General features: G+C 37.0%; 1 long non-coding RNA gene across 1 annotated transcript; it reads left to right on the forward strand.

Moving 5' to 3' along the window:
* The first annotated feature begins 64,040 nt into the window (after nucleotides 1-64,040).
* On the forward strand, nucleotides 64,041-66,677 carry LOC125269521. Its single transcript, XR_007185140.1, has 6 exons — nucleotides 64,041-64,352; nucleotides 65,140-65,172; nucleotides 65,277-65,417; nucleotides 65,519-65,668; nucleotides 65,761-65,869; nucleotides 65,988-66,677. It is a non-coding gene; the product is annotated as an uncharacterized LOC125269521 (long non-coding RNA).
* The last annotated feature ends 77,502 nt before the right edge of the window (nucleotides 66,678-144,179 follow it).

Here is a 144,179-nt window from a genome sequence, read left to right on the forward strand (position 1 = left end):
GATACCCGAAATTTATACTGTAGGGATGGTCATTTAATGAAACTCAAATGTAAATATTCTAATATTTTGAGATACTGGATTTGGACTTTCATGAGCTGTACGCTCTAATCAACAAATTAAAAAAAAAACAAAAAAAACAAAAAAAAAACCTTTGAAATGTTTTACTTTACATGTAGGGAATCTAGAATATATGAAAGTTTCATTTTTTTAAATAATTTACAATAAAAAAATGAACTTTTTCACTATATTCTAATTATATGAACAGCACCTGTACATTATATATCTTTATGTATATTTACACATTCTCATATCAATAACCAGTCAGTAAATAGACTGAATCTAAAGCAAACATCAAATTAAGTTCCCAGTTCATACTGAACCAGACATAACAGAAAAATGACTCGCGGTTCAGTGAGGGAGTCAGATCTGAACTGTGAGTCAGATGTAATGACGCAGAATGATTCACTGACTGAGTATATGTGATTTAAACCATGAACTAATGACTGAGTTTGAGGCTGTTCAATCTCTCTGATTGACTCGTGAAAAAGAATCGATTCAAAAGTGCAATTTTATTGTGAATCGAAACATGCAGCTCACCTCACACTTTAATGAGATGATACAGTATGTGACGAAAATGTATATGTACAGACAAAAGCTTTCCTATGCGGATTAGATTTTAAATTTAATTTAAAAAAAAAAATTCTTCTTCTTTATTTCACAGGAACCCTGTATGTGAGTGCCAAGGATCAGTAGACAAACACCTGTCTGGATATGTGGAATGGATTCACTGGGGGCATCAACCCATTCACATTTGACCAAATACACTTTCACCATTGGCAGTTAAATAAATATCCCCATTTAAAGGAGAAACACAGACTGTAATGAGTGTAATTACTCACATGGGAAAAGCCCACCTCAAATAACTGAGCTTTAATGGAAGAACTGCATTTGTAGAAAGGTCGCATTCACATTGATTGGGAGACTGGACTCACTTTATCCATCTCATTTGACCCAGCATGCTTTGGATCTTGGACAGAAAGTGAAGGCTCCCCCCCTTCTTTTTAATTGGAAAGAAGGTGAGTGTTGAGATTCTTCTTTAAAATGAAACGTTTAAATGGTACCATTCAAAAGTTTGGGGTCAGCAAGTTGTTTTTTTTTTTTTTTTTTTTTTTATATTTTTTATGTTAACTGTTAATTGATTAATAATAATAATAATAATAATAATAAATGTGTCTTAAGCACCAAACTAGTATTTTAGAATGATTTTTGAAGGATCATATGAGACTGAAGACTGGAGTAATGGCTGGATTCACGATTGCCATCATAGACATTACATTTTAAACTGCAATATTTATTTTTACTGATCAAATAAATGCAGTATAAGAGACTTTCAAAAATGTTAAAAAACGACCCCAAACTTTTAAATGGTAGCGTAAATGTGTTAAATACATATGCAATAAACAATCCTTTGTCTGTAGTTATTTATTGTTACGTTTTATTTATCGTTACGTTTTACCATGGCCGGCCCTAAGCAGATTTTCAAAAGCCACCCCCGTACCTATGGTTTCGGCATAGGTATGGCGTCTTTATTTAACTATTTGGTGTTGATTGATAAAATGAATACAAAAATCTGAATGGCTGAAAAATAGAAAGTTCCACTTGCAGCACTGCTTTGTGTACAGGGGTAACCATGGTAACAGCTGTATTTTTTCATACATGCCACCTACTGTCAGAGTGAATTTGCATTTTCTTTCAGCCCGTCTGCTGCTTTTGTGCAGATCAATGCAAAAATCAGACTAAATTTTTACTCAGCAAACACACAGTGTTGTAAAATTTAACTGGTTGATGGAAAAGAAGCTAATGTGCAAAATTAGGATTATAATTTACCTAGAATTATTCATGTGTTATGATGCCCATTATAACAATACCATGCATGTTCATTACTGCAATATAGATGACACTGAGACTGTTGTTACACTGGCACAGCATCTTCAAAACGCTTGCGAAATGTCGAATATAATCCGTTAAGACTTGATGCAGCAACCGCCATTTCAACAATGTGTTTTCGACAATCACCACTTACCTTTACCTTGCTTACTTTGTTTCATATTTTTCCTCTTCTTTGCACCAGGATGATGGTGCCGCCTCCTCATTGTCTAACATTAACACATGCAACTGACACAAGCAAACTTTGTCAAAGTTATTATTACCAAGCATTACTGTCTGAACCCATGGTATGGGGCCCCCTGGTGGCCACCATCTTATGTTGCTTATTAGGTAGGGCCAGTACTGTGTTTTACCACAGAAGCCTTGACATTGAAGATTATTGTTTTCCATTTATTTTCTCCATTTCAGAATATTCTTCCACTGTGGGGATTTTGTATTGAATTTGAACTGCTGGAGTCACACCATTGTTTTGTAGCTAAGAGAGGGTGATTGTGTTTTGAATGCACAAAAGAGAATTCTTTTGTGCACAGAGACAGAAGGCAGACTCAGCTGATAAACATTCACACTGTTTACGTCACCCTGTTTGCAGTCTGTACAAGTAACTACTGAAGGCAGTCATTTTCAGTTAAGCCATAACACCAGTAGCGTGTTTACCCACCACGCAAAGCACGCAATTGCATGAGGCCCCCCGCGATTTCTCCCGAGGGGGTCCCCACAGTGGTGTAGCCTACGTGATATGCAGATATATGCCATATACCCACTAGGAAAGGTCAAGGATTTGCATATACCCGCTTTAAAAAGCGCGAGAATACGGATTTGGCGCTCTATAATGTGCCGTGACAGGTCGTAATGCCTCAGTCCTAGAGAAGCGGCAGCCTGACGCCCACGTGAACTGATCCTCTCCTCCGCTTTAATAACAGTTACAGCGCGAAATAAACATGAATGAACAACTAAAGGTAGCTATGTTAAAAGATACAGTTCAACTTATCAAAATCCATATCATGTCTCGTGTAATTGCATTCAATCGTTTCATACGCAGAAAGACGTTAATAAAAACACTCGTAAACAAACAAACAAACAAACAAACGTAACATCACATTTACCTCAGAACAAACATATTCATCATGACCATAAACTCATTAGTCAGCTAGAAAAATGAACTCTAGAGAGGAGCATTTAGCTTAATATATGCACCAAACTACATATTAATTATATATTTTTAATGTTCTTTATTGCATGTTTGAATAAATATATAAAGTTGACAGCCACAATTTAAATGTTTATATTTCAAAAAACGAATTGGAGTAGAAATAATTTTAAAGTTAGTAGGCCTACCAACTTTATTATTATACAAAATTATTATAAAAAGTGTCATTTAAGTTTGTATACATAAGTTAATTTTAACCTACAATATTAATGTAATACCAACTGATTCCCATGTATATTTTACAGCATTAGTTGAGAGATATTTTTTTTTCTTGAGAAAATTTGCCATGTACTGAACCTGATATACAGTATATCCAAAATAACTGATACTGAATCTAATTGCAAGCTTGTGAATCGAAATGCATAACTATGATGACAGACTGGCAGGAAATTATGCAAAACAGAAAACAAAGTCAAAACAGGGTGATATTGTGACATACTGATAAGCCTTTAATTTTTCATTATTGTTAATAATAGCTGCAACCTGCACTCTTAAATTGCCAGCTGATAAACCCCCGGGAACGCGATCACGGGGCCCCCTCCTGGAGATTTGCTTAGGGCCCCCAATAACCTAAACACGCCACTGCATAACACCACCAGCCCTGAGAGGCTTTAGTTTAACTGTAAGTAAGAATCACATCCTGTTGTAAATATCTGTTTTAATGCGAAGTGGCAGGGGATGTAAACACTTCTCAGGAAAGAAGATGTGTGTTGCCACAAGGTTTATCCTAACCTGTGCTCTAGAGACCAGTCGTTCTCAAACCTGTCCTGGAGTATCACCAGCCCTGCACATTTTGGATGTCTTCCTATATCTGACACACCCATTTCAGGTCTTGCAGTCTCTACTAATGAGCTCATGAGTTGAATCAGGTGTGATAGATGAGAGAGACATAAGCCGCTTTTCCACCGTTGAGACGAATGGTCCTTAGAACGGTGCTTATGTAATGTAATAAACGTTACACAATAAACAACTCAGAAAAACATTTATAACATAAATCTACTTTGCATTTATAATAAACAAAATAATATATTAAAATAAAAATGCTATTAATTTAAAATGCTATCAAATCAAAAATTGTTTTTGTGTGTTGATAAAATTGTGTGTTACCTAAGTTGTAACATCTGATGAACGTCATAATATAGCTTCATAATGTCTATTAAAGATGGCACATTGCTTCATTTTATATGACACTGATAAAACTAAATCATAAAGCAAATACAGCAGGCAGTAACAAAGAAATGCTCACTTTACATTTGTGGGCTGCAGCAGTACAGTCACGTTTTTATTTGACAGGCTTCATTGGATACATTATGGCTGCTAACCATGACTTCAAGTCATTGACTAACATGTCATCAGGCATTTGCCAAAATGAATACACTTCCACTGAATATGACATGGATGTTGGAAAACAACAACAAGAACTATGTAAGAGATAAGGTTAGTCAACCAGCATGTATGATTTGAAGCTGATCAGGCTACACTGTAGTGAAGCATTTGAAGATTAGTCACAGATTTGTGTTGGTGACCTTTGCTGAGGGCAGGGTCTAAGCAGATGTTATGATGCTGGCTTGACACCCACAGATGAACACTTTAATAGGTCCTGGGCTGTTCTGAACAACCAGCAAGGCCAGCTTCAAATGGCACATCCCCTGGGCAGCCAGAGGCTGAATATATTTGTGAAGTGTGGTTCTTTTCTGCCTATAAACCAACTACAGAAGGACTGTAATCAATGAGAGTCTGTGTAAAATTAACAAAAGAAAAAAAAAAAAAAAAGAAATTGCATTTTAATGGCAACAAAGAATTATAAAATACAAATTTAACAGATTTATTTTGTATTAATATTTACATAAAGCACACAAAGTTAGCACACTGATGAAGAATTATATTGGCTGCTGAACGCAGCTTATACAATCAGCATTTATAAACAAGTTTTATACGTAAGAAGTTATTTTTTACTTGTTTACTTTTTATTGCATGTTTTTGCATTCTATGTACTACTTTTTAAAGTGCCCCTATTTTGATTTGGAGGTCTCCTACTACATGCATCAAATGTCAAAAAACAAACAAAACAAACCCTTTCATTTTCTCATAATATACATTTCACATCACCTCATTTATCAAAAACTCACAAAAATGACTCATTCAAAGATTCAGTGTCTTGAAACCCCTCCTTTCCACGAGCCTACTCTGCTCTGATTGGTCAGATGGCCTAGTCTGTTGTGATTGGTCTACCACTTATAGCACATGTTGGAAATGAAACACTCATTACCATATCTGAATTTCAGCTCTGGAGGCTTACTAAATTCTCAGCGATTGTACACACTTTAAAGACAGTAATGATGACGCTGATTTTACCATATCAATCTGAGCGCCAATCTGATGATCAAGCATTGGAAGAACTAGTTATTCAACCTGAACCTTCATTGCAAAGATGACTTGAGCAGGACATTTCTCAGTGATAAGTTTTTACTCAGTTTGTCGTACATTATGAGATGTTACAACAGTAATTCCTCTACATCAGCATTAACAAGTGTATGTCCATCAACAAACAAATGTGTATATTTCTAATTTATTGCAGTGCACATATCGGAGCTGTATAATTAATTGTATCAATAATATTAACCCTTTCACACATAAGTTTAAAATATTCTGGCTGAGCCCCCAGCATGAGTTTTTCAAGGCGACCGTTATTTAGAACGTATCACCAGAGATTGTATATTATAGGGAGATGAGAGGGTCTGTATCTCTTACCATTGGAGAAAGCGTAACAACTCACTTAAAGGTGCCCTAGAACCAGTTTTTACAAGATGTAATATAAGTCTAAGGTGAATGTGTCTGTGAAGTTTCAGCTCAAAATACCCCATAGATTTTTTTTAATTAATTTGTTTAACTGTCTATTTTGGGGCATCATTAACCTTAGCATTAGCCTAAGCATTAGCGCTTTTTTGGCTAAAGGTTGCAGGCTTGCCTTCCAGTGGCTTTTACACATCTATTGTTCCATCTGTTAAACAGTAATGCAGCACATTTGCTGTTGGTAATGCCGTAAATGAGTCCTACCTGTTGCAACATTCACTAGACTGCCTTCTCTTAAAAAAAAATACATTTTTATCAAGCTAAAATCTACATATAGTTCCCAACGAAAGTATTGTTTAGTGTAAAACATGCTGAAGATTAGCGAACAGGCTGTCGATTAATTAAATTATTAGCTCTTCCCCAAAAAAGCTGTTTAATCAGCATAGTGAAGCCTCTCATCCATTGACATCCATTCAAAAAAGGCCTCCGGTCTCCTTCCTTGCGTACCGCCAGAGGCAGAGCGTTAGCATTAGCCTTTACGCTTTTTTGGCTAAAGGTTGCAGGCCTGCCTTCCAGTGGCTTTGGTATCACTTTATAGTTTCCATGGTGATGAATCATTGCTTGTCACCTAACTGACCGCAGAGTAAAGTTAAACTTTAAAGTTACTTACACAATGTGTAGGCTCTCTGATATGAATAAAACGTGTCATATAATTATTATGGAAAGGGTTGTTATTGTCGCTTCTATAGACATTGTGTATTTTACAAACTCTAAATGTATTGTTTTGTTAGTACTTATGTGGATTTAAATGTCTGAAACCTAAAATAAACAATGTGGTTGAAAACACTGCATATTTGTGATATATGAAAAGCACACACTTTTTCTTGTATTGCTATCAAGGGGCATTTCCATTTATTTTTAGACTGAGCTAAATATATGCTCTATCCCCTTTACAAAAAACAAAAACAAAAAAACATTACAATGTCCAGACATCAAATTCAATAGTACATTGAGTTTAATTTATCGACATAGAACTCATGTTTAATGTGATGGTTTCATTCTTACATCTGCTACTATAATACAATATGTTGTAAGCCCCGAGATTCTTCATGTTAGTGAATAAATACAAAGATCCACCACAAGTATTTTTAAGTTCTAATGGTCTGGGGGTAGAACTTTTGTTAAGCGTGCCAGAGGTTCTGGGTTCTAATCCCCCTTCATATAGTTTCATATACGTCAAGAGCAAGGACAAATTTGTGTGCTTTTTTTTTGTGATTTCAACAGAACAAATAGAGACTCTCTGCAATGGTTAGCAATAGATTGAAGTGCTCGTCTCTGTACAAGCCACCGGAACTGATAACAGCAGCAACGAGCACTCAGGATGAATTGAAAAACAACACATTCCAGTGCCAGATCGCCTCTTATTTAAAACAAACTAAATTAACATTCTGCTAGTTAACTAGAGATGTTTAATTTGTAATAGACACATCTGTACTGTGAGATGTTTAAAAAAAATGGTGGGGACAATATTGACCCTAGCAAAAAGTGGTGGGGACATGTCCCACCCGCAAATTACGCCTATGGTGGAATGATTTGGTTTGTAGGCAAAAACACACATAGAACCTTTGTAAGAGCTAACACTTTTACTAGTTTTAACTTTTATCTTGTTAGTGGTAGTTAGGCTGAGACTACATAGGTATAGCATGTTTGCCTGTCTAGATCAAATCGAAAATCAGAGATTAGTCCGGGTCTAGAGAGAAATCACCTCCACCCTCCATGCGACCTCTAGAGTATAGCAAAGACCAGCATCAAAGCGCCTGTTCTTTTGATCCGTCTGTGTATTAAAACACAGAAAAACACTCTATCACACTCTACCCTGTGTCCGACAGCTTTCAGATCCAGACCTGTCTCAAAGACTCCACATCCTTGAAAGGTTATCAAAACCTTGTGTTTATGGTAAGCCATGACAAATAGCCACAGTTTTCAGAGAGTCGCACCAGTGTGATGCATTCACTGCATCCTGCAATAGCACGGATCTGACAAACAGCAAAGCCTTGCTTCGTGCCTGAATCACTTTGTGAATGCCAGAGTTGTTTATGAGAAGCATTTAGTTGTGCACCTTCCTTAAGCCAGAAACTATGCATTATTGTGAATGGAGCTTACACTGGAATACAAGTACCTTTTCAAGCCCTTCAGAAGCTTTTATGCACTTGCTGACACAGTGAGGCTGAATTATGTATAGAGACGGCTCTCCTGACTTCCTGTTTGTGATGATGTCCCTTCCAGACTGTGGAAACAAAACACAATGCAGGAGAGCACTGCTGTCTTTTTCAGTGGAAAACCACACATATATAACATAATATAACATTCTTACATATTCCTGCCATAGATTCTGTGCTGATGTGTTGGTTGAGGATACTTCAACAACAATCCAAAGTCATCAAACTCAAACATGCAAAGTGATTCACAAGTTGAGACCATTTCTGATTGGCTAGTTTCCTGTTTATAATATTAGTTTTTTTACTGAATTTTTTATCAAATAATTTTGATAAAATAAGTGCAGCCTTGATGAGATTTCTTTCTCCAATCCAAATGTTTGTGATTGTATTCAAGCACTTAATCTGAAATAAATAATAAAAGGTCTTCTAAGTCTGTGTGGGTCTCATAAATATGCAGAGCATCAGAGGGACACAAACACCACTGAGAGCAATCACTGTACCAGTCCTTCTCTTAAAATGGCACGCAGTACTTTCCAAAGTTTCCAGACTATGCCTCCTGTATACTTCAACAAGCCTGCCTTGATTAAAAGCGCCTTCCGGCTTTATCACAATCTTTGTGTTCGCTGCTCAAAGTACCTTTTAATCCTCTTCCTACAAATCAACAAACTGCAGAATGCTGCATAAATTGATTGTTTTGGAGCTTTTCCATGGTGCTGTAGAAATTGTGTTGGGATTTATATGTGGATCTCTTTTAATCTGTCAGTCAGAGACGAGGCCTAATAAACACCTGCTGTAACTGAGCTTCACATGTCCTGAGAAAATCATCATGAATTCACATTTTGACTAGCTCTATTAGACAGTTATCGACTGTGGATGGGAGCCATGTGGATTTTGTTATATTAAGGCCAAACATAATCATTTCAGTCTCATAATCAGTCTCAAAGTGATAGCAAAAAAGACAAACATAACATAATAAAGCATTTCCCTAAAATAATTACAAAATAGATAGCTGGCACATAATTGGCATTACTTATTTAGTTTTAGAATATCAAGCCATTTTAAAATGATTTAAGTTTTAAAATCGTAAATGCATTTTATATATATAGGATCACATATATATATATATATATATATATATATATATATATATATATATATATATATATATATTTTACACACACACACACACACACACACACACACACACACACACACATATACACATATATATGAAAGAAAGAAAAAGAAAGATTTAGGAAAAGTAGTTTTGGAAAATGAATGCATCCAAGTCCATCTTTTTCATCATCTTACAACTCTGGCCTTACTTCATTTTAAAGATTCCTTTGAAAAATAAAATCAGAATAAAGCCATTATCAGACATATGCTTGGGATTAAAAGGCAGAGAAGAAATAAAATAAGAAAATAAATAGAAAAGTATAAAATAGGCTCCTGTTGGATGTTTATCCTTTCACCATAAGCTAGTACAACCAAATGAAACTACATCACAATCAATCGATCCCTAAAATTCTGAAATCCTGATGTGCCGTATTAAATATCAATAGGATAATATTTTGCCTAACAAAGCTCTGCTAATAGAATCTCAGTGTCATAAGGTCATTTGTGTGATCAGAATCCTTGATATGGGAAATCAGGTGGTTACCATGATCTAAAAAAATATTCTCTAAAGAAAACGTCACAAGGTTGAAACCCCTGCAAGAAAAGGAACAATCACCATGCTCTGGTTGCCCATGGGGATCAGCATGTTGATTGAGTTTGAAGCCACCACAGCTACCTTCAAAGCTTGATCCCTCCTTTGAAGATTACCCACAATTCAGTTGCTGCTTTATTCAGATGAAGGGGGTTATTATGCTAATGATGCCGCACCGTTGGAGACGTGCTTCAGAAGTGCTTGAATGCAACAGGGGAAAGAGGAATGCTGCGGGATGAACGTCTTCATCTGCGTGGATCTTCATTTCTGCTTTGAGCTTATGAGTTTAAGAGCAAAATAATCCTGCCTCAAGACTAATCTAAAACAAATACCGCACAGATGACAACACACTGTTTAAGTTAGTTATGTAATTGAACAGAAGCTGAGCGATATCAAAAACACATGCTTCTTAATTTATCCATGGAGGGATCACAAAATGCCAAATGCCACATTCAGACAAACACAGACTCCAACTTGAATACAATGGAGGGCAGCTGAATGTGAATGCATTTACCCAATACCCAGATTGCCAAACAGTCAGTTGTCCTGTCTCAGCTCCATTACTGAGGACTGTATTCACTGCCATTATCTGCCGTTTATCTCTTAATTGTGCTTTCGATGTGAATCAGTCCAGATATTATAGCTAAAAAACACGCAGAGCATTGATTAACTTTCTTTTTTTCAATGTTTACAAAGAATAAAATGCAAAACTTCAGCTCTCAAAATGAAAGGATGGCATATGATAGGAAATTACATCAATTACAGTGCAGAATATAATAATGGGCTTCATATTTCTCAGTGGATTTGTATCTAATTACTTGAAATGCTTCAAAGGTCTGTTCCAAACAACTACTGCATTCATAACAGTGGTAATGTCTCGAAATTCATCAGTTATGAATGAAATCAATTTAAGCTGTAAAGCCGCTCTACACTGTACACTGACAATAGTACCATTACTGAGCTCAATTTAGTATAATGTTGATTCCGTTCAGATCAATAAAAGCATCAATGTTGGAAAGTTCAATTATGAAACAAATTCAATTCAGCTGTAAATCAGCTCTACAGAAGGTCATAGTGTCATTATTCATCTCAATTTAGCTCAGTGTTAATTCAGTTCCATTCAATAACTGAGAATTCTTTCAAAACTGATTAACTTGCATCAATTTCAATGGCAGATCAGCAGAAGACAGTGTCATTATGCAGCTCGATTAAGTTCAAGTATTAACTGCTAAAGTTTTTCTTATGGTAGGCTATGTATTTATTAACCTTGAACATTTGAAACACTTTGCTTGGCAGTATAAATAAAGTTACTGAATAGACTTGTATATTCCTAGCAATGTAACCCGTATGATAAGTATTAAATATGGCAGCTACAACATTTGCGCTATATCAAAATAATTCAGATAGTCTCCTGTCATGTCAGCTGTAGGCTTCAGCTGTTATCATTTTAAAGTTCACACAGGCTGAGAATGTGAACATCTATCAAATCTAACCCACATTGATCCTCCCAGTGTAACTGTTCAGCCACAGCTGTCTTACACACTGAAGATGTGGTCAGATTACCAAAAACATACTTCAGTATAGCAGAATCAGGAAACTTTCATGTCATTTCTAAGCCTCTGATATTTTATCAATACTTAATACAGAGTGTGAGATGTTTTCTTTTTGTTTTGTTTCTTTTGAGTGAGACTCAGTGAGATTCACTTTGAGATTGAAATAGAGCTGTTATGTATTTGAAAATAAGCATGTTCTCTGAATTTACTGCCCTTGTTCTTCTTCTTCTTCTGCATGAACAAATGTATAAGGTGGTGTGATCATGAAGTAGCACTGGTGCAGCAGTTCCTTAGGCGTGAGGATCAACATCATTATCAGATGCATGTATCCTCCATGGACCTTACCTACTTTATCTGAGCCAATCCCTTTGAGAAGGCCTGTTGTGCCATCAGAGGAGTGGGGGGAGTGGGGGGTGAACCTTGAACCTGATTCATAGTGGACCTCAAAGGGAATCTACCCTGAATTTTTCTGGGAGCACAGCTGCAGCCTATGCTGATACCTACTGTCATTCATAAAGGATCCAAACAGAACACAGTCCCAGTACATTTGAATACACATATTTGTCACATGTTTTCCTTGATAGTGATGGCTTAAGCTGTCATCACTCATCAGAGGGGGTGGCAGAAAGGTAGAGAATATGCAATGCATTTAAAAGCTATTTATTTCCAATGTTTACTGTATATTCTAATGTTATTGCACAGAGGCAGCATGTCCTTATCAGTGGAAGCTAGCCTGTCAAGCTCCTGTACATCAATTAATGTAGTTCATAAATTAAAGTAGTTATCTACAGTGCAAAGTTTGCGAGGCGCTCAACAATAATATTAATAGTTCATACTAAATACCACGAAACAAACAAACAAACAAAAAAAGTATGGTCTTATAAATATATAATACAAATTACATATAACATTATCATTATGTAAAAACAACAGTAATAATACTAACTTATCATCATTATGTAAAACCATTTTGTAAAAAAAAAAATCAACAACAGTAGTAGCAGTAGTAGTAGTAGTAATAATAATAATAATAATAATTATTATAAGGATAGACAGGCAAAACATATAATGCAAGATTCCATGCACAATAATAAATCATAAATCATGCAATTAATTTGCATTATTCACACCCTCTAAAAAATTTCCTGCTCGTCCCCAAATTCTGCCTGCTTATAGTTATAACTATTTATTTGGTCAGATGTATTTAAATGAGAACAATGGACCTCCTAGTGTCTCACCAAAGGGAATAGTGGCCACTGAAGGTAAAGTGTTGCCGTTACTCTTACAAGAGCTGAATAAAGAGAATGGAGGAAATCACTGGGGAATATGAGAAAAGTGCTGAGAAAGCAACTCCCTCCGGATTCCTCATGACGGTGGAGAGCTGTCAAAGACCTGAAAATGAAGTAAGCAAGTAATCAAAGAAGAAAAATCAGGACGACTTAACTTACCCCTCAAGGGTCCCCCAGGCAAGAAGACGATTGACAGAATTAGTTCAATCATTTTATATGAACACCTGAATCTCACAAACAAGAAACTGCAACTGCCAAAACAGGAGAGTAGATGTTTGAGAACAATCTGCTGAGGACAGCATGTAACTATTGGCTTTACTGCAGCTGGACTAAAGGTATAAAGGGCCATTCATGCATTGTCTGCATCGACAAAGTGACCAAAAAGATTTCATGCAAGTTAGGGATTTTTGGCAGCAAATGTCAATTTTGGATCATGTAATGAGCAGTGGCACCACTTCAGTACTTCCTTTTCATTGTCTTTCAGTGTTTGTCACTCAATCAAGTTTCCCAATTCAACTGTTTTTCATTCACATTACCACTCAAAAATAGAAAAAAAAATGTTTGTGCCTATTACTGAGAAATAGAGAATATGGCTAATTAAATTCTCAGACATGCAGAAATAATATTGTGCATAAATAATTCAACCATCTGACACTGTTGTCAGTCACTGATTTAACTTTCTTCTCATCATAATAATAAACATCCAGCCTAAAATCCAACCATCTCAGCTGGAATCATTTCTAATCCTGAATGATCAGGTGCAGCCCATTTTATTTGTTCTGTGGGTAGAATGGTTTCTATTTCCTCATTTTCTACACGTCTAGGATAAAGGATCATTTCTCAGTTTGGCATGGTCCTGAAAACAGATGGGTCCACTAGTGTTGAACATCTAATGAACATATGAGCTCCAGTAGTAATGGCCTTTCCTCGTGATCGTAGTGTGCTAGTGAACAGTCATTATTCAGATTCTCTCAGAAAGACTCCAGATTAATATTACAAAGACAGATTTCTGGCACAATTACCTATACTTTAAAAGTACTGTAGTAATACAGTAATGGCGTCAGATCATCACGAGGCTTTGATATATACCATGGTACTGGTATGTATGGTATATACATGGCATTCCAAAAATAATGTGGTGTTACTATGGTACCATAAGGATGAGTAATAAATGACATCATTTTCATTTTTGGGTGAACTAATCCTTTAATTCAGAAGCACTGCAGAAACTTTCAGAACAAATGACTTTTGCTACTTTTTGTTCACACAAACCATTAGGTGTAAATAGCACACTTCCTCCAGCAGTGAAAAGGGCCTCTCAGGTGTGGTGATTTGTGTTTTTTTCCTCTCTTTTTTTACATCCAGAAAAGACACTAAGTGTGCTAAATGTAGCCCAAGTGTTTCATCTATCATTACATCATGTACTAATGATTCAGTGTTTTTTCCTGGTCATATTTTTATTACTTCCTTTCCTATTATACGCCAAAAAAAAAAAAAAAAAAAAAGAACATGAAGCTAGCTACAGTATTAAATTTACACAAAATCATACCTCTACAACAAAGCAGTACCTCGCAGAATTCAGTAGCAGATGCAGGTCAGTGCCTATAATTTCATCAGCTTTCTCAGCAGCGTAGAAATCCATGCATGTACATTCTTTGAGAACTTTCCTGTTATGTTGCATAAGTTCTTCAAAAACTTCTCCCTGAAAACATCAGGTTATCCAACTTTGGCAACCTGCATTATTCAAGTTAATGACATAGAAAGTAAAGTAGCCTTCTGGCCTGAACGAGAATCCCCCCTGTGCTGAATTAGCAGTGGAATAACAGGCTTTTTAACAGTCTGCAATACCTGCTCAGAAGCCCCTTGTGACGGCTGGCTGTCTGGGTCCATTACAGTTTATCACTGGCTAACATTAGTCCATTCACACAACAAATTAGGGCCTGTACATCCAGACGTCAGCTCTCTACCTCCAAAATGCCATGAATATTTCATGTCACGCACAAGCTGACAAATCTAAGATAGAGAAAAAACAAGTTGGTGAGAAAAAAAAACAAAAAAAAACCCATCAGAAATGGGGAAGAAAAGCATGAGAAGAGTGAGAAGAAGAGAATCTAAGAGGGGAAAGACACACTTTAATCCCAAACATCATGCCCATCAATTTTTCATCAACCTTTAGGCAGTGAGCCACGTGGATTGCTGGAATTTTAATTACGGATTGTCCTGAGGCTTCTCTGACCAAAGTGGCCCGTCCATATGGCAGAGAGGAATGGACAACGTGGAAGCACTTGTTTTTCATCTCAAATGGAGGATAATACATCAAACAATGGCCCAAGGCCTTTTCAGCCACAACAACAACAACAACAACAACTGCAGCAGCGGAATATTGTCAACATCAGAGGAGACTGCCGCTCTTTGGCCTTTGTGGCATGACTTGAAATTACAGAGTGTGCTTTAGAGAGGATTCATGTCATGATTAAGTGTTAGGAAGACCTTTTCATTCATACACGCACACTATCACAAGAGAATATCCTAAAGAACACACCCAGCTGTCAGCTGCACACACACAAAAAAAACAAAAAAAACAAACCTTTTTTGAAATCTAATTCAAGGAAGCAATTTTGCCCAGATTAAAAAAAATTTTGTGTCTTGTGTCTGTATTTCACTTTCAAAGTACTTTATTGGCATGATAGTTTTTCAAATAATAATGCCAATGCATCAAATAAAACAGACTTGCTCCGAGATCGCTTCGATCGCCTGGTCACCTATAAAATTCTGATTCAATTTCTGATTTTGAACTTTTGAACTTGATTTTAGCAAACAAGATGCATAATTACACTTTAAATGGAAATGGAAAGAAATTCATATGTGATTGAGTTCTGTGAGGTGTAATTTTTGACCAATTTTCGAGTTTGTCAAGACCAAATTTCAATATCAGCTTGAAAACAAAAGACAGAATGATAGATAGAATGATAAATATATAGAATGGACAGACAGACAAATAGACAGGGACAATGATAGATAGATAGATAGATAGATAGATAGATAGATAGATAGATAGATAGATAGATAGATAGATAGATAGATAGATAGATAGATAGATAGATAGATAGATAGATAGATAGATAGATAGATAGATAGATAAAGGAGAACAACCTCACAATATATAAAAAGAACTGGATAGAATGGATAGTGAATAGTGGATAGAATGATGGAACAACAGATAGAATGATGGACCGATGGACCCTCAAAAGCAAACTTTTGTTCAGTAGTGCTTCACATCTCTCAGCAGCAACACCTCTCTCCAGCATTGGCAGTCCGGTGCTTTCTATTAAAACGCAAAGGCTCTTTATTTATTTATTTTTCCCCTCTTTTTTAAAACTATCTGGAGGAGATAACAAAAGGTTTTTGCTCATTACTGTTGCCGAAGAAACTAGTGCAAGGACCCAGTGATGCTGTCACATGAGAGGGGGAGACAAATGCATAGCTGCCCCTCACAGGCGCCCAAATGAAAATAATTACACTCCCAGTTCCCCTCACCTCGTTCTCATTACACGGCAGGGGTGATTCTCCCAGCTGAGATACTGAGGCAAAAATAACACAGCAGAACAAAACAAAGTTTGGAAGCTGACTTTCTACAGCTCGAAGGAAAACAAGAAAAAAGTGTGAGAATAAAGGAGAACGGCACAGACAGACAGAAAGGAGAGAGATAAAGGGACACCGGGAGAGAGAGAGAGAGAGAGAGAGAGAGAGAGAGAAAGAGAGAGAGAACACGCTTTCTGCAAACTAGCCCTTTTTAGTTCTGGGATGTCAGCTTGGTGGAATTTAGAAAACAAGATATGAGAAAGGAAGAGAAATTGAGGGAGGGGGGAGGGAGAAATGAAGAAAAGACAGAGCAGAAGACAAGGTAGAAGAAGTGGCAAAGCGATTTCACGGCTCTATGAGCAGGTACAATACCAGGGCTGTCTTGGTTGTTGGCCATTGCTTGTGAACCCCAAAGCACACCCTGTTCTGCCTGGCTGAAGGTCAGGAGAGACAGAGAGCCCAGACAAACGATCTGGGTGGCGTGACATCGAAAGCACTCAAGTTGTCAAGGTGCATAAACAAAACAACACACCGTTCATTTTCTCACAAGGAAATGACACCTTTCTGGAGAACTGCTACTGTCATCAGATGCAGTATCTGCTTCTGGAGAGAGCGTCAAAAAATTGATTTCTGGGGTTCATCCTCGCTCTATAAAGCACTATCATTCTCCTGCATAATATAATATAATATAATATAATATAATATAATATAATATAATATAATATAATATAATATAATTAGCACTAGCTAAAAATGGGGCTTCTAAATTGTGTTGATAAATAAATGTTTCACTCTGATATTGTATATGATTAGCACAATATGACTACAAATGAAGCTTTTAAATAAATAAATAATGCCTTGCTCTTGAACAACATAAATGATTACAAGATCTCTGGCCTAAAAGGTTTTACATGTAACTTGTGATTGATTGTTAAGGATTACACTTGTTAACTGGCAAATGGGGGGGAAAAAGGCCAGAAGAAACACAGATAGTAATCACACACTTGAGTTGCTGGTGAAATGCAAAACTAAAGGTGAAGTGACTGTACCAAATGGACTCCCCATATGCAATTGCAAAAATAATGATTTTCGGACAGGTTTTACTTTCCCTATCTGCCCTTGGTCAATGAAATGAAATGCAATAAAATAAAAAATGAAATAAAAATCAAACAAGTTGTCCCACCCCCCAAACTCATGTCACTGGCTAAACAACAGTTGCTGTGTTTGGCTGCTCAAACTATAATGAAGATGTATAAGATGAAATGTGGGTGTGGTTCAGGTATACTCTATATGGGGGGGGAAATGGCCACATAGATGGCAATATCAAATCTCTTGTTGGGACATTTTTTGGTCCCCATGTAGAAAACAGCTTATAAATCATACTAAGTGATGTATTTTTTGTGAAAATGTAAAATGCAGTTGTATGCAAATGCAGATGTAGGGCCCTATAATACACCCGGCGCAATGCGGCGCAATGCGACGCAAGGCGCAGCGCAAGTGTGTTTGCTAGTTTGCGTCCGGCGCCGTTCGCGTTTTCCCGTTCAGCGCCACGTCCTTAAATTAGTAAATGCATTTGCGCCAGTTAGTGCGCCCATGGGCGTGCTGATCTAAAAAAGAGGTGTGTTCAGGCGCATTGCTGGCGCATTGCTATTTTAAGGAGCTGAAAATAGACTGCGCCATAGACCAACTCAAACCTGGTCTAAAGTCTAAAGTCAGTGGCGCAATATTTTTTTTTTTGTTAGAGCGCGTTGGTAGGAACTGCGCCTCTGGGCGCGTCCACAGTGCGCGTTGACTTTGCTTATTACACACAGGGATGCGCATCACACAAACATGCCAAATATTAAAAACAAAAGGATTACAGTGTAAAAGAATATTATTGTGTAGGCTACATAAATATAAAAATGTAATGATGAATAGTCATTGCGTGTATTAAAATTAGGCTACCTATTTTCAATTCAGCCTATTACTACTTATAATGATGAACGAAATTGGCTAATTAATTGAACAATCGTGCCAATACACACACATATATATATTAACTGACTCATCGCGCGGAGCTATTTGAAAGCCTGCATCCAACGCAGACGACTGAAAGATTGACTGGCCACTTAACAGGTAATTTCAGCAAAAAAAGACAATCACTGCTAATTCATCCCACGCCTTCTTCACCTCGGGAAGCTTTGGTGGATTCCTGCTTGTTCCGTAGATGATCGTTCATCTTTTCCGCCAACAAATTCCGCCATGTAAATAGCAATCCGCCATGGCGTGAGCGCATCTCGCTCTTGAAGGGAATGGGAGATGACACTCTGATTGGTTTATTGAACGTTACGCCCATTACTCATTAAGAGAATAGTTTTTCCGTCGTTAAAATAGCAAAAGTGGATTTGGACACGCCCTGAGTGCACCTGCGCCGTGCGCTTTACACTTTGCGTTTAGATCGTTAAAATAGGGTCCGTAGTTTTCTGTGATTGGGTAGGTTTATGGTTTGGGGATATATAAAAATCATTATGTTCATGGAAAGTCCCTATAAAACATGAAAACCCAACGTGTGTGTGTACTGCATGTTAGCTTGCTTACTGTGCCAAAGAGCATGATCTATTTGAATCCATATGTCATACTAATATTCTTTTAGTCACATGCAGGTCAAGAGCTGTAGTTACAACCACACAAGTTTGCGATGCTGTTTGTGAATGTTTGTTGGAGAACATGGTTGGCCAAAGTTGGCTAACAATGCTTTCGGGAAATGCACACCTGAGCAATGTTTCGACAGATCTACAGAGTCAGTCAGTATTTACACTTTCTGGGGAATCAACCTTACTTCCAGTATAGCTGTCTCTGCATATTAAACCAGAATAAGAGCAAGAATTTTAACAAGTATTTTTGCTTTCATGTTCAGCAGTTTCATGTAGCGGAAACTGGTTTATGTAATTAAAAGCTGGATCGTTTGCAAGGCCTAGCTGAAAACCATTTAAACTGCATGACTGTGGGAAAGGATTTACTTTTTTTTACTTGCCATATCTAAAAAGCATAAAGCAATACAGCACAAAGGAAAGAAACTGTATGAACACTGGTCACGGATTAGGAGGCTCAGACAAGAAGCTTTATTCAGCGAATGATCATCCACTGTAAAACCTCTCTGCGTACATGACTCTATGTCATAGCTTGTCCTCAGACTGGCCAGCATTATCAGTCAAGGGTAGCCTAACATTGGCAACAATTTTGTTGCCAATGACTGGCAACATTTTTAATGCATCATTAATAAATCACGTAGTGAATATCAGTACTGCTTATATACAACACTTAAGAAGTTAATAAAGACAAATTGTCCTGTTAGTATGTATATATTTTTTTCACGTTCAATGAAAATATTTCTAAATGAAGGCAAAGCTTCATTTATAATGTAAATTATGTCTCTTTTTGAAATATGTGAAAACCCATGAAAGATTTACATTATTTAAAAAATCCATGACATATTTGTACAATGGGGGAGGGGGGTGCCATTTTGTTTAGTTGCACAGTGCATTCTATGTCAATGATGCCACATTGTTGCACTCGAGGAGCTACTGACACTGCCCTGTTGCTATTTTTAGTTGTGAAGAATACGGACAAATATGGACAAATAAAACTTCCTAAAGACCCGCGTCTTGGTTCTCTTCACTTTAGACCTGATGCCTTTGAGGCTTTTAGTAGACCACAGTTACTGAAAGAGCTTACAGTTGCTGATGGATATAAGCATAGGCTTTAACCATATGTCGTGCCTGAGACTGACGAGGGCAGCCCACATCTCGATTGAGACAGACTGCCTCAAAGTTTGTGTGTGCTGTGATCAGTGTTGGGGACGTTACTTTAAAAAAGTAATTAGTTATAGTTACTAGTTACTTCTCACAAATAGTAACTGAGTTACATCATTATAAAAGTAATTACCAGGGAAAGTAACTATTGCGTTGCTTTAAAAAAAAATCAAATGTGTCAACTTGGATGCCCACAATATTAAATATGTCTAAAAATAAATTATTATTTGTTTAATGTTATGTTTAAAATTCATCTATTTGATTATGAAAAGTGATAAACATAAGTAAGATAGGACACATCATAAGATCCGCAATATATGGGAGACATGGAGTGGGTCAGACATAATTTTTACCACTTCATTAAGTTTTGTTTTGTAGAAAGACTTCCTTGAATTTCATTTTGTAAAAATTGTATCTTAATTTTAATCAATGTTTCATCAACCAATTGCCTGGATTTAATAAATAAGAAGCAAATATAGCAGAAAATATAATCACGACAATATAATCATGGCGCCGGCGCAATCACTTGCGTGAACTGGAGCGCGTCTTATAGGCTAAATGAACCGAAACTCAGTGGCTGTTTGCCTCACAGACATGAGAAATATATCTATACAAAGCTTGAAATGTTTATTTTTAAACTAAATAATTCAAAACGAAAAGAATCTCTGATTATGTAATCCGAATGAAATGTGCATTTTCTCTCTAAGCGCATTCCACAGAGATGATGAGAGTCAGCAATGTCAAGTTCATCTTTGCAGCCGACATGGACTCAGAAAACATTAGTTTATTAATAAACAATTAAAATGTCTCCTTACTGTTTTTGTCACATTCATAATCATTACTTTTGCCGGTTCTTTATGGCAAACTTTATGTGTGCGCTTGAGTGCCATATAGCCTATATTATGTAAACGCTCATTATTATGGTTTATTCTCTCCAGTATTTAAGAAATCAAATTAATATAAATGTGATTAGTCAACTAATGGCTTAAGTAAACAATTACTAGTCCAACACACACACCAGAGAAAAAAACTTTGTAGGTCTTATGGCTGAAAGAGAGTCTACTCGGATGAAAACCGCTTCAGCGAGCTCAATTATAGTAACGCGGCATTTTTTGTCAGTAACGGTAACGGCGTTGTAACGGGGGAAAAAGTAATTCGTTTGATTACTCTTTACTGAAAAAAAGTAATGCCATTAGTAACGCTGTTTATTTATAACGCCGTTATTCCCACCACTGGCTGTGATGCACGAGATATCTGTGATAGCATAAAACAGTAGCATCTTCTCAGCACGTTTAACTGTGTGTAATGCATTCAGGTGACATATCAGATGATTTTTACACTTCAATCATACAACAGTAGTTCTTCGCAGAGACTTTGCACGGTTTCAATGTTTTCATCATCACTAATTTTGTGTTCTGGCACAAATCAAAAAGGCTGATAGTGTTTTAAAAGCAACCCCGCGCGTATTAAGACTTGTATGCGTTACTAGATTTCCGTTGCACCAAAACATACAGATAAAAAGTATCAAAGGCATCAGGACTAAATTGGAGAGAACAAAGACGTGATTCTTTAGGAAGTTTTATTCGTCCACATTCATCACAACTTCCCATTCTTTTCTCCTTTTATCACTAGTAAAGCAGTGAAGACTTACATCTCTTCTCTTGTGGCTCATCGACTGAAAATTGGCATCATATATTATATTCCGAGTTGTGTTGCAAAAATAGCAACAGGGCAGCGTCAGTAGCTCACCAAGTGGCACGTCCTGATATTGCGGAGTTAGATGCATTCCTGGATCAACATATTTTGTTGATCCTGGAACAACATTCTAGTCTGAAAATTTAGTCTTAACCCTATTCCTACCCCTAAACCTAACCCTACCCATAAGTTAGGGAGGGAAATGATAGATGAAAAACACTGATGTAGAAGCACCAATTCATGATTTTAAGTCTAAACTTGACATAATCTGTAAACATGTCCCTCAAATCTGATTGGTTGATTTGAATGTTGTTCCAGGATCAACAAAAATGTTGACCCAGGAACATGTTGAACTCAGCAATATCAGGTTATGCCACCGAGTGCAACCATTTGACGTCAGTGACATACAGTAGAATGCACTGTGCACCTAAACAAAATGGCACACCCCATTGATAAAAACAGTTGTTCTGCTTATTAATTTTGTGGTAACTGTAATATGTTTTTTTTTCTTTTTCAGGATTCTTTGATGAGATCTTTTTTCTTATTATCAGTACAACCTGAATGAAGACTCAATTGGGAGTAACACTTCCTCCCTCCTGCCACATTATCAGCCTAACATTATTATCTTTTATAATCAAATGTCAGACCAACAACATAATTTAAGAGATAATGAATTTAAATTCTGTAAGCAATCTTACAGGGGTAATATCTGTGTGCTCAAGAGTTAAACGGGGAAAAATATTGGATGTGATAACTGTGTGCCAGCATTACTGTGAAAAGACATGGTGAAGTGCCACTGGCAGGAACAGAATGAATGGACACCCTGCACTTTATTTAGTTCCTCTGTTCACAACATCAAGCGTTGTCAGCTCTGATTTCCTCCCCATGATACCAGAAGCTAGAAAACAGCCAGTGAATCACCAGCAAGGACAGAATGTACAACCGTCAGCATTAATGCCTGCCGGACCTGCTCTTAGCATGATGTTCAAACAAAATCTGTTCGGATTGGGCTGCGGTGTCAGGGTAGGCAATCTAGACATATGTTACTAAGCTGTGATTTGTCTACAACAAATTACTTTAAGACACAGTTTTGAAAGACACAATCTGTAGTCTGCGCAGCAGCATACAGCTTCAAACAGTAACACTGACATATACTGCTATATTTACAAGAATCTCAAGGGGGGGAATACACTCCAGCACCTCTACTTTAAACAGCATCAAGCACCAGCCCTGACATCCTATTATTCTGAAATCGTAGCGTTTGCTTTTAGGATTTGTCCTAATTAGTCGCACTGCAAGCAACATCAGAGTTTGATACTTTTCGTTGTAACTTTGTGTAACAATTTACCTCTCAGCGCTCCTTTCCGTTCCACTGCACAGGAGAAGGACGTTAATAACACACTGTAGTTTGTAAATCGACACATATAACATTCAAACTTGTGCTATTTAGACTCCTGTGTAATTTGAGACAAGTTTCTGTGCTCATAATTACCGATATAACTGGGTAACAGAAACTGCATCTTTATCAAGATCAGTATTACAGCTCTTTTGTTCTATATGAACATAAAGGAAGGAATGATGAGCTAAACTTATTATTGTTTGATCAGTTTGATTCCAATTAGCACTGAAAGTGGCTTCATTGTATCCTGGGCAATGTTTTAATAGTTTGCATTGTTAGCTTAAATGGGTGAATGCCATCCGCTTGGTAATCCTCCACTTCAGGTTACTGCTCAAAGCTTGATTCCATGAGAGAAAAAGAAATCATTGTATGCCATCCTCATCCTAACTCTTTCTCACACTATGTACTAACCCAGAGCAAGGCAACAAAGTAAAAAGCAATAAAAGATATCTCTCCGATGTAATAGGCAGCTCAGACTGACAACCATTTGCAGTAACAAAGCAACTTCACCACCTTCAGCTGCAAACACAAAAAGTGACAAGCAACAGGAATGCGTTTGTTTTTCTGGTTTCTATGCAGATTGCAGAATCATTGGCAGGTAGCTCTGCCCACTATGAAAACATCAAATACTGTTTGTAGTTATAATGAAAAAATAATGAAAAATGTGCAATTGGATTTACATGAAACATGCCACATGAATGTATTTACAGCATCCAAAACAAATGTATTATTCACAGCTTTATTATTTGTGTGTATATATATATATATATATATATATATATATATATATATATATATATATATATATATATATATATATACACACACCACTTTATTAGGTACACCTGTTCAGCTGTTCGTTAACGCAAATATCTAATCAGCCAATTACATGGCAGCAACTCACTGCATTTATGTAGACCCAGTATAGATGATGTGCTGAATTTCAAACTGAGCATCAGAATGGCATAAGTGAACTTTGAACGTGGCATGGCTGTTGGTGCTAGACGGGTTGGTCTGAGAATTTCAGAAATTTTTCAGTCATCTCTAGGGATTACAAAGAATGGTCAGGAAGTTAGAAAACATCCAGTGAGTGGTAATTCTGTGGGCGAAAATACCAAGCTGATGCCAGATGTCAGAGGAGAATCATATGGCCAGAGTGTTTTGAGCTGATAGAAAGGCAACAGTAACTCAAATAACCACTTGTCACAACCAAGGTCTGCAGAAGAGCATGTCTGAACGCACAACACTTCAAACCTTGAAGCGGATGGGCTACAGCAGCAGACCACACCGGGTGCCACTCCTGTCAGCTAAGAATGGGAAACTGAGGCCACAATTAGCTCGGGCTCAACAAATTTGATTGGAAAAGATTGGAAAAATGTTGCCTAGTCTCGATTTCTGCTGTGACATTCAGATGAGATTTGGAGATTTGCACCATGGATGTGCAACCGTCAAATCTCGATATGAACCAAAGTTTCTAGCACATTGCTGAATTTATGAATTAAGAATAAAATGGACCTATTATGCAAAATTCACTTTTTAAGGGGTTAACAAGTGTGTGTAAACAACCAGCCAATCTTACACAAGAGAAGGTGGAAGCCCCACGCATGACTGCCGACGGAGTCTGCCCCATTAGCTTAACTCCTCCCCTGAATGAGCTGTACACAGTCTGCCATGTTTATCTCCTCGCCAGAGCATTTAACAGCAGCGTTCAAGTAAGAAATATATTCTTATTAAGTTATTTAATCAAGAGCAGTGAGTGATTTTCTGTTTTCATTATGTTGTTTGGTTCATATTAAAGTGCCCCTATTATGCTTTTTTCGAATATTACCTTTCATGCAATGTGTAATGTAGCTGCCTGTGAAAGTAAACAAACTGTTGTGAAGCCGAAAGTGCACAATAAATAAAGTTATTGTCTCTCTATAGTTATTGTCTATTGTCTCATTTGCCTTATGCCCGCCTATGTTCTACGTTGTCTGTCCGTGAAGAACTTGACAGCAACTTGGAGCAAGACTTGTTTAACAAACTGTAATGTTACATCAGTCATTCATGATAGTGCTTGGCTAAGGAATGCACTGTTTATGATACTGTTAATAACACATTTCCCATATGTGTATCACAATAAATTTGAAATATACACGTTGGTTTGTTGATGGACATACACTTGTTAGTGCTGATGGTGAGGAATTACAGTTGCAACATCTCATACTGTACGTCAAAATGAGTAGCATATCACAGAGAAATGTCCTGCTCAAGTCAGTCTTACGATGAAGGTTTGGGATGAACAACTAGTTCTTCCAATGTTTCATCATCGGACTCGCACTCAGATTGATATGATGCCATTGTTACTGTCTTTACAGTGTGTAAAGTGTGTATACTGTCTCTACAGTTCTGTTATGATAATAGGCGTTTTGCTTCTGACATGCGCTATACGCGGCAGACCAATCAAAACAGACTGTGTCATCTGGCCAATCAGAGCAGACTCTCAGAAAGGAGGGATTTAGAGAGACCGATTCATCAGACTAGTCTTTTGAGAATCATTGAAAAATGTGGTGATGTGTAATGTATATTATGATATTAAAGTGTATATTAAAGTGTTTTTTGACCTTTGATGCATGTAAACCTCTTGTAGGAGACCTCCAAAACAAAATTAGGAACTTTTAAAATTGCATAATAGGGGCACTTTAACAGCATATACAGCAGTAGGTAGCCTTCTGTATATTATACTGCTTTCACTTTAATACACATATCTAATAAACATGTTATTTCTTTCCCTGCTGTTTACGTTTCCAGACATAACCAACTGTGTTTGTGAACTTTGTGTTTTTTTTTTTTTTTACATAACCTTGTGTGTATTTGAAGTCCTTTTGTGTAAGAAAAATCAGTTTAATACTCGCAGGACGCGCCAACTGACAGCCAGCTTTCTATGCGCATGCTTCGGATGTGTACGTTCAGAAAACCATATATATCAGAAGTTTAAACTGTTAAATGCATACAAATAATTAACTTTCATGATGATAAACAACTGCAATGTCACATGAGCTTGGCCGCAATAGAGATGATAGTCAAAACCAAACAGATGTTTTGTTAGTTTTTAGCAGAGTACACAAAGCACAGGCTTCTAAGGCTCTGCCCTCTTCTGGAAAAGCGGGGTGGGGAGCAGTGGCTCATTTGCATTTAAAGACACATGCACGAAAACGGCATGTTTTTCCTTACACTCAAAAATGGGCATTTACAATGTGGTATAACAAATTATCTGTGGGGTATTTTGAGCTGAAACTTCACAGACACTAACCCTAACATCATAATAGGTCCTCCTTTAAGGCAGTTCTGAAGGCAAAAGGATTAAAGTGTGGTTACATTTACTGTGGCTCTGCAAAATTTGTGGTCGAAATTCAGTCATTTCAATAGGAATCCATACATCTTTGATCCGCATCTTTGTTTGTTTCCTGTGTCTTGGTGGCTGTAATTTTGATTGGTGAAGAGAGGGCCCTCAAGGTTTAGAGGTCTCCTTTACTGAATCAAGGTAATTGTTTCAATTAAAACTGTAATTACTGGATAGGCTCAACAGTCAGTGTTGAAGAGACGACATGCACAGGGAACTAACCATAGAGTAAATTAGAGAAACCACTTCTGCCTTAGTCAAGTGGCGTCTCATCCGTATCTCATTCACTTGCTTCTATGTGAGCTGTAGCTGCACAGAACATGAAACAATGTCTGTCTAAATGGAGTACTGCAGTGATGTTTAAAGCAATATTATGAGTATAAAAAACAAAAACCCAACAATAGAACAGTCATTTTCTCTACATTTAACATTTCAGATCATTTCTAGAGTTTCTTTGGACTGGAGGTTCCTTCAGGTAGGATATCTCAAACCCAGAATGTTTCACAAACCTCTTAGCATCTGTTCTCCTCATTTTTCCCTGTCTTATGACTGTCATACATAAAAGAGATGAATTGGGCTTCTCTTTCCCCACTTCTCATGCCAGCAGTTCTGACAGCGAGAGCACGACAGCAATTAGCTTTTCAGCTTCCTTAGCAAAAACTCCTTGAAATCCTGTTGCATCAGGCTGAGGAACACTGGCTGAGAGAATCTCTAATTAAAGAGCGGACCGGGTGCAGATGAGCTCCTCTGCTCCCTGCCACCCTCAGTGCCAGACGCAGCCAAAATCAATGGGGCCAAGGAACCATCAAGAACGGGCCTGCAATGATCAAAAGAGACAGAGGAAGGAAGAGAGAGAGAGATGAAAGAGAGGAGAAAGGCCAAAGCATTTTTGGATGTCGGTGAGAAATTATCTAACTGCAAAACGTGATGGTGTTCAGTTATGCATGGCTTTTCTTCTTTCAATTTCAGATTTCAGAGTTCTGTCCAAAAACCTACTCCACAGTAGTATCGCAATGCATCATATGTGTACTTCTGATGTGATGGCTGCTTCTAAAAGCTAGGCAACTGTTGACTGATAATGCTTAGACTAAAGTTTGGGGTTGGTAAGATTTTTTTTTTTTTTATGTTTTTGACAAAAGTTCTCTTATGATCACCAAGGCCGAATTCATTTAATCAAAAAAAAAAAACTGACAGTAATTTTGTAAAATATTATCACTATTTAAAATAGCTTATTCCACTATTTTAAAATGTAATTTATTCCTGTGATGCAAAACTAAATTTTCAGCAACCATTACTCCAGTCTTCAGTGTCACACGATCCTTCAGAAATCATTCTAATATGCTGATTCGCTGCTCAAGAAACATTTATTATTATCAGTGCTGAAAACAGTTGTGTTGATCACAATTTCTATAAAAATATTAAGGATTAGAAAGTTCTTAACATATTTGAAATAGAAAACTTTTGTAATACTGTAAATGTCAATTTTGATCAATTGAATGCATCCTTTCTGAACAAAAGTATTAATTCCCTTTAAAAAAGTACCTCATTTTTTTTTTTTTTTTTTTTTTGGTCTGTTTGTTTTGTTTAGGATCTCTTTGACTGTATTAAAATCGGTTGTAAATAATTGTTTTCAATTTTCTCTTCTTAATTAGTAGAATCATCTCAGGCATCAAAAAAAAAAAAAAAAAAAAAAAAAAAAGCAACACCACCATCTGTCACTGGAGCTGTACATATATGGAGGACCCTCGTTTGCCGACTGGTAGACTGCCAACACCAGCTTACCCAGAGGAGACTTCAGCAGGGCCTTGAGGATTTAGTTGGGACTTCGTTTGAGCTCTAGCCAAATCCAATCTCATCATTTCCTGGTTCTTTCTATAGCAAAGCTCCATATGAGCTGTGCTTGTAGCCGAGGGAGAGACTGTACTAATTCAAACACTGAGGTTATGCTGCAGTGTGTGGCTATTAACCTCGCTAAGTGGATGCAGGGCAGTTTTTATTACAGACCATCCTCAGAAAACACCTTCTGTTGTGCAGAGAGGAACCTGTGGGAGACATTTCTACATGGCCTTCTCAGAGTAAATAGATACAGAGCAACAGTTAGAAAAAATGCAATTTTTTGTTGTTGTTTTTGTAAAGAAAAAAAAACATGCACACCTAGAAAGTCAGTTTGAAGCTAACAGTAAGATTCCCTTCTCTCTCTCTTTTTTTTTTTTTTTTTTTTTTTTTTTTTTGTGACAAGAAGCTTAATTTCTTTACCAAAATGAATGAAAGCCATAATTATTATTCAAATAACAATCTGTTAAGAATAACATTCTTTAAAGGCATTAATTATTATTGCAGGCAAATTAAAGAAATGGACGGACAGACAGAAAATTTCTTTTGTAACCATGGAAACCCCAGGGAAAAGTCAGTGCTGTCCTTGGTCAGGCATGACTCACAAACTTTCAGGACTGTTTATTAGAGGATTGAACAGAAAATGACAGCTATTAGATATCATCTGGATTGCCTTTCTGATAACAAATTTGCCATGAAAAAAAATAAAAAAAATATGCTCAACATAAGATAGAAGTTCTTCATATGTGTAATTATGTTCATAAAAATGTATAAACATAATTTTTGATCAATTTAATGCACCCTTGCTGAATAAAGTATTAATTTATTTTTTTACTGACCCCAAAATTTTGAATGGCAGTGTCCATTAAGGACAATGACATGTATTGTATCGTTTCTGTATCTCAGTATAAAACTGAAGCACATTATCAATTACCAACCCTAAACCTAAAAATAAACCTATTCCAAATCTTTAGCTGAAGAAAGACATTTTTGGAAAGGTACAATTTTAAATTAGAGGCTTTTTGGAGGAGCATTGTTTAACAGGCTTCGTTAAAGGAATATTCTGGGTTCGATACAACTTAAGCTCATTCGACAGCACTTGTGGCATCCTAACATTGATTATCATAAAAATACATTTCCACTTTCTCTCCTTTTCTTTAAAAAAGAAAAATCTGGGTTACAGTGAGGCATTTCTTGTATAATGGAAGTGAATGGGATTAATTTGTAAAATGGACGCAACAAACTTACCAAATAATGTAAGGCAAGTAATTGGTCCATTGAATTCATCTGGAAATACATAATGGGAAAATGATAGTGCACCAGAAACGCAGCCTCTAACATATCTGTGTAGCTCGTACAGAGAGGATCTGCAAAGCCTCAAGATTGTTCTGTGTGTGGACCATCACCAGACCCTTGGAGCCACTGACACATCTCTGATTAAGCAAGACAGCATTACTAATGAGGAGTTCTTCTCTAGCACCTACTAGGCTCTTTTTAATTAGAACTAACATGAAATTTTACCACAGAACTGGTCAATACTCTCTAAACCACGTGCAAATCCAATAAGGCTGGTAAAACATATCTTTGAGATAATAATCACTTAATTACCTGGGCTGTAAACAAGTCTGTCTCGTTTAAAAAGTCACACCCTCTGCTCAGTGGGAATTTTGGTTATCTTATAGCAATTAATAACCTCTCTTGGGGATTGCTTTCAGCTCTTTTGATAAATCCTCTTCGGAAGGAAGGTAAGAACTGAATAAATTGCTGGAGGGTCTGAACTATCAGGCTTTGCAACTGTGAGGAAGTACAAATTCAAACTTCTGTTTGTATGGTGGAAACATCCTTGTGTCCTGTGTTTATGTTTATATTCACACAGGTACATCTAAAAAAAAAAAAAATTCTGTAATTTAATTCAAAAAGTAAAACTTAAATATATTCTAGATCTATTAGACAAAGTAAAATATTTCCAGACTTTTTTGTTTTCATTTTGATGATTACAGCTTGCTGCTCATCAAAATCAAAAAAATCAGTATCTCAAATTATTCAAATATTTAATTTCAAGTTCTATTAAATTACCATTCTCAGGGTATAAATACTGGGTTTAGGTCAGTAAACCCAACAGCAGTCATGGGGAAGTCTACTGACTAGACAGCTGTCCAGAAGACGATCATCAAGACCCTCTACAATGAGGGTAAGCCACAGAGGGTCATTGCTGAAAGAGCTGGCTGTTTGCAGAGTGCTGTGCCAAAGCATATTCATGGAAAGTTGACTGCAAGGAAAAAGTGTGGTAGGAAAATGTGTACAAGTGAAAGGAATGACCGCAGGCTTGAGAAGATTGTCAGGCGAAGCCGATTTAAGAACTTAGGAGAGCTTCAAAAGGAGTGGACTGAAGCTGGAGTTAGTGCATCAAGAGCCACTGCACACAGACATCTTCAGGAAATGGGTTACAACTGTCACATTCCACGTAGCAAGCCACTTCTGAAACAAAGACAATGTCAGAAGCGTCTTACCTGGACTAAGGAGAAAAAGAACTGGAGTGTTGCTCAGTGGTCCAAAGTCCTCTTTTCAAATGAAAGTAAATTTTGCATTTCATTTGGAAATCAATGTCCCAGAGTCTAGAGGAAGAGTGGAGAGGCACAGAAACCATGTTGCTTGAAGTCCAGTGTGAAGTTTCCACAGTCAGTGATGATTTGGGCTGCCATGTCATCTGCTGGTGTTGGTCCACTGTGTTTTCTGAAGTCCACAGTCAACGCAGCCATCTACCAGGAAATTTTAGAGCACTTCATGCTTCCTTCTGCTGACAAGCTTTATGGAGATGCTGATTTCATTTTTCAACAGGATTGGGCACCTGCCCACACTGCCAAAGGTACCAAAAGCTAGTTCAATGACCATGGTGTTACTGTACTTGATTGGCCAGCAAACTCGCCTGACCTGAACCCCAATTTTCCCCATATTGTCAAGAGGAAGATGAGAGACACCAGACCCAACAATGCAGATGACCTGAAGGCCGCTAACAAAGCAACCTGGGCTTCCATTACACCTAAGCAGTGCCACAGGCTGACTGCCTCCATGCCACGCCGCACTGATGTAGTAATTCATGCAAAAGGAGGCCCAACCAAGTATTGAGTACATAGAAATGAACATACTTTTCAGAAGCCTGTTTAAAATATCCTTTTTTTTATTGATCTTATGAAGTATTCTAATTTATTGAGATAATTAATTGGTGGGTTTTTGTTAAATGTGAGCCAAAATCATCACAATTAAAAGAACCAAAGACTTAAAGTACTTCAGTCTGTGCGCACTGAATTTATTTAATACACAAGTTCCACAATTTGAGTTGAATTACTGAAACAACTGAACCTTTCCATGACATTCTAATTTATTGAGATACACCTGTATATACATTATATATATATATATATATATATATATATATATATATATATATATATATATATATATATATATATAAATTTAAAACAGATTTTGGTGGAATGGCCCCTTAGCAGAATTTAATAAAGACCACAAATTTATCATGAAACCTTCAGAAGAAAAGAAGTTTTCTCACTTCAGCTTGCTGTTAAAATTTCTCAGTTTAAATGGCCAAAAACAAATTGTCGACAAGAAGGTAAATGTTTCCGACATGCGCTGGCACAAATTGAATTTTTTTTCTGTGTTCCTTCCATTTAATAATTCCCTCTCTTGGCTTGGGGAAACTCCATTTCTGACCTCAGACAAGAACTGTGATAAAGCAATTAAGTGAATTCTGTGTGGGTGGCTTGGGTTGACAGGCCCAGTCTGGGAAATGGCAGACCCACCAAACTGCCAGAAGAGAAGCCTGCTGTCAGCCTGCCTCAGACTGACACTCTCCTTCAGACGAGCAGGAATCCATTTGTCTGATGGCAGTGAGTCAGTCATTGAGACAGGCAGGTATGTACTTAATGGAAAGCATAGATTACATTTTAATATGATTTTCTACCTTTGGAATAAATGACCATTATGTGTCGTTGCATTTAAAAGAGTTTGTTATTCATTTCTCTGAAGTGTAGACTATTGGGTGGCTGCAGAAATAAATCAGCTTTTGGACTGTCGAAATTTCTTAAAATGCAGTTTTTGCTTTATATTTCTTCAAATTACTAACATCATTCCACCCTAAATGTAACATAGCCTATATATCCGATGGGTTTTAGAAGTAATTTTAGATTCAAGATGAATTTTACATCTACAATTAACCTATCTTAAGATGAACTGTGTGGAATAAGAAACTTATTTTTTTGATTGAAAATGAAAAGTGTTGTAAACTGATATCGAATCGATCAAAAATCGACAATTTTCTCAAACCAGATGAGTACGAGTGTCTCTCTATAGTGAGATACATGAGTAGTTTAATACAGCAGTCATGCTTGTTATTGTAATCCTGTTCTGTTAATTTTCCAACTAAATGAAAGCTAAATAGTAAATGCAGAGCCTTTTATAATGACCCATATTGCATGCAATCACATTACATGCTTTTATCTTGGGCTCCTTTCATAAATCTCTGTGAAGTTAAGCATTAATATTTCTGAAACACTGTATTACGAAATCCAATATTATTATATTAAATTCAGAAAGGTTTAATAACTTTCAGTGCCTTAAGATGGCATGCAATTCCCACTAACTCGTAGATGCACTGGTGAACATTTCAGCAAGTTTGGTCCTGCACTTAATTTCTACTTAATATGTGCTAGTTTGAAAAACAGACATAGCTGCAATCGTAAAATAATGTGAAACCTTAGCTACAACAACCTTAAAGGGATAGTTTTGGAACAACGTGAGAGTGAGTAAATTATAGGGAAACGCAGACTATATTTTCTGGATTGTACGATAAGACTACAAATTCATTGTGGACAATCTGTTTTAATGTCCACAACATTATTTCTAATTTCCAACCTGATGCAGCCTTGCAGTTCCCAGAGACCTATGGGAGCACAAAGACATTTTTCTGCCCCACCACTCAACCCAAACAGCCCATCAGAGGAGGGAGGGATGATAAATAAATAAACAAACAGCAGAATTTCAGATTGAGCACAGAACGGAGTGACTCGTCTTTCTTCCTCAATGCATCACTACAGCACATCCCAGCAGCGGCTTCCTCGGGACACACCAGCGTAGGATCTTTTTAAGCTGATAGAGCTGCTGGCTCAGCAGCCAGACCTGAATCCAAGCAAAGTGCTTTCTAAAAGGCCCTTAGAGTCTGTGATCGTCCACACATCCTCAGGGACCACCATGCTAATGCAGCTGCAGAGTGGGTGATGCAGCTGCGAGCGAGAGTGCTTTCTGATGAACAAACACCCGAAGGTGTTTATCTTCAGCTTGCTCCATCTGCCAGAAAGCGCCTAGATCTCACTCAGCTCCCTGATCAGGACATCTTGGAGTCTCATGTGGTGCTATTCTGAACAAGTACAAAGGTGATAATGAGTCATTTATGGCCTCTGGTGGTTTGTGCTTCTGAAGATGTTCATTTCATGCACAAATTAATGATGCATGTGTATTCAAAACATGTTATGAGCAACTTCTTCCTACTTGTTATTGTGACCTCTGCCACAAATGGAATGAAGCATTGGGAATTGCACACTGGATCGTGTTTGCGGTAAAGAGATTATTTACAACAGACTAGATTGCCTATTCACATCATCGCTTAACTAATTGACAATGGAAATGGACACTACTTTTAGAGATGATAAAATGACGGTGTTTCATGCTGAATCTTTCATATCCACACGTCTACACACATAAAACAGAGATCAACAATCATTTTAGACAGCTTAGAACAAATATGCACACACTATCGCAACAATGACAAATCATGTGTGACATATTTGGAGGGAAGGTTGAAGGAAAACAAAGATTGATGTCCATATCAGGGCTAGAATTATTACTGTGACTGACAGTTATCTAATTATCAGATGCTGGTGGTGGTGGGGTGCGGACTGTTCTCTGAGCATAGGAATCATAATCTGGCAAGTCATTAAAAGATCTGAGTGAGAAAAATACAAAATGAATATTAATCATAGCAGCCTTAAAAAAAATGCATATTCAGATTCATTCACAGTTGCATCTCACAGTGTGTCACGATTACTGTCAGTTCCTGGACTACTCTTCCCATAATCCTCCCTGCCAGTCACATGCACACTCCACACCAATCATCATTTGCCACATACAGCTGTAGCTTATTATCTGGACTATTTAAGACTCACTCACACATCACCTCATTGCGAAGTCATTGTCATTGTCTACCCTTGTGTTGCAAAAAAAATATATATATATATATGCACAGGTGATGTTTCCGATTGTGTCTAATATCTATATTCAGTATCAAATAATGCATTCAGAGATGGAGGCGAGTTTTAAAGCCTCATTAAAAACATTTATTTTCTTTGGTGTATGAATCAATGTAGTTGATACTGTGTTTGTGTTTTATTATGTTGTTTTATATATATATACAACCGATGTACACTGCCGTCAGTAAGTATGTATGTATATGATGTGTATATATATATATATATATATATATATATATATATATATATATATATATATATATATAGGGGTGTAACGATACGCTCAGGTCACGATACGGTACGGATCTCGATACTAAGTTCAAGATACAATACGTATCACGATATTTTGAACAAAATGAAACTAAAATTCAAACAAGATTTATTAAAAAAACATGAACAAATTTCAATAATTTTCCTTGTTGTACATACAAGATCACATTTCAATAAAATAAATAAATATAAAATTTTAATAAAAACCTCCTGTATTCAAATTAACAGTTGAATAGGGCTGTCTGTCACTGAAAAAAATTGTTAAATTTAACATGAACTTTGAATTATGAATAGGGCCGTTCACATATCGCGTCTAAAAACGCGTGGAAGGCGCGGCCGCACCGCTTCTCCTTCTTTCCAAAGCGCTTGCGCTCCCGTGGCGTCGGTCGTTGCTATGCAACCATGAACTGAGCTCTCCAAGAGGATCAGGATGTTTCTGCAAAGGATAAATGATTTCTAGCCCTTGCATTAGTTTTACTACGAGCTATATTGATAGAGATAAGATATAAAAACCACCATGTACAGCTATGATCAGCTGTTCGGCTGAGCTTTTGATGTTTTGTTACGGAAAGGCCATAGCTGATCGGTTGATTCTTGTCACACGACCTGCGGTGCGCTTGCGGCATTCTGAGAAGTTGAGAATTGCATATGCGTCGCGACCGCGTTGATCCCATTATGAGCGCGCCTGCCGCGCGGCTACATTTGAAAATAATAACTGACTTACACGCGGAAAATACGCAATGTGAACGGTCCCACAGAACTTCTTAAAGCAAAGCATCGCAAGCGTCTTTTGCTTTTCTGTGAGCACAGCTGTTGCTGTGCACTGCGGTGAAAGAAAGCCACGACGTTTCTCACGCGACCATGCAAGAGACTGACATGAGAAACGTTTAAACCTGCTTGCAAGATTCAATGTGTGCCCGAAACACTTAACTAGAGAGCTGATTGAGACACACCATCTACGATAAATCGTTACACCCCTAATAATTATAGTAATTTAAAAATGTGGTAGCATTGGATCTGGACAGGAAGGATAACTCTGGGAGTTGGAAGGGGTGTGTCGCGATTCTGCCTTCTAACATCGCGATACAGGTTCGTGGACCTGCGTATCGCGATTTCGGTTTCATATCGCATATCGTTACAGCCCTAATATATATATATATATATATAAATGTCATTTTGTACAGCACTTTGGTCAGCACTAGAGCACTAGCTGGTTTTAAAGGTGACCTTTTATGCCCCTTTTTTCAAGATGTAATATAAGTCTCAAGTGTCCCCAGAATGTGTCTGTGAAATTTCAGCTCAAAATACCACATGGATTTTTCATTATACCATGTTTTGCCAATTTTTGGGTGGGCTGATTTGGTGTTATTGACCTTTAAATGCAAATGAGCTTGTGCTCCCCACCCCCAAGCTCTCGATTCCAATACACTGAGGCATAAATAATACAGGAGAATCTTACACAGCAAATATAGCTCAAAATGGATCATTACAAACTGTTTGTGATGCAGCATATCAGATCACATAGGTATGGCATGTATTTTGTGGATGTTTGCTAACATCCGATTCTGAATGAGTTTGATAGCATGCTACGCGGCTAACAGGGCTAAAGCTACACACTGTTGGAGAGACTCAATAAGAATGAAGATACATTTATGAATTATACAGACTGCAAGCGTTTTCGGGTTACAAATGAAATTAACGACATGGCTCTGGTCTCCGTGAATACAGTAGGAAACAATGGTAACTTTAGCCACATTTAACAGTACATTTTGCAAGACAAGACAATTTGCAAATATCATGAAATATATATAAAATTGGATCATGAACAGTTGGTATCGATCCATCTTTGAGAATCAACTTCTGTGCAAATCCTGTGTTTTACTGACCCCAGTGTGCAGAGCAGTCTGGTGTAAAATGACTTGCACATACTGGTATATGAATTTATCTGGAGTGGACACATTCCTTTCATAAATAAAATTACACCACTGCATCCTTAGTGGCTCAGATGCCAGGAGTTTATGGAGACTCATATGTTTACTATTATAGCCATTAATAGATCAGTAATAATGTTTACATAGCCGAGACATATTACGAGCTCAGGAACGGTCGTTCTTGAGTGCTGCTGTCCTGCAGAGTTTTGCTCCGACCTAGTCTCAGCCTCAGACATCACGCCCACGGAACGTTGGCTGAATGTCTGATGCATATGGCACACTTAACACTTGGAACACTTCAGGATTTTCGAATTCGTCAGCTGGTTGGTTTAAATCTACAGAATGTCCGGGAGATGTGTGTCGCGTTCTTTAATGGTCCGCCTGGAAACAAAAGCCAGCCATGAAACCAAACCCCCTCAATGCTGAATTATCAAAAGTATGTGAAGTTCGCGGCCCCATTGTTGCAGTAAACTTGCGCAACGTTCTTGAATAAATCATTTCATAGATGCACGCCGGTCTGTTATTGTAGGGACATCAACTTTACATTTTCACGCCCCTAAACATGACGCAGAACAAAACGAACTGTGATTGGTTGCGTTAAATGTCCTCTTGGGCGGTCCTTGGCCAATGAAAGCAGCTATAGAGTCCAGACCTTCTGCCATCATTCTGAAGGCCTGGCTGTGAGACTAGCTCTGACCCAACTCACCTTCCTTCATGTAGCTTTAGTAATCCTGAAGACATTCGAGTGTGTTGATCAGGGTTGTAACTAAACTGGCAGGACAATTGCACTCCAGGACCAGTGTTATTGGTACACTGTTGTTGCTTCTGAAAAAAAAAAAAAAATGGTGGTGCCATAGGTGGAAACATACAGATTCAGGGGGCGGTAATATTATAATAAGATCCACTTCCTACGTCACAAGGGGAGTAAAATCTGAATGGCTCGTTTTTTCACATACTTGCAGAGAAAGATTAACAAAACAAAGTTACTGGGTTGTCCTTTTTCACATTTTCTGGTTTGGTAAATGCACCGGGGACCAGATTATAGCACTTCAACATGTAAAAAGTCAGATTTTCATGATATGTCCCCTTTAAATGTGCTTTAGAAATAAATGTTGCCTTGCCTTGTCTATAAATTGTGTTCAATATTAACATATGCAAGCTAAAAAGCAAAAAAAAATATGGAATTATGCCTTCTTTATGTAAAAACAATCACCAAATTATTGGTATTATTATAAATCATTAGAAATGATTATTATTAATTAGTTAATAATAATAATAATAATAATAATAATAATACCACTGAAAAGCTGAACATTGTAAAATATGTGAACAGCCATTAATATCTAAACTGTAATAGCAGCAACACCTCTCAAGCACTCAGAATAGTAATAATGATCAGATGCTGAACTAGAATCTGTTGATATGATGCACGTGTAGCCATAGCAAAGACCCGCTCGGCCGATAAATGTTACAGTATTCCAGTAATAGCTGGCCTGCAGCTGGGAAGAAGACCTGAATACCAATAGCCTGATTAGATGGATTGTGGCTAAACTGAAAACTTGATTTCCTCCTCTCTCCCCCCACTCTTCTGTCCATTCATACTCTTTTTCTGTTCTCTCTCTCTCTCTGGGTATGCTCCATTCAGAAGCGATTATGTCTTATAGAAATTATGTTAAGCTTCCTAAACGTAATTTATGGAGGAGCGAGCCCATCTAATCTTCCAATCAACAGCCAGAGTATATAAGCAGCTGCTTACTTCTCTTAAGTCTCAGCTGTTCCAGCATCCCTCCACCTCCCCAAACTCCACCTTAATGTAATTATATCATATATTTATTCACTGTGGGGGTATATCAGAGCTCGAGTTGAAGCTACTTCATCGAGCCCCTCATCAGTGGACAGCAAGCCAAATAAGTTCACCTAATACTTTAAAAATTATATGAGCAAACAAACTTGTTAAATGTTCAGTTATTAAATAAAATGTCAATGAGTATGTTTCTAATTCAAAGTATAATTATACCAATAACCATCTACAAAAACAACAAAGAGCCAGGGAATCAAAATTTGTTTTAAACAGTAAATAATACTACTTGTAAATTTAAGACTTTAATAAAACTACAGTGATGCTGTAATGTCTTGTTTTGGTTTTGTTTCATGTTCACGTGTTATGGTTTATTTTATTGTTATGCTTTTTCATTGCTATGTTTGTTTTCCTTGTTTTTGCCATGAGTTGTGTCATGTGATTTCCCATTGCCCTCATTTGTTCATGTCATGTGCTTCCCCTGTCTCATGTGTCATGTTCTCATTGGTTGTTATTGTCATGTGATTTCAGTTCTGTCCTGTCATTGGTCCTTTGTCTTCATTGTTCACAGGTGTTCTGCATTTGTCATTAGTCTCTTTGTATAAATAGCCCTCATGTTCCATTGTTACCTGGTCTAGCTTTGTTTATATGTAACCTGCTTTTGTTGAGTGTCAGTTTCTGTCAAGTCACGTCTGTGATTTTGTTCCTGTTCACGTTTGTATTATGGATTATTATTATCATCATTAAACTGCACATGGGTTCTAACTACACTCACCTCCAGTGGACTCCCTACGTTACAGACGCAAGGCTTTTCACAGCTTTTTATTTACAGAGTGTGTTTGCAGGTGTGGCTGGTTTAATTTACGCTGACGAACCTTTTGCTGATTTATGCCGACTGATCCCTAGTAAGGGGTTGTGATCAAAGTATCTTGGGAGCAAAGTATCCATCAGGTTAACTCTATGAAAACGCTCAAAGAGACCTTTTGAAGTAGTTATTTTTTACACTTCTGTTTGGAATGACATTATAACATGCTTGATATGATTGTTCTCCCTTCAAAGTGCCCTGTGAAGACATCATTTATGTAGTGTGGAATGCGCCGTTTCTCTCAGTCAGTTGCAGCTTGTTTGCTGAAAGGATGCTTAATCACTTTGGTACATTGTATTTTCATGAGATGATTAGTTCAGAGTCTGATGAGAATTTATTTAGGCTATTTACTTTATCATTAGTATTGTCAATAAGAGACTGTTCACTTTGATGGCTTACATTCTGAATCGTTCCCCGCTGTCACATTTGTCTTGTCATCTTTATTTAATCGAACTCTAAAAAGCCTGATTCATCAAAGCATCAGAGTTTTCTCAACTCAAATTTAGATTCTGAGTTTCTAACCTTCCTGCGCATTATAAATCCCATTCATTTCTTCCACCAATATCAGATTCTGCTTCTATTTGCTCAAACATAGCTGGCTTTTATATAGTACTATGTAGATTCAACATTACTGATCCATCTCATCTCATTTATTTTCTTTCTACCTGCCTGAATCCTTACAGTCCATTCTGCTAAATTCAAATTGAACATATAATGTGAAATCAGGCAGTCTAGATGTTTCCTTTGCTGCCTAAGATAACCCACAATAATGTTAATGTGATTCAGTGGATGAAAGAATAACAATGAAATTTAAGTGGCTGAATGAAGTCAGCCCAGTTCTAAAAAAAAAAAGAAGCATCTTTCAAAATCAGCTGTACATTCAAAAGAGGTTTTTTTTTTTTTTTTTTTTTTTTTTTTACATTGCAAACTGCCTATAAATTGCATTTGGTATTTTACACATTATGATTCACAGCTATTGGGTTTAGCCCTTTAGTGACCTTTTGACCTTCCTTTCATGTTTGAGCGTCAGGCCTTCATGGTCCAGATCAGACTCTGCTTTATTCCACAGTTTGTTTAATTCACAGCATGTGCACATGCAAAATTCATGAACATTGCAAAAGCAGGATATATAAAATTCTTTGAACTGAAACTATTCAAGATCAGTTAGTAATATCATTCTCAACATTTTGTCAGAAAAAAAAAGGCATTTTAACAAATGTCCAGATGGTGTTTAATTCACAGAAGCAACACGTCTGAAGTGTTCTGCGAAATCTTTCTCTTTGTTCAATGAATTATGGCCATGCCATTATAATTTTAGCTGGCAAAAAATACAACTTGAAACATGCATTGCAGTAATTGGCCCCAAGATGAGCTCTTATTTTTGTATTACTTGGCCAGACTATCTGCCCGACTGTCACTGGAAACATATGGCTCTCATTTTAAGAAACTTCAGGGAGAACCTAGTTTAGGATGGTAAATATTTTATATTTCTTACTAATTGAAGCAATAGTGTTATCGGTTTGGGAGTTATTGTGTGGAATAGGAACATGGCTTTATATCTGAATGTGGCTAGATTTCTACAAAAGAATAGGTGAAGAGTATCCGGAGTGTGTATCAGAATCAGGTCAGGTAAACAAATAGCTGCTCTCCGGCTATTTACGGTAAAGGCTTTGGTAAAGATTAAGAACAGCTAAACAAGTTTTTGGGACAAACCTTACAGTGAATAACATTTCATGCTTGCAGGTCAAAAAAACATTCATGGATCATTGTCAGCAATTCCTTATGATACACTATATGGCCAAAAGTATGCTGACACCTAATTCATTTATCTATCCAGTGTCCAGTTAGGTTCAGGTCTGGACTGTGTGCAGGGCAATTAAGTTTTTCCACACCAGACTCAGTAAATCACTTCTATTTGGACTTTGCTTTCTTCACAAGGATATTGTTATGCTCAAATAAAAACGGGCCCTTGCAAGCTGCTGCAACAAAGTTGGAAGCACAATTCTCTAGAATGGCTTTATATGATGTAGCAATACTATTTGTCCTCACAGAAATAACTGTAAGAGACAAATCTGTTAATCAGAAGCTTTTGGCCACATACTATCTTCATGACATTACTGAAGCAAAATGCTAAGAGTTGTGTGGGCTGTTAGATAAAGCCCAAGACATTGCATTAATGCATTAATGAAGGTGCATTAATGAACTTTTACAAGAAAATAAATGGATTGGGTGTCTTTTCTGATGACCAACACATCTTTGTAACCCCTCCGAGTTGTTCCCTTTCGAAAGGGAATGAGACTCTGCATTTGCAAACGCTATGGGGGAACGTCACCTGACTCGGTGTCTGAAAGCCAACTATCCAATAACTCCAATACCCATTGGCCGGCAACAGCCTGTCATAGGGCGCGACCCGGAAGTATAAAAGCGCACCTGTGGAAGCAGACATTCATCTCATCGTCATTCAGGGACTGTTTGTGTTGATTGCCTCTGTCAATTTCACTCCATTTATACTGTGAGTATATCCTTGAAGCTATGTCTGAGGACAAGAGCAAGCGTTTTAGGAAGTGTGTGGATCCTTGCCCGAGGTTTCTGACTCCGGAGGATTCGCACACCCTATGCATACACTGTCTGAGAGAAGAGTATGCATGGTCAGCGTTTGAGGGTGCTGGCTGTAAGTGTTGTGAGCATTTTCCCATGAAAATGCTCCGTTCCCGCCTGGATCTCTTCTTGAGGGAAGAGGTGTCAGCATCTGCACCCGGTGGGTCCGGCCCTGCTTGTCCGGAGGCAGAGCGGCAGCTGCACTCATGGGGCTCGCAGGTGGAGCTCGCCGCCAAGTTTGAGATAGGTGTAACAGTCTCTCAACCTCAGGCGGCGGCTGGCAGGGATGAGCTCCTGGATGATGAGGATGTCTTATCTTTGACATCATCGGATCCAGGAGCGAGTGCTCTTCTGGCTGCTAGCCCCCGTGAGCAGGAGATGGCTATGGAGGAAGAAGTGGTCGAGGCTGCTTCTTCTTCCAAGCCTCCCTGCCCAGCATATGCTGAGTTGCTGGAGGTTGTGGGGCGCGCCGCCGGCAGGCTGCAGCTGCCGTGGGAGCGCGTGAGGAAAGAGCCCGTTCGCGGCAGGTTGGACGAACAGTTTCTTTCTGACCACAACCCTGTAGCTCCGGTGAGCCTTCCATTCCTTCCCGATCTGCACTTTGAGATCAAGAAGGCATGGAAGAACCCATACTCGGCCAGAATTCATCCACATCAGCGAGGGAATTTCACTGATGTGGAGGGATTGGGCCAGCATGGGTATGTGTTGATGCCACACATTGACGAGACGTTTGCTAACTATCTCGTCACGGGCAGTGCACCGACACTAAAAGCTCCGGTTCTGCCGTCCAGACCCCTTAAGGTGACATCTCGTCTGAACGGCAGAGCATATGCTGCTGCAGGTCAGGCTGGTGCGGCTTTACACACTATGGCGGTGTTACAAGCCTACCAGGTTGATCTTGTGAAGGACCTGGATCAGGGGCAGGGTTTGTCCCCTGATGCGGTGACTGAGCTGCGCCACACCACAGATCTCACTCTCCGGGCCACCAAGCAGGCTGAACATGGCGGACATCGGGGAGAGAAAAAAAAGCTCTCTCCTCGATGCCCCGGTCTCCCTGTCTGAACTTTTCGGCAGCTCCGTCGAGGCGGTAGTCGGAAAGTTCAGAGAGGCGAGGGCGCGCTCAGCAGCATATAAGAATTGCATACCGCTCAGGTCCGATCCTGGGCCCAGACAGCCGGGAGGCTCTGGCCCGCCTCGAGCTCCTCCTCCACCTCGGAGCAAGTCGCAGAAGCGGAGGGATACGAGGAAGAGGAAGGCGGACTTAAGGGAGGTGATCGATCGCTGATCGACCGGCCACCTGACATTTTAGCAGTGATCTTTGCTTTATTTCTCCCATCATGAGATTTGGAAGTGGAGATCAGGCTTGTTATGGTTCCTGTCATAAAAAAATAGGCCTATAGCTTAGCGGCCAGGCTAGAGCTAGGTTTATGTGTTGTGTATGTAAAAACTAACCCCATATGTATTTACTATCCTTTCAGGATGTGTAATTCCTAGTTCTGGCTTCCTCTTGAGGGAGTTGCTAGGCCGTATGCCCAATTATCCCCTTGCTTATGTAGGTGCAATTGTGAGTTTAACTGCTAGGTTGTATACTGTTTTTATTTCCTGATGCTGTTTCTCAGGTGGTAGGCCCTTATCTTTGCGTAGATAAGTTATGCAGATATTTGCTAGGCCCCACTTTCTAGAACTTTCATGCTAAAAAGAAAAATATTTTCTTCTGAGCCACTTGATGTTTCTATTATCAGGTTTGAGTTGACGCTGTTAGTTTTTTAGCTACGTCCTCTAAGGCTTAGAACAGATTTGAGAATCTGAATAGAGAATGTCTTTCTTTTTCATAGAATGTATATCAAAGTTTGTTATACTTTGAGTTCTAGACTTTTGCCCTACATTTGTATGTGAGCTTAATATGCTGCCACAGGTTAGCACCTGCTCTTATAATAGCAGGCTCTTTTTTCATTGTAAATTGGTCTCTATTTGAGCTTATGGTGAACTTATATTCCCCAGTTAGGAGGGTTTTTTGTGTCACTGAGTGCATCACCTGTTGGATTGCATACTCAGGGTAGTTAGATCACTTTTTGAGAAAAGTTTGTATCTTTCAGCTCCCTTTCAGTTATCTGGTTAACAGCTATATTGCATATAGCTTGGATTGTAGGCCATATTTATTCAACCTCCTTCTAGTTAGCATCTGTATGTATACTATGCTGTTTAAACGGATTTCAGTCTGCTCACATACTGTTTCAGATTACACTGCCTCAGGCCCTGCCACAGGTTTGTTTGAGGTAGTAGGCTTATTAGCCTCCCTTAGACCATCACAATTTAGGGTACATTGCCTGTTTGGAATGTGTAGCCTAGCACAGGTAGCAGTTAGCTTCCCATAGTTATCTGGGTTAGAGCTGGTCCCCTGTAGCTTGGTTCCCTTAAAATTCACAAGCTGAAGCCACGTGTTACTGAATTGGTAGGCCCCTTCAGGCCTCCTTTTTAGTTTACATGTTGGCACAGGTTGTGTTTTTCTGTGCATAGGCTGATCGCCACTTGATACTGGAATGGAGGCCCTTTAGGCCTCCTTTTTCTAGTTGTCTTGTTGGCAGGATGCCTGAGGATGCCATGCCACCATCGGCCATGCCCATTGCTGACGGATAGGCCCTAACAGGCCTGTTCACAATGTCTGGTAGCGTTTCATATTTACAAATTTGAAGATTGTAATACATGGCCTTTGGGTGGTATGGTTATGGTAGCCACTTGCTGATGCCACGTGTTTACTAGGTAGGCCTACTTCGGCCTCCTGAGTAGCATGTGGAGTTCAGTTATGTACTCCTCTCGCTGTGAGAGTAAAAAGTGCTTTTACTGAGTACTCTGAGTGGCTAGCCTCTCAGGTGAAGTGACGGTAGTGAAACCTTACTGAGGTTCGGTTTAACCTACTGTTGCCTCCCTGAGTCTGTTTCTACTCTAGTTGAGCTAAGAGCCACTTAGCGCCTAGGGTGGATCTTTTGTGCTCCTAGAAACGGCCACGAGACTTAAACCATGTGTCTTAGAGGTTGCTAGGCCAACGGGCCACCTTTTTGAACACACTGGAGTATGTTTGGGTGTATTTCTCTTTGAGAATTATTTATATACACTTTCGCTGGTCAGGGGCCCAAGTGGTAGATCCAACCTCCTCTTTACCGTGCTTGGGACCTAAACACTGCCACGAGCTGATGCCACGTGTCTGTTGAGGTTATAGGCCCCTCCAGGCCTTCCTTAATACGTGTTGGCGTACGCTGTACTCCTCTTGCTTAAAAGAGTAAAAGGTGCTTTTACTGAGTACACTGCTCATTGGATTGTATTAGGTGGATTGTCATGTGGGCACTTTGCAGCCTCCTATGCTGCCGTTGAAGTTGTCTGTCTACCCCAGTAAGCCAGATGTTCAGGCCCTCCAGGCCACTTTCTGAATATACTTCTGTTTCACATATAGCTACTATCATGCTGTAGGCCCCTCTCTGGCCTCCATGAGTATGTGCCCATTGCATGGGCTACCTGTTAGGTGAACTTTGTACGTCCCTTTCAGGGTTATGTGTGTAATAGTGCTTAGCTCCCTAAGCTGATCATGGTGGTAGGCCTTAATCAGGCCTCCTCCTAAGATTCAGCCCCAGGCTGGTTTGTGCTCCCTTCCCTTTGGTTCCTTGGCTACATTCCCTTAAAGGGACCACTTTTTTTTGCAGAAAAGTTGGTTCCAGATGCCTTAGCAGCTTCTGTAGGCCCTCTGAGGAAGGCCTTCTTGAGGTTCAGCTTGGGCTGTTGGCCAAAAGGAATGCTGTCACTGACAGCCTGGTGTGACCCGAGGGGGAGTTGCCAAGCAGTTACCGAACTGCTTTGGAGCCTTTGTCTCAGCCATTTTTCTTTCATGGGTATATCGTTCCCCATGGTGTTTGAAAACGCAGAGTTGAAGTTCCCTTTCGAAAGGGAATGTCTCAGGTTATGTATGTAACCATGGTTTCCTGAGAACAGGGAACGAGACTCTGCGTTTCCTTGCCATGCTTCGGGCTGCCTGCTGGACAGTCCCTTCAAGACGATGGATGAATGACTGCTTCCACGGGTGCGCTTTTATACTTCCGGGTCACACCCTATGACGCCATAGGCTGTCGCTGGCCAATGGGCATTGGAGTTATTGGATAGTTGGCTTTCAGACACTGAGTCACGTGACGTTCCCCCATAGTGTTTGCAAACGTTCTGTTCTCAGGGAACCATGGTTACATACGTAACCTAAGATGTTTTCTTCCATGGTCTGCAAAGACTCAAACATTATTAATTTGTATAAAATGCAAAACCTGGGATTTTTCTTGTTTATTAATGGAGAAATGCTTTATGACCTATTGGATGCACCAAAATGTCATGTCATTCAATGAAGAATGAACTAAACTCAGTTGTAATGTGCTTTATAGACAGGCTGAGAGTCATATTCAACATATTCCATTTCTTAAAATCCATCTTCTTAGAAAACCTTTTGAGAAGAGGCTAGCGTAAGTGTTTCCTGCCATAAGTCAAATATATAGCATTATAAAGTGCCATTAGAGTAACCCAGAATGTCTAGATAAGAGTATGTAGAGACATGTTTCTGAGAAATGGTTCTGCTACAGGGCATAACATTGTAAATGTAACCCCAAAGAAAATAAATAAAATCCTTTATAATGCAAATAAATATGGAGTCATAAGAAGTGAACAAGCAAAAGCAGAGTAAATTGCCTCAGACCTGAAACAATCTTTCTGACCTCTTTTGAATGATTTTGAGGGGTTTCATTCTGTACTATCACCAGAATACACATCCTCATGTTCACTGTAACTAACTAGATCAAATATTTACGGTGGGACTTTCTAGCTCTGCATCATTTTGGGAAATAATGGCCTACAGCAAATGTTCAGTCTTGCTGACAATGCAGGAATGGCTTTTGTAAACCGTAGTTCATAATGGATTTTTGTAGATATGCAAGTCTGCCTCACTTGAATTGATGTAATACAATGCCAGTTAGAAAAGCACTAATATCGAAATATCAAGATAGCTTTGCATAAAGCTGAATAGTGACACAAAACAGAAGAAAAAAATCTCTTGGAAATTATTTTCTTATGACTGTATATTAAATTTGACACATTCATTAATGACAATAATACTACACCTACAGTGCTGTGGAAAAAAGTAATTAATACACCCAACAGTAGTGATGGGTGAAAGTGATCAATTTTACAAAAACAAATGAAAATGTAAGTATTCCTCAGCAAAAATAATCAGCTATTCAACTTTTTAAATCCAATTGATTTATCATGGATAAAAACATACATCTCTGAAAAGTTTATGGATTGACAACTGTATTTAAATTCGGGAATAAATTTGTAACTGTGATGATTAACACTGATAACCATAAAAATTGATGGGGAAAAAATTGATACTGTATGAAAATAGATCTGTGAATCAAACTAATATCTGCCACTTGTTCTATGTAATGTAATTTGTTTCTTTGTTCTTCATTTTATTACTAACTTTCACTTAACAATAAAGTTTACTTATTTGAAGCAAATTACTAATTAACTATTTTAAAGGTACATTACATAACTTTTGCCATTATAGTGGTTAAAAAACAAAATGGCATGCATTTTGCAGAAGAACATTGTTTTTATTGTGCTTCGGCTGTGCATGACTGTGTGGATGAATATGGTTATGCTGTTGCTCATAAAACATTCAGCCTTAAGAGATATAACCAGTTTAGATGGAAAGGATCTCAAGCTGACTAGCTGAAGATGTTACTGTGGCTATCAGAGATGTTCACGAGTCTTTAAGCTGGAGTCCGAGTCAAGTCTGAAGTCTTTATCACTGAAGTCCGAGTCGAGTCTTGAGTCATTAAAAAAAAAAAAAAAATTCTCATAATCAAATCCTAGTTGTATCATATAGACAAAATAATAAGGTCCTATGATGTAAGGGATAATGTACATCCAGTTTGTTATTACAATGTACAGAACAGTCGTCCTGGCTAGGGCTGGGCGATATATTGCATGAGATTGTCACGCGCATTTCGTCAGTAAAGCCGGTTCCCTGATTACCGCTAAATCGCCATCACCTGCTTTCAAATGGAGCTGCATTTAATAGACAGAACCGTAGTTCACTGACAAGCTACGCAATATCGCGTTCATATCGCAGATGAATCACCTTCGATAATGAACGCGATATTGCGTAGCTTGTCAGTGAACTACGGCTCTGTCTATTAAATGGCGCTCCATTTGAAAGCAGGTGATGGCGATTTAGCGGTAATCAGGGAACCGGCTTTACTGACGAAATGCGCGTGACAATCGCATGCGATATATCACCCAGCCCTAGTCCTGGCAACGCAAGGAGTCATTTTCAATACAGTCGCTAAACGGACACAAGATGGCGCCAGTGAGTCATGGGTTGTTATACAAAAGCTTGTTATACAGCTTCGTTATTGGTGATGATGGTCATTATCAGAAAATATCAAACTTCGGAATGTTTAAGAATGTCAATAGAAAACTCTACTCATGCTGATTGTGATACGTTAAAATATGAGCTTTAAGTAATAAATGGATTAACATCTCTTTCTATCTCTCTCTCTTATGGATACACATTAAGAAATAGAAAAGCTGCAAATAATACGAAAAGATTGATTAAACGTAGTGCTAGGTTTAAAGTCTAGATTTTTTTCTTTCTTTCATATTTTAACAGGCTGGCAATTCAAATGAGCACCACAGTATAATAGAAAGTTGTGTGAGTTTATGTGACTAACCTTTGTGGATGTGATGTCTCATAAAATTTGATGATGTTGTTCCGGTGTCTTTAATTGTTTTCCCACATTCTGTGCGTCTAGTCGATCTGACGTGATAATAAACCCAACCGAAAGGACATATGGCACGGTGGCTCCCGTCATGTTGCATGGGACTGTTATTATGACATTTCGGAGTTTACGCGCACGGACATACGTAATCAAATTCTATGACAAGAGTCTGATCTACCACGACACGTAAGGAAATATATGTGATGCAGATATTATAAAACCATTTAAACACAATACAAATTCTTTATTTATTATATTAGTAGTTAAGGGTAAAAGACTTGAGTCATTTTTAAAATATTCCGAGTCTTTTGTGCCGAGTCGAGTCAAGTCTGAAGTCATTTCAGGTCGAGTCCGAGTCCGAGCCTGAAGTCTGTTAAAATGCGACTCGAGTCCGAGTCTCTAACTCGAGTGCCCATCTCTGGTAGCTATACCCATAGACACGGTACTTCCTTGAAAATAAATTCCAGCACTACAACAACCATCATGAAATGACCCTTCACAGTAGATAATGCTTTACTACAAACTCTGTTAGAGAGCTACATATGGTAATTTATCTGTTCAATAAAATACCTTACTCACCTGTTGAGTAATAAAAACAGCATCACCGTGTCACTTTTACATTTCAAATACCTCAATTCTCAACTTCTCGCAATCTTCGAAAAGCCAAGCCAATGATGATTCTTGTTTTATTACGAACTCTGTCACATTCTCTTTTTGCAAGCAGACTCTCCTCTCTTCAGCTTTTTTTAAAAAAGAGGGTTATCCTCCAGATGTTTGAGATTTAGCGTGCTCCAAGTCAATCTTTCTCGCTCGTTGTGACAACTAACCTATGCCGCCCACACCATACACATGTCAACTGAGCAACTGTTCTCTATTTACGGATATGACAAGACACAGACAGGCAAGCGATATATATGCAATTTCCCACGAAAACCATCCCATCTAGTGAATCAGGGTAAGACACATTTTGGAAGAAGGACTGATGATGTATTGACTCATTTCATTTTTGATCATTTTGAACAAAGTTAAAAATTTTCTTAAAAACACTATATTTCCAAGATGTGTACTTACTTTTTCACAGCACTGTATTACATATTACAGGGCAAAAACAAAGTAATCTAAATACAGTAACCCACAGAACAAGGCACGACTGTGAGAACAGAGGGCTGGAGAAAGATTTTCATTTTCACCTGAAATGGTGAGAAAGAACAAGAGTGAAAGAGTCTGACTGGCTGTCAGGCAAATGATGGCCATTAAAAACTGGGGGCCTATACATGCTGTCAGGCCTCAGCCTCTCTGCTCTGCCTCTCCACACTCACTAATTAGAGTCCCCTATCTCGACACCATTCTCTTCCTCTTACTTCCTTCTGAGGTGCGTGCTTGTCCTCGGACAGACACCTGAGGCAGCCGTACTGGACTCATCTGCTGTTCATGGTGTCAAATCGCACACTGCTCAGAGCAGCTGCTAAATAAAACCCACATCACAGCTTTTGATTCATGTCTTCAGAGCAGATCTCAAACAATATTGTAATGCATCTCTGGTTATTATCGGCAATTTAAAAAAAAAAAAGTTTCAGTATGAATGACTTAATTGAACATTATTACAAAATATGTAAAAATATTTCAACATTTTTTTGCAACAATTGTTTTCAAACAGAAAAAAAAAAAAAATCTTTCAAGGCTTTTCTTGTCTCACACAAACTGTAAAAACACTTCCATCCTAATTCTGTTTTCAAACTAAATTGCTTCTTCGCTAATGCAGTGAAATGGCTCAGAGAACCACAGAAAATCAGGGTTCTCTAGCAAAGAGCTACAAACAAATGGCTTTACAATCAGCACAAAGTCAATGGTGCTGGTAAATGAAACTCCCATTTAGACCGCAATTGACTGCACTGCTGTTGTGATGGCTGCCCACTGAGTAAGTAGCTCTCTTTATCTGCTTCTTGCTACTCTTTTTCTCTCTCAAGGTGAAACAAACAGTCATGGATGTGTGAGAACTGCCCTGTTAACCCCTGCGGGTAGACGCGTAACTACAACATCTGGAGACAAAACAGCATTTATTTAAAGCTGCAGTCCATGCTTTTTGCCTCTTTGTCGCCATCTCTGTTTGAAACCTGCAATTGCAGCTACAGTATTTGCAGAATTATCTTCTTTACGTGGGTTGTGCATCAGCATGACTCCTCAGCGCTGATGAATCTAATGTTTTGAGGTCTATGTGTGGGCTGTCAGTCAACGCACCAGTGTGTATATTCACTGATTACAGATACTACATCTTACAACTGGAATAAATCCATGCCGAGGCTTATATGGTTGTCTTTGAGTAGAGGTGAACTGCTCTCTCTCAAAGCTAGCACAAAATAACTGAAATTTACCATAATGAACATAGTAAAACAGGAAAAAAAAAAAAAAAGCACAACAAAGGAAACTCCATAACAGTATGGATTAAGCGAAGCGATTAAGTGTGCTACTCTTACCTAATTACCCATTGAAATGTCTTGCCTATCCAGCAGAAAAAAAGCCATCTCGGTGTCCGTTTTAAACCCGTTTAAAATACAGAATTCACACCACCTTTCAAAAGCCCTGCTGATATTTATTCTTGTTTTTGACAGTCTGCACTGAATAAGAAGTGACTTTTTTGCACAGGCCCAGTCACATTACCTTTTATGCTGTAGCCACTCCGCAGTCCGAAGTCTTTTGCTTTTTACTACTCGTGATTCAATGTCAAAGATGATTGTCATTTTGAGCCATCAAAATGACAAGTTTAATTATTCCAGCTGCTGTAAGAAGAGGCTAAAAAAAATTATCCACCACCTGCAACATCCACACACGATATAGCCTACTAGCCGGGACTCTTTCTTTATGTATAGACATGACGTAATGACGCAAAGACGAATGGCGGCAAATTCATATTTCCCACAGAAACTGACCAGAACCACTCAAATTACAAAACATTATTACAAGCTTACAGTTGTGAATCGGGCTAAGGTAAAGAGACCGTTTTGAACACTGATTGGTTATGTACTTGTTCAAAAATTGATTTTGTATAATTTTTAAGCAAAAAAAAAGTTACGGACAGCAGCTTTAAAATCATAAATTGAAATGATACATTTGAAAAATGAAAAACTTTACTGTCACCTTTGATCAATGTAATGCATCCTTGCTAAATACAACTATTAATTTCTTTCAATAAATTAAAAAACATACTGACCCCAAACGTTTGAATTGTTAGTGTACATAAGAAAAGGGGGGATTTTGCATAAAATTCATAAAGTAATATGACTTTCTTTTTTTTTTTTTACACTTGGAATTGGACTCGCAGTTTTGTTACACTCAGTCATCTAGTGCAATATTCTTTTCATTGTAAGAAACAGGGTAAATATAAAAGTTTAAGAAGTTCCAGCGAGTGGAGATCTGGGCCATGTCAGTGCAGAAGTACTCCGCAATTGACCCGTGAGAATCAAATTGAGGGAGGACGCCATCAATGAAAAATGTTGGTCAGTTGCACTGTTTTCTTGGCCTGATTAACTATGGATAGTTGCCCTATCTATAAACACGTCTTGAGACTCTTGAATCAGCCAAGAAATGGGTCACTTTCATGTCTGCTTTCTTGATATCCAAAATTCTGAAATATGTGAGAGAATTTTATTATACAATTTGTTGCAGTTACAAGCATATCTATCAATCTTTTGAGTTACCAGCAGATAAAGCATTACAGACACATACCGCTAAAGGAGGAAGTGCTGCTTTACTTCACCTTTATGCCACTCCAGCAGGAAAATGGACTGTACCATTTTGTTCTGAAAGGAGGGTTCACTTTTCATTGCAACACTTTAGGTATTGATTTATGTTTCATTTTATTAAGTGGTTATATTGATGTTTTTATAAATTATTTTGTTTACTTATTTAATTTATGTTCAGTTTTCATTGCAACAGTTTAGGTGTTAATTTATTTTACATTTCGTTTAATGGTTACACATTTATGTTTTTTATACAGGGAGTGCAGAATTATTAGGCAAGTTGATTTTTTGATCATATTTTTTTTCCAAGTACATTTTACCAATTCCAATCCACATCAATCATAATAACTACTATTAATATTGTTTTTAATCATTTATAAGTGATACATAATTGTTCATGAAGGCTGGAAATGAAAAATGCCTTACATTCAGGTGTGCAGAATTATTAGGCAGGTTTTCTTTTACAGGCCAAATGAGCCAAAAAAGACATTTAACTCAGACTGAAAAGTCAAAAATGATTAAATACTCATGAGAAGGACGCAATACTAATGCAATACTAGAAATTGCAAAGTTAAAGCATGACCAATGGACAGCAAAATGCTCATTGGGTCAGCGGGGTCATACAAAAACAGGTGGAAAAGAAAAGACGCATGTTAACTGCAAAAGAATTAAGAATTAAGGTGAAGAATTAAGTGTGAAACCATCAGGAACCCTTTAGTCTCCAGCGCCACCATTTTCCAGAACTGCAACCTACCTGGAGTCTCCAGAAGTGTGAGGTATCAGGATCTCAGAGACTTAGGCTAGCTAAAGAATCCTAAAAAATGACCTGCTCTTAATAAAAATCACAAGCTGAAGTGTTAGAAAATACATTAAGACTGGGTTTTTATAGGCCTTATAGACAGACAGATTGAGAGTGACTCTTGAAGGACCAGCACCACATCCTCTTGTACCACCGTTTGAAGAATTTATCTTCCAGAATCTGGCAGTAAGATGTGGGAGTTCACTTTTAGTCCATCTCTTATCCTGAAATGTCCGTCTTGCAGATATGGACTAAAAATGATCTTCTAAAACTTACTGTCAGATTTTGGAAGATGAATTCTTCAAACGGTGGTACAAGAGGATGTGGTGCTGGTCCTTCAAGAGTCACTCTCAAGCCGTCTGTCTATAAGGCCTATAAAAACCCAGTCTTCATGTATTTTCTAACACTTCAGCTTGTGATTTTTATTAAGAGCGGGTCATTTTTTAGGATTCTTTAGCTAGCCTAAGTCTCTGAGATCCTGACACCTCACACTTCTGGAGACTCCAGGTAGGTTGCAGTTCTGGAAAATGGTGGCGCTGGAGACTAAAGGGTTCCTGATGGTTTCACACTTAATTCTTCACCTTAATTCTTAATTCTTTTGCAGTTAACATGCGTCTTTTCTTTTCCACCTGTTTTTGTATGACCCCGCTGACCCAATGAGCGTTTTGCTGTCCATTGGTCATGCTTTAACTTTGCAATTTCTAGTATTGCATTAGTATTGCGTCCTTCTCATGAGTATTTAATCATTTTTGACTTTTCAGTCTGAGTTAAATCTCTTTTTTGGCTCATTTGGCCTGTAAAAGAAAACCTGCCTAATAATTCTGCACACCTGAATAATAGGCGTTTTTCATTTCCAGCCTTCATGAACTATTATGTATCACTTATAAATGATTAAAAACAATATTAATGGTAGTTATTAAGATTGATGTGGATTGGAATTGGTAAAATGTACTTGGAAAAAAATATGATCAGAAAATCAACTTGCCTAATAATTCTGCACTCCCTGTAAATATTATGTTTACTATTTATTAACTTTAGTTAGGCCAAGGATGTGTATATATACATACATACAAACAGGTACATACACACACAAATATATCATCCTTGCTGGAAAAAAAGCATGCTTTGGTTTTTTTTTTTTTGTTGTTGTTGTTGTTTGTTTAGTTGTTGTTTCTCTGAGGCAGGATTTATATTTTGTTTAGTGCCATACGAGTCTTTTTTGCCAGTTTTCAGGAGTTTTCATTTGGGACATTTTATTGTCCTATACAACTGACTATAGCTATAAACCTGTAAATCTGTGGTTCCAGGGGCATTTCAGGTAAACAGACAGGATAAGAATCTTTGGTAAAATGTGGTAAGGCTAACTTGTCTGTACTCAAGTTTTTATTTCAATAAATTGTAATTAAAGGCAGATTTTCCTGGTAAAATGCAGTTTGAAAACATGTGCTGATCAAATCACCAACTGTTCTTTCCCAATAGCCCATGATGCCACTCAGATTATTTAACCAAATTAACCACTATTTAATGCCAACTACTGTGTATTTATGGATTTATTAATTCTTCTGAAGAGATGGGCAATGGGGTTGACAAACATGAATAAATAATTGTCATTTTGAATAAATAATAAATGAAGTAAATAAATAAATATGAATCCATAATTGCATTTCTGCCTTCATTGTGAACAGAGTAGAAAATTAATTCATCCTTGTTCTGTCCTGCTGAAAAAAATGTATGACTATGAAAATCCTTACAGATTTGAGTTCTGACTGCAAATTTACAGCAGAAACATTTATAGCACTCACAGACCCATCTGCACTTAAGAGCAAAAAATAATGTTGTGAGGAAAGTATGGGGGAAAAAGCAGGACAAATAATGAGAGTATTAAGTGAATCCAAGTGCAAGAAAAAAAAGTTTTTTTTTTTTTTTTTTTTTTTTGGAAAACAGTTAACAACAGCCATTAAAAGGTCTCACCATAATATGTGCTATAATCAGTTTGTTATTCAGTCTCCAACAAGTCATTAAAAAATTCTCTCCTGATGCTTCATTAATGAGTTAATCATAAGGTTAGAACTTGTGATTAGAAACACTAACAAACATATGTGATTTGCCTCTTACTGACAGCTATTTTGGCAGTAAAACTTCATTTCCACAAAGTGCCACTTCATCTTCAGCAAATTTTCTATTAAATATTTAATTTTCAATGTGCCTCACTCTGTCCAGAGAAAGTCTAATTATTAATTAGTCACCTTATAAACCCTCACAGCGCTGTTTCAAATACAGTGTTTGTTTGGCCTTGTAATTCTGTGTGAATTCGAGACAGAGGTCAAAGACATGAACAGTCTGCAGGAGCAGCAGTTGCTGTTGGCCATTTTCTGTGACCAGTCCTTATCATCCCTGCAGTATCTTTTTTTTTTTCCCAGTCATGTCCTTCACAATAAGTCCCATGTGTGTCTGAATGTCACAGTCATCATTATTCGCTCACTGCTCATCAAATGGTTGAATCTGAATTCCAGCCTCCTCTCAAGATTGGCCCTGGGCTTTCATTTTTAAAGGTCAATATCTGGTCATAGTGGATTCTGTTTTCAGGGAAGGCCTGCTTTTTAAGTTCAATCTCATTTTAGACTATCTCAGGTGTAATATATTTTGAACAGAACATCATTCTAGTTTTTTTCCGAATGTGTCTGATTTAACGCTATCTCTCTTTTCTGTCACGGGCTAATGGCTGGATTTTTGATGGACAAGCTCTTGCTCAAGGTAATTGCTGTCCAGTTGATTAATAGAGGAATGGAAACTGTTTAGTTCAGACCCTCAGAACCCTTGATCATAAATAATAATAATTCAAAAGCTATAAATCAAACCATTAAACTTTACCACATTGTTCAAATTAAAAACATGTTTTGGACTGCATTATGTTTTCACAGAAGAAATTGATGACTTTTCCAAAGAACATTACAAATACTAATTAAAACTATGAATAGCAACTACTGAATTTTTGGATTTTATGATGAATACGCTTCATCAACTGACAAATCTGAGGTGGCTGTGTTTGTGTCTATAATTCTGGAAGTCGTCTGGGTCCTCAGGGAACCTGACATCCAGCATGCAAAGGGGACAAATGGTACACCGGCTGAAAAACTGCCCCCTGTAACAGGCACTCGTTCCTTTCATTTGTCATTGTGAACGGACCTTCTGCTGGATGAACAAATGATCTCAATCCCTCAAGCTAATGCTACTGAGCAAACACTGACAGAATGGACTATCATCATGATACTGGATTGATCACAAATAAATAGCAAAGGTCATCTTATAGCTTGACTCAAAGTGCTCTTTTTCTAATGCTTGATAGCAGCATAGGGAATCATAACATCATAACATCAGTTGCTTAGTTGCAACTTAATGCTGGGAGTCTGGGTAGATCAAAAAGTCATGCATCATCTGATTGTATTTTTCAATGCAATGTAAGCCTCTTTAGATAAAAACCATCGAAACTATCGAATACATTAAATGTACAGTTGTGCAAGAAATCATATTTTGCTACCTCAGTCCCATTGTACCAGGGTGATAACAGCTATAGACCATCACGCTATTGATATTAGTTGTCAACAGATACTGTATGAAACTGCATATTCTTAAACTGAAACCTTCAATCATTTCATCAAGTACCAACGGCTGTGAACCGTTACCTGAAGACCAACTCCCTACATAATTTCAAACTCATCTTATATATCCCATCTATAAATATACCCCAATTTATATACTTTGATTACATAATTAAAAAAATAAATATGACCTATTTTGAAGTTGTAATGTATTTTTTAAATTTATAACAAAATAAATACATTTCACAAGAGCCCTATCCACCTTATTCCTGATAAGCCTACTGCGTTTTGAATTATGGGTGGCACTTCCGGTTTGGGGAACTTCCATTCAAAAAGACTGATTTTCAAATCATAAGGTTGCCCTACAAATAAATCTTAAATACCTATGGAAGGAGCTCTTTTAAGACTCTGCATTCTTTTCCTCGGGATTATTTTCTTTTTTTCCACTGTAATAGTATGAAATAGGACAACATATACTGCACATTTGTGGTCTGTTCTCCCGATTTAATTTACGATATATCTCTGGATTGAACAAAGAATCTCTTGTTTTCCTCCTCAAATACCCATGTCTCTTTCCAGGTTTGTTTTCACAGATACAATTTATTATCTGTCAAAATGACGGAAAACACTTTGAAACAGTATCACGCAGTGCTGAAGTTAACGAAACATTTTTTATTAAGGAAACATATACAGTGATATTTAACCCGTCCGTTATTGCTGTGAAAAGAAATTAATGGTTTTATTCATTAAGAAATTAATGGTTTTATTCAGCAAGGATGTAAAAGTGTCCATAAAAGACATTTATAGGCATATTGGAGTGATTTATGAAGAATCAAGTGACGCTGTAGTCTGGAGTAATGGCTGCTGAAAATTCAGATTTGTTATCACAGTATTACAATATTACATTTTTAATTACATAATACTGTTTTACTGTATTGGTGAGCATAAGAGACTTCTTTCCAAAAAAAGGTGTTTTATTATTATTTTTTTTTAATCTTGTTCTAATTGTAACCATGTGTATTGACTTTAATGTGATCAGCCTTTTAATTAAGAATGTTTTCTTAAGTGATCTGTCTGCTTAAAGGATAAATTAAAAAGCTTTACAAATACTGTATAATAGAAGTGTTCACAGCACATGGTAAGCTGACGGTCCTCAGTTCTCAGATGATTTCACAGTTTCTATTTCACATTCAGTCAGTTTTACAGCAGTTTAAAATGACTTCTGACGCAACCAATTATTGGATTACATGAAAGCCATCCAATAAAGGGCATTTCACTCCTGATTCACATCAGCCTGAATAAATGTGCTCAGCTCCGTTTCACGTCTCACATTGTGTTCTTTTATTCTCTCTCAGGCTCATCATGCCAAAAATAAATTAGCTGGTTAGACTCCGGCATCAACAATAAAATAGCAGGGATTACAGGGATCAGAAAAATAGTATCTATTGTTGTTTGTAGTATTTTTTACCTTATGTTACTTTTTTTGGCATTCATCATTGTAGAACAAACTTGCCAAGGTTAGACGTGCTTTGATCACACCACTTGGGATGTATGTTTTCTCACACGGTGTTCTGGAATATCATGAGTTTTAAATCCACCTGTTAGCCTCTTAGTAATCATTTCAGCAATTCCCTCCTCTTCCACATGCTGTGTAATGGGTTTTCTATCAAACAACCTTTTAAAGTTACCAATCTAAGTGTAAGATTTCAATGGATTTACATGCTTCCAAAATAGTGTTATGCCTGATGTTTTAATGCAATAACTGTAAATATACTATTTTCAAAGTAATATTTCAGGATTCTGGACAAAACACTTACCCCAATTGCTGTAGATGAACGCATGTGCTTAGCTACACTCCCTTGATTTTATTCTAAAATACAACCCAAATTCCGGAAAAGTTTAAATTTGAATAAAATTTTCAAAATTTTAATTTAAAATTTCAAATCACATGCGCCAATATTTTATTCACAATAGAACATAGATAACAAATGTTTAAACTGAGAAATTTTACAATTTTATACACAAAATGAGCTCATTTCAAATTTGATGCATGCTACAGGTCTCAAAACAGTTGGGACGGGGGCATGTAGCATCTCCTCTTCTTTTCAAAATAGTTTGAAGACATCTGGGCATCAAGGTTATGGGTTTCTGGAGTTTTGGTGTTGGAATTCGCTCCCATTCTTGCCTGATTTAGGTTTCCAGCTGCTAAAGAGTTTGTGGTTGTCTTTGACGTATTTTCCATTTAATGTTGCTCTAAAACCTTTATATACCTTGCAGCATTAATAGTGCCTTCCAAAACATGCAAGCTGCCCATACCGCATGCACTTATGCTCCCCTATACCATCAGAGATGCTGGCTTTTGAACTGAACACTGATAACACGCTGGAAGGTCTCCCTCTTCTTTAGCCCGGAGGACACGGCATCCATGATTTCCAACAAGAATGTCAAATTTGGACTTGTCTGACCATAGAACACTTTTCCACTTTGAAACAGTCCATTTTAAATGAGCCTTGGCCCACAGGACACAATGGCGCTTCTAGACCATGTTCACATATGGCTTCCTTTTTGCATGATAGAGATTTAGTTGGCATCTGCAGATGGCACAGCGGACTGTGTTTACCAACAGTGGTTCCTGATAAGTATTACTGGGCCCATTTAGTAATGTCATTGACACAATCATGCCTATGAGTGATCCGGAGTCAACTGAGGGCCCGAAGACCACGGGCATTCAAATAAAGCCCTTGTCCCTTATGCACAGAGATTTCTCTAGTTTCTCTGAATCATTTGATGATGAGACTTTAGATGATGAGATTTGCAAAGCCTTTGCAATTTGACATTGAGGAACATTGTTTTTAAAGTATTGCACAATCTTTTTACACACTCTTTCACAGCTCTGGCCCATTCTTTACTTCTGAGAGACACTGCCTCACTGAGGCATCCCTTTTATAGCTAATCATGTTACAGACCTGATATCAATTAACTTAATTAGTTGCTAGATGTTCTCCCAGCTAAATAGTTTCAAAATGTCTTGCTTTTTCAGCCATTTGTTGCCCCGTGCCAACTTTTTTTGAGACCTGTGGCAGGCATCAAATTTGAAATGAAATCATTTTGTGCATAAAATTATAAAATTTCTCAGTTTAAACATTTGTTATGATATCCATGTTCTATTGTGAATAAAATATTGGCTCATGTGATTTGAAAGTCTTTTAAGTTTTCATTTTATTCAAATTTAAAAAAACGTCCCAACTTTTCCGGAATTCGGGTTGTATGTCAAACTGCAAATTTACTGTATAACACAAAGCAAATACAAGTTGCATTCTCAGCATTTCGGCAAGGAATTTTGCCTGTTATATAAACGGATGGCCTTATTGTGGTGCTCTCAAAACTGGTGGCAGCAGCAGCAGCATGAAACATCTGGCCTAACCATATGTTAATCTCAGACTATGAGAATGTCTTTCAACTGTATTTGTGCTAAAACAATTTTCACTATAATTGTCACTCCTATTCTAGAGGCCACAGACACTCCATCCCATTCCAGACTCAGGATTCATCAAGTTGGTTTGTAGGAAAAATCCTTTCTGTCTTAGTACTAAAAAGCTGTTAGATTTGATGTCTCATGTCTGAAGTGTCAACATCTAACTTGTTTTTGGTAACCTAAAAAGCAAATTTTATGATTCAGAGTTGCTCTGCAAAGCAGACAGACAAGAGAGAGCTGGACTAAATTTCAGGACAAATTAACAGACTTCCCGTTGATGCAGATTCTGTTTCCTATGGTTTATCTACTTTTCTATGCACTTTGTAGTACTATACTCAGAGGCACAAATACAGGGCATGCAGCAAAATATTTGGTGCATATGAGCTCATGACCCCCCACTCCCCCACCCCCTGTCCCCCATGAGAATTTCATTCATATAAATAAAAGAGTTAAAAGTTAAAAGTGCATAAAAAAGGGAACAAGCAGGGCCTGAGCTTTACTGATGGATCACACAATTTTAATAATTCCTGGAGCTTCTGCATTTCCTATGTTATGTGGGAATTTGTTAATCAAGCCACATACTGTAGATGAACAAATCAAACCAAGGTTTGTAAGAATATGTTGGTAGTTTGACATATTCAAGGTCGTGATTCCTTTGAGTAATTGGTGCTTTTGGTTATGGAGCTGTAGGAGAAAATCAGCTCTTCATTTCCAATGCAGTACAGGCCATCATTGAGCTTTCTGCAATAGAAACCACACACACACACACACACACACACACACACACACACACACACACACCACTGCCCAGCCCTCTGCTCTTACTGTGACTGTCCTCTTTTCCCCTCTTCTGTCCTTGAATCTCTGTCTTCTCTGAAACTCCACCTTTTCAGTGTTAGCCTAACTGACTCTCTCTATCTCAGCGCCAGTCTTCTTATATGAGCCTCCTAAACTCATATTTCATTTTATTTCCTGAATTACAGTCTAAATTTTTACTCACTTTATATTATTATTTTCCTATTTTTGTTATTGTTTAACTATTTGACACAGACCACTGATGCAAAAAGATAAATGTGGTACGTTGACAATGTCTGACTTGAACACTATGTACATTTTAGATTATGACTCTAACATAATAACAACAATTCAGTATTTTTTGAGGTCATGAGGTCATGAGGTCATGAGGTAATTCGGACAACAGTAGCAATTTGCTAGTCAGCTGCATTTGAGGAAAATGGTGGATGACTCACTGGTAAAAAAGAAAACATATTGTAGCAAAGCAGCCGGTAATCCCGTTTACTTTCATTTCAACATACATCATAAAGGAGGCATGGTAATAATGAGAGCAGCGTATAAAAAAAGGGGGAAAATAGCGCACCTGGGAGGGTGCTGCTCCTGAGGCAGATCTCCTGCAGGAAAGGTAAACGTGATTAGTGACGTAATTTGACAGTCCTTAGTGTCCAGTGCCTGAACAAAAACGTAAAGTAATTTTGAGGTTAAAAGTGTAAAGCCGGGTGTCGCCACCATTACAATATATAGTATAACAACATCTATATTTTGAACCATTTAACTTTAAAAAAAAAAAAAAAAAAAAAAAAAAATCTGTAATTTCTTCTGAGTTTTATGAATTTTTAAAGATTTTGATTATTTTGGAAGAAATTTTACATTTGGAATTTGATTATTTTTCATCAGTAATTAAATTGAAAGTAGTTGATCATGTGTAGTGAACTTCACACTTATCACTTTGATTTTACTTAAAATTAGGCAGACAAACTAAGTTTATTAAAAAAAAAAAAAAAAAAGTTTTCAGTTTTTGGCCTTGTCCACACTAATACATTTTCTTTTCGAAAATGCATTTTTCTCTCAGTTTTGGTCTTCTGTCCACACTGAGGTGACATTTTTGTCAATGAAGACTGAGCTTTTTGAAAATGCTCTCCCAAGTGGACAAATATAAAAACACTGTTTTCATGCTGTAGCAAAAAAACAAAGATGCATGTTTAATCATGTGACGCATATTGCTCAGCGCCGTGCCACCTCTTTGAAAACGCATTGGGCGCTTCTCAATATCCCTCCTCGTTTCCTCGCTCCTCCGTCCTCCATCCTATGACCCGGAAGCCGATCGAGCACAGCCATATTGAAGGACATCTCAATTCTCTAACTGCACCACGAGGAGGCGAGGATCGAGGAGTGAGGAGGCTTTCTGAGGAGTCATGAGCGAGGATACATGGGGTGCTTCTCAATTCTTATCTGTGCATCCTCGTTTCCTTTCCTGGCTTCCTTTTCTCGCATTTTAGCTCCACCCCTTCAGGATGCGAGGGAAGGACGCAAGGAAAAGACTCGAGGATGGAGGAATTGAATCAAGTGTAATGATATCCTCGCTCCCTTTAGCATCACTTCAAAGCGTCATCAGCTGCACTCGAGGGATCTACCCATATGTTGTTAAAGTTTGGTTATTTAAAAAAATATAATATATTAATAAAGCATGATGCCCCGTTGAAATATGTGAGATGTAAAGTTTATTTAAACTGCAAAAGTAAAGCATACATTTAAATTATTGTGACAGATATGAAGGGGGAGGAGAATGTATATGTGCGTCACGTTTCTCGACGAGAAAGACTTCTGCAAAGGATACACTTGTGTATCCTCGCTCATGACTCCTCAGGAAGCCTCCTCACTCCTCGCGGTGCAATTAGAGAATTGAGATGTCCTTCAAGATGGCTGAGCCTGATCGGTTTCCGGGTCATAGGATGGAGAACGGAGGAGTGAGGAAACGAGGAGGGATACTGAGAAGCAGCCACAGGTGTATGTTTAATCAACTAAACGTGACGCATGTATAAATTCTCCTCCCCCTTCACATCTGCATTAAGTGCTAACCATGGCAGATACAAACACACAAACATGTGAGTATTAAGCATGAAATTATTGTAAATGTGGTTTATGTTTGACAGTGGCTTTAATTTCAATGTATAATGTGTACTTTTCAGCACAGTTTTAAATATGTTTATTTACATCTCTTAATTTTAATGGCTTATTGCTTTTAATTTTTAAATTAATCTCTCCTATATTGGTTAATAGAGAATGACTTTAATGTAGGCCTGTGTATTTAATTTGTTTTAATGTGTTGATTACACTATTTGTAGTTTATGCCTGCCGATGTTGTTAATATGCAACACATTAAGATTTCGAACTGCTTCAGAGTAAAATTCTTTTTTTACAGGGACTGATGAGGAGACCGAACAATTAATTAAAATATGTATGGAGCTTGATTCCGACTTCACTGGGAAGAGGAAAAGTGCCATAAAAGCCTGGATGTGAGTTATGTTCCAGTATGCATGGAAAGATATGATTTGTCTTCACTTTGATAAATCCAGTGAGGTTTTAGATAATATTTAGAATAACATTGTTACACTATCTTTGTCTTTGTGCATGTTTGAGTACACACTCAAAAAAATGATTCTTGCCACTATTTGAAATTAAGCAAAAAAATCTAATAAAACATATTTAAAAACTAATAAAAATACCTATTATTACTCCAAATTACTTTTATACAACATGAATGAAATGGATACAAGACCAACCTGATCAAATTACATAAACTATACTTAATTTGTTGCCATAAGGCGCAAATGCAAGTGTTGCGCATGCTCACTGAAGTCTGAGTTCAAAAAACAACTACTGAAGGCGCAATGGCGATCTACTGTCTGACTCAGCGAAAAGGAGGATTTGGATGAACAGATGTGGATGTTTTACAAGGTAAGATATGTTTATTAATGATTTAAACTTAAACAATGACCATTTTTATGTTTATTCTATCTTGTTTTCTTAGTTTTAGCGTGAAGGCGCATTTTTGCTAAAGCGAATTGACCGTTATTAACTTTTATTTTAGGTCTTCTCATCTGTAAAAGGAGTAATATATGTAACTGTGCTAATTTTAAGATAATGTTATGCTGTCGACTTGACGGTGCACCGTGCATCATATTCACATTTAGATAGATTACGAGTTATTATTATTATTATTATTATTATTATTATTTTAATAACAGATTCGTCATTTCAGCGTTCTTTGCTAACGTTTTGCTTTGCAAATAAGCCAAAACGTTGCTCAAACACACTTCATTATTGTAACTTATACGTTATCTACGTTAATGAATACGTTATCTATCTATTATATTGTCTTACAAGTATTTGTAAATTTGATCATTTCGAGATATGTATTCAACTGACTGTGTACTTTTACAAGTAAGATATATATATATATATATATATATATATATATATATATATATATATATATATATATATATATATACCTGCTTTGTCATCTCGATGTGCATTTTACTTTGCTTGAAATATAGTTTTGAAATATACCAAAACATTGACAGAGTGTGTTTGTCATTCAACTGTATATAAACTAAAAAAAAAAAAAAATCCTGTTAAAAGTCGTGTCCATGAAAGGGAACATGAATTCTTTTCAAGTCGTAATTTCATTAAAACTATATAAATAATAATAATAAAGTGTATGTCATCTTTACTATTTCAGAAACCTCATCAGTGGGACAATAACTCAATTATGGTATGTGTAATATTTTTTCATATTTCTTGTATTAAAACTAAAATTTACTCGTTTCATTTCTTTGTAAAATTGTTGATGTCGATTTTCTGTTTTTTGACTTTCAGATATGTGAGTTTTGTGGAAACGTAAAGTGTGTGGAAGAAGCATCACAGAAGTATCCAATATGTTTAAGTAACTGAAACATTCTAAGATTAAACTTGGACATTTTGAGGAGAGATTCAGTCAACCTGTTCACAGTAAATTAAGTAAGTGTTTTTGTTATTTACATTAGATTTTTTTTTGTAAATTACTATAGTTTCCTCTACAGTAGGCCTCCATCTCTTCCTTCTTCCTTTTTTCCTCTCAGATAAAAGCGGAATTAATGCGGATAACGACTGTGCCACTTCTGTCAACGTTCATAGCAGCTGGACAGATACACTGTTAATCAAATGAAAGTTTTCAGCAGCAAAGGAGCTTCTGGACAAAAGATATCACACACATTGCAGTTGCAGACAAGGTGTGGTAAATTGCGTTACCGTTCTTTGGAACTAATTACAAAGATTGAACTATAATCATTCACTGTTTTTAATATTGTGTCATATTTTTCAGTGCGAAGATATACACTTCAAATGAGACTGTGTCATAAAGAGTCTGTGTGTGTATCTCAATGGGGACATTACAACACTTCCAGTTCTCCAGAATTCTTCCAGAATTCCAGGTTTGTACTGTATATATTTTTTTTGTAATGACCTAGTATAATGCTGTGTGCTGCCAATATTTCAGTGAAACTAAACAAGGTGTTATATATTTATTCATTCATTCATTTACTTGCTTAGGACTGCAATCCTGAAGGAGCTGAGGGAGGAATTTCTGAGACTACTCTGGGCCCTTTTGTGACCCTTAAAGAAAGCGCTGAGGATGAGCCAGTGGATGTTGGCGTAGCAACAGAGAGTTTAAAACTACTACAACACTTAGGAGTTTCTCCTTTGGATGCTGTTTGCTGTTTGGATTGATCTACGCAATCAAGCTATGCTCCGAGTCTCAAATTCACTTTTGAATTCTTCCAGAAGGTACTGATGAATTTAGATTTTAGGACATCACATAGATGTTTCGATCCACTGGAAGGACTTAGAAACTTTGAAACCTAAGAAACATTGAATTGAAGACTATGATCGATGACACTATGAACCAATGACACTAACTCAAATCAAGAGACTACATCTAATGCACCTTCTGGCTTCCTCTAACTCTGATATTTTTAAAGGGTTAATTCACCTAAAAATTACATTTCTGTCATTAATTACTCACCCTCATGTCGTTCCACACCCGTAAGACCTTTGTTCATCTTTGGAACACAAATTAGGTTATTTTTGATGAAATCCGTGAGCTATCTGACCTCAGATAGACTGCAACACAACTACCACTTTCAAGGCCCAGAAAGGTAGTAAAGACATTGTTAAAATAGTCAATGTGACTGCAGTGGTTCAACCTTAATGTTATGAAGTGACAAGAATACTATTTGAGCGCAAAAAACAAAAACAAAAAAAACGACTTTCTTCCCTTTTATGTCAGTCTCCTACGCAGCTGAGGTTGTACACGCATAATATCTTAATTTGTGTTCTGAAGATTAATGAAGGTCTTAGGGGTTTGGAGCAAAATTAGGGTGAGTAATTAATGAAAGAAATTTAATTTTTGGGTGAACGAACCCTTTAACAGAGATGTTAGCCCTTGTGCTATTCCTTGTCCAGGAAGTTAACTTGTGAGTAGGACACTTGGGCTGCTGAATGTCTAAATGCTGAAATGTGACAGATAACAGAAAACCTGTTATATGTAAAGTCAAATATAATCCCTCAAATTTCTTTTCTTTTTTCCCCAAGTGTCCTGATTGTTTTTTGTTTTTTTTACACGTTTACAAGGAATGTAACCATTTACTGTTATGTTTCAAGTTTCAGACAAGCAAAAGCACAAACTGACTACCATACTATGCAGAGAGATCGCAGTGTTACCTCGAATATATGAAAATAATGCTTGATGTTGAAATTTGGTTCCTTGTTGATCTATGAACTTTTTGGCACACAGACTTAAAACTAAAAAGTCAAACAAGGAGCCATAACCATTGTGTTAGTTTCGGAGAAAGCACAAAACTGCTGTAAACAGTTGTCTTAACTTGTGAAATACTGCATTATGTTCTATTTTTTGTCAGATTGGATGTTTCTTATTATTCCTGCAGCAATTGAGACAATAAATTTTTATGAATGTAACATGTGTTTGACCATTTATTTAATATAAATAAATTAATTTAAGGTAGTTATATAAAGCAAGTAAGAATAAGTTATATTAAAAGAGTAAGTTTTATGTATTACACAAGCTTAAATTGCAGTTTATCAGTTAACATAACCTTTATTTAATTAATTCAAGTCAACTGAACATGATGGGGAAGCTTAAGTAAAAGTTAACTTTTTTACATTGGATTTATGTGATTAAAATGGATGGAAATTTTATATGCAATTGAATTACATAAGTTTTAATTTTTGGGGTTAAATATTTTTTTGAGTGCATAATTTGTTTCAGAGGATTGGTTTAGATGGAAAAGTTACACCAAGTCAAATTTCCAAAAAATCTAAAAAGTAAATATAAGGTATGTAAAAATGAATGCATGTATTAATTTCATTTGGTATGGATTTTCTTCTTGCCAGTTTAATAGAGAATATATTTCTTTTATTTTAGGAGCTCTGATGTCCTCCTACAGGAACTGGAACAGATAGTGGGGAGGCCACAGCAGCCACGTGGCCGTGGTTTTCTGCCATGCATGAGGCTATTGGTGGGAGGCCGTCTATTGAGCCTCCCATCCTAATAGACTTGTGCGATGCAGAAGCCACTAGCTGTAATGCTGTGGCCAAAGACACTGGCTTGCCACAGTCAGCATCTGTGGAGGAAAGGGAGGAGAAGGACATGACATCCTCTACACGCAGGAGGAAAAACCCTGTACTTCTTAGGGTCCACCGCCACCTAAAAAGAGAAGATCTAACAGAGTGTTAGACTTTCTTGAGAAGGAGACTGAAAAAGAGGAGGAACGTTTTCATGCCACTCACGAATTAATGAAATCTACTACCAATAGGTTCCTTGACCTCTTTGAACAGTTGATTAAAAAAAGTTAAACACAATCTCTGTTTGTCCTTTTTTTAAGAATTTTTGTGTGTGCCATTATATGCCTTATTAGATGTTTTAAGGTAAACAGTTGCCAGATGACTACAGTTCAAAATATTGGTGGAATTGGCTAACATGTTTAACAATTACATTAAACTATTTTATCTATTGATAATGTGAGTATTGCAAATAATTTAATGCATGAGGCTAGAGACCTGGGAAAAAAATCGAATCCATACATAAATAGATTATCTGAACACGATATGAACATAAACATTGTGTGGAGCAACATTTTTCTTTATTTATCTACAAATAATCATGCTCATTTAACTCCACTGGATACATCTGAGGAGCTGAGATTTTTGCTGCCAGTCTATCACGCCAGGCATTACCACTACAGACCCCTCTCACTGGACAGCGTGGAGGTAAACCAACATCATCCACAACTTCAGTGGCTTCAATTATGTCTCCTGTTGTCAGGCAAATGTTATGCAGAACTGCACATGCCACAATGACTGTTGGGGCAAAGGTGTGGTCCACCTCAAGAGACTTGAAAAGCAGGCACCTCCAGCGTGTTTTCATCATATCAAAGACCTGCTCAATTACGGAGCGAGCCTTGGTGTGGTGGTGACAGAAGCGGACCTGCACTCTCCCTTGGACTGTCTCCCGGTACGGAGTAATGATGGCCACAGGATGGAAGAAGCAGGGGTATCCTCCATCCCCCACAAGGAAGTATCCTTGTGGAGGATACAATGCCTCTTTATAGATCCTGTTGTTTCTCAGGACTCTAGTGTCATGGACAGAACCAGGATATCCCACAAAAACATTAAGAAACCTGCCTTTCCCATCACATACTGCCTGCATCTGAATGGATAGGAAGAGTTTTCTGTTGATGTAGTCCTGGCCATTGGGTCCAGCGGGGGTCTTGATTCGGACACGACATCCATCTATAGCACCCACACACTTGGAGAATATGGAGCTGTTGGCTAAATTGTCAAAGCCAAGGCCAACCTCATTAAGGTCTTGTGCATCTGGCAACTGTATGACCTGCTGGCGGAGGGCTGCAATCTTCATGGTTCCTGTGTGAACCAGTCTGCAAACAGAGGATACTGGCACATGAAAGGCCCGGGCCACCACACTGTATGACAGACCGTGTGCTAGCCAGTACACAGTTATCAGTATGGTTATATGGTGTCCCCAGCCATGTGCATCATCTTGTGGCAGGGTCCTTATCAAAGCTTCCATAGAATCCTGGCTCAGTCAAAAGTCCACCTTGAGGTCCTGCCTACCATCAAACCATTTAACACTGGTACGGTGGCATTTATTCCAGCATAAATGAGAGTAGCTGTTCTTTTAACCTGCAATTAAAAATATCATGTTCACGTTTATTTTATGTATAAGCACATTGCACTGTTCAGTTTAAATTAAGAAAGGATACACGACAAAGAAGGCTGTGAATTTGAATTCAAATATTAATCTCACAACATATCTGCACATAGTATTTTTTTATCAATACCTCAGCCAAGAGTAGTACACAATGATGTAATAGTGTTTTCCATCTACTTGAGCGATGCTGTTCATGCTGTGCAATTTGTTGTAGAATGTGGTGTAATGATAGGGCACAGGATATACATACTATCATTTTCATCGTAATTGTAGATGGAAATGTGTAATGCAAACTGGTTTATATACAGAATACACACCTGACACTGATGATGTGATGGAATTAACAATTATACTATTAGGCTAACAAGTAGTGTTGTAAACAGTTGATCCTTGTTTGTATGAAGAAATATGTATGTATTGTGCATGAATTCATAGTTAAATAACCCAGACCGTTTGCAAACTTTTGTTGTATTTTGCTTTAGTAAAAATGGTGTTCTTGCCACAAATGTATGTCAAATTACAACAAGATGTAGTAGGACAGTTGCAGAATGATATATAAAAAAAACAAGAAAATGAAAGAAAATTCGACAAACTGTAATACAACAAATAAAAAGCAGTTAATAACTGGGAATAATTCATTGTAAATATTAACTGATTAAAAAATTATAAAAAAAAAAAATACAGATAAATGTGGTATTTTGTGGAGGTTGAAACTATTACAATATAATTATCTCTAATGTCCAAGAATCCTGACGTGCAAGCTAAATCCAGCGGTGTAGAATCATCATTAAAGGTGCTAAAGAGGATGTTTTGCTTTATACATTTTTGCAATATTACTTGAAACTGTCTTCACTAACTGATAAAAGACTATTTATTAGGTGCACTGAAAGGAATAATATTAATATACATCATCTGTGCACGAGGTAGGGCCTTAAAAACATCAGCCAATCGTTTACGCGATCATCGCATAAACGATTGGCCCTCTGGCTTGTCAATCACTGCCATGACGTTCCTTGTGAGAGACGTGCGCGGATTGGCCCTCTGGCTTGTCAATCACTGCCATGACGTTCTTTGTGAGAGACGAGCACGGCTGCGCGCTCCAGTAACTTTCCACACTCCACAGGTGCCACATGCAATGTTTTTGTCAGGAGACAGGAGTAACAACTACAGATTATGAGTTACATGCGGTGAGTCTGACATAATGAATCCACTCACACGACACAGCGAATGCCGGTGGTAAACACTCGTGTTCCAATACTTGTGCACGAGTTTTGGGAGGCGTTCCCTCGAAATTCTTACGCATGCGCTCATTTCAAAAACTCAGTAACGGTCTTTGGTTTCTCAGTCGACGAAAAAATCCTCTTTAGCACCTTTAATTGACAACGCTTTGAAGTGACGCTAAAGGGAGCGAGGATATATAATTTTAATTTATTCAATTCCTCCGTCCTCACGTCTTTTCCTTGCGTCCTTCCCTCACATCCTGAAGGGGTGGAGCTAAGACACGAGGAAAGGAAGCGAGGAAAGGAAACGAGAATGCACAAATAAGAATTGAGAAGCAGCCCTAGTATTCCATGAGTGTACGCCGCCTGTCCCAGCTACAACTCAGGAAGTTGTTCAAAATCCTGTTGGACCACAGAGCGCTATTTACATTGTTTTACATTAAATTTATATTATATTTCTCTCAAATTGTCAGTACATACTGACTTCACCCTGTGCTGCAAGATACATTAGTTTTACATTCCTAGTTTAACAGCTTGAATAAAGTCTAAAAATATTGGGAAAAAATGTTTAATAAACATAGCCTTTTCTTTCATTTTGCTCTGTTGTACCATTTTTCCATACACTAACCTCAGTGCAAAATATTAAAGCATAGGCATATGTAACATTTGCCTGCTGACTTAAAACTCATCCATCGTGTGGCTCGCCTATCAAGAGTCGATTTGATATTGAGCTTGCGTGTAGATAATGTGCGCCTCTGGTGTGCGATACCTGTGAGTTGTCCGAGACTGAGCTTCTCGTCCGGTGTGCGACCCCCTTAAGGTTATACCGGCATTGTTGTGCCTGCTATTTACTTTCATATAGTGTTGTGAAATGTTCCTTTCTAGAATCTTCATATTGCATTTCTGCAAAATGACAGAAAATTTACTCACAATTGCTGTTCTGCAACAAAAAACCCTAATCAGCTGTTTTCAACATTGATTATAATGTTGAAAAGTTTCTTGGGCACCTAATCAGTAGTCTGGGTAAACCCAGCCTGATCTGCCAGCGATTTGATTTCGCTCGGCAACTCAGTCTGGAAACCCATGCATTCATTTCTGCTGCGCTGTTACACTTTTGCGGGAACCAATCACAGACTGGCTTATCCACCTTGCTCGCTATTGGCGGGTATAACACGATGACGATAGAGAAGCGACGGCAAGCAGCTTTCAAACTCTTTCTGATCTACCCGTCACTTCAATATAACAATGCACAATCACAGCAACGCCGATTGTGTTAAGCATTTACCTTATCTGAGAGAAATGTAGCAGAGCGTTGATCCGTCTCTTCATAGGAAGATTACAAACAGCGATTAATGACACACAATGATTCTCTGCTGTTATTTTGGTGGTTTGCTTCACGATGTGAGTACAGGACTCTTTTACTTCAATGCCCCTTGATGGTAGACAATATTTTTATTATTTGCTCTATATGTTTCGTCTCCCTGCTTCTTGAATCTCGCGCCGCCTGAGCTGACTGGAATTATTTTTGGTTGTCATGACAATGACGTAGTTTAGGGCGGCTATATTCCGCGTTCATTTACACTGAACCAGAGTCACCTTTTAAACTCTCGACGATGCTGAATGACTTCTTTAGTTAGCAAACAAATTGCTCGAGTGGGTGCAAATACCGATCACTTTCATGTTTTTTTGCACAACCTGCAAAAAATCGCTCGATGCCATTGCTGCTTCTGCAAACCGTGGATCAATGCTACAAACTAATACAAACTAAACCTGCTTCTCAATCAGCTCCCTAGTTCCCTAGGTTGTGAATCAGTATATCATGAAAGTGAATGTGGCCGATTCCCTGATCAGCGCCCTGACTACTTAACTAGGGAGCTGATTGAGAAACACGGTAAGCCTGTCTGGAGTTTTCTCATTGCTCTGCAAAGTACGTCACCCGGATCGTTGATCTGATTGGTTGAAGGACTATCCAATTGCGTGACTAATTCTCGTTGATCACGCCTCTTGTGCAGTAGGAAATACATAGCAAACTCCCCAGACCAATGTTCAATTTTAAATTGAGCTTGGTCTGGTGATAGCCAGACTACCTAATCAGCATATTAGACTGATTTCTGAAGAATCATGTGACACTGAAGACTGGAGTAATCATACTGAAAATTCAGCTTTGCCATCATAGGAATAAATTCCATTTTAAAATATACTGAAATAGACAATTGTTTTAAATTGTAATGATATTTCACAATACTACCATTTTATTGTATTTTTGATCACATAAATGCTGCCTTGATGAGCATAAAAGGACTTCTTGCAAAAACACTGAAAAAATGTACTGACCCCAAACTTTTGAACGGTACTGAATATATTTTATCAGGTACTGTCAACACCCTCAGTGGCATTTAACTAAACAGGCTGACTGAACACGCATAAGACTAAATCTCCTATTCTCCATAAGTGTTGTCTATTGACTGTTCCAAGCTATTTTCATGTTTGTTTGCAAAGACTGACAGTGAAAAAGCTTTTGTCTCTATGACTAACAATCAACCTCATATAACACACAAACACTCACAAGCCATCCATCTCCCAAGGTCTTCCTCTTTCCATCAATAATAAAGCCTCCTCACCGGACTGAAGGATGTCTTAATAATGTGTGTGCGGAGCTCCTCCTCCACTGAGGGTGGAAACGGACAATCAGCTTGGCTGTGTCTCCCCTTGAGGCAGCTGGGCCATTTGCCCTTTTGCGTTTCTCTGAGTCACTGCTTCTCTAGGATACTCCCTTCTATTTTATTCCAAGGTTGCATCCTCCTCTGCATCTCAATAAGTCTTCAGCATAAGGAGGTTATTGTGCACCTGCTGCCAGGTTATGTGTCTCTTATGAAGAGATCTGCTCTGTAAGGCTGATCAAGGATGAGGGGCAACATTCTTCATCACCACAGTCTCCTGCTAGATTTGTTAAAATAGACATATGAGAGGATGAGAAGCAATGCTTTTCATCATCACAGTGTACTGACACCTATGTGGCACAAGGGACACTTTAAACTATGTTGGAATTACATCCCATATCACATAGACTTACAGATACAGTATGTAGAACAGATGTATGTTCATGCCTTGACTCTCATGTTGCAATACATTGTCCTGTCATGTTAGGCTTTATTGCAGGCTTCATATTGTATATATTCATATATGTTCATATATGTATTTTTTTTATTTGCAAAAAAAACTATTATATATTTTATATAATATATTTTATATAATAAATCCAACAACTCAAGCCAACGACTGTTTGGGAGTGACAAAGGCCAAATTGGATTCCGGATAGGTGGATGACTTCTGTGACAGAAAGCCTAACTAGTCAAGCAGATGCAGCTGACTACAGGAGCTGAAATGGAATATGTGTTTGAATCACGACTTATAATGTGGTCAGACTGTTGGCTTGTGTGAACAGACACAAAAAAAAAAACGGCAGCTGTGGTTGCCAGAACTTTACCGTAAAAAATATGGTAGGAACATTTTAGGTTTTGTGGGACAGCACTTATTTTACTGTCTATTTTACAGTTCAAAACCATATGATTCAAAGGTTTATATTGTAATGATTACGGCTCATAACTTTTTAATTTATTATACGGAAGCAACATTTAGGTTTTACAGATTTAACTTACAGTAAAAAAAACAAAAAAAAACAAATTTCATTGACTGACATAATGTTAATTTACCAACCTATTGAAGTGCTAATATCTGTTTTGTACCTTTGTAATACACTGACAACCACCAAAGACAGTGGTGATGAGAGTCACATGATGAATCAAAGTTCATCACAAGCAGCTTTTCCAAAAGCTGAGAAGGACAATGCATATATAAAGAAGGTACACACAGTGTCATTCACACAAACACCATCATGGTAACTCATTAACATGAAATTTTAAAAATGAAATAATCATTAATTTAACAACATTACAGGTAACCTAAAACCCTAATGTACATAACTAATTAGAAAAATCTAAGAAGAAACCAACGAAAATACATCAAATGTGAAGTGTCACGCAGGGAATTGTGGGAATGTCAATTTACGGTTTTTCACTGTAAATTATACAATGACTTGTTATTTTCCACTTCCAAAAACTGTAAATTTAAAAGGTATTTTACTGAAAAAAAAAAAATCATTAAATTTACAGTTAGATCTATTACAGTTATTCACCGTATATAGTACGGAAACTTTCTGTAAACCAATTAACTGTTTTTCACCATAGCATTTTTACAGTCTTTTACCGTTAAAATCATGATAATTTCTTATGGTGTATAGGAGGCACTACGTTTGTTTTGCACAAAAGTATGTTCTATGAAAAGTATGTTCTATATAGTATGAATGCATGCAGTATGAATGAAATTCAGACGTACTACGTCCACCATGTTGTCTCTGTCATGTGACCTGCGGCATCAGTTGCTTCGCTTTACTGCCATTCACAAATCCTCTCCTGTGGCCTCATGGGACGGTAAAATGTCCATTGCACGTGCTCTTAAGAAGTGCTCTTACCGGAAGTAGTAGGTCATCTGGCTACTTTTCGTCTACTCTTTTATGAATACTATGAATTCAGACATACTACTTGGCTCACATACTGTTTTTCACTTACTATGGAAGTAGGCATGGACACAGGGAGAGTCTTGAATCATGAAACCAATGGAAGGCTTCAGTAAAGCCATTATGCAGAAATGTCTAGTCTAATATAAATTTCATCTACAGTATAGAGAAGAAAATTTTCCTGACTATATTTGGCTCTTCTCTCCAGTACTCCGTTGCTGCATTAAGTAATTAAGATTAAATAACAATTTTATATTTTGCATTTCGACTTAATGAAGATGCAAGGACAGAGCCTGCTTCTTCACAGCACATGAACATTGTGTTCCTTTCATCAGCGTTGTTGATTCGGCTTGCTGGCTCTATTTCAGGCAGCTTCAGACTCTCCGGGAAACTTTGTACTCAATTTTTAATTGGCATTACTGCAGCAGTGTGAGACCATTAGTGAGTGAGACAGAGGGCAAGATCACTGTGCAGTATGGGAAAGTACGTAACCTCGATGGAGCAGCAACACTGGGTTTCATAGCCGAGGGGCACATACACACACAAACACATACACAATCACACACATTTGTGTATCCACAATTGTTTTGTTTTTTTGTTTTGTTTTGTTTTTTTTTATACTGAAGTAATTATATTTTCTATCTCCTAATCCTAACTCTCACCATCACAGAACATTTTACATTTGTAGTAGTTTACATTTGTAGATCATCATGCAATACATTTTTGGTGAGGCTATAAGTTTCAATAAGTTTACACTTGTTAATGAATTTGGTATCATGAACTAGCAATAAACAATATATTAACCCATATTAATAAATGCTGTAAATGTTATGTTATTTATAAATTTACTATTACTACATTATTTAATTTTTTTTACTATTACTACACTATTTCTTTTTATGTTTCATAAATGACTTACTAATTATTAGTTACTGCTTATTACTAACATTAGATTATACATTCTGTGAAAAAAAATCCAAATTAACATTAAATTATGCTGCAAAAATACTGCAAAAGAAATGTTGTTCATTATTCATGATAAAGCATTAACAAATTCTATCAAATCAAATATTATTGTAAAGTGTTACCACTATTTAGTATGTTTATTAAGTCCCCATGAAAAATGGACCGTTAAGGCCCCGATATACTTCAAACAAAGTTCTTTTTCGTTCTTCGTTTAGGGGTAAAACGAAATTCGAAATACGTGAGCTGCGATATAATGCAACTGAACATCTGACGCCGCCCACACTGCTGAGAGTGGCGTTTAGATGGATATGTAAATATGTGCTGTGCACTTTCTTCTCAGTAACAAAATAAACACAACAAAAATGAGAAAACAGCAAGCATTTTTTATAGAAAGCATAAGAAAAGCATCAGAGAAGAAAGTGAAAGAAGGCGGAGCCTCAGCGCACACCTCCTATTACGTTATCATCACGGACCAATGGTAGTATGAAGGTGTTTTGCAGCCGAAGCAAACTTTTCCTAAGAGTCCGCTTTGGCAAGCCATTTCGACATGACATCACATCAGTTCGTTCTTCGATTTCGTTTGAAGTATATCGGGGCCTTTAAAGTATTGAATGTTAAGGTATTCATTATAAATTATTTATTTGTACGCATTAAAATTGGCTTTTTAGTTGTTGTTTTTTTAAATATATGTTCTCATAATCTTTAATCGCAAACATTAACGTCCCCCCTCTCCCTCACTATGACATCTCTTCTCTGATGATGTGTGCACTGAGCAATAAATTTGTCAAATGGCCAGACAAGTTTTAGTCCTTCTACTTCAGCAATCAATTAGCAAATGACAAATATCCAATGATCTAATCAAGTCCCCATTGGACAAAATGAAGTCCCATCTTGTATGAGATGCCGTTTCACTCGGATATACATCACAATAGAAAAAAAAAACGATGGTTGCAAATTTCATGCCAACTTTATGCCTTTTTTTATCCAGTCCTCTTAATTTAGGCAAAATCTGACTGTCTCTCTCTCTCTCACACACACACACACACACACACACACATACACTCACAATATCCTGCCAGTTGTTAATCAAGCATGCAGATGTGCATTTTGACATTCCATTCACTGCAAAACAGCACTGTAGATTTTATTTTGATTAAATTATGTCTTCTATGGGCGTAAACATATAAGACGTAAATATCATCGGAGTCTGACAGTAATAGATAGTATGAAAGCAGTACATATGGTCTATAATTCTGCACTGCCAGTATCTGCAACCTTTACTCTGCACTGCCACATATTATACCAACAAAAGAAAAATGTGACACCGCTAACACAATTTAAAGACATTACAGCATTATCCCTTTACGATACTGAGTAATATATCAAATCCAGACCTGGGCACAGATGGACTACTCGCAGCTTAAGGGGGCCAGGCAGCTGGTGCACCTGACAGGTGGCTGGAGTAAATCCAGACACGCAGAAGCTTCGGGTGGCCTGTGGACTCTGCGGAGTCCTGCAGGTGGGGTGGTGGGTCACTCCGTCTGCCCCTGTTCTGATTGTCTGGTGGTCTGCCAAGCTACTGTCAGCCCTCAAGGACCAAACAGCACCCTCAGGTCACAGCTGGCTGTGGCGGTCACACCTGTCTGCATTCTGTCACCCCTCCGTTCCCTCGGAGGAATCCGGGACAAATCAGGTGGCCACAGGCATTAAAAATTGAGCCCTCGAGGTTTAGAGACTGAATTTATTCATTTGATCTATCTATCTATCTATCTAGCTATCTAGCTATCTATCTATCTATCTATCTAGCTATCTTTATCAGTCTCAATCTATATCCTTCTACTCCGGCATTCACCTAGACCAAAACTCTATTTTATTTGTTTATTAATCCAACAAACACATTGTAAAGTTTCTTGTGTTACAATTTTAGTTCCCCTATTGATTGTTTGTGGATATTGTTACACATCATGTTACACTGAGCACCTATCACAGAATAAAACCCACAAACAGGGATATTAATTACCTCAATTTGTCACTGTCACAGCTGCCGTCGTTTCGATTTCATTAGAATGTGAATAGGATAAGAGATAAATAAAGTCGATTTCATGTGGCACTGCAATGCGCATTTGTAATTTCTGAATTTAGAGATGCAATTTAATAATGCCAGACCTCCTCTCTCCTCTGCTTACAATTTACCACTGATTACAGCCTAACGCTCACACAATTTGAATATTTACTGCATGCCAACCAATCCACCCCATCTCATTTACATTTTGATTTACATGCCAATAGATGCCGAGTGTGGGATAAATATGGACCTTAATCAGCTTCATTTATCCAGAGCTGAAATGAGCAAAGACCTTTGGGTACCCCGACTAATGGCAAACACCAAGCTATTAGAGGTCAACTATACTAATCCCACAAGAGCAAATTGGACACAGCACAGGACTTGGGTGATTAGCCATTTTAACAACAGCCTCGGGTTGCTTGACTACACCCGTCTTGATAGTAATCTGCTGCTGTGATTTCATCGTGTTTGTTTGTGCATCTGCAGCTACATTGGGAAAGTGCGGTGCCATTAGACGAATCATTGAGCATGTTTCTATGAGTCATTGTTGCAGAGGGAGACCATTTCTTGGGAATTCAATAGAGGGGTCAATTAACAGTCTGTAAATAGAAGTTTGTTATGATGGCTGGTCATAAAATGTAATATGGAGCTGTTTATAGCCCCTATCAGAATTGAAGTGAAGAATTTTGTAAAGACTCTAAATTATTCATCAAAATTTCTCAGGGCAGTTATTCCTTATTCTGTGGTTAATGTACACTAGCAATTAAAATTCTACAGCATTTATAAATCTTTCAACATTCACCAATATTAAAATCAAAAGTTATATCTGTTTATATTAGTTAATACACTATGAACTAATGACGAAAAAATAATGAACAACTGTATTTTTATTATCTAACATAATGTTTATTAAATACTGTAAAAATATACTGCAAATTGTTAGTTCATGTTAACAAATGAAACCTTACTGTGCAGTGTGACTAAATATTCTAATGATACATAAGCAATATGTTGATATACAGCCATATCGCATGGCTACAAGTGTGATATGGTGTTTATACAAGTTTGACGGCACAAGTTTGTAAATACATAAGAAACAACAATGGAGTGTCTTTAAAAACCCTCTTTTGTGCAAAACTACTTCCTGCGGCCACAGATTAAAATCTCAAGTTGACAGTTTAACCCTTAAATGCATACCTCGGGTCTTAAGTGACCCGGGATGTCATTCACTAACCTCCTCCTCGTTCATTTTTTAAAGTTAGACATCAACCTTCTTGGTATTCCTCAATCAATTTATTATAAAGAATATAACAAGAAAAAAAATCATAAAATTATAAAAGAATGCCTGTTTTTGTATTCATTTTTTGTAAAAATTGCACAGGGTCGCTAACGACCCGAGGTGTGTATGAGTGTACGTATATTTTTTCTGCACAACAATAACTGAATCTTAGATGATGGAATAAGTGCAATTCACCTTTATTCCACAAGGTGGCAATGTCTGATACACAATGCTGAAGTGACGACTCATTCAGACAAAAAACGAAATAATAAGAAAAACATTTGTGAAATGGCTCAGCGATTTACTGCAGAGCAAGTACTGAACGCAATCAAATATGACTGTCACTGGATGGATCTGGTGAAGCTGTTAGCGATCGAAATATTGATTTTGAAGATGTTGAAAATTATATAGTTTTGAGAATACGTTTGAGATCGCGAATGGGCTCATATTTGTGACCTCAAACATAAAAATAGCCTATTACTTGCTGAATTTACTGGGAAATGAGCTCTGACAAGGACAGTGATGATGGCATAAAACATCTGCTCAAACTGAGTCCTTTCAAGCTCCAAAAGGTAATAAAATATGATTTATTTTATTCTTCTGTAATTGTTACTCTAATATCAGAGGAGTTTTATATTATCACGACAGGTAGAGATCCTTCCATGTTAGATATTGATCCGGGTCGATAAAGACCCGAATATGTAAGAATGATTGGCGAAACAGTCATGCATTTAAGGGTTAACAGTTCTGACTAAGCCTCTGTTACTAATTCTAAAACATCCCTTTAGAACTAGCTACGAAGGAGCGCTGAGTCACTTCATTGAAGTCAAGTCAAGTCACCATTATTTTTTTTTAGAGCTTTTTACAATGCATATTGTGTCAAAGCAGCTTTACACTGATAACTGGTATATAATTTTTGCTGCACAGCAGCTCTTAAAGAATAGTGTCAATGCAGGCAGATCAAAAGCACTGTTGAATAAATGTCAAGAATACTGATGAATATCGAATGTCAAGTCAAATGTCAAGTGTCCCCAACTAAGCAAGCCAAAGGTGACAGCGGCAAGGAACCCAAACATCCAACAGGTGACAGGTGACATTGAAGCTTATTGTATTATGTAGAGTATTAATGTATTATGAGAGAGAGAGAGATCGACCAAACGAGTGTATCACCTGCATCTGATATAGCAATAATTCTTCAGGTCAAATGTCCATAATATTATATCCATTATGAAAAATCAGTTTGAATGTCGTTGAGAAAAAGTGATATCTTTGTGATATCATTATAAATGAAAACTGGAAATAAAAACAAGCAAACAATTCAGTCAAACGTACAAAAGCAGCACTCTAGTACAGGATTTAAGTTAAATATAGCCTGAATATAAAGTTATGGAACTTAATTTTCCCCTTAACCCAAATGGATTTGCTCCGGAACAAGTAATAGATTAATAAAACCAAAGATTGCCCATTTGATATACCCCAAATGGATTACACCTCATGTTTAAACACTATCTACATAAGCGGCAAATTCCTAAAGGAATGGCCAAGATAAAGCTGTTCTCAGCAGGTACATGAGCGCTAAATGGCCTCTGACGGCCTGGAGCTCAAATCTCTGAAAGTGTCTAAACAAATTTTAAAATATATGAGTCACATATTTGATGTCTAAATAACTACATTCTCGCCTTAAAAAACCTCTTAAAACTACATTCCGTGACACAACATCTGTATCTGTAAAAAAATATGGTGGTTTTGATATCAAAGAAAGCTATACTCACGGATATTTTGGTCCTCATGAACTTACTAAACTGCGTAAGCAACAACATGCGTAAATGGAGCAGGGTGGTTGAAAAGGCAGGCAAAGGAAGCCAGTGAGTCACAGCTGAGTGACGTGCACTCTGTCTGCATTCACCCGGCAAATAACTCATTAATGTGTCTATGCTGAACTGGATTGGTGCTAGTCACAACGGACCACTGTGCCCTTTATGAAAAATACAACAGCCAAGAGTACAAACATGCTAGATCCAGATTCATAACAAACCAGATCACTTGCCAGTGTATTACACTTTTCACAGGGCAGCATTTCAAATCAAGAAAATGTGATGTGAATCGTGATATGTAAAGGCTCTATTAAAAAATCTCAAACTAGTGGCTATTTGAGGCTATATTGAGGAAATATCCAAGTTAGTGAAGAATCTGAATTTGAATTGTTTTACAATCACAAATATCACAGGAATTTTTTTAATATCTTTCCCACTTGTGTGTAATGTTTGTGTCTTTTCATGTGTCTTGATTGTTGTTTGTAATTTTGCCTCTTTATTTATTCATACAACCCAATCTAGCTCAGCTGAAGTGGGCTCAGGACTCCCTGATGTAAATTACAGCAAGTCAATACCGTGATGATACTTCAAGCCTCTCTGCTGCACAGGCTTGGACGGCTGCCATACTTGTTACCTGCAGTTTTGCATGCTGCTCTATCCACTTAAGAGTTTTAAATCAGACCCTCTATCCAACTCATATACTTTGCCTCCTCTTATGTTCCCTTTTACTGAACCATTAGTTACTGTGAATACAGTATTTTCTTGTGCCATTTCTTTTACTTACTGTAGAGACAACCACTGGGGCAGGTCGTAACAAAAGGTCAAGCTTTGTAAGACCTGCATCTTTTTTTCCAGAGCAATGACGGTGGAAATGTTTAGTAGGTTTTTTGTTTGTTTGTTTTGTAGCCTGGTTCAGAAATTGACTTTCAAGAATAAACCTAACATGAGAAATATTCACTGGAGTAAGTGTGGCAAAAGTGATTTGAATGAGACCCAGTGTCCTCTATGCTGCTAAAGTAAAATATTGTATGACTAATCAACAAGGTAATAGCATCAATCCTGCTATCACTCATTTCATATTGTTAAAATATTTTTCAGATGCTCAGCCAAATCTCAACAAATCAGTCAGTGGCCTCAGCAGAGCATCACTAAAACAGCCCTCGCATCAGGAGCAGGTGCCTCCACAGCTGCCGTTATGCAGGTTAATTAAGCAACAACACATTCGAGAGTAATTTGTGGGCCTGATTGCTTTAAACTGTAGACAACCTAAATATCTAATAACCCTCAGTAACTCTGGAAGACAAGTGATTTGTTTAAAAGGCTTAAAGGGGTCATAAACTGAGAAATCCAATTTTCTTTGATCTTTTGAACATACTACTATTGCCTGATAGTCCAAAAACAGCCTTTATCGAAAACAAACTTCCAAAATGACTTGTTTTGCATTTCTTCCTCTTTATTACTTAATAGAGATAAATACATCAGCGCAAGACTTCCTGCACAGATACAGATCAACACCTATTTCATCATTGTTTCTTTAAATCAAGACAGTGACTAAATGGTCAACTCCACATATTTCCTTTTAGTTTTATGAAAATTATCTGTTATTTAAATTGTGATTAAATTGTATGCAGAAAGCGAGCAAAGACACCCATCCCCACCTCCATATGCGTTTTACACTCCCTTTATAATTGCTGGAGTTGTAAATGACTTTAGTTCAGGATTCCTGACAAAACTACCATTATAATCAATGACACTGTCTACGCTGCACAATGATTCTCTTTTTTACGTTGTGTCTGCACTGTGTTGATTATAATGAAAACTGAAAATTGCAAAAATAAGAGTAGCAATGGCAAGATCATTGCATTCGTGCACTCAGACATGCTACCTTTTATGCAAAGGGAATAGATCTTAATCATATATAATCAATACTTTTCACAATTAGTTAATCATAGCAATTGTAAAACGCAATGTAAAATTTTACATGCAATGCTTGCTTCACTGTAAATAGCTACTGATTGGGTAAAGTCTTTGCATGTAAAGACTTAAGAGACAACCCTTAAATGGAGTGTATAAATCAGAGGGCCAAAATTAGGGTAGAAAATTTTTTGATGTATGAGTTTTTGATGTAAAACACTAGTAACATTATAAGTGCATGCATCTCACAAATATTGAATTTTGTTATTTACCTGAATCTTGCAGAGTAACACTAATGGTCACTCCATCCACAAATACTTGCCATCATGTCAACAGTAATAGTTGCAAAACTATGCTAAGTAGTGCACAGCAGAACAGACAAAATATACCATTGATAAAATAACCTGCAGGACTTTTAACATTTGCATAATTTATCATCTAGGTTCTTGTATATTGTATATTTCAGAAGAAGGTAATCAAGCTATGCTCATTGGAATGTGTGACTGCCTACATATATGCAAAACTGCAAAAATGCACCTACAGTATACACACTATAATACTAGAGTCAGTTAATGGTGTGAACTTTCATTCCAAATTATGATTACAGGGGAAAAATACTGATAAATAAAGGCTTATTTTCTTGCAGTTCTTTGCACAATACTCTGTAATAACATTAAAACATTCTTACCATAGTGCATCACATTACCAGCTCCATACTTACAGCTTGTCAGACTTAGTAAACTTGTTCGGTAGCTAATCTGGTAGAGCATTGCATTTGCGATGTGAAGTGCTCGGGTGCTCGGGCATCTGCAATAGAGCAAAGAAAAGATATCGCATATAGCACCACTTGAGGATCTGTCACCTGAAAAGTGCCGAAAGATGTACCGAAATAACACATTTCAGCTTTTGCCGAAATATAAGCAGAGTTGCGTATTTCCAATAAGATAATAATGGATTTTAAAAAGTGAAAAAGGATGTAAAAATTCCACAGCCTAAATGCATTGTCTGAATATTTTGTCAATAGTGACAATGATCCTTCAGGGAGCAGGTTAGATAAAGTACAACTAGTCATTTGTCATTACACAGACAAAGCAATATAAAGTACATTAATGGCTTTAACCACCAGTCTTCAGTATTGTGTGCGAACACACATGATGACTGATATTGTGATGTCCAACTCCTGGATCACTTCTGTGTGTTTTTGAACCTGATCCTTTGCAAACAGGATCATCAGGTGAACATTGCACCCCATAATTTAACAAGCGTTAGTTAGAATAAAAACAAGCCATACTGCCCCACTGGATCATCTAACCAACACAGACTTCCCATCATTTAAATCTATTAACCCTCTGGAGTCTGAGGCTGATTTGGGGCTTGGGGAAGTTTTGGCATGCCCTGACATTTGTGCTTTTTTCAGTTGTTCATAAACATATAAATGACAAAAGTGTCATTACACTGTATTCAGCACAAACTAGGCTACAATAATATGCAAGGAACATGTATGTACATGTTTGTATTTTTGAAGGAATAATGTTTATGCGTGGTTATTGAAAAAACAAAAAACTTAAGTCACTGAAATAAGGCCAAAAAAAGTATATTAAATCTGTGTTCACAAGACTTTTGGGTATTGGAGGTTGTAGACTAGAGTTTTTGCTTCAGAATTATGTAAAAATGATGCTGCCTACTCCTTCATATAAAACAATATATTGTTTTAGTTTTTGTAAGACACTTTTTGTCAAGAAACACAGTATGCATGGAGGCGTGAATGATCATGAATAATGGGCCATTTACACCTGAGAAGACAAAAGAATCACATAATAATGACCTGAAATGACTTGCATATTAATGAGGCCTTTCAGTCAGGTAGGCTGTGAAAAAAACCCTCTGTAATAATGTCTCAGCTCATCATAAACAGCAATACTGTGAAATATTATTACAATTTAAAATAATAGTATTCTATTATATTCTTTAAAATATAATGTATTTCTGTGATGCAAAGTGTCTGAACAATTATGCAATTATGTCAATTTTCTATACTGAGAAGTAATATTTATTGTCATCACTATGAGTGCTGGATACTGTGTTTTCAATTCATACTTGCAGCCGGAGGGTGCTCTCTGTGCACATTTAGTCCACAAATTATTCTAAAGAAGAAGAGGACATTTCAGGAATGGTGTTTTTAATTCATACTTGCAGCCGGAGGACACTCTCTGTACACCTTTAGGCCACAAATTCATATAAAGAAGAAAAGGAACTAGGAACTAACGGCATGTCTTCTACAGATCGCTAACCATGGCTTTAACATCCAAATAAACACTTTTCAAGACAATAAATACACGATTGAGACGATGTATGCATGTATTGCCTCTGAATTTGCCTCTGAATAGCGCTCCCTCCGTGGGCGTGGCCGCATTAGCGGGTAATGAGCTGAATCACAGACTTCTGACATGGCTCTCTTTTCATACAGATTACATAAACACAGAATGTTTGTTTTCAATTTGACTTGCACGATTTAAAACCTGACATTTCAACGTTTCTTTAGACATAAGTGTCTTTTTTTTGTCATTAGTATTCATAAGTTATAGTTCATTTTCTGAGAACTATCAGATTGGACTTCGTTCAGAGGGAGAGGAGAGATCACGCATCATGTTAGTTTTCTTTATTTTACAAAAAGCACAACATTGTGTTTTTACTCTGAGTGTACACAAATAAAAGAAGACATTCTATAGTTTCAATTGATATATTACTTATGTCTCTATGACAAGAAATGACGGAGTATTTTAAGTCTGTTTTGCTGCAATGTGAAACATTTTTTGCGTTTTCAGACCTCAGGGAGTTAAGTTTAGGGGTCAAAAACAGGAAAATGTTATCTGAACAATGTAGAATGAGAAATTTAAAGCACCTGCACCCTCTTCTTTTATTTCAGAGTAGTTATGTTCAGAAAAAAGTTCAATCTTTTTACAGAAACACTTAGCAAACTATTTACTCAGCGTAATGCTTCAATCGCACACATTAGATGGGGATCTGATAATCCCTGAGATATGCTCATCAGAAAACACACTCAGAAACAAAGTAAATATATTTAATCCGCTTGTAGTGGTTGGATCACTGTGTGAGGGCAATTCAGTGCATCTCCCACAATCCCATGTGAACCGTTCTTAATCTGCGCTTTGTTTGTACACAGAGAGGGGATTGATTTATTTCAGCTGTGTCAGAAGCCATAAACCACACAAAAAAATATTCTCTGGCCATGTGTTGCTGGCCATGTATCCACATGAGTTTTCCATTTAATTGTTTCTTGATGGAAACAGTTCAATGTCAGTGCAAGATCAATAAGCACTCTGTGAGTGTATGTGTGACCGAGAGAGAAATTGCTGTTGTTAACTGCTGATTGATGGGAAAAGGTTAATTTGGTACTAATGCAGGCTTTCCTCCACCAAAAGAGCCTCTCAGACAGTGGTACTATTGACAGCTGAGCGTTTAGCACAGATCTGAAGTGCTCCCTGTGATGGTTCCTAAATCAGACTAAAATATAATAAAGATCTGCACCAAAGGACAAGGCAAAGGCCAAATGCACTTTTTTGCTGACAGTCTCATTCCTCTGGCTGAGTTCCAACCGATCAGCATCTTTTTACTTATGACTAACTCTTGTTCTGCAGCTGAGAGCACAAAAGCAGGTAGACCGGTTTCACAAATACTTTTCTGTATCTTTTCTCACAACCTACTTATATTGTCAAAAAAAGCATAAAACACATTATATTATAAAATATTACGTTATATTAATTATTATATAATGCATTGCAATATATTATAATATAATTACAAAATTCATGTTTGATTAACGTGTTTGAGTTTGATCATGTTTGAGTTCTGAGCGATAAACTGGCACTCAAAAAAATATTCATGTCGGATATCACTGAATTAGGTGTCCTGATATCACATCTTTCTCTGTGACAGCTTTAGACCATAGATAAAAAGTTCTTTTTTCATGTTTCAGAAAGCTTACATTGCTTACAGCACCATTAAAAGACAAACTTGATTACATTTAAATTATTCAAAGGTAAAAAATGAAGTTCTGTATTGTATATGTGGTATAAATATTTTTTTAATTAGCTTAATTTAATTAGCTTTTTTAGATCATTTAATTTTTAAGACTGACAAATTACCATACAAGAACTACATGACATCATTTTGTATGACAACTTGACCATGTACAGTAGCTGCCCAGGTAACAAAGGTTGGCAGATCAACAGTGCATTGTAAAGCAACACCCGGTGAGGAACCCGTCAAGTCAAGACATGGCCTGGAGGTTATATGACACTGTGAATAACAGTCAAACACAGGTCAGAACTGTCTGTGTAAGGTGAGAGAGGCTTTGGGAACCTGATACATTGAATCACATTCTTATGTGAGTGTGCTCTGAGGTGTCAAGGTTTAACTGGTTAGCAGTTCCAGTTATCCCCTGTTGCTAGATGTATGTGTTGATACCCAGGCTCATTAGAAAAACATACCCATATCAACATTCTTGCAAAACGCAAAATACGTTGCGTTGTGCATGTTTTGCGACAGTTTCAAAGTGAAATGTCCAGTTAATGGTGCTAAAATGTGTTTAGTTTTTTCTGGCACAGATGAACGTGAATATGGCAACGTTTTATTACGTTGGAGTTTGTACAGTACGTATCACCGCAGTTCTGAATTGAAACGTCTGGTGAGTGGCGCTAAAAGCTTAATACTCCATCACGTTAAAATATCTTACACCTAACCCTAAACCTACCCGATAGTGTTAACAAAAGCAAATGTGACATAAAAATGCAATCGTAAGCATGGTATTTTAGCTAATTTTTGAACTCTTGAACCCGAGCTCTTCGCATCGCAGGTACAATTCTGTACCAGCTGAGCTACCGAGCAAGCTTATTATGTCAGAAAAACTGAACATATGTAGCTGGGTAAGTGATGCAAACACCAAAATATATTCGTTTACAAATCATGCACTATGGTAAAAAAGTGTTTTGAGGTCATAACATAATTGTGCAAGAAGCTGCGTGAAAACAAGTCTTTATTAATCCATAATCTGACCCTGTAATCATAATTGTGTGTGAAAACGATTAAAAGTGCTTGCTGTTTTACTGCCTCTAAATGTTCATTTCTGTTAGAAACTGCAGTGATAAATACGTATTGGTACGTATTTTGTGTTTTGCAAAAATGTTTACGTTTTCCAAAGAGCCTAAGCCCATAATACAACATTATGTGGGTAAAATATATCTATTCAAATCACACATATTTCATTATTACTTTATATGTTTCGAGGTTAGCAGTCTTTTACCTTTTGATGTGCTCTACTTGCTACAAACGCCTATTAAGAATGTGTTTATGCCTGAACAATCAGACAATTGTAATGCTCATGTAGGACACAACATTATCAAAATACATGTTTAGGTTTAACTGAGTGTAATATCCACAGACCTTATTTTACTCATAAATCAGATATTGCAATTCTAAAACACATTAGAACAATCACAAGGGAACCCATGAATCAAATGCAAATTCTCTTCTGGGTTCTAGGTCTACAAGCTGAATAGATCTATTGATCTATTTTTTTCTTATTTTTTTCTGGTTTCAACCTCAGATGCATGTTAAAAAAAGAGATACATTTTCTTCAAATACCTACACATCAAATATTTACAGAGAGTGTTAAAAGTCAAAGTCATTGACAGTTTTTTTTTTTTTTTCTGATGCAGTGAAGTTGACTGTTGTATCCACAAGTGCTATCCTTATATTTATATACATCTCACTCATCAGATGAAGAATGCAACCCAAATATTATTAATCTATTTATTGTATTCTAACAAAATCCATATTTTCCTCTGTTGTTATTCTCCAACTCTGTACTCTCCTCTATCTTGTTCTCTCTGTTGACCTGTTTTTTCCCATAGCTTTTCTTTACATCAGTCACCAACTGTGACTGAGCAATTGTCCATTTTCTTCTTCTATATCCCACCACCAGACACACACACACTTGTCTTTTTTCTTTATCTTTCATCCCATCCAGTGTTCCACCACTCACTGCTCACTGTGAGGCCCACCATTACTGTTTTTCTGCCACAGCAGGACACTGTCTGCATTAGCGTAAATCCTGCTGGGAGGTTGAACCCACCAACACTGTCATGAATAACCAGCCTGACGTTTACCCCCAGTCTTAACTAAATTTAGCACAGCCAAGCAAAGAAGCATACTGTAGATAACAATGCTCGAGTGCCTGAGTTTCACTGGGAGACCCTACGGTGCCTTTTAATGACAAATTACAGTTGCCATGGGATCACAAAGCATTGCACAAGTCGAGTATTACAGTTACTCTGGTAGCTCAGAAGAAAGACTGAGAGATGCTGGTGATGCCTGAGAACGTGAGTAACCAATGTGAGATGTATTCATGTTATGCAGTCACTTTTAAGCTTTGTAACTAAAAAAACATATATATATATACCAGTGAAAAATTATAGAAACATTATAGAATTCATTAAAAAGCCTTACTAATACTAGTACATATTTGTGCTGCTGTTTTCCCATCACTTTATGGAGAATGTCATTAGACATTAGATAAAAGGATATTACAAAAACACTATAGAAAGTGAAATTAAGGACACAAGATAAGCCTATAAAATATTCTTAAGAAAAATACGTTTAATATTTTAGCCAATACATGAGACATATATGACATTTGAAAAGGTACTGTGTAACAGGAATGACCTAAACAACGTGGACCATCATAACCATTATTTACAGGTGTTAATGAAGAATACTTTAGTATTAGCAATGACACTGGTTTTCTTTTCAAACACAAGCTAAAGAGCATAGACTAAAATGCTCAACAAAGTGCTGGACGCAAAGGTTTTACATTTACTAAATTTCATTTAATTCTGATTTCTTAATAAATGAGACATTGCTAAATTCATTGTGACTTTTCTACTGGCAGCACTAGTTTTTCCTGATCTTTCTAAATTATTGAGGATAAAAATGTTGCTCAACAGGTAAATGCTCATCTTACAGAGAATAACTTGTTAGAGAATAACTAGTGGTGTGCCATAGGGCTCAGTTTTGGGCCCTCTTCTTTTTATTATTAATCTTTTGCCTTTAGGTTACATTTTCTGGAAATAAATTTTCATTGTTATGCTGATGACACCCAGCTCTATTTGTCTTCAAAGCCTAATTCAACACTACACCCCTCCTCTCTCTTGGCTTGTTTATTTAAAATTAAATCATGGTTTACATGCAATTTTCTTAAGGTTAACAGCAATGAAAATTAGATCCTATTATTAGATACAAATCAAAACTGAAACATTTTGAAACTTTTACACTAGCCTTCCCTTCAGGTTAAGAGTCTGGGTGTAATTCTTGACAGTACTTTATTGTTTTACACGGACAGCACCCTCATTATCATCTGCGTAATATTAATCGTCTTCAACCATCTCTTACAGCTATTCTTGTACATGCTTTAGTTACATCTTGTATTGACTATTGTAATTCTTTTCTTAGTGGTGTTTCATTAAAGCTTCTTTAGAAATAAAGAAGAATACAAGAATCTAAGAATATAGCAGTTGTATCATTACACAACCCTCATTGAAGCACATGTCTCCAGTTCTTAGACAAATACATTGGCTTCCAGTAAATACCGGATTCAAATTAAAAGTTTACTTTTTATTTATAAGGCTCTTCATAAGTTACCACATTCATATCTTCATCTTCATGTTTATTTCCTCAGGTCTTCTGCTTCTATAACTTATTACACCTTCTGTACGTTTGAGTTTCTGGAATACCTTGCCTTAAGTCACACATAATAGTTCTAATCTTTCAATTTTTAAATCAAGTCTTAAAACACATTTTTTTTAGAATCGCTTATTTTGTTTGATATAGCTTTTGTATATTATTGTATATTGTTTCTTAATTTATTGCTTATGTATCTTTTTATTTGTCAAGTGTCCTTAATTATTTTGAAAGGTACACATAAATAAAATGTATTATTACTAAATGTATTATACAGTAAGAAAAAAATCTGCAAAAAAAAAAAAAAAAAAGGTAATATTTCCAGGTAATATTTTAAACTGCTTTTAAACTGCTTTGGAGTCACCATGAAATCAAAACTGACCATTCTTTTTATATATATACATATATATATATATATATATAGTACTAAAAGTGGTTCTTTGGCTCCTAATCATATACCCCTTTTGCTGGTTCAAAGAGCCAGAGCCTAGTTTCAAATAAGTTCTTTGTCTTTCGACACACAAAGCACCAGCTCCGAACCAGGAAAAGTGGTTCGTAAGTAGCACCAAAACATTGCTGGGCTAGAAGTAAGAACTGCTTGCGTCAGGGGCTGGGGGCGGGGTTACCGTGACCAACAAGAAACTTGTAACAGCCATTTTTGAAATAGCAGCTAATCGAGCTAATAGCAGATCACTTGTAATCTCCGTCTATATACAAATTACGGCGAGCCGTGTTTGGATGCCGATGTAGGTTCGCAAAGCCATGAGCATCAACAGTAGTGAAACATCCGTGATTGTTGATAGAAGGCTTGTTTGAGATGCATCGGAGCAGCGCGGACCGATTGTAGAGCATACAACTCCTTGTGCTTTCAGATCGTTCTCGCGGAGCTTTGATGTCATGCGCCGATCACCGAAAGAGGGTAATAGGGGAACCATTTTAAGTGCTGTACCAAATCTTGGTGCTTCAGTGGTTCTTCAGCAGTTCTTCGCTGGTTCTTTGGGATGACTGAGGTGCTATATAGCACCACTACAGTATACAGAACCTGTTACACCTCTGTATGGTTCTTCAGTGGTTCTTCAGTGGTTCTTTGGGGTGGCTAAGGTGCTATATAGCACCACTGCCTTACAAAGAACCTGTTAAGCCACTTTAAAGGTTCTTTACGAGCCAAAGAACCACTGTTGGTGCTGTTTAGGACCATTTTTGTTGAAGAAATAAAATGCGATATGGCACCTCTTATGGGTTCTATATAGCACCATTTGACAAAGGTGCTGTAGAGCACCTTTAAACATATGGTGCTACATAGCACCAAAAGTGGTTCCCCTATGATTAAAAGCCAAGAACCACTTTTAGTGCTATATAGCACCTTTTTTCCTCATCCTCATATTTGGGTGGTTCTTGGCATCAAAAACTTTGAAAACTCCTGTGCAGGCCCACAACAGGCTAACAATCTGTCCACCCATCTTGCTTCAATAGGTTTTGACCCAAGGTACACCAGAATCCAGATCAAAACAAGTATCTTACGACACTGTCATGAGGAAGAATCAGGGATTTGGGCTCAGATTTGTGTCTGTACATGTAGGTACTGGTTAAAGGCTATATATGGAACAGAATTAAGGTGCTCATCTTCTCTGAAAAGCCTAAACCTGTGTTGATGGGAAAGATTATGCCCTGAAAAATGCGATTAAGAGTGAGATTATATCTGTGCACTTATTGAAAGGTTTGAGGAGCTTATCTCTCTCTCAGTGGTTAAAACAGCATAACAAACAAGAGAAAGTTCAATCTACAGTAAAGTTCCTATGACATCTCTCACACCATAACGTATACTTACATGGTCAGGGCTTCTAATATTAAAAGGAGATAGGTGAAGACAATATCCCATATCCACCACTAGGGTTGTCAATTGTATCTGGTCCGGTACAACCCGTAGCATTTGGTACAGAAAATCGACAGTACCAGCATTTCTATAGTATATTCAGTACTCTGATAGACGCTGCTTTTAAACACATTTGTTTGTGTATTTGTTTGAGCGTTTGTTCGTGTTTCTATTTAAAGTGAGTTTTTACAAGCATTGAGTACTTTAGCCAATCACAAGCATATCTGTTGAGTGTGAATGCAATAGCCTATCAGAGGTGCTAGTCAGCAAGTAATCCGCTTTTACAATTTCAAAACTATTAATGCAACGATGGCCAATCATTCAGGCAAAAGACAGCATTTAGTTTCCAAAAACAATTGATTGTCTCAATACATACATTGACATTTCGCTAATGGCAGCCGTCAATACAGAACGATCATCGCTATGATTCTGCTAATGACTTCACTCTTTAAATCTTTTCTCGCTTCTTCCCTAACACATCCTCATGAGAGAAATAAGACATTTTTGGTCAACAAGGACTTGTTTTTCAATCAAATGAAGGGAAAAACAGCACGGTATGTGATATATAAAGAATAACAGTAACGTGACAGTGACAGGTGCACCTGTCATACGAGCTCTGATTTCTGAATGGTCGAGTCAGATGTACGTCTGTGCACACATGCGGAAGATAAACAGCACACACGTTGTTGAAATCGTCTTGGCATTGGCTAAAAGTTTTGTCTGTCAGATTTACTACAATGACAATGGCTGGAGAATATGCCTCTCAAGACACCACAAAATCCGACAGCACTGCTTGGATATTCTATTAAGTAAAACTGCATATAGGTGTGTCAGATAAGGGCGACATACAAAATGTGCAGTGCTGGGGGTCCTTCAGGACAGGTTTGGGAAACACTGGTCTAATGTATATGATCGTACACAGTTTTAAAACATACGTAAACAGTGCTCAGATTGAAAAATGTATTGAAGATTTGATTGATGGAGAGCAGATTGAAATATGACATAAACAATGGACAATATATCAATATTTCATGGATTTAACACTTTTGTATGGAAGCTGGTTTCCGCCACTAAATTAAAAATAAAAAAGGACTTTCTCTCAAAATTCTGACTCTTTTTTTTTCACAATTGCGAATTTACATTTCACAATTCTGACTTCTTTTTTCAGAATTGTGCAATATAAACTCGCAACTGTGAGAAAGTCAGAATTGCAAGTTATAAACTCACAGTTGCGCGTTCTAACTTTTTTCTCACAATTCTGACTTTTTTCTCACAATTGTGAGATATAAACTCGCAATGGCGAGTTATAAAGTCCAATTCTTTTTTTTCTTCTCAGAATTGCAAATTTATACAATTCTGACTTTATAACTCACAATTCTGACTTTACAACTTGCAATTACGTGTTATAAAGTCAGAACTGAGAGATATAAACTCACAATTATGAGAAAAAAGTCAGAATTGTGAGTTTTATCTCACTATTCTGACTTTATAACACGTAATTGCGAGTTTATATCACACAATTCTGACTTTTGTTCTCAGATAAGAGATAAAAAGATTGGATTCATCTCGCGTTCGCTATTTCATAAAGGTATGAAATCCCGTTTTGATTTTGCGTGTTGTCATTTGCACTCCCGACACAAATTACAATATTACTGTTGCTGGAGCATCCATATCATAAAACAGACAGCGTGGATTGACAGTAGACCCTTAGAACTTTCAAATGATGTATAATTTGTTATCATTCTCAATATTTTTAGACAGTATTATATATAGTAAAGGTATACCATGGTAAACAAAGTGATGTTAAGCCTGAAGTCGGGACAGTGCACCTCAAGAGGTTAATTCAACAGTTTTTGCTCTGGTACCAAAATTGGAACAGAGAACCACAAAAATGTAAATGTTATTGGTACCAACTACTGAATTTTTTGTACCGACCCTATTCGACCACTGGAACAATCATCCATGTTTTATTAGAAACTGTCCACAATATTTTAACAGAAAAAGAAAGCTGACAGGAGAATACACAGTCACAGGTGGTTATTTAATATCATTAGCTGTGCAACGCACATGAGAGAATTCAGAGAGGTTAAGACAGAATCAGGGGCTCACTGAGACAAACTAACACAAAAGTCATATAAAACGCTGAAGATTTTTTTCCAAGATTGGGATCCAGAGTTCAGCCTGCCTTTTTGCCAAATAAATCCAATTATATACTACAACATCTTTCCAAACCAATGGATTAATAAGGATGGTTGTGATACAGGACAGACCAGACGTGAGGTTACCGTTAAAGAGGAATAGAGGACAACAACCTTAGATAAGACATGGCCGCCATGCAAAATGCAAGAGGTGACTAAAACAATAAATTACAATGAAAGCAACCTATGAGGTTTAAAATCAGACTGAAGACGGTAGTGCAAACTAGTCAAGTCAAGTCAAATTTATTTATATAGCGCTTTTACAATTGGTAATTGTTTCAAAGCAGCTTTACATATTAGAAGCACAGAAAAAAGGGAAGTGGTTAAAAATAAGCTGTACAAACAAGCGTGGTAATATGTAACATATACAAGATGGTGCTACATTAAGCCAATGTCGGCTGACTCCCAGGGGTGGAAAAAACCCCCTAGGAGAAAAACCCAGCGTGCTAACACTGGGAAAAAAGTCCTAGGAGGGAAAAAAACCCTTGGAAGATATATATAATATATGTAAATGGATATGGAGATCAAAATCTGAATTATACATTTTTATTATAGAGATTAAAAATAGATTATATATAAATATATGTAAGCGGATACGGGGATTAAAAATCTGAATTATAGATGCAGCCAGAACTGGATCTGTAGGCCCATTGTCTCCTGGGCTACGTTGTAGTCAGGTCCAGACACAGGTTCTCCATCTGATCTGGATACGGCCTGGATCCAGCACCCGGCAAACCTCAGGATAAGCAGAGAGACAGATATTAGCGTAGATGCCATTCTTATTCTGATGTACAGGTATATCTAGTGTTATAGGAAATGTTCTCGGTTCCGGCCGACCTAATTATTGCAGCGTAACAATCCTTTAACGGATTTGAAAAATGTTAATGTATTGATAATGTGTTATGTGTATGCAAGAGCAAAGAGATGTGTTTTTAGTCTAGATTTAAACTGACAGAGTGTGTCTGCTTCCCGAACAATGCTAGGAAGATTGTTCCAGAGTTTAGGTGCTAAATAGGAAAAGGATCTGCCGCCTTCAGTTGATTTTGATATTCTGGGTATTATCAACTGGCCTGAATTCTGAGATCGCAATAAACGTGAAGGACTATAATGCATTAAGAGCTCACTTAGGTACTGGGGAGCTAAACCATTTAGAGCTTTATAAGTAAGTAGCAAGATTTTAAAATCTATACGATGTTTAATAGGGAGCCAATGTAATGTTGACAGAACTGGACTAATATGGTCATACTTTCTGGTTCTAGTAAGAACTCTAGCTGCCGCATTTTGGACCAACTGTAGTCTGTTTAAAAGCCGAGCAGAACAACCACCCAGTAGAGCGTTACAATAATCTAGTCTTGAGGTCATGAATGCATGAACCAACTGTTCCGCATTTGTCATTGAGAGCATATGTCGTAATTTAGATATATTTTTTAGATGGAAGAAGGCGGTTTTACAGATACTAGAAACATGACTTTCAAATGAAAGATTGGTATCGAAGAGCACACCCAGGTTCCTAACTGAGGACGAAGGTTTAATGGAGCACCCGTCAAGCGTTAGGGAGTATTCAAGGTTTTTTCGTGAGGAAGTTTTTGGTCCAAAGATTAGGATATCAGTTTTTTCTGAATTTAATAATAAGAAATTTCTTGTCATCCAGTTTTTAATGTCAGCTATGCATTCTGTTAGTTTTGTGAATTTGTAGGTTTCGTCAGGGCGCGAGGAAATATAGAGCTGAGTATCATCAGCGTAGCAGTGAAAACTAACACCATGCTTCCTAATTATCTCTCCTAAGGGCAGCATGTACAGAGTGAAAAGCAACGGTCCTAGTACTGAGCCTTGTGGTACTCCATATTGAACTTGTGAGCGATACGACATCTCTTCATTAACTACTACAGACTGATAACGGTCAGATAAGTACGATTTGAACCATGCCAAAGCAATTCCACTAATGCCAATATAGTTTTCAAGTCTTTTTAAAAGAATGTTGTGATCGATAGTGTCAAAAGCAGCACTGAGATCTAATAACACTAATAGAGAAATACAGCCACGATCGGATGATAAGAGTAGATCATTTGTAACTCTAACGAGAGCAGTCTCAGTACTATGGTATGGTCTAAATCCTGACTGGAAATCCTCACAGATTCCATTTCTTTCTAAAAAGGAGCACAGTTGTGTTGAAACTGCCTTTTCTAGTATCTTTGACAGAAAAGGTAGATTCGAGATTGGCCTGTAATTTACTAAATCTCTCGGATCTAGTTGAGGTTTTTTAATAAGAGGTTTAATAATAGCCTGCTTAAAGGTTTTTGGCACGTATCCTAGTGTTAAGGATGAATTAATTATATCAAGAAGTGGACCTACGACCTCTGGAAGCATTTCTTTCAGTAGTTTAGTCGGCATTGGGTCTAACATACATGTCGTTGATTTTGATGATTTGATAAGTTTAGATAATTCTTCCTCTCCTATAGCGGCGAATGATTCTAGTTTTACCTCAGGGACACTACAGTGCACTGTCTGAAGCGAAACTGTGGACGGTTGCATGCTTTTAATTTTCTCTCTAATATTATCAATCTTGCAAGTAAAGAAGTTCATAAAGTCATTACTGCTGTGCTCTATGGAAACGTCAGCAGTTGAATCTCTGTTTCTAGTTAATTTAGCCACTGTGTCAAATAAATACCTAGGATTATGTTTGTTTTCTATTAAGAGATTTGAAAAATAAGTAGATCTAGCATTTCTTATAGCCGTTCTGTACTCAATCATTTTTTCTTTCCACGAAAGGCGAAAAACTTCTAGTTTTGTTTTCTTCCAACTACGTTCAGTTTTTCTAACAGCTCGTTTTAGAGCCCGAGTGTGCTCATCATACCACGGCGTTGGATTAGTTTCCTTAATCTTCTTTAGACGTAAAGGAGCGACTGCATCTAATGTGCTGGAAAAGAGAGAGCCAATAGTTTCTGTTGCAGCATCGAGTTCTTCTAAGTTGTCAGGTATACTAAGGCGATGAAACTGCTCAGGGAGATTATTTATAAAGCAATCTTTAGTGGTAGACGTGATGGTTCTACAATATTTATGGCTGGGTGGTGGTTTTGTAGCCTTGGCTAATTGTATTATACACGACACTAAATAATGATCTGATATATCATCGCTCTGCTGTAGAATTTCAACAGCATCAATATCAATTCCATGCGACAGTATTAGATCTAAGGTATGATTATGACAATGAGTGGGTCCTGACACGTGTTGTCTAACTCCAATAGAGTTTAAAATGTCTGCAAATGCCAATCCAAATGCGTCTTTATTATTATCTACATGGATATTAAAATCACCAACAACAAGGACTTTATCCGCAGCCAGTACTAACTCTGATAGAAAATCAGCAAATTCTTTGATAAAGTCAGTATGGTGTCCTGGTGGCCTGTATACAGTAGCCAGCACAAATGTCAACTTACATAATGTTACATAAAGCACCATCACTTCAAAGGAGTTATATTTGAAATTCTTTTGAATGATTCTGAATATATTACTATAAATTACAGCAACACCTCCCCCTTTGCCTTTCTGTCGAGGATTGTGTCGATAATCATAACCTTGAGGACTAGATTCATTTAAAGTAATGTAATCGTCTGGTTTTAGCCAGGTTTCTGTCAAACACAGCAAGTCTAGTTTATTGTCTGTGATAATTTCATTTACAATAAGTGCTTTTGAAGAAATAGATCTAATATTCAGTAACCCAAGCTTTATCATTTGTTTATCTGATTTATCTGTGATTTTCATTTTTTGAACATCAATTAAATTTTTACCCTTAAAAGGTTTCGGAAGTTTTTTGTATTTACTAGTTCGAGGTACAGACACAGTCTCTATGTGATAATATCTAGGTGAAAGAGTTTCTATGTGCTGGTGAATATATGGGATTCTTGATTACATTATTATCACCCTCAGGCAATTTGTGAAAACTAACACATTCTGACGGCATCCATGCCCACAGCACAACTGCTGCTCGGAATAGTAAAACAGCCACACAAGTGATGGTTTGTTCAAGATGAAGGAGGTCAGCACAGAAAATGCCTCTGGCACATGACACCGTCTCACATGGAAAAGAGCACTGGGAAAACACCTTCCCAAGGTGCTAAATTACAAGGGCTTTGGGTTGATACCCTCATGTAAATCATTTTAAAGAGGAAAGAAACGTGCAAACGGAGTTCAACCAAATGGAAGAGATATGCACTACTGCTTAAACACAGCAAGAACAGTGGATTGTGTTCATAATAAATTATCTGAAAGTCTCTGTCCTCTTCATAAAAGTAAAGATTTGGTATCATATTTCTTTATTAATGTGACATTCTCATACTGCAAGAATACAACAAGGTGAGGTAAAGATTTCAGAGCAATGTCTGTGGTCCTGAAAGAGCCAATGGAGGTCAGAGGTCAGCTGCACAGAGATCCTGTCTGTCATTATTTTCAGTGGTTTCCTGTTTTATTAGAATAATTCTTGCAATACACAGCATGCTCATCCAGGTTTATATAGGGCTCAATACAAAGACAAGCACAATCATTTATAGAATGTCACGAAAGCCTTATTGACAGATGACAATTGTTTCTTTTTCTTATCAATATTATTAAATGCAAAATGTTTGGCTCAGCAGGGCTAAGAACGTAGAACTGGGTCTTATTTATAATCTGTTCCATTTAAAAAAATAAAATAAAATAAAATAAAATAGAGATTTGGTTCTATTAAAGGGATAATTTAGCCGAAAATTAACATTCTGTCATCATTAAGGCTACGTTTACACTGCAAGCCTTAGTGCTCAATTCTGATTTATTGCTCAGATACTTTTTTTTGGGGGGGGGGCTTTTCACATTACTTTTTAAATGTGGCCAATTCAGATTCAAGCGTGAACAGGTCACAATCCTGAACTGACCCGCATGCACAAAAGAACAATAACAAAGACAGCACACAGCACGGAATTACATAGAAGTAAACAAGGAGGTTACTGAAGTCAACATTTACCCGTTAAAGGCACAATATGTAAGATTTTTATATTAAAATATCCAAAAACCTCTTGCACAGTGTTATATATTTCGTTCAGCTGTGTACTTACATTATCCTAAATGTTTCCAAAAATTTGTAAATTCAGAGAAATTCACAATTTTAAATAGTGTCCGTCCCTCCCTTGTCACTTGTCACCTGTCAACAACGTAATATCTGGGTTATCCCCGGTTTCCGCTTGTACTGCATAGTAACCATGGCAACAGATGGGACAGCTGCATAATGTCTAGCAGCACGCTGTTGTTGTTTCGTTCAAACATTATGGACCATGGCAAGCATACTTTGGGACAAAAGGAGAAGTAAAATGAGGAACAATATCGCCGTGGCGTTTCTGAGATGGTGAGAGCTTTGAGACAACTTTGACTTGACAGAGACGCCGCTCTTGCACATTAGACAAGGTAAGCAAATGTAGGCTACATAAGACAAATCAATGTTATATAGCTCAACACGATGAAATGTTAGAATATCATGAGTATCATTCTAATGTTGATCTAGCTTACTGTTACTCTCATACAGCCAACAAACTAATACATAGAACAACATTACAACTTTCAATGCAGTTTAGTATGATAGTGTAACGTGAGACCAAGTGAAACAGTGCTGCGTTACCTCGCAATTTTAATTTGTCAAATAAACTGACCTGTATTAGTGGTATTTCAGCTTTGCAAGTAGTTGGGTAGAATGAAATGTCCTCATTCCTTTATATCCCCTAGGACTCGCGTGCGGCACTGATATCTGTTTCTCATTAGCAATCGCACCCACGATTCTCGGCCACGCCCTGCTTTATACCACAGTCATGTTAAAAACATGAATGCATTCACTCATCCATAAACATTATTTCACCATAAACATTATTAGATCCATCGAAATGATGACAAGTTCCATGATTCCACACTCATTCACTGCGTCATCAATCTACGCCTTTGTCATTGTTTTGAAGAGTTTAGCGACCCCTAGCGGCAGAAAAAAAAAACATACTGTGCCTTTAATTTATACGTGTGTGTACCGCGAAAGCCAATGAATTTGTGCGCAGGCAATAAGGAGGATGAAGACAAGGATGAAAAAGAGGGCAAAGTTTTTCTCATACAATTTTTCCTTGAGTTTTGCTTGTATAGAACTGCCACCATAATACTTATGAGTATAACAGCTCACCATCCCTCCACTGACTAACTTCGCTGCCATATTTACCAAATGACCAACTATCGGTATGTATAATCGCTGGAGTGACTCCCATCAGTGCAGATGAAATTCCATGTGGTTTGTGCCATTCACACTGTTATAAAAAAAATAAAATAAATAAAAAAAAAGATCCGAGTCGCATATGAGCATAAAAATTTGGAAAAATGATTTGGGCCACTGCCTGCAGTCTGAACATAACTTTATTCACTAAACCTGAATTTCTTTTCTTTCTTTTGTGGAACATATACTTTTTGTATGTTTAATACTACTGTTTAATATATAACCAAATACAAATTAGTTATGCCTCCTCTTTATGCCCTAAAAAAAATCAGTAAAAAGTCTATGTAAACTACAACTACAAACTACAAGAAATTTATTATTAAAATCTCATTATTTGAAAATGGAATTGCATTATCTTTTTCCAAATGTGTATTCCTTAAAAGTACTAAATGAAATAAAACCGCTAAGGAAACAGAATTCCTATTCCCATATCTAGTCAGCAATATATTGCTTGCTAGTCACTTGAGGTTTAAGATATACTTGTTTATAAAACAATAAGGGAAGCAGGAACATTCAGCAGGATGGTAGTTGTTGTCAATATCAAACAGTAAAGGGTATTTACACAAATCACATCGCCAAAAGAAGGCTTTACCATGTCATTTTGTATGTTTTGTTTATCATAGTTTGTTTGCAAGACTTCCCCTGCTGTATATCTAAGGTGCAGTTGTCACAGTGACATGGCTGAGGCAAGAGACAAGGCTGTTGAGGTTTTGTTTGGTGTCAGAGACTAACGAGTGAGCTGGTGCAATCCTATGTCAGACACATTTAATCACCTGAGACACATTGGGTCTCGCCATGCTCTCCAGGCAACAGGTAAGCAGGTCTAACAAATTGGAGGGAAAAAAATTAAGATTATATTAAGTCCATCACATGCTCAATTAAAAGCATATAAAACATTATGTTGTGATTCAAAAACAACTAGATCTGGGAATGACCACTGTGTTTGTCTCTTGTGAAATCTTGCCAGAGATGGAGAATAACATTACCAATGATTTCTTGCAAGGAAGAAGAGCAGCTTGGGGGGAAATTAGAGTGAGAGCACAATTCCATTTATCTACTGCTGACATGCAAATTTAAGAACACAGACTCAGTCAAATCATTTACATAATGACCAACGCAATCTACCAAGAACTGAGCAAATTAGCGTTGGGTCGCAAACAAGCAGAGCTGATGCTCATCAGGTGCGGGTCTACACAGGCGCAAATTGTTACATGTAATATATGGATAACATCATCTTCTGGCATTCCAAAGAAATGAATATGAGTGGAAAATATTTTCTCCCTTCTACCACATGCTCTCTGTTCTCTGCGGTGTCTCATCCTATAGCAACAACAATTGCAGCCATGTCACGAAATGGGTTAAGACAAATAATGGCGCAAAAAACAGTAAATTGACGAGCACAAACATTAGTAAATCGCGTTGCATGATCCATTTAAATACTCTACTCCCATAAATTTTGCATCTGAAAGGGAAACTCCAACAAATGCATATGCAATAAGGTCAGTCCACGCCTTTTAAGTGCTAATTTTGCACTGCACGTCTTTAGTAAATCCCAACAGTAGTTTTTTTGATGCCAAAAGAGTTGGCTGTTAGTAAATCTGGCCCTTGGTCTTATCTAGACGTATTGTGCTTCTGGTTTTGAGTGGCCATCAGTGTTGAAATATTTTGACTGTGACTGTACTTCACAGCCACTCTTCAACAGGTTAGTTCAATCAGGATGACAAGTATGAATGAGATCACTGAAGATACTCTGGGACAGAGAGAGGATTTTGAGCCTGAGAGATTAGCAGCAAGTAACTGTACAGCTTTGCTTTAAAGAGAAGGAGGAGAAGTACCGGTATATCAAAATAAAAATTAGTTCTTCTCTACAGCCAGGTGACCTTCTTAGGTCAGGTACCTGACAGACAATGATAATGAGGAAAAGTGTGAATAAACAGAACAGATAAGAAACTGCAGCTGTCAGAAACACAATTCATAGAAATTCTTTTACAAGAACATGCAGGTCCTCATCATAAGGGATTAGTACACACTGAATGTGTTAAAATGTCATCTGGACTGATGACATCATTAAACGCCCCAATTATAGACCTCAAGTGATTGTGCACAAACAGGAAGGCATAGTAATTATTGAAACTAACGGTACATGAAGATCTTTGCGTGACACTGATGTTAACCTTTAACATGTTCATTTATCATGAATGATCACAAACACTCAGAAACACTAGACTAGAGTAATTGTCTCTTCTGTATGCTCTAAAGAAACCCAGAAATCATATTAAATGGTGCTCTTATCATTACCAAAAAAAAAACAAAAAAAAACAGCAAATTCTTCAAATCGCCCATTAAGAATGGCTTGCCCTTTCAACTTCATCATCATATTAACCACATATACATCAGATAATCACATCTGTGACCTGCAGGTCAGCTGCTATGGAACAGTGTCTTTTTTAGCTTTGAGCTTACACTTTAGCTTTGAGCAAATTTTGAGCTCAGAAAAAAGATTTGAGCTCAGAGGCAATGCCTGAGGCTCTGCAAAGCAACATGGGGTTATTATTCGGACATAAAAACCCACTTTACTCCTAATGAAGATTTAATTTCTTTTCTCCTTGAGCTTTGATGATGTTCTGGAAGCATTTACTTAAGATTTAAATACAAGCTACCACATTAAACTCCCAAATTACCTGTAATATTAGTGCTAAAATCATTTTTGTTTAAAAAAAAAAAAGTGAATAGACAATTAAAGTGACTTTTACAAGCATGCTTTATAAAACCCACAAACACTGAGCTCATGCTTCATGCCTCAAACCCTCTCATCAGCCCCCTTTAGACCTCTATTTTCTTCACTGCGGTTGCCATCCAAAACCATGTTCTCCTGCATGTAATTAATATGAGCAGCCATTACCAGTGTGTTTTAGGGAGAACCGCCAATTAGCCTGTCTGTCACTGCTGAATCCTAATTAGAAATTATCAATGTTAATGGCTCCAAATGCTTCTGCTAATGGAGGGGTACCTGCCAAACAGCAGACGCGGGCCTTGGTGAATACTTAATAGGGACTAAGCTTCTGCCTCCGACTCCATGAGTAAAGATGCAGTTACTCATATGCCACGGACAGTCACAGGATTGACAGAGAAAAAGAGCAACTCTGAGGTACTATCAACACGGAACCTTCCAAAAAAAATGGTACACTCTCACGTTCTATTAGGACCTTTTTTTTTTTTTCTTTTTTTTTTTTCAATATTAGAGATTTATATTATGAAGACTATTATATATGCTAGATAAACTATTATTTAAATCTGCAGTCTGTAATTTTGCCTCTTTGTCACCATCTCTGTTTGAAACCTGTAATTGCAGTTGTTTGTGGAATTATTATCTTTACGTGCGTTGTGCCTTGGCATGGCTCCCCAGCGTGAATGAATCTAATGTTTGCTGTCAATCACCATATCGGTGTGGATACTGTACTTCGGAATCACAGATTGTAGTCTTGGAAGTATGACCAAAATAAGAATTTTGACTGGAAAATATCATCTGAACATGTAAGTAACATGTCTGCCACTTTTGTTCTGACTAACTGAGAAAAAAAAGCATTACAGTAAATCACGCTGCCAATGGTGATTAAATCAAATGATCGCTTAGCTCATATCACGTCAAACTATGCAAATTTTTATATATACAATTAGTATATACTTTGTTCTCAAATTGTTAATGTTAACAACATCAGCATTGTGTGACTGTGTATTTAGTGTGTATTAGCGTTACCTGTAGATTTCAATTTCTGTACAGTCTAATCACCAACTAAATTTGTCATACCATACAATCCATCATCAAAATAATAAGTTTAATTATTGCAGCTGCTGTGAAAAAAGGCTATAAATGATCCGCCTCACATGTGATATAGCCTACTAGCTGGGACTCCTTCTTTATGTATACAGACATGATACAACGACGCAAAGACAAACGGCGAGATGCTTGAATTTCCCGCAAAAATCCACCAGTACCACCTGAATTATAAACCATTATTACAAGCTTACTGTTGTGAATTGGGCTAAGGTTAGGAGGTAGTTTTGAACACTGGCTGGTTATATACATGAAAAATAAAGCTGAAAAAGTGAAACTAACTTTAAACATCAAATGTGCCCTTAAAATGACTTTGGTCTTTATGACCTTAGAGGTCTTACACTTCTTGAAGTTGAAGGTATCTAATAATTAGCCTAATTTAAACTTTATTACTTATTTTAATAAGTAATTAATCAAGTAATTTTGATTAAGATCATGACTTTAGTCTTCAGTCAGTGTCACATAATCCTTCAGAAATCATTCTAATATGCTGATTTGGTGCTCAAGTAGAGATGCACCGACCCGACACTCAGTATTGGTATCGGCTCCGATTCTGACATTTTTGTCGGATCGGGTATCGGTCAGACGGGACCGATCCTACATTCGACACTATAGATCATAAAATACTCCTAGATCGTCTAGAAAATTATACTGGTATTCAGGGCCAGGCATTACGGTGGTTTAGGTCGTACCTATCAGACGGTCACAATTTTGTGCATTTAAACGGGAAAAATACCTGGGTGTTATATTAGACAGCAACTTGTCCTTCGAAAATCATATTTCATATGTTACAAAAACAGCCTTCTTCCACCTCAGAAACATTAAGATACAAGTACATGGAAATGACATACAGTGAGTCTCAAACACTACTGTTTCCTCCTTCTTATGTAAATCTCATTTGTTTAAAAGACCTCAGAAGAACAGTGAATCTCAACATAACACCGACTGTTATGTAACAGTCGGGATCATTAATATGTACGCCCCCAATATTTGCATATGCCAGCCCATGTTCAAGGCATTACACAAGGGCAGGCAGTATTAACGTCTGGATCTGTGCACAGCTGAATCATCAGACTAGGTAAGCAAGCAAGAACAATAGCGAAAAATGGCAGATGGAGCAATAATAACTGACATGATCCATGATAACGTGATATTTTTAGTGATATTTGTAAATTGTCTTTCTAAATGTTTCGTTAGCATGTTGCTAATGTACTGTTAAATGTGGTTAACCCTCTGGAGTCTGAGGCTGATTTGGGGCTTGGAGAAGTTTTGACATGCCCTGACATTTGTGCTTTTTTCAGTTGTTCATAAACATATAAATGACAAAAGTGTCATTACACTGTATTCAGCACAAACTAGGCTACAATAATATGTGAGGAACATGTACGTACATGTTGTATTTTTGAAGGAATAATGTTTATGCGTGGTTATTGAAAAAACAAAAAACTTAAGTCACTGAAATAAGGCCAAAAAAAAGTATATTAAATCTGTGTTCATAAGACTTCTGGGTATTGGAGGTTGTAGACTAGAGTTTTTGCTTCAGAATTATGTAAAAATTATGCTGCCTACTCCTTCATATAAAACAATAGAGAGATTTAAATTTTCTAAGACACTTTTGGTCAAGAAACACAGTATGCATGGGGGCGTGAATCCTCATGTATTATGGGTGATTCTCACCTGAGAAGACAAAAGAATTGAATAATAATGACCTGAAATGACTTGCATATTAATGAGGCCTTTCAGTCAGGTAGGCTGTGAAAAAACCCTCTGTGATCATGCTGATAACAGGATTAAAGTCCACTCAGGACAAAAAAAAAAACATGATTTTTGTGATCTCATGCATGCACGTATTATTGCACATGATATGAAGAAAATTGTGTATAGGCCTATGTTAAATTACAGTACCAGTCAAAAGATTGAACACATTGGCATTATAATGTTTTTAAAAGAAGTCTCAAGTCTCTAACCAAATAATGGTTTTCTATTTTAATATACTTTAAAATATAATGTATTTCTGTGATGCAACGCGTCTGAACATTCCTACCTCTAGGGCATTTCATATAGGTTACTATATTTGTTATATTATAGAGCCTAAATGTTGATGTGCAGTTGACAAACTATACATCATTAAAAAGATCTAAGACTCAAGCTCCACATTTTGACTCTTAAAATCTTATATTGACCATAATTTCTTAATATGCTTAAAAGCATACACATTTGGAGAAATATTGATGGATTCTCATATGTTTATATCAATTTTCTATTCAGAGGAGTAATATTTATTATTCTATATTTATTTTCATCATTATGAGTGCTGGATGCTGTGTTTTTAATTCATACTTCAGCCGGAGGGCGCTCTGCCCCTTTTGTCCACAAATGCCTCAGTAAAAGAAGAGGCAAATCATGTGACAATCAAGGAACTAACAGAGGCAAGAGGTCGCTAAATATGGCTATTCAAAACACTTTTCAAGACAATAAATACACGATTGAGATGATGTATGCATGTATTGACTGAATTTGCGTCTGAATAGCGCTCGCTCCGTGGGCGTGGCCGCATTAGCGGATAATGAGCTGAATCACAGACTTCTGACATGGCTCTCTTTTCATACAGATTACATAAACACAGAAGGTTTGTTTTCGATTTGACTTATATGTTTTAAAACCTGACATCTTAACGTTTTTTTAGACATAAGTGTAATTTTTTTGTCATTAGTATTCACTAAGTTACAGTTCATTTTCTAAGAACTATCAGATTGGAGTTCGTTCAGAGGGAGACGAGACATCACGCATCATGTTAGTTTTCTTTATTTTACAAAAAGCACAACATTTTGTTTTTACTCTGAGTGTACACAAATGAAAGAAGATATTCCACAGATTAAAATGGTGTATAACTCTTAATTGTATGTGCAACATTGACGGAGTATTTTGAGTCTCTTTCACACTGATAAGAAAAAAACCACGGTGGTATCGCCGGCGATACCTTCAGACCTCAGAGTGTTAAAGTTACCATCGTTTCTTACTGTATTCACGGAGACAAGGGGAGAATGACGGGGAGCGCGAGGATTTAATGGGGCTGCGCGCTGAATCGGTGCATAGTTAATGATGCCTCAAAATAGGCAGTTAAAAAAATTAATGAAAAAAAAAAATCTATGAGGTATTTTGAGCTGAAACTTCACAGACATATTCAGGGGACACCTTAGACTTACATTACATTTTGTTCGTTCTAGGGCACCTTTAATGATCAGCAGTTTAATTATGTACAATTAATTTTAATACATTAGCAATTATTTATTTTTGTTTTTATTTAAAATTGTATTTTTAATGTCGGTGATGATGAGCATTTTCTGAAGATTAAGCACTTCCTTTCACAGAGCCTGTGAAAAATAAATAAATAGGCCTAAATAAAAATAACCTTTTAAAAGCTTTTGTACCCATTTCATTAAGTCTCACACACACTATGAAACTTGTGATTTCTGTTGGTATATATGTATATACTATTCTGTATATGACTGCAGTCACACTGTTTTTTTTTTTGTTTGTTTTTTTAAGCTGTAAACTCCAGGGACAAAACCTAACAACACAGGTACTTTGGATCATTATTTGTTGGGTCAGTGACATTAACTACAACCCATCCTTCTCCTGAACAGACAGAGTGCTAAGAAGACATCGAGCACAACAGGACACCGTTGCCTATTATGTCAGAGAGTGAAACACAGCCTAAGTTTGTGCAATTGATTTTCAGGTGCTCTAGGAGCAGCTGACTTCAGCGACAGGCTGTCAGTGCCACTCAAGGAATCATGCCAACTGAAGCGTCTCAGCGGGCCGGTCGCGGGGAAGGTACTAGTGTTGAATACACATGAGAACATGCTGGAGCTGCCTTCAGATAGGGAACAGAAGCCATTTTGGCCGCATTTATATTACATGGATTAAGTGAACCAATTCAGATTATTTAATGGGGCAAAGATCGGATATGACCCACGACCATGTAAGCAGGGAAATGCACATGGATTCCGATATTCTCAGATCGGTTTCAGGCCTCATTCTTATGAGGAAATAAATCTGATATGAATCGGATACGTGCATTTGCATCTACCATGTAAGCAGACAGACTGGATATTCTCTTGTCAGTGCGAGTTGTACATCATCGAAAAAGCAACAGTGGCGAATGATGTCAGCTCAGGCGGACCCCAATCGTGATCACATGACTCTTTTCAATGGCACAGGATAAAGGCTCAACCTAATGTTTTGCTGACCTTTAAATATGGTGCATAAAGCAAAAGCTTGTATTATCGGATATGGGTCATTTTTAAAAGAATATATAAGCTGGTTATTGTCAACAAATCAGAATTGGGCATGAAGACCTGCAGTGTAAATGTGGCCTTTGTTATTTCTCAGTCATTTCAACATGAAAATCTAATAAAACCAGTAATAAGACTGGCATTCATTTGTCTTGAAATTATGTGAGGGCAATTGAGGGTACATTTTGTTAAAAACAAACAAACCAAAAAAAAAATAATAATAATTTAAGCAATCATGATTCATTAGGTGCTCTAAATACACTGTATCATGCATTTCAGTGCCCCAGAATTACCATCCAAAAGGCAATGCAAAGCCAAGAGCAAGAAGTTCCACACGTCACAAATAACTGCAGCCAGTAGCGCTGGCTTTGCCGTCCCTGTTTCGTCTTTGTGCTTTCTGTCCTTTCAGCCCCAGTTTCTGAGAACTTCACTCAGGCCTCACAGTGGGCTCCTCTGGGACCCTCAGCTGTCATTCTAATCTCAGAGGCAGTGAGGAGCCGAAGGCGTGCGCTGTCTGAGCCTGCCTGCCACACATAAACGCACATCCTCTCATCCACACATCCACACTCTGCTTTTAATCTGTGCATGATGGCCTGGCATCTTGTCTTCTTCCTTTCTCTTCACCAGCAAAGCTAGTCAGAGTTAATCTTTCGATATCCCTTTAGGATGGGCCACTTCTGCCTACTGGTGAAGAAATAAAGGATTCTTCCAGTTGTTTTACTATTCTCCTTTAAATTTTGAGATTTAATGTACAGTACCATTCAAAAGTTTGGGGTCAGTAATTTTTTTTTTTTTTTACTTTAATACTTTTAACACCTTTAATGCAGTAAGAGTACATTTTTACTGTCATTTTTTTAATAAAAAAAAAAATGACAGTAAAAATACATTTATAATGTAACAAAAAATCTATTGTTTAAAAAAATCTATTATTTTTCTCCACCAAAATCAATAGCACAAAAATAAGAAATGTTTCTGAGCAAATCAGCATATTTGAAGGATTTCTGAAGGATCATGCGACACAGAAGAGTTAAGTAATGGCTGCTAAAAAAAAAAAAAAAAAAAAAAAAAATCAGCTTTGCCATCGCAGGGATAAATCTTAAGAAATTACATAGAAAACATTTATTTTATTTATTTATGAAATAATACTGGGGGGGGTTAATGCTATTTCATGCATTTACAGTGTTAAAGAATTGGATTCTCATGTTAAACATGGCCAAAGTTTCAAAACTTTTAATGAAACACGAGATGGATGTATGACAGAGTATTTCTGTACCAAATACACTCCTTCTGGATTCGGATAAGTTTCGGAAAGTTTTTTTCGAGTATGGCCCTGTATCACATAAGAAAGGGCGGAATTCCTTGTATAGGCACTTCTCCCTGATATCCGTGCGCACACACATCACCCTGAGCGAGAGTGAGAGCAAGAGCACACCCATCAAGGCACTTTGTTCGGGTTACAGAAGCCAAGAGATTTTTCAACAATGTCACCAAAGAAGCGTGTTTTTGGTTGTGAGGGAAAAATAACCTTTTTCAGCTCCCCAAAGAGCCCAGCATTAAGGGAACAGTGGATATAGTTTGTTTTTCCTGGGGCAGCAACGGAGATGTGCACATATCTTTGTTTGTTACCGGAATTTTGGTGATGGATGTTTTGTAAACAAGACCCAGTTGGACGCTGGATTTGCAGATCGCAGGCTTGAGTAAAACTGCATCAAACGTCAGTGTTTTGGTAATCAGAATGCAAGTGCATATAATGTAAACAACACAAACTTTTTTGTTCCCTTTTTATTTATAATGAGACACAGCTTGCAGACGATCGCTATGCAAAAGCTGTGTGTGCTCGTGACTCTTTAGCTCTGCCCACGGTACGTCTCCAGGAGCTCTGCTTTTTTCAGAAAAGATGGTACAGCGTATCTATCTTTTATAAATCTGATAAAACTAAAGACTTTTCGGAGATATGGAGGATGCAATACTACTCTATAGGTACTCAAGATTAACATGAGATTGGTGGAAACTGTGTGTTATGTACCCTTTAAAAATCTTACCAACCCCAAACTTTTAAATTGTAGTTAACATATACATAAATTTGCAATGAATTAAAACTGTAGGCTAGAGCCCTATTCGAACGGTAATTGTTTCTCATGTGGACATCTGTAAAAATAAATTTGCGTGGCACCTCAGTGATAAAACTCATGCATTAAAGGTGCCATAGAATTGAAAATTGAATTTACCTTGGCATAGTTAAATAATTAAAGTTTTGTACATGGAAATGACATACAGTGAGTCTCAAACGCCATTGTTTCCTCCTTCTCATGTAAATTTGATTTGTGCAAAAGACCTCTGAAGAACAGGCGAATCTCAACATAACACTGACTGTGACGCTACAGTTGGGATCATTAATATGTACGCCCCCCATATTTTCATATGCTAGCCCATGTTCAAGGCATTAGACAAGGCAGTATTAGTGTCTGGATCTGTGCACAGCCGAATCGTCAGACTTTATGCAGGTAAGCAAGCAAGGACAATAGCGAAAAATGGCAGATGGAGCAATAATAACTGACATGATCCATGATATCTTGATATTTTCAGTGATATTTGTAAATTGTCTTTCTAAATGTTTCATTAGCATGTTGCTAATGGTACTGTTAAATGTGGTTAAAGTTGCCATTGATTTTTACCGTATTCACGGAGATCAGAGTCATGTCGTTATTTTCATTATTAAACACTTGCAGTCTGTATAACTTCATTCTTTATAAATCTCTCCAACAGTGTGTAATGTTAGCTTTAGCCACGGAGCACTATCAAACTCATTCAGAATCAAATGTAAACATCCAAATAAATACCATACTTACATAATCGGGTATGCTGCATGAGGAACCCTTTGTAAAGATCCATTTTGAGGGTTATATTAGCTGTGTGAACTTTGTTTATGCAATGTATTATAGAGTCGCAAGCTTGGGGGCGGGGAGCGCGAGGATTTAAAGGGGAAGCACACTGAATCGGCGCATATTTAATTTTGCCCCAAAATAGGCAGTTAAAAAAATGAATAAAAAAAAAATCTATGGGGTATTTTGAGCTGAAACTTCACAAACACATTCAGGGGACACCTTAGACTTATATTACATCTTGTGAAAAAGCGTTCTAGAGCACATTTAAGATGGAGATTTATTCACGGCAGAGGAGCAAGTTTTGAGGGAGCACACGTGCTGCTCACATGGTCGGTTGCATTATTGTCTGCTGTGAATAAAATGGAACATGCTTGGCATAATGAGAATAAATTCATAATTTAATGTATATCCTATTTATTATTTGATTATTTAAATCGCCTGTTTAAAAGCACTGATATATATGCGCTATATAGTTTAAATGGTTTTGTCTTGCATTTTATATCAAATTGTCATTTTAAAAATGGGGAATTTAGCAGAAATAGGTTACGTTAATGCAGCCTCTAATTTACAGTAGGCTACATGAGGTAAGCATGAAGCTGCTTGGTTTATATTTTTAATGTAATTGTATTGTAATGGTGAGCTCTACAGAAGATGAACACAAGGATTCAATAAAGACTTATTACTAAATATTTATTACAAAACTCAGAATAACAGGAAAACAATAGTCACAGTGTGCTAGTGCACAGAAAACAACCGACAAAGAACAGGAAACAGGCAGGAACTAAAATACACAGATGATGACTACTAAATGGAAACAGCTGACAAGATTTAACTAAACAGACAATACAGAACTGAACTAAACTAAACTGAACTACTGTGACATGCATATTTTTAAATGGTAGGCTATTGCACACCTGTTGCTGCCAGTATAACTTATTCTATAACTTTTTTATTTCTCTTTCTTCTTTCTTTTCTTAACATCTTCCCGCTGTGGTGGACATTGTATCTTTAGCATACATGCAAATTACATCGAAGCTCAACACTTATCATACGGTGCTCCACAGTGGCCAAAAAGAATTTAAACAGTGTATTTTGTATTGATCTCTTCTTGTAAACTCAGAGATGTGGATTTACACGGCAATTAAATTACCACATGACCTTGGTGTTTGTCAAAAAAAGAGTAGGTAATTCGGCCGGGGATTTTTACGCGGATGGTCGGAGAAAACATTCTGGATTTGGATGGCAATAAAATCACAGACTACCCCCATGCCAATGGGAAAAATACATCACGTCCCCCTGTGAAACAATTACCATCCGAATAGGGCTTAGCTCACCTAAAACATTCTCACACTCATGCCATTCCAAACCTGTTTGTATGCTGTTTATGCTTTTTTATATTTTTTATTATTATTATTTTATTGCATATTATTCTTGAAGAATCGTTGCACAGATTTTAACTATAAATGACAAATTTACTTCCAGTCTCCACAGATGCTCCATCATCATCAATGCCAAAATGGCATCTGTTCTCATGAGGTTAGCAACCAAACATTTTAAATTCTGAATATGAACACTAACTCTGAGGACAGTGTGATTATATCAGTGAATAGTGATAATGAATTTTCTATTCCTGACAGAAAGTTATCATATGGCCTCAAAAAACTGAAAACACTTCATACTGACATGCCATAATTTGAAGGTGCTTTTTTAGTGCTTTTCTTCTTTCTTTTTGAAGCTTGACAGACATGGTCACCTTGAACAGTCTGTCAATAAATGTGTAAAGATTTTTCAAAAATGTAGAAAAAATAACAGCACATTTTTGGTTGAACTATTTTGGGGGTAACATAAGCTTTCCTCACTGCCCTTCTTTCCTGCTATCTCTTCCTCTTTCTCTCACTCTCTTCCTCTGTATCCTTTTCAGCTCAACTTTACTCATCTAAATCTCTTCACAAGATTATAAAATTTATATGCACTTTGTGTACACGTATAGAGGCCAAATGCATATACAAACCTGAACCAATTAGATGATTTCGATAAACTCCTTCAATCTCAGTGACAGCAAATATGCTAGACCAGACATTTCTGCTTTCAATACTTCTATTCGGTTAAAAATGCAAGCAGGCCTTCAAAGACACTGGCAAGGTCAGCTTTTGGGAAGACGTTGAAGAAACCATCCCATTATACGGTTAAATGGTGCAGAAGATTCAGCCTGAACCAAATTCTCTCCCATCAGTGTGACGTTCTATTAATTAAGTTGCGGAGGGCAGGCCTTTGCTCACTACACAGATCCACGTGAGCTAATGCAATGCTGAAGGTCGTTCACATCAATAACAGGCTGCCATTCAACCTCAGTTACTTGAAATTTGAATATGCCTTTGTGTACGCCAAAAGAGCATTTATGTTTAGGAGAGCACTTGTTACATTAAAATCTGAAAGGCTTTTCACTCTATTTAGATATGGGGTCAATGAATATTGACAGCATTGCTAATGTCACATCTCAAATGACATATGGCTTTTCTATTCTTTTAGCATGCTCTACATAAGTACAAAAGCCTGAGCATGAACACTAGGCTCTCTAAGCATGAATGAACATTGAACAGTATATATACACCTTTATTATTTATATGAATAGAGCTGAATAGAGATGTCAAACTTATGTTACAACAGCAGGTTTTTGGTTGTTGATTTCTTTTTTATCTTCCCTTTTCCTTCCTTTTCCTTGCATATGTTGTCTGGCTATCACCAGACCAAGCTCAATTTAAAATTGAACATTGGTCTGGAGAGTCTATATGTATTTTCTACTAACACAAGAGGCGTGATCAACGAGCATTATTCACGCAATTGGATACCTTGCAAAGCGACACGAAAACTCCAGACAGGTTTAAGCTGCGTTCCATTCGACAGGGTCCCTACGCAGTGTTCACTGCTCCCTACTCCCTGAGCATGGTATATCCGTTGAAGTGGACTTCGCTGACAATAATCACTCATTTGGAACGCTACAAACGTCATCACAGAAAGTCAACGACGGTGTCGCGCAGATTATGACACAAAAAATAAATAGATATTACAATTTACTTTCAAATTTAAAATTGACTCTTAACAGATTTGAAGCTGTAGCCTCTCATGCCATATGAAAATAAATTCTCATTTTGGTTAACTGTATACATGTACACTCATCACCATAACCATTCATACTTTCGTTGCGCAATGACAGTTGGGTGATTTTACCTCTCTACTTCCTGTGAAGTGATGTTTCAATGTTTCCTTATTCTCTATGCCGTTCGCAGTGCCCTTCGAACTGAACAGCAATGGCATCGAGCAATTTTTGCAGGTTGTGCAAAAAAAAAAAAAAAAAAAAACATGAAAGTGAGTGGTATTTACACCCACTCGAGCAATTTGTTTGATAAACTAAAGAAGTCATTCAGCATCGTCGAGAGGTTAAAAGGAATTGGACTGACGGTCATGCTTGCCGTCGCTTCTCTATCGTGATCGTGTTATACCCACCGATAGCGAGCAAGGTGGATAAGCCAGTCTGTGATTGATTCCCGCAAAAGTGTAACAGAAGCAGTAGAAATGAATGTACGGGTTTCCAGACTGAGTTGCCAAACCAAATCGCTGGCAGATCAGACTGGGTTTACCCAGTCTATTGCATATGCCCAATTAACATATAACAACAGCTACGGGATGTTAAAGGGTTAGTTCACCCAAAAATGAAATTCTCATTAATTCAAGTTGTTTTGAAGAACAACTTTTGTTTTGAAGAAGACTTTTGTTCATTTTCAGAACACAAATGAAGATCTTTTTCATGAAATCTGAGAGCTTTCTGTCCCTCCATAAACAGCCTACGCAACTACAACTTTGACGCTTCAAAAAAGAGATCGTAAAACTAATCTATATGAATTGAGTGGTTTAGTCCAAATTTCTGAAGAGACTGGATCGCTTTATATGATGAACAGATTTAATTTAGGAATTTATTTACATATAAACATTGATCAGTGAACATCAACAAAAGCAAACATATGCTGCATAACAGCCTCATTGGTTCTTGTATGCATCAAACAAACATGCTTGAGCTTCTGTTTACCACATGTATGCGTTGATGAATGTTTATAAGTGAAATTCAAACTGTTCATCATAGAAAGCAACCGTGTCTCTTCAGAAAATTTGGACTTAACCGTTCAATTCATATGGATTAGTTTTGCGATACCTTAATTCACTTTTTGAAGCATAGCTGTCTATGGAGGGACAGAAAGCTCTCAGATTTCATCAAAAAGATCTTCATTTGTGTTCCGAAGATGAATGAAGGTCTTACGGGTAAATTACAATTTTCATTTTTGGGTCAACTAACCCTTTAAAAGTATCCAATATAAGCATATGTAAACACTGCATTAAGGCATCATCTTCAAGGCAGTTGCAAAAAATGCACCACATCCTGCCTCGCCCCACCAAGCAATGTGTAATCACAAGACGAGCTGCACAAATCAGCACAAGTTTCAGCCTCAGACGTCACAGCCACAGACTCTTGGCTGAATGTCTGTTGCCTATGGCATAACAAAATGGGAAACACTTTGGGAGTCTTTGGAAGACGTGTGTGTCAGGTTCTTTAACTGCATGCCTGGAAACGAAGCCATTGTGACACAAGGGGTCCCCTTATGGAAGAAGAAAGCCAACATATTTACAACTGTGACAATGAGAGTTTATCAGGATCCACTGAAGGCTGGATTTTCAAATGTATGTGAAGTTCACAGCACCATTATTACGCCACCGTTGCAGTAAACCTGCACAAAGTATCCTGAATGAATTGCATGCCAGTCTGTTATTGTGGGGACATCGACTTTACATTTTCACGCCCCTAAACATGACGCTGGACAAAACAAACTGTGACTGGTTGCTTTACATGTCAGTCAGACGTCCTCTAGGGTGGTCCTTGGTCAATGAAAGCTGCTATGGAGTTCAGACCTTCTACTATCAGTCTGAAGGTCTGGCTACACGAGACTACAACAGCTTAAATGTTGTTTTTACAGAAAGGATGTTCTTGACAAGAACTAAAAGTATTACATTAATCACAATGGTGCAGTTGCTGTCCATGGTGCTGATAAGACAGGGACTTATATTAAGCACGTTAAAATGAGGATTCAGAAGGTGCAAAAATAAAATAAAATAAAATAAAATAAAATAAAATAAAACATTTTATTTTATAAAAACAATACATATTTTTCAGAAGGTAAATAAAATTAAATAAAATAAAAAATAAAAATGGCCTATTTTTTAATAACTGAAAAACATCTATTTTTTCAAAAGGTACATAAGGTAAACAAAAAATAAAATAGCTTAATTTTATAACTACCAAATAAATCTATTTTTATTGAAAACAACAGCAAGTTTCCCCATTGCAATCCAATCATCACCTCTTTTATCACTGTCTCATTGCGAAACTCTTTCCCTCCTACTTCCTCCTACTCCCTGCATTCATCTGAAAACCATGGTCCGTTTTTTCTCTTATGAGACTGACAAGAGCTGCACCTAATTAAACTGAAGGTGAAGGGAGAGGCTGCAATGTCAGTGAGACGGATTAATGACGACACGCTTAAAGACGCAAACTGTCACCCGCTTGCCTTATTTTGTCATGTAGAAATGTCAACATGTGTCACACATTGTCCAGGCAATGCTTACTTGTGATTGACAGGGATCCAAGTGGCTGCTTTTTTTACTCACTGATTTATGCCATCAATACTTTTGGAGGTCCACGGACGGAAGCGAACAGAAGAGCTCGATCTCCCTGATGTGAGATGAAGGCAGGCTGAAGCAGCTCAAAGAGGACTCGGCTTGCTTGCTGCTGAAAGCGACATTAAAGGCAAACCTGGTGAAAGAGAGAGAGAGCGTGTCAAAAGATTCTCAGCAGCGTTTCTGTGTCACAAGGTGATGATGATGAATCATAATTTTTCCCTTCATTAAAAGTAGCACTACACCAAACTATGCTGCTGACTTGGAAGACTCAAACTTGAAATGTAGGACTGTCATGGATTTCAAGCACTGGAGTGCCACTGACTTGATCAATATTGAAGCCCTAATGACTGGCGCTTACTGCTATGCAAACAGTCATTTGGAATAAGCAGTTTTAAGCTGGATAATTGGTCTCAAACCGCTCTACTCAATGTCAGTATAATTTAGAGTGTCCTTATGAAAGACAGAATAATTGGGCCAATAGTTTCAAACAGACATGTAGCCTATTGACATATAAAATCAAGTAGTCTATTTGTCAGACTAAAAAGGCCAACTAGGCGAGAAGCCCATACCTTCAAAAGATGCAAAGTTCGGACCGAGCATTGTTAAAGGGTTAGTTCACCCAAAAAGAAAAATAATGTAATTTATTACTCACTCTCATGTCATTCTACATCATCAACTGTCCCGAGTGTCTTTCACAAGTTCTGAAAGGTAGTTTAAATGAGAATGCACGCGTTGGCGATAATGCATAGACTGATATTGTGTGAAAATGTGGAGAGTGTTAAAACAAAGGTGCCTCTATAATTAGCCCACAGGTATCGATTTTTTATGCATTGCATCGATGCATCGGCTTGTTAGACATTAGATCGATGTATCGATCTATATCGATGTATTGTTACACCCCTAATACCTATATGGGCCGATTTCAAAACACTGCTTCATGAAGCTTCTGAGCTTCATGAATCTTTTGTTTTGAATTAGTGATTCGGATCTCCTATCAAACGGCTAAACTGCTAAAATCACGTGACTTTGGCGCTCCGATTCACTGATTCGATACGTGAAGCAGTGTTTTGAAATCGGCCCATATAGATATTGTTGAAAGGTCTTTATTTTGTTTGTTTTTTTGACGCATAAAAAGTATTCTTGTCGCTTTATATTATTAAGATAGAACCACTGAACTCACAAGAACCATTTCAAATATGTTTTTAGTACTTTTATGGACCTTGAGAGTTTGAATGGCTTTGCACTCTATAGAGGCCTCACTGAGCCATCAGATTTCATCAACAAAATCTTAATTTGTGTTCCGAAGAAGAACAAAGGTCTTACGGCTGTAGAACTACATGAGGGTGAGTAATAAATTATATTATTTTCATTTTTAGGTGAGCCAACCCTTTAAATGGGGACAGTCTAGCCTACGGAGGATTGTTCTGGACTTTTTTAAGTTATATTCAACTGTCTGAAAACAAAATAGGGTTCACAACCTGACTAAATATGTTCACCTTGGCCCCCCCTTTGAAGTGGGACAGTCTTTGTCATGCCACTGTGATGCAATTGGTTGAAGGATGCAGCCTCTGAAATGGGATGCAGCTATAGTGTGACAACATGACTTAGACACATATTTTTTTTTTTCCATTTCTAAAACCAATACTGATTAATATTGAATGGCATTAAAAAGTGAGACTATTTCCTCTATACATTTTTATCAGTAGGCTTCCAGCCATATCTTTATTTTCTCCTTTGTTTATCTTTTCCACATCATTTATTTGAAGTTTTATCTTATCTTCATGAGTGAGCGTCTCGTCATGGGTCGCCGTGTCAATTTATTTTAAAACAATGAACTAATTTCTAGAGATGCATCTGACTTGTACTGTGAAATGCTAATGAGTAGTGTGCTTTATTATCTCACTGAATGAAATGCACACTACTTCTCCTCTAATGAGCTAATGGAACTCTATGTCATTTAGAGTTTAGCAGCACAAATAGGCAGAAGCTGTTCAACAGGACCCTCGCTTCATTGTAGACTGAAATGACGATGCTTTTATCTTTGAATGATTTGCTAAGAGTGTTTTCATAAAACATGACATCTGTCAAGATCGCTGATGTCAGTGGACCTTAACGCTCCAATTTAAGATGCTTTCTACCTCAACAATTCTAATGAATTGTGAATGGCATCCTTCAGTTTTAGTGTGTTTGAGGAACTTTATTATTTCAGCGATAGTAAGACTTTGTAAGGCTTTTTTGACTATTCACATTACTTCAGTAATTGTGGCATGTTAACTTACAGTGTACACTGGCAGGCAGCGTTTCATCTATAAATATATATCATAATTTTTTTAAAGATTTGTTTTTTGTGTTTTTGCCTTTATTATGACAGGACAGTACATTGACAGGAAGCGAAGTTGGAAAGAGAGAGGGGGAAGGGATCGGGAATGGTCCACGAGCCAGGACTCAAACTCTGTACGCCTAAAGCGCAACTGCGCTATATATGTCAGCGCGCTGCCCACGAGGCTATTGCCACCGACATATAAATTTAGATTCAGTTCATGAACTTTCAGAATTTTGTTCTTTCATTTTTATATTTTATGAAGATTTTACATAAAAATGTGGGTTAATGACATCAAAAGAAGTCAAAAATGTTTTGTCAGAATACACTACAAATTTTATTTTTCAAAATCGCGAAAGCAAAATCTGGCAATCTGGCAGACCTTCCCCAATTATGTAGGCAGTTAGTGGCCAGAATAATCTGTAACATGAACCAAACATTATTCCACAAGTCAAAAGAAGTCTGGCTACATGAGACTACAAACATAAACAACCAAATGTATCTAACACAAAATTACACCATTATTGAAGAATTCAGAAGAAAATGAAACTTTGGCACAGCTTGAATCTTTCACATTTCCATCCAGTGACAAGATAGAGCAGGCTCTGCTAGTCCTGTGTCTCTGGTCGAGCCCAAACTTTGCTGATGAAATATTCATCCATTGCATAACCACCAGGGGACTTTCAGGCTGAAAGACTTCAACCGAGACATACACAGAATGTTGACTTGTGTGGCAAACCGTAATGCTGTTCATTTGTGATTTTCTGTTTGACTGAACGGCAGATAAATTTGACTGACTGGCATGACCATTTTACAATGTGTGCTCTTGATCATCCTTTTTATTATGATATAAATTAAACAAACATGAGCAGCGAAAAAGGAAATATTCATCACAAGAAGTTTTCCCAACACAATTTAGCCAAATTTTTTCACTTAAATTAATACACATACCAGCTCTTTATATTGACCATAAACAGTACTTAAGATATTTATACATCCACAGTTTTTTCAGTAGCTCCTTCAGTTTTTGTCATGCACTGACAGAAGCGAGCCCACAGAAGAACAGATAAGCTTCTCTTTGTCCTTCGTTATAATTAATCCCGTCGTCTGAGGAATTCAGGGTCGTACAGCAGTGCATATAATAACTGCTGTCTTTTTATGGCAAAAATTTTGCGGGCCGCTCTGAAGGTGAGTGACAGGTAACTGCAAGTTTTGCTCACATTTTCTGGACTAAGAATACATCAGCAACTCTGCATGAGCCTGACATCTACTTATAAAAAGAGTTAGAAAGTGGCTGTCTAACCTGCTCTGACTTTGTATTGATAGCAATAAATGATCCAAACTTTTTGTTTCATAGGGTAGTTGCTGCAAATGTCTTAAAGTTTAACTACTACTTTTATGCCTGTGCTAAAGAAATGCATTGCAGAAGATAGACCTGCCTTTTCAAAACTGGATGTTCATTAGGACAGACTTATGAACAGACTCACTGTCAGATTCTGAGCGTGTGCATATAGTAAAAGTTAATATTTTCTGTTGTGTGTAAAAATAGCTTTCTAATACTGGATCACCATTTGGTGAACATCTGACAGCTTGGCACTGTAAAATCACTACTCTGTTTTGCTTCATTTACTTCGCTCACCTTGTATGTGTGCGTGTTACACATATGTTTTGACACTTTTATTGGCAATTTGAAAAGAAATTTCAAAGCTAAATTTATATCCCCATATGGCGATGAAAAAAAAACATTCCAAATACAGTTAGCTAAGATGTCAAATATTTGATGAGTGGCACACACAGGCACAACAAGCACATCCATATGTGCCAGAGGAATAACAGAATGCCTTCTGCTCATTTTGGAGCTGTTTCTCTGGGTAGCTTTGTGACCCTTTGTGCCCTGAGAACCAGCATGGGTCATTGTCAGCTTTGGGCAACCACAAAAATTCTACAGCATGAATCACTGGAGTAAAGCTATATCAGAGGGTGATTCATCAGCATCCCTTCACAACAGCACAGGATTCACATCTTGTAAATGTTCTCTGCATACAAAAATACAGTGAAAACAGTAATTATATATTATATTCATATTATATATATATATATATATATATATATATATATATATATATATATATATATATATATATATATATATATATATATATATATATATATATCAAAAAGTGAAACTTGTATATTATATTCATTCATTACACACAGACTGATATATTTCAAATGTTTATTTCTTTTAATTTTGATGATTATAACTGACAACTAAGGAAAATCTCAAATTCAGTATCTCAAATAATTAGAATATTACTTAAGACCAATACAAAGAAAAGATTTTTAGAACTCTTGGCCAACTGAAAAGTATGAACATGAAAAGTATGAGCATGTACAGCACTCAATACTTAGTTGGGGCTCCTTTTTCATGAATTACTGCAGCAATGCAGCGTGGCATGGAGTCGATCAGTCTGTGGCATTGCTCAGGTGTAATGAGAGCCCAGGTTGCTCTGATAGTGCTCTGATAGTGCTCTGATACTGGTAGCTTTGGCACTGTGTGCAGGAGCCAAGTCCTGTTGGAAAATGAAATCTGCATCTCCATAAAGTTGGTCAGCAGCAGGAAGCATGAAGTGCTCTAAAACTTTCTGGTATACGGCTGTGTTGACCTTGGACCTCAGAAAACACAGTGGACCAACACCAGCAGATGACATGGCACCCCAAACCATCACTGACTGTGGAAACTTTACCCTGGACCTCAAGCAACGTGGATTGTGTGCCTCTCCTCTCTTCCTCCAGACTCTGGGACCCTGATTTCCAAAGGAAATGCAACATTTACTTTCATCAGAGAACATAACTTTGGACCACTCAGCAGCAGTCCATTCCTTTTTGTCTTTAGCCCAGGTGAGACGCTTCTGACGCTGTCTGTTGTTCAAGAGTGGCTTGACACAAGGAATGCGACAGCTGAAACCCATGTCTTGCATACGTCTGTGCGTAGTGGTTCTTGAAGCACTGACTCCAGCTGCAGTCCACTCTTTGTGAATCGCCCCCACATTTTTGAATGGGTTTTGTTTCACAATCCTCTCCAGGGTGCGGTTATCCCTATTGCTCGAACACTTTTTTTTTCTACTGCATCTTTTCCTTCCATTCGCCTCTCTATTAATGTGCTTGGACACAGAGCTCTGTGAACAGCCAGCCTCTTTTGCAATGACCTTGTGTCTTGCCCTCCTTGTGCAAAGGTGTCAATGGCCGTCTTTTGGAAAACTGTCAAGTCAGCAGTCTTCCCCATGATTGTGTAGCCTACAGAACTAGACTGAGAGACAATTTAAAGGCCTTTGCAGGTGTTTTGAGTTAATTAGCTGATTAGAGTGTGGCAACAGGTGTCTTCAATATTGAACCTTTTCACAATATTCTAATTTTCTGAGATACTGAATTTGGGATTTTCCTTAGTTGTCATTTGAAAACATTTGAAATATATCAGTCTGTGTGTAATAAATGAATATAATATACACGTTTCTTTTTGAATGGAATTAGTGAAATAAATCAACTTTTTGATGATATTCTAATTATTTGACCAGCACCTGTAGATGACAAAGCTGAATTTTTATTCAATTTTCATTTCATTACTCCAGTCTTGAGTGTCACATGATCCTTCGGAAATCATTCTAATTTGCTGATTTGCTGCTCAAGAAACATTTATTATTATCAATGTTGAACACAGTTTTTGCTGCTTAACATTTTTGTGGAAATGTTCAATATACAGCAATGAACAGCAATGATACCATTCAAATATTCATGATCAAATTAAAAAGAGAGAGAGAAAAAAATAATAATTTTATTCACCCTGGATGCAATAAATTGATCAAAAGTGACAGTGAAGACGTTTATAATGTTACAAAAGATTTCTATTTAATAAATGCTTTCATAAATTTAATAAATACAAATAAATTATGTTCATTGTACTTTCTATTCATCAAAGAATCCTGAAAAAAGTATCACCATTTCCACAAAAATGTTAAGCAGCACAACCATTTTCAACATAGATAATAAATGTTTCTTGAGCACCAAATCAGCATATTAGAATGATTTCTGAAGGATCATGTGACACTAAAGACTGGAGTAATGATGCTGAAAATTCAGCTTTGCCATCACAGGAATAAATTATATTTTAAAATACATTCAAATAGAAAAGTTATTTTAATTTGTAATAATATTTTGCAATATTACTGTTTTACTGTATTTTTGTAGAAATAAATGCAGCCTTGTTGAGCATAAGAGAATTCTTTCAAAAACATTTATATTGTATTGTATAATGATAATTATAAATAAATAAACAGGCACAGAGCCTGTGTAAAGATGTCATAAAAAGCATCATGGTTAAATTTAAATTCCAGCATGCTAGAATGATGGAAATATTGAGAAGTCAGTGGTGACAATGCACTGTCACAAAGTCTGTGTGCTTGACAGCCAAAACTGTTTGTTGTTTTTTTCTGAAAGGAAGCCAAGAAACCCATCTGTCAAAAACACATACATGCAGAAGCTGGGAAAAGCGCCTCACACGACGGGTGGCAGCCAATGGCTGGCAACATGACCCAAAATAACAGCTGTGTTTTTTTGTTTTCCTTTTTTTTTCTGTCCATGTTCATTATGCCTTTACAAAAGCCCATGAATAAACACCAGAGTGTGAAACCCAGATGTATTGAGAGATCTAGAGCTTTACACCTGTAATGGGCATAAAACACTGCTATGTTGAACAGCAGCATTCAGCACATTCAAGCATTATTAAATGAAATGAAAACCGTTCCATTGATTTTTTACAGTGCTTTCCAATCAGGACTCAGTTATGATTTGAATATTCATGAGCTGAATATGTGAATGCTTATCATATGACTTGAACAGCCTGATCATTTGGCTAATGCTGTTCTGCTGTCAACAACAGACTGAGATCTGGAATCTGATGAACCATAGGATTGAATGATATGAAACTGATAACTGCAGTGTCTTAGACATCTGCAACACTGATGTAGTACAATCTACAGTATGTTAAATTCAGCTATTACTGGCATGAACTTCTAAAGTCAGCATGAAATGAAAATTCATCCTATCCATTTTCTAAATGTATGTTATAGATCTTATTGTGAATGATTCATCCACGTGAATTCATATACGTTTCATTTTTTTGTTTTGTTTTTTTTAATTTTGACATCGTAATTTTGGATCAAAATGCCATAACTGGATATTCCGGAGACGACAGACTTCTCTCTGGTGACGTTTGCCAGACTTACCCAATCATTTAGTCTGCTTAAACTCAATCGACTGCCAACTCGCACTCAGATCTGCCTCTATTCAATAAACAAATCGATGGATAGAAATTTTCAATAATCTGTTTCACTCAGATGTACATCACAATATTGAAGTAAAGATCAGTCGTTACTTTGCCGTTTCACACATCTTCAAACATTATTAAATATTCTCTCTATTTTCCTGGCTACTTTGTTAATTAGTTTACAGTAGTACTTCCAAAGTTTATTGAATAAAATGACAAAAGTATTCAACAGGAGCTTAAAATGGTTTGTGAATTGTTGTTGTTTGTTGTTTTTGATGTAGTCTGTTGTTGTTGTTGTTGATTTTGTTGTTGCTGGTTTTGTTGTTGTTTTACATTCATTTTAAAATGACCCAGCCTAAAACGTCCTTTTAAAACTGTAACTCAATATTTAATTTTAATGAAACTTCAAGTCTTCAAAATCTTGGCAATTTTTCTTGACTTCCAAAAAGATAAGTGTTGGTTCAAACGGACCAGCAAATATTAAGCGAGTGAAAGCGGCCTTGACCCCAATTCAGGCAAAAAAATAAAAGAGAGATCTGTTGAAAAAGAGAAATCTAGAAAAGATATGGATATAGAGTTCACAAAGATGAGCACTAGAGGTTATGAGGGGTTTTATGATCAAAGCTTTGACCCTGCCATATAGTATCTCAGTAGAAAGAAAGCTCATGTAGAGCTTGCCAGAAAACCTCTACATTTAGCACAGAAAAGCACTTTGCCCTTTCTGTCAATCACTGATATGAATTATGCTTTGCTAAAGTCCCATTATAATTACCACAGGACTGAGAAACACCTCAAAATTACATTTAGCTGCATAAACAGATGGAAAGAGATGGGAGAGAGGCTTTTTTTGTAGATTCCACAGAAAAACATTAGACTGCATATTCATCATGCCAATATGTTATTACATTTGTGTTGCCGATCAGTACGCAGACTGTGGCATATAGTCATCTTCAGAGATATCTTTCTATTCCCTTTTGTGATAATATGCAGGGTCTAAAAAAATTAGGAAACTGGAAACAACGATGCACTATTGAAGGGACACAAACAGAATGAATGAAGTGTGTGTCTAGCCCTTCGGTGCCGTCACGGGACATTTTGACTCTTTAAAGACTTTAACACAAATTTAACACAATTAAATGCCAACTTTTCAGGTTGCAATTGGCAATGTAAAATGAACAATATCATTAAAGTCATTAATGTATAAAAATGTTGCTATCAGGTCCATTTACTGTCCAACAATAAAACACACAGTTCTTGCTAAGCGGAGCACATCATATCCCTAAACTACATTTACAGTAGGTTTTTGAACACCAACTATGCTCAATTTGCATTACAGTTCATGTTTTCTAATGCAGAGAACTGGAACATAAAACTATTAAACTAAAACCACAAACCTTGAAGTCTAAAGACTTCTGATGCAAAACATGATTCTGGAGGCTCTTGTTAGTTACTTCTCGCTTTAACTTTCATCAAGAAGTATATTCAATTTGCTTTCATTATGCGGAGGCAACCAATGCAGTGAGACGACAGTGTCTCGATATGCTACCATGATCACCTGAGAAACAAGAAGAGTAATTAACTTTGACTGTGAAGCCACATTTGGAACAGATGTTTGAAAAAGGCTCTCGACTGTAATCTTTAATTATGAATTCATACACATTCCTCATATCCGTTGTGCACAAGTCTGTAAATGTCTTGATGAACACTCACAGATCCGTAAATGGCTTGATGAAACCTTGCAGGCGATAACGAAGGGTTCTGGTAGCGTACGTCATGTCTGAGGGAACGTTAATTGGGAAAACGACTGCTAAACATTCATGTAACAACCTGGATCTTGACTCCCGTGTAGAATCAAACAAATGGTGTTATATTTAGTGACAGATGCATGATGGTTTCTCCAGATCCAATAGAGACAAAAGTTGAAATGTGAAAAGAAAGAGAATTTCTTGCCATAAGGTTATTTTGCAGATATTTCAACCTCCATTTTATCCTAAGTCTCAACCTTGAATTACCTGGAGGCCACTAGCCAGCTCTCTATCAGTTACCATTTCAACAATGGACACAACAAATACAAGCACCAATTTAAATATATCAATAATTGGTGCAGTTAAACAGCGGACAGATCTTTTAGGGCTCACTCTTTTATAGCAGACTGCTCTGTATGTTTAGTGGACTAATGATGCCTGATAACTACAAATGAAGAGTTTTGTTCCAAAATGCGATAAACGCCATTTTCAAAAAAAACTGAGTTTCCGCCAAAATCAGTGTTGTATCTGGCCGGTATTGAAAAGTCATTTATTAATTTTGCGCAACATGCAATATCCGTCGTGCGATTCTGTCATGTTTTCTCCCCTTCTTTCCAAAACGCGACAAATGCCAGTCTCCCTTCTCTGCAGAACACGATGCAAAACCTGATATTGCTGAGTTCAAGATGTTTCTAGGTCAACATTTTTGTTGATCCTGGAACAACTTTCAGATCAACCAATCAGATTTGAGGGACAAGTTTACAGATTATGTCAAGTTTAGGCTTAAAATCATGAATTGGTGTTAACATCAGTGTTATTCATCTATCATTTCCCTCCGATTTTTGGGATAACTTATGGGTAGGGTTAGGTTTAGGGGTAGGAATAGGGTTAAGACTAAATTTTCAGACTAGAATGTTGTTCCAGGATCAACAAAATATGTTAACCCAGGAACGCATCTAACTCAGCAAAATCAGGACGTGCAGAACACGATATATCCACTCAACCAATCACAGCGCACCATTCCACGCACTGTAAACAGTAATGGCAGCGCTCTGAATACACCCGACATCCTAGTTTTCCTTATCTGCTTTGTACTTTGTGATCAAAAAAATAGAAAAATTAATAATTTCGACACCATTGATTAACCAGTAGTGGTTTCTACGGTGGGGAAGAAACGCAAGTCATTGAAATGTAATCATTTACGTGAGGAGATTAAGAGGATGAGACACCCGAGTCGGGTGGAGGAAAAATGCCGGCTGTTGCTTGTTCCACGACAGCATGAAACTTCTGTCACGGTCACCAAAACTGAATCATGAACAGTTTTTAAAAGCCGTTTTTAATACCAATGTAGATACTCTTTAATCAGTAGACAGAGACATAATTTATAACATTAACAAGATGACTCATTGAATTCATTTTGGGAGCGATGACAATGTATTTTTAGTCAAATGCCTGTATATAAGATTAGTATTGACAAAGTTCAGAGGCTGTCATGTATGTGAATCAACTTACTTTGTGTATTTTGAATATGAAAAATAACTTTTATATTGATGGATTAATTGCATTTTGAAAAAAAAATGTGTCAAAATGTAGATTTGAATTTTTTTATGTTTTTATAACCAAAAGATGCTATGTGAAAGTTTGAAATAGAAAATAGTGGTTTTCATCTTGCCACTTTCTTGGTAAAGAAAACACTTTTTTACGCAAATTAATCAAAATGGAGTTATTGCATTTTGGAAGCAAACTCTTCAAATATCTCCTCTCAAATAAGGCAGGTAGCAGTTCCAATAAGACAATCTGGCTTTGAATTAATGATCAGAAGTTATAAATATAAAGGACTACACATAGCACTCTGTTGACTGTCAACAGAAGAAGTATCACAGCAACTGCCGCATACAGACAGCACTGCTGATTATAATGAGAATAATCTAGTCTTGTGTCTGCAGGCTGGTTTGATGTTTTAGGCCTGCAATAAGCCAGGTAGAAATGCATAGCATAATATGATAAAATAAAGCAATATAATAAATATTACGTACTATACAGTATTTTGAGAGATGATTTGGGTTCATCCTGTCATTCCAAAATATTTGAATCCTGAACTACATGCCCTTTTCCTCATAGTACATTCATTAGTGCAGTAACAGTATTCACAGGCTAATGCTGAGCAGCGCTGCTTCTTGTTCAAGGGAGATTTCAGCTCCATTTTCAAAGCCTATCGCAGATGTGCAGAAAGTGTGGTACAGCGAGGATCAAACGGCAGGAAGTGTTGAAGTCGCCGCTGCACCCATCACATGTAGGGATTACTAAACCACATGAATCTTTTGAAACAGCAAAGGTGCAAATCTGCCTGGCTAGTGGTACACAGGGACTCTATTACACAACATGTAATAAAGAGTTAAATTACATATGAGAGAGCACTACTTCAGAACCTGAATCGAGGGTTTTCATTGTCTAAATTCGAAATGGACTATTTAGCCAAAGAGGTGTTGTTTCTTCCTAGCTGCGTGTGTTTGTGTTCATGTTTGAGAGCGTGCATTTTCATGGGTTACAAAATAAGGCATTGATGTATTCTCTAGACTTTTGAGATGTTTTGAGGTCATTCTCGTATCCTCACTAAGAGAGGCTTGATGAGAACAGTTCACTCTCTACCTGGAGCTGCTCCCGCAGGCTCCGTGTCATGTCAGGTCTAGATTGATGTTATGCAGAGACATCCAGGCAGAAACATGACTGCATCAGAAGCTCTGAGAAAACACGGCTAGTTATAAGCATTAATATTCAAACCGCCTTGAGCAACTAAAATAGCTTCAAGATTAATTTATAATCATAACCATCTTTCAGACCTCAATGTTGTACAGTTCTGATGTAGCCTGGTGTTCGTAAAGAATTTCACATTGCATTTACACTCGGGGGCGTTTCCAGGCTTTCATCAGTTCTGGAGCACAGGCTCTCTATCAAGTGGGCGTACCCTTATTTTCTAGGGTGGTTCAAGGGCATGCAAAAACACAAACAGTGTTCAGGTCTGGTGGCTTCTTAAGCAGTGTTTTTGTGTAGTATTAATGTAACTGTGAGATACAGATGATTTCACTCATTTATTTTCTTCTCTGTGTAACTAACCTAAACATTTTTATAAGCCAACATTGACTTCATCATTGACCAAGAAAATGGGTGGAAACTAAAAGTTTACTTTCAACACAACAGAGCGTCTATCCCACTATATGTAATGACAGCGTATTTAGTAACCTTTTGCTACAAATATCACACTTACCCAGTTTGTTTGGACTGGTGGATAGGTTTGTTACCTTCGGAAAAGGAGAAAATGGATGAACAGTTTCCATTTCTTTATACCACATTGTGAGTGTGTATATACTACCAAACAAAAACGTTTGGGGTCAAATTTTTAATAAAAAGAAATTAAAACTTTTATTCAGCAATAAAAGCCTGGATAATATATTGAATATTAGCGATTTCCCGATAATTTAAAAAAATATATTAAAAATTACAGAATATCATGAATATCGAATATTGTTGAAAATTCAGATTAAAGTGCCAAAGACGGCACCAATAGGCAATTTCACACCTCCTGCGAGACAAGCTAAGAAGTACTTATGTATTCCAGCAACTAGTTCCCCATCTGAGCATGTTTTTTCATCAGACATTGATTTATCAGTAAACTTTTACAGGTCAAAGCAGAATTTTTATCTGTAAAAAAACACCACTATCAAAAAAAAAAAAAAAAAATTTTTTTAAATCCAGCAATGTATTGGTATCTTTAGGAAGGATACCAAGCTTTTATATTTGAAAGAATAAGAAACCTTTCAGAGTCCTTTTCCCACTATCCACTGACTCCAAACTCAACTGGGAGGCAAAGTGATTTGGACGTTTTCCTCCTGTGTTCATAGAGAGAAGGAACATGTGAAATAACCTGGAAGTAAACATACTAACGGTGATGATGAGTAGAAAAGCAAAAACAGGAGACTAGCACTGTATAAGGGAAAAAAAGATGACAAAAATAGGAGAAGAAACTTGTGGCTATGGTCCGTGTGTGGTAATGAGATGGCTGGCTGCCACACACAGTGGGAGAGAGGTGTGGACAGAAAACCCCATCTTACCCACTGCTGGAATCAGTGTCGTACTGCCATATCCACAAGATAATTGGCGCCGGTAGAGAAAGGACTTCCTGACACACTCTTTTCTTTCTCTTTTCCATCTCAGTAGTTTAATAAGTGGTACTACAACTCAACAACTCATCTTATGATGTCCACCCAAGTTTATAATTATTTTGTGATGCAAGACAAATGTGTATGATAAAATGATCATACTGATTCTTCTTACTTTTCTTTCAATTCACTGAAGGGCAAACTACATTAATAGTATTTTAACTACTGCATTTCTAGTTTTTAAAGCAATAATTAAAAGGCCTCATGAAATCTAAATAGGGACTGGAAGCTTTTAGTTGATGTGTGACAATTTTCAGGATTAAGGATTAAACAAAATTTTCAGTATCAGGACTAAACAAAATTCAGAACTGACAATATCATATTCAATTGTAAATTTTATTTGAATTGGCCACACCCCACCTTAAGTTGATTTAAATTTTGAATTGGAATGACAGGAAGAGCAATTTACTGAATTGTAATTTAAAGCTGCAATATGTAAAAACCACTAGGCCATTGTTATATATTTTGTTCAGTTGAGTACTTACAATATCCCAAATGTTTCCAACTATTTGTAAATCATGAGAAAATTGCTATTTTAAGCAAGGATCCGGGACGTGTGAGTGTGAGTCGCCTGTCAATGGCGTCATATCCGCTTTACCCTCGGTTTCTGGTTTTATTTTGTATTTTTTTAATAGACTAGGGAACAACTGTTTGGTTACATTTATAGACAGAAAACTAATCATTGTTATCTAATTTTCTTGATTTTTTGCGAGTACCATGCTTTACCATGCCTCAGAGAAAAACACTATTTTGTCAAGTTGCTAACATAGCATAATCAGATGCAGCTTTATTTTTAGTAACAGTAATACAGAATTTTCTTCATCATACAATACATTTTAAAATTAATTGCATGCCATTTATAAACACAAGCCATCCAGCATTGAATATGATATTCTTAAATTGATCTAGCTTACTGCAGTGTGCAACAAGTGTCTCACAGCAGCCGCCGAGCGAATGCACAGAGTAATGTCATAACATCATTTTCAACAAACTCAAATGTATCGAATATGATAAACAGAGCTGTGTTACCTCATACACTTGAGTGGAAAAGCAAAAGCGGCACCGGCAACTGTGGCATAATAAAAGTTCCACTGTTTGCGAGGCGTGGTATTCGTCTCTCATTAAGAATCGCTCCAGCGGCCTCGTTCAGCTCCCACAACACTCGGTCCTGCTCTGCTTCATACTACAGTAACATTAATAATCGCATCCATGAACATAATTTCTGCCCGAGTCCTATCCCGATTCTTTTCCACCGGCTGTGAGGGGAAGACCACATGTCCCAAGATTCCGCGCTCAAACTTGGCATCAACAACCTACACCTTTGTTTTGAATAGTCGACCTCTAGTGGACGAAAAACTACATACTACACCTTTAAATAAATAAATTCAACAAAGGTAATGCATTGTGGGAAAAGAAAATAAGTTTTTCCACCTTGGTAGTTTATTAAACATGATGAAATAAACTGCTGTAAATACAAATTTTGTGGGTGTCAAACAACTTTTAAACAAGCTTTTGTCAAGACCACAAGGATTCCTGTCAGATTACAGTCACATGAATTTCTTTACATTTATTTAAATTTATCTATTTAAATTTAGTAATGCTACCATTCAAAAGTATGTTGGCAAGAGTTTTTTTTATATAAAAATTAATTAAAACATGTCTTGTAAGCTTATACTATGTCTGCATTAATTTAATTAAAATACAATAAAACAGTAATTTCTGAAATATCATAATTTTCTATTTGAACAACAGTTTTCTATTTGAATACATTTTAAAATCGAATTTATTCCTTCAATGGAAAAGCTGAATTTTCAGCAGCTATTACTCCAGTCTTCAGTGTCACCTGACCCACACAACTTTCAATATGGTCTCAATAAGAAATACACCAACACGTCAACTGTTGTCAAACTACTTTATGGAGTCTGTAACATGCTAGGGAGTGAAAAATTCTATAGATTCTTTGTAGAAATGGCAAACCCATGCTTAGACCCAGAATGCACTCTGTCTGGGCATTGAGGTATTTTTTTTTCCTCAGCTCTCTTCTAAATCAGATAGAGGTCTGACTCTAAGCTCTGATGGCCTCATCTCCACCAGAGTAAGACTTTCATTACTGTCGGCCGTGTCACCTGCAGCAGACGCCCGGGCGATAAGCCAGAGATGCCATCACTGACATCCCAATCACATTAAATCCGAATCCCCACCCCCTGCCCTCACTCGGAAAGAAGGACTGGAATCTCCAGACGGCCTGACAGCCCTGATCTGGCTGACTAAATGACAGTCTCCCATGTATTAAGAGTGGAGTTGTGGTGGATACGGTTAGATTAGGTGTCTCTGAGTGAGAGCCGAGCAAGTTTGTTCTTCAAGAACTCACTTTTCTCTCTCTGCTTTCTCCTTTGAGAATGTTTCTGCTAGAAGTCTGCCTTTCCAGCCTCAAGCACCATCTCCAGCAGCATCATCTGCTGGCTCACAGTCTTTTTTGAAGTAGGAGGTAATATCATTGCTGTGACAAATGGCCTCAGGAAATGTTCATATAATGTACATGGTTCAATTTTGTTCTCGCTCTCTCTTCTGTCTACACTTGCATTTTTGCTCTCATTTGGTATCTGTGGAGACACCTGTGAGATCAGACTTAACACCCATCTTTCACATTGCTCAGCAGAAGTTGTCATTGCCTCTGCTTTTCCTTAATATTTAACAATGGCAGTGAGCCTCCCAGAACCATTTTTACAAGTTCCTGTTAATAACTTATTCACAAGGTATTAATATTGCATAAGCCACTATGTAAATGGTTGATAAATGACTTGTTACTAATTCATTAGTATTGTAAAATTCAATTTCACAAGTTGAAAAGGCCCACCTGAACTCCAGTATATCTTATTGTAGCTCTAACAACTTTTCAAATTACTTCCCATTGAAGAAATTGAGTTCTGGAAGCTCAAAAAAAAAAAGTCTCAAAAATGTCTAAGAGTCACTGACTTTTGTTCAAGATCTATCTTGATGTTTAAAACAAGGACACTGTCAATGTCCTATACAAGCTAAAAAAAAAAATAAAAAAATTTTTTATTAAGATTTACACTTTTGAGTCAAGTCAATTTAAGAAAAATAAATCACATTTTAAGAATCATATGTGATGCAACAACAAGTGAACTCTAAAATAATGGCAAGAAACATATTTCTGCTGGGGTTTTCTCTCACAGGCTGCACACACAAACAAACATAAAACACAACCAGTGTAGTACAAATCACAAATGAATTACTCAATTATTTTTAGTGGATCAAAAATGTTGTTCCATCTTTAAATCAGTGTTATTAACAAAAACTGAAGCTATTAAGAATTATTTTCATTAACTGAAAAAGCTGAAATAAAAAAAAAGTACCAAAATTACTAAAACTGAAAAAAGTAAACTAAAGCTAAAAATATATTTAATATATTTATATTTATTCCACTATTCCGAATAAATACGAAACACATAAAATTACTAACATTTAAAAAAAAAACTTTTTATAGTTTTATTTAAATTTAATTCAAAATGTTAATAAATACTATAATAGCATAGGTGTAAAGAGTACATAAAAACCATACTTGAGTAAAAGTACTGATACCTTGTATCGAAAATGACTCCACTACAAGTTACAAGTAACCAATTCCAATACGACTTGAGTAAAAGTCTTAGAGTATCTGATTTTAACAGTACTTAAGTATTTTACTCATGCTGAATGTAGGCTCAGGGATGCACTAGTTATTGAGACTGCCAGTGAAAATAAGAAACAATTGATTTGTAAGATGAGAAAACAAATTTATTTTCTAAAATCAAAATAAAACTGAACACCTCAGTGTTGCAATAAATCAAGGTCGACACAACAACCTTTTAAACGTCTACAAACTCTCAAGTCTCAGTTAAGTTCAAGTGGCCATAATTAAATCAATATCCTTCAAAACGGTCAATGTAGTGGATAAATAAAACAATGTTAAGTAAAATTAAATAGTCAAAGTCTACTGTATGTGCTGGTTTGAGCCTCATCACCAGCTGCAGACAATTCCCCATCGAATAAATCAAACATCTGCGATCAGCAACTACCTGCTAATGCACACTAAGTTTTGGGGGAGTAAAGTCAAAATGCACAAGATATAGTACCTTCAGTGCCCTTAGATGGCGATATCGCTTCTTTATATCAGAAACAAACTGCTGCAGAAAAAGTTAGCTGCCATGAAAAATGTAATTTGTAATTGCATTACTCATCACAAATGTAGTGGAGTAAAAAGTACATTTACTTGCTCAAAAATGTAGTCAAGTAGAGAGTCAAAGTTGCCAATATCTTTGATACTCAGTACAACTACAAAGTAGCCCAAAAAATACTTAAGTACAGTAACTAATTACATTTACTCAAGTACTTTACACCTCTGTATAACAGTATATAAATAATACTGAAATACCAAAATAGGTCAAAAAGATGAGTTGCTGGTTTGAATCAGTCTGAAACATCGCCCTGTATAATTTATAGCATTAGCAGAGAGAGAATTGCTTTCATATGTAAACAAATCTACATTGTAACTGATATACCAAATGAATCAAAATGAAATTGGAACTGAATTGGAGGAGAGATATTGTGAATCAGAATCAAATCTGGAAATATTTTTTCCATACTCGGTGCTAAATTTAAGACAGTATGTACTGTACACAAAAGTACAACGTATGTAAAGAATAAAAAAAAAAAATCATTTCAGGTTTTTCATGGAACAGCTTGAACTGTAATCATTTCACTGATATGCAGTGTCGTGTGATGATACGGAAGGAAGGGAGAGAGGCCTGTTATGTATTCAGTACAGCGAGAAGCATTTAATCATTTACCAAACTGCTGCTCCTCATCTCTGCTCCGTGACAGCCTGTCAGGGGCAGCTGCTGCCGGACAACTCCTGTCACAAGAGCTCTACCATACACAAGGCATATGCTACAACAACATGGATGCAACTCTGTCATACAAACAACTTTTACTGACAAATTCATCAGCTAGATGGAAGAAAGAGAGTGAGCTTTAAGGGAATACTGAAAAAGAGTGGACAATAGACAGAAGAACAGAAGAATATATTGATACATACACAGGGCAAAAGCCATTTTTTCTCTGGTCTGGTTGGCATTAGGTTTTCCACACCCCCTGCGTGTTGTGTATCGAATAATAATCAGGTAACACAGCAAAAACCTCCTCTGATCTCTACAAAGTTGCCTATGGATGTCCGCAAGGGCCTTATATTTACCACAAGGGACTAATTTGTCACCACTGACAGAGAAAGGCCACAGCAGTGACAGCAAAACTCCTAATCGATGGCCTTAGGATTTGACCATCCAATACTTTCCTCTCAGTCATCTCGACATTGTAGGATTATCCTCCCCTGTCTGGTGACTCAGGACAGTGAGCGGACAGACCGAAAAACTTACTGAATTTTTCAACCAAAAAAAAAAAACAAGACCACATTGGCTGCTTTAACAGACGCACTCAGATCACTCTGGGCTTCTGTAGAAACACAACTTTAATGGAATATCGATTAAATATGAATTGAGAGCACACATGGAGAAACCCAGCAACACGCAGTTATCACGGGCCGCCTCACTGCGGGGTGTACACCGGCTGATCGATAGAGGGTTAATTACACCGCCCTCAGGGCACAGATGAACGGACGCACACGGAAAACAGCCCTCTGCTTTGAAAGCAAAGACAAAGATTTGATGCACAAAAAAAAAAAAAATTACAATTTAAAAGCTTCTGCCACAAACTCACAAATACATGAATGTAATTGCATTACATAACACATAAAACAAGTGGCATCTGCACATAAATTATACTACTTTATACTATTCTTTTCTGAGAATTAATTTTATTTGACCAATTTATTACTATTATTAAAACTTAATGAATGAATTATTAAACTAATAAAAAGTTCTCTACATTTGGTAAAATTGTGATGCATCAATCAACAGAAAAGATCTATAACACTCTGAAATTAATTGCACAGGAAGAAGCTTCTAGATGTCAGTAGGATGTACATCCCTTTTCTTTAGAAGCTAAAAAAGTTCTTTCTCTTTTCAAAGCAAGCCATTAAAGTCGATGTGTATCGGCAATATTAAATATGCATGCGAAGGCTGCTTCCAGAGGGAACAGCTACCGAGTGGCTGCCCATGCAAAAATGTCATTTCACCAGCTCAGACCAAGAATTAGTCAATCCAGACATCAGCAGCAGAATCTGATGAGCCTTGAGCAAATCCTAGCTGGTTTTGAACTTCCTTTTAATAATAATGAATCTTGTTTTCCCTCTTCCTTTTAGGAAATAACTTTTATTACTACATGCTCAAAAGACAAGAGAATGCATTAAGATTAGAAAGCAAAGAAAAGAGCGAATTCCTAGGCATGCTGTATTTCCAGGCTTTGGTAATAAAGAGTAATAGTGAATTCGGTGAATCTTCATAACATGACAAAGTTTAAACCATTTAAACCTTTCAAATCCAGGTTATACTGTAGATAATTCAGTATACCAAAGGTCATGAGATATTACCATTTTACCACTATCTGAAGAACCTTAATATCTTCAAATTAGGACTCATTCAGGGGCACAAGGAGGATTGTGGTCTACATTTTTAATACCCGAGGACTGCCGAAAGTAATATATACCACATTTTTTAATTTAATAATTACATTATGCAATATGCATAAAATATTAAAGGTATAGTTCACCTAAAAATGAAAATTCTATCATCATTTACTCATCCATGTCATTCCAAACCCATAAGACTTTCATTCATTATTGGAACACAAATGAAGATATTTTTAATGAAATCTGAGAGACTTCTGTCCCTGTGAAAATCTATTCACCTAAAACTCTTATGATTAGAAAACGTTATTAAAGAGATTGTAAAAGAGATCCATATGAATCGAGTGGTTTAATCCAAGTGTTCTGAAGAGACACTTTCACTTTATATGACAAACAGATTTAATTTCATTTTTTATTCACATATAAACATTGATCAAATGTTTGATCAAGCTCAGAAGCTCAACCGCACTTGCTTGATGAGCGAGAACCAATGAGATTCATTCTCGCATGTTAAGCCAATATGTTTGAGCTTCTACGAGAACACGTTTTTGTTCTCACACATCAAGCAACTACAGTTAAGCCTCTGTTTATGTTCCTTGATCAGTGTTTATATGTGAATAAAAGCCTAAATTAAATCTGTTCATCACATGAAGTGAACATGGGCAAACAGACTTTTAATGGAGGGACAGAAATCTCTCAGATTTCATTAACACTCTGAGGTCTGAAAACGCGCCGGCGCGTTTTGCAGGTTTTTTTTCACATTGCAGCAAAACAGACTTAAAATACTCCGTCATTTTTTGTCATAGAGACATAAGTAATATATCAATTGAAACTATAGAATATCTTCTTTTATTTGTATACACTCAGAGTAAAAACACAATGTTGTGCTTTTTGTAAAATAAAGAAAACTAACATGATGCGTGATTTCTCCTCTCCCTCTGAACGAAGTCCAATCTGATAGTTCTCAGAAAATGAACTGTAACTTAGTGAATACTAATCACAGAAAAATTAAACTTATGTCTAAAAAAACGTTAAGATGTCAGGTTTTAAATCTTGTAAGTCAAATCGAAAACAAACCTTCTGTGTTTATGTAATCTGTATGAAAAGAGAGCAATGTCAGAAGTCCGTGATTCAGCTCATTATCCGCTAATGCGGCCACGCCCACGGAGCCAGCGCTATTCAGACGCAAATTCAGAGGCAATACATGCATTCATCGTCTCAATCGTGTATTTATTGTCTTGAAAAGTGTTTATCTGGATGTAAAAGTCATGGTTAGGGAGCTCTACAAGACATGCAGTTAGTTCCTGTTTTCATTTCTTCTATATATGAATTTTAGATGAGTTTTTGTTTCTTTAGCGCCCTCCGGCTGCAGTATGAATTGGATACTCCATTCATGGAATAGCCTCTTCTTCTTTTAGATGAATTTGTGGACTAAAAATGCACAGAGAGCGCCCTCCGACTTCAAGGATGAATTGAAAACACCAGCGCTCATAGTAATGACAATGAATATTAAATAAATATAACTTCTCTGTATAGAAAATTGACATAAGCATATGAGAATCCAATATTTCTCCAAATGTGCATGCTTTTAAACTAAAAGCCTATATTCAGACTCTTTGCATCACAGAAATACATTATATTTTAAAGTATAATATAAAACCATTACTTTATATTGTAATAATATTTTTCTGTATGTTTCATATATCATGATGAGCTTGAGACATCACAGAAGGTTTTTTTCACAGCCTACCTGACTGAAATGCCTCATTAATATGCAAGTCATTTCAGCTCATTACTATCCAATTCTTTTGTCTTCTCAGGTGAGAATGGCCCATTTTTCAGTGGTGATTCACGCCTCCATGCATACTGTGTTTCTTGGCAAAAAGTGTCTTACAAAAACTAAATCAATATATTGTTTTATATGAAGGAGTAGGCAGCATAATTTTTACATAATTTTGAAGCAAAAACTCTAGTTTACAACCTCCAATACCCAAAAGTCTTGTGAACACAGATTTACTATACTTATTTTGGCCTTATTTCAGTGACTTAAGTTTTTTGTTTTTTCAGTAACCACGTATAAACATTATTCCTTCAAAAACACAAACATGTACATACATGTTCCTCACATATTATTGTAGCCTAGTTTGTGCTGAATACAGTGTAATGACACTTTTGTCATTTATATGTTTATGAACAACTGAAAAAAGCACAAATGTCAGAGCATGTCAAAACTTCTCCAGGCCCCAAATCAGCCTCAGACTCCAGAGGGTTAATAGACCTTATTCAGATCAGCACCATGACAAGTATGAAAGCGAGGCCTTGAGGGATAGACTTATGTTTTCAATAGCATTTGCTGTAAACAGCTGTATAAAGTCGCAAGATTGCTTATAATTTTTCACAGCTCGTTTTCTTGAGTTTTTTGTCTACTGAAATTTCACGGAAAGATATTTTCGCAGTTTCGTCAGCAGAACAATCCAAAGACACATTAAATAACAGTACAACCCACTAAAGAGATGCATGTCTATCCCTCACAGTCTTGCGTCATTTTCATTTCTGTTAAAAATCAAAGATGGTGCTGCTGCGAATATAATATCTTCATTTGTTTTATGAAGATGAATGAAAGTCTTATGGGTTTGTAATGACACAAGGGTGAGTAACTGATGACAGAATTGTCATTTTTGGGTGAACTATCCCTTTATGTAAAGGTTATTTGAAATAAAGGAAATTCTTTTTATCATTATTTATTCATGATAGGTCCTTATAATTTGAGATCATGTTCCTGAAACCTGTCGGGGGCTGATGTGCAGCACAGATGGCTGTTATGGCAACAGGTGACAAAGTTGACATCATGAGGGGAATGCTAATGAGCCGTCATGGTAACATCACTCCTGTCATGACTGTCGGTCTAATTAGTTTCGATAACTATCAGTACCTTTTACATTTTATGCTTTTTTGCTATTTTGTTTGTATGTTCTGTGTCTTATTTGTGTGGTGTGTAATACAAGATGAAAAGTAACTGAAAGCCAGAGATCTGACAGCCAGATGTAAAAATAAACCTTATAATAAACCTTACAATCACCGTTTGGCTAGAAGAAAGGGTTCGGATAGAGAGCAGAGATGCAATGGTATTAAAATGCTTTACAATATTAATCAAATCAATGTTATGGCTGTTAACCGATAAACGGCTAATATTAAAATTCTATATTATGTGCCTAAATACATTACTAAAATTCAATTTTAATTATTAATTTTGGGATTTACATTTAACAGTGTTATTACATTATTAATGTTTTTAAAAGATTAAAGGTATAAAGGGAACAATCCCTTTAACTTTAAGTCAGCATTAGATGACGATAAAGGTAACCTAGATGTAAAAAAAAAAAAAAAAAAAAAAAAAAAAAAAAAAAAGTGAAATAAAAATGCACAATTAAATATCTAATATCAACTTATACCAGTCAAAAAAATCTAATTTCAGCCAATAACTGATATGGTACGGATATATCATGCATCCCGAAAGTCCAGAAAATTATTTAAATTTTAAGACAATTATAACTTTTTGCTCACAATACCTGCTAGTGAAAGAATGTCTGTTAATTAAAGATGAAATAACTATGTTCCTCTACCTCACCAACAGTGTAAATGAAGAATTTTCACATACATACTGACTCTCACATCTATAAGGAATACAAAATATGTCAGATCCCACTGTGTAAAACCACAATAGGCTGATATTAACATTTTTCATTGCCTTTTTATTCTTCTAGAAGGAATATCTAGTCAATGTAAGATGATTAAATAATAAGTCTCACTTCACTTTTTTAAGTTGCACGGATGTTTGCTTGCAGTTCTGATTCTGTAAATCTGACGCTTTAACACGGTCCTTCTCCTTTTGTCACCCTTTAGAAAGTGTTGAAGCACTAGTCACTCCATATTTTGTGTTTGGCCATGCATGACAGGTGCAATGACAGGGCAACGGCTTTCGGAGTAATCCAAGGCTTCACTTTCACCAGGGTGCCCTCATCACGGAAGCCCTGGGCTTAGAAAGCATTACAGGGTGGTAATTTCATGATAAATGCTTTGCTGCTATTCCGTTGTCATCTGCACACCAACTGTCTTGAACAGAAATGTACAACATGCAGTGGTTTAGAGCAACCCTGTTGCTGGAGGTACACCACCAGTGCACATTTTTGACGTCTCCCTTATCTGACCCATGTATTTCTGGTCTTGGAGTCTCTATTAACAAGGTGTGTTTGATTAGGAAGAATTTGAAAATGTGTAGTGTTGCCTCACTGGCCTATCAGGCAATGAATTTGTAGGCAGTAGGGGTGTCTCGAGATCTCGCAAGTAGAGCCCGACCGATATTATCGGCCGATATGAGCTAATTGCATTTAAATCGGCATCGGCGTTTATAACGGCCGATGAAACATGAGAAACAGAGTCTCATGCTTCACTCATGTTATGAGTGTTGCATAGTTTGCCCACCAGAGGGAGCTCTGCAACTCCCCAGTTGACAACAGCGCCAGAAATCCACTACAGAAGAAAGTATTGTTGTACTCTTTTGACGGTGAGTCTGTCGTTCGTCATGTGAAATGATTGTAGATTTAGTTCATACACTGTATATAAAAACAGTGTGGTAGTTCTAGCTAACGGTCCTATCATTATCACTTATAAATATTCTGTAACATCACTTACAGCCGCTAATGCATTGCTATATTAGATTACCCACAAAGCTAATACCATGTTTATCAGTGGAAGAGCGCGAACGTTAATAAGAGGTCAAACTATAACGTTAGCGTTTAACTTATTCTAAATATATCTGCAGTGTTTCCCATTTAACTTATTTTCATTTTATTTTCAATTCATTGACATGGTTTTGTGGAATATTTAATTTGTTTGGTATAGCTCTTTTACTTTAACTTTAGTATTATAATTTATTTACAGTACACACACAGACTGTTAAAACCAGCTTCAACTGGAAGCAAGTAAAACTGTTAAATGTTTAAAACCAGACTGTTTTTTGATCATTAAAAAATATATACTTTTGATGTGCAATTGTTTAGTCATTGAGACTGTAATCTAAGGCTTTTTTTTAACATAATCCCTTCTGGAAAATGGTATACAGCCCACATACATAGAACAGGCAGATATTTTGCTATTGAATGTTGTGTAAGTGTAGTTTATAGGAAATGGGTCTAATATCCAGTTTATTTTCAAAATCAAAATATCGGCTTATAAATCGGCTCTTTTTGAGTTAATATCGGCATCGGCCCCCAAAAATCCATATCGGTCGGGCTCTACTCGCGAGACTAAAATGTGACGAGATTTCTCGTTGAGGCGAAAAGTAGTCTTGTGATATTGCCATGACAGAGTGTTAGGATGATTAGGAAAGAATATGCCACTGCTACGTTTACATTACGCCTCCACTGTCATTTTGCTTTGTATTTAAATAAAAAACATTTAATTCAGTTGGATAACGGTCACCGCCGCTCCATATTCACAGAGTACACGCAATCGCGAAAGTGAAAGTAAACGCGAGCGCGCATTCAAGCGCGATTTCAATACCCCGCATATTGAAAGCGGCTCCCTGATGAATGCAAATATCTCTCAATATGAAAGCTATTTTAG

This window comes from Megalobrama amblycephala, linkage group LG6 (assembly GCF_018812025.1).
Source record: "Megalobrama amblycephala isolate DHTTF-2021 linkage group LG6, ASM1881202v1, whole genome shotgun sequence".
NCBI lineage: Eukaryota > Metazoa > Chordata > Actinopteri > Cypriniformes > Xenocyprididae > Megalobrama > Megalobrama amblycephala.